The 143,269-nt window shown below is 41.6% G+C and overlaps 3 protein-coding genes across 4 annotated transcripts in view; all 3 read left to right on the top strand.

Annotated features, from left to right (window-relative positions):
• Positions 1-42,478: 42,478 nt before the first annotated feature.
• On the top strand, positions 42,479-53,078 carry LOC139761719 (nuclear nucleic acid-binding protein C1D-like). Its single transcript, XM_071686107.1, has 4 exons — positions 42,479-42,806; positions 45,936-46,002; positions 50,000-50,212; positions 51,159-53,078. The coding sequence occupies exons 1-4, from the start codon at positions 42,639-42,641 to the stop codon at positions 51,329-51,331; spliced, it is 621 nt and encodes a 206-aa protein (XP_071542208.1). The 5' UTR covers positions 42,479-42,638; the 3' UTR covers positions 51,332-53,078.
• A 3,113-nt stretch (positions 53,079-56,191) lies between these two features.
• LOC139761720 (uncharacterized) lies at positions 56,192-107,818 on the top strand. 2 transcript variants are annotated; one of them, XM_071686109.1, is made up of 13 exons: positions 56,192-56,507; positions 79,042-79,246; positions 84,695-84,911; positions 87,548-87,651; positions 88,997-89,165; positions 90,776-90,895; positions 92,738-92,871; positions 93,331-93,536; positions 96,021-96,206; positions 97,157-97,274; positions 104,352-104,450; positions 104,771-105,018; positions 105,211-107,818. In XM_071686109.1, the coding sequence occupies exons 1-12, from the start codon at positions 56,459-56,461 to the stop codon at positions 104,967-104,969; spliced, it is 1,806 nt and encodes a 601-aa protein (XP_071542210.1). In that variant the 5' UTR covers positions 56,192-56,458; the 3' UTR covers positions 104,970-105,018; positions 105,211-107,818. The 2 variants fall into 2 exon arrangements, with proteins under 2 accessions (XP_071542210.1, XP_071542211.1); XM_071686110.1 differs by having other exon boundaries at positions 104,807-105,018.
• A 33,082-nt stretch (positions 107,819-140,900) lies between these two features.
• LOC139761721 (neuroparsin-A-like) overlaps positions 140,901-143,269 on the top strand; it is a 13,206-nt gene continuing 10,837 nt past the window's right edge. The window contains exon 1 of the mRNA XM_071686111.1: positions 140,901-140,981. The gene's annotated coding sequence lies outside the window, so the exon portion shown is untranslated. The remainder of the gene's footprint in view (positions 140,982-143,269) is intronic.

Here is a 143,269-nt window from a genome sequence, read left to right on the forward strand (position 1 = left end):
AGTCCTACCACTGTTATGAGACTGGTTACGAGCCACTGTGCCTTTAAATGGCAAGAAGCCTTTACACCTTACCAGCTCTGGCCTTTTCCTGATGTACCACTGCGTTGTCTCTTTATTTTTCTATGTATAAAGCCTAATCATTAGCTCTAATGTTCTATAATCGTGTGTGGTTTTGTGTACCTTATACAGCCAGGCTAACAGTCGTGTAGTGTAAGGTTACGCTGCCGGGTGCCAATTGCGTTAAGTAGCGTATCACCCTATTTTACTACACTAATTAGTAAAGGCTTACGGGAGAGTGGAGCTGCTTCTCATGGCCTAACAGTCATTATACAGTTACCTTCAGTTATTTTGTTCTCATTTGACGTATGATCAGTTGAAACATGATTGTCAAACAAGTTTCAACATAAGTCACCTGTAATAATTCGAAACATCATCGCCAAACAACACTGGACATATCTATAATCAATGAAAATATTATGGCCAAACAACACTGGACATATCTATAATCACTCGAAACTATTATGGCCAAACAACACTGGACATATCTATAATCACTCGAAAATATTATGGCCAAGCAACACTGACATATCTATAATCACTCGAAACATTATGGCCAAACAACACTGACATATCTATAATCAATGAAAATATTATGGCCAAACAACACTGGACATATCTATAATCAATCGAAAATATTATGGCCAAACAACACTGGACATATCTATAATCACTCGAAAATATTATGGCCAAACAACACTGGACATATCTATAATCAATGAAAATATGGCCAAACAACACTGGACATATCTATAATCAATGAAAATATTATGGCTACTGGACATATCTATAATCACTCGAAACATATGGCCAAACAACACTGAACATATCTATAATCACTCGAAACATTATGGCCAAACAACACTGGACATATCTATAATCAATGAAAATATTATGGCCAAACAACACTGAACATATCTATAATCAATGAAAATATTATGGCTAAACAACACTGGACATATCTATAATCAATGAAAATATTATGGCCAAACAACACTGAACATATCTATAATCAATGAAAATATTATGGCCAAACAACACTGAACATATCTATAATCACTCGAAACATTATGGCCAAACAACACTGGACATATCTATAATCAATGAAAATATTATGGCCAAACAACACTGAACATATCTATAATCACTCGAAACATTATGGCCAAACATCACTGGACATATCTATAATCACTCGAAACATTATGGCCAAACAACACTGAACATATCTATAATCACTCGAAACATTATGGCCAAACATCACTGGACATATCTATAATCACTCGAAACATTATGGCCAAACAACACTGGACATATCTATAATCAATGAAAATATTATGGCTAAACAACACTGGACATATCTATAATCACTCGAAACATTATGGCCAAACATCACTGGACATATCTATAATCACTCGAAACATTATGGCCAAACAACACTGAACATATCTATAATCACTCGAAACATTATGGCCAAACAACACTGAACATATCTATAATCACTCGAAACATTATGGCCAAACAACACTGAACATATCTATAATCAATGAAAATATTATGGCCAAACAACACTGAACATATCTATAATCACTCGAAACATTATGGCCAAACAACACTGAACATATCTATAATCACTCGAAACATTATGGCCAAACAACACTGAACATATCTATAATCAATGAAAATATTATGGCCAAACAACACTGGACATATCTATAATCACTCGAAACATTATGGCCAAACATCACTGGACATATCTATAATCAATGAAAATATTATGGCTAAACAACACTGGACATATCTATAATCACTCGAAACATTATGGCCAAACAACACTGAACATATCTATAATCACTCGAAACATTATGGCCAAACAACACTGGACATATCTATAATCACTCGAAACATTATGGCCAAACAACACTGGACATATCTATAATCACTCGAAACATTATGGCCAAACAACACTGAACATATCTATAATCACTCGAAACATTATGGCCAAACAACACTGAACATATCTATAATCACTCGAAACATTATGGCCAAACAACACTGGACATATCTATAATCAATGAAAATATTATGGCCAAACAACACTGGACATATCTATAATCAATGAAAATATTATGGCTAAACAACACTGGACATATCTATAATCAATGAAAATATTATGGCCAAACAACACTGAACATATCTATAATCAATGAAAATATTATGGCCAAACAACACTGGACATATCTATAATCAATGAAAATATTATGGCCAAACAACACTGAACATATCTATAATCACTCGAAACATTATGGCCAAACAACACTGGACATATCTATAATCACTCGAAACATTATGGCCAAACAACACTGAACATATCTATAATCACTCGAAACATTATGGCCAAACAACACTGAACATATCTATAATCAATGAAAATATTATGGCTAAACAACACTGGACATATCTATAATCACTCGAAACATTATGGCCAAACAACACTGAACATATCTATAATCACTCGAAACATTATGGCCAAACAACACTGGACATATCTATAATCAATGAAAATATTATGGCCAAACAACACTGAACATATCTATAATCACTCGAAACATTATGGCCAAACAACACTGAACATATCTATAATCACTCGAAACATTATGGCCAAACAACACTGAACATATCTATAATCAATGAAAATATTATGGCTAAACAACACTGGACATATCTATAATCACTCGAAACATTATGGCCAAACATCACTGGACATATCTATAATCACTCGAAACATTATGGCCAAACATCACTGGACATATCTATAATCAATGAAAATATTATGGCCAAACAACACTGAACATATCTATAATCAATGAAAATATTATGGCCAAACAACACTGAACATATCTATAATCAATGAAAATATTATGGCTAAACAACACTGGACATATCTATAATCAATGAAAATATTATGGCCAAACAACACTGAACATATCTATAATCAATGAAAATATTATGGCCAAACAACACTGAACATATCTATAATCACTCGAAACATTATGGCCAAACAACACTGAACATATCTATAATCAATGAAAATATTATGGCTAAACAACACTGGACATATCTATAATCAATGAAAATATTATGGCCAAACAACACTGAACATATCTATAATCACTCGAAACATTATGGCCAAACAACACTGAACATATCTATAATCACTCGAAACATTATGGCCAAACAACACTGAACATATCTATAATCAATGAAAATATTATGGCCAAACAACACTGGACATATCTATAATCAATGAAAATATTATGGCCAAACAACACTGGACATATCTATAATCACTCGAAACATTATGGCCAAACAACACTGGACATATCTATAATCACTCGAAACATTATGGCCAAACAACACTGAACATATCTATAATCACTGAAAATATTATGGCCAAACAACACTGAACATATCTATAATCACTCGAAACATTATGGCCAAACAACACTGAACATATCTATAATCACTCGAAACATTATGGCCAAACAACACTGGACATATCTATAATCACTCGAAACATTATGGCCAAACAACACTGGACATATCTATAATCAATGAAAATATTATGGCCAAACAACACTGAACATATCTATAATCACTCGAAACATTATGGCCAAACAACACTGAACATATCTATAATCAATGAAAATATTATGGCCAAACAACACTGGACATATCTATAATCACTCGAAACATTATGGCCAAACAACACTGGACATATCTATAATCACTCGAAACATTATGGCCAAACAACACTGAACATATCTATAATCACTCGAAACATTATGGCCAAACAACACTGAACATATCTATAATCACTCGAAACATTATGGCCAAACAACACTGGACATATCTATAATCAATGAAAATATTATGGCCAAACAACACTGAACATATCTATAATCACTCGAAACATTATGGCCAAACAACACTGGACATATCTATAATCAATGAAAATATTATGGCCAAACAACACTGGACATATCTATAATCACTCGAAACATTATGGCCAAACAACACTGGACATATCTATAATCACTCGAAACATTATGGCCAAACAACACTGAACATATCTATAATCAATGAAAATATTATGGCCAAACAACACTGGACATATCTATAATCAATGAAAATATTATGGCCAAACAACACTGGACATATCTATAATCACTCGAAACATTATGGCCAAACAACACTGGACATATCTATAATCAATGAAAATATTATGGCCAAACAACACTGGACATATCTATAATCAATGAAAATATTATGGCCAAACAACACTGAACATATCTATAATCAATGAAAATATTATGGCCAAACAACACTGGACATATCTATAATCACTCGAAACATTATGGCCAAACAACACTGGACATATCTATAATCAATGAAAATATTATGGCCAAACAACACTGGACATATCTATAATCACTCGAAACATTATGGCCAAACAACACTGGACATATCTATAATCAATGAAAATATTATGGCCAAACAACACTGGACATATCTATAATCACTCGAAACATTATGGCCAAACAACACTGGACATATCTATAATCACTCGAAACATTATGGCCAAACAACACTGGACATATCTATAATCACTCGAAACATTATGGCCAAACAACACTGGACATATCTATAATCACTCGAAACATTATGGCCAAACAACACTGGACATATCTATAATCAATGAAAATATTATGGCCAAACAACACTGGACATATCTATAATCAATGAAAATATTATGGCCAAACAACACTGAACATATCTATAATCACTCGAAACATTATGGCCAAACAACACTGGACATATCTATAATCACTCGAAACATTATGGCCAAACAACACTGGACATATCTATAATCACTCGAAACATTATGGCCAAACAACACTGGACATATCTATAATCACTCGAAACATTATGGCCAAACATCACTGGACATATCTATAATCAATGAAAATATTATGGCTAAACAACACTGGACATATCTATAATCACTCGAAACATTATGGCCAAACAACACTGAACATATCTATAATCAATGAAAATATTATGGCTAAACAACACTGGACATATCTATAATCACTCGAAACATTATGGCCAAACAACACTGGACATATCTATAATCACTCGAAACATTATGGCCAAACAACACTGGACATATCTATAATCACTCGAAACATTATGGCCAAACATCACTGGACATATCTATAATCAATCGAAACATTATGGCCAAACAACACTGGACATATCTATAATCACTCGAAACATTATGGCCAAACAACACTGAACATATCTATAATCACTCGAAACATTATGGCCAAACAACACTGAACATATCTATAATCACTCGAAACATTATGGCCAAACAACACTGGACATATCTATAATCACTCGAAACATTATGGCCAAACATCACTGGACATATCTATAATCAATGAAAATATTATGGCCAAACAACACTGGACATATCTATAATCAATGAAAATATTATGGCCAAACAACACTGAACATATCTATAATCAATGAAAATATTATGGCCAAACAACACTGGACATATCTATAATCACTCGAAACATTATGGCCAAACAACACTGGACATATCTATAATCAATGAAAATATTATGGCCAAACAACACTGGACATATCTATAATCACTCGAAACATTATGGCCAAACATCACTGGACATATCTATAATCAATGAAAATATTATGGCCAAACAACACTGGACATATCTATAATCAATGAAAATATTATGGCCAAACAACACTGGACATATCTATAATCAATGAAAATATTATGGCCAAACAACACTGGACATATCTATAATCACTCGAAACATTATGGCCAAACAACACTGAACATATCTATAATCAATGAAAATATTATGGCCAAACAACACTGAACATATCTATAATCACTCGAAACATTATGGCCAAACATCACTGGACATATCTATAATCACTCGAAACATTATGGCCAAACAACACTGGACATATCTATAATCACTCGAAACATTATGGCCAAACAACACTGGACATATCGTGTATAATCACTCGAAACATTATGGCCAAACAACACTGGACATATCTATAATCAATGAAAATATTATGGCCAAACAACACTGGACATATCTATAATCAATGAAAATATTATGGCCAAACAACACTGGACATATCTATAATCAATGAAAATATTATGGCCAAACAACACTGGACATATCTATAATCAATGAAAATATTATGGCTAAACAACACTGGACATATCTATAATCACTCGAAACATTATGGCCAAACATCACTGGACATATCTATAATCAATGAAAATATTATGGCTAAACAACACTGGACATATCTATAATCACTCGAAACATTATGGCCAAACAACACTGGACATATCTATAATCAATGAAAATATTATGGCCAAACAACACTGAACATATCTATAATCAATGAAAATATTATGGCTAAACAACACTGGACATATCTATAATCACTCGAAACATTATGGCCAAACAACACTGGACATATCTATAATCACTCGAAACATTATGGCCAAACAACACTGAACATATCTATAATCAATGAAAATATTATGGCCAAACAACACTGGACATATCTATAATCAATGAAAATATTATGGCTAAACAACACTGGACATATCTATAATCACTCGAAACATTATGGCCAAACAACACTGAACATATCTATAATCAATGAAAATATTATGGCCAAACAACACTGGACATATCTATAATCACTCGAAACATTATGGCCAAACAACACTGAACATATCTATAATCAATGAAAATATTATGGCCAAACAACACTGGACATATCTATAATCACTCGAAACATTATGGCCAAACATCACTGGACATATCTATAATCACTCGAAACATTATGGCCAAACAACACTGGACATATCTATAATCAATGAAAATATTATGGCCAAACAACACTGGACATATCTATAATCACTCGAAACATTATGGCCAAACATCACTGGACATATCTATAATCACTCGAAACATTATGGCCAAACAACACTGAACATATCTATAATCAATGAAAATATTATGGCCAAACAACACTGGACATATCTATAATCAATGAAAATATTATGGCCAAACAACACTGGACATATCTATAATCACTCGAAACATTATGGCCAAACAACACTGGACATATCTATAATCACTCGAAACATTATGGCCAAACAACACTGAACATATCTATAATCACTCGAAACATTATGGCCAAACAACACTGGACATATCTATAATCACTCGAAACATTATGGCCAAACATCACTGGACATATCTATAATCACTCGAAACATTATGGCCAAACATCACTGGACATATCTATAATCAATGAAAATATTATGGCCAAACAACACTGGACATATCTATAATCACTCGAAACATTATGGCCAAACAACACTGGACATATCTATAATCACTCGAAACATTATGGCCAAACAACACTGAACATATCTATAATCAATGAAAATATTATGGCCAAACAACACTGAACATATCTATAATCACTCGAAACATTATGGCCAAACAACACTGGACATATCTATAATCACTCGAAACATTATGGCCAAACAACACTGGACATATCTATAATCACTCGAAACATTATGGCCAAACAACACTGGACATATCTATAATCACTCGAAACATTATGGCCAAACAACACTGGACATATCTATAATCACTCGAAACATTATGGCCAAACAACACTGGACATATCTATAATCACTCGAAACATTATGGCCAAACATCACTGGACATATCTATAATCACTCGAAACATTATGGCCAAACAACACTGGACATATCTATAATCACTCGAAACATTATGGCCAAACATCACTGGACATATCTATAATCACTCGAAACATTATGGCCAAACAACACTGAACATATCTATAATCACTCGAAACATTATGGCCAAACATCACTGGACATATCTATAATCAATGAAAATATTATGGCCAAACAACACTGGACATATCTATAATCACTCGAAACATTATGGCCAAACAACACTGGACATATCTATAATCAATGAAAATATTATGGCCAAACAACACTGGACATATCTATAATCACTCGAAACATTATGGCCAAACATCACTGGACATATCTATAATCACTCGAAACATTATGGCCAAACAACACTGGACATATCTATAATCACTCGAAACATTATGGCCAAACAACACTGGACATATCTATAATCAATGAAAATATTATGGCCAAACAACACTGGACATATCTATAATCAATGAAAATATTATGGCCAAACAACACTGGACATATCTATAATCACTCGAAACATTATGGCCAAACAACACTGAACATATCTATAATCACTCGAAACATTATGGCCAAACAACACTGAACATATCTATAATCACTCGAAACATTATGGCCAAACAACACTGGACATATCTATAATCACTCGAAACATTATGGCCAAACAACACTGAACATATCTATAATCACTCGAAACATTATGGCCAAACATCACTGGACATATCTATAATCACTCGAAACATTATGGCCAAACAACACTGGACATATCTATAATCACTCGAAACATTATGGCCAAACAACACTGGACATATCTATAATCAATGAAAATATTATGGCCAAACAACACTGAACATATCTATAATCACTCGAAACATTATGGCCAAACATCACTGGACATATCTATAATCAATGAAAATATTATGGCCAAACAACACTGGACATATCTATAATCACTCGAAACATTATGGCCAAACAACACTGAACATATCTATAATCACTCGAAACATTATGGCCAAACAACACTGAACATATCTATAATCAATGAAAATATTATGGCCAAACAACACTGGACATATCTATAATCAATGAAAATATTATGGCCAAACAACACTGAACATATCTATAATCAATGAAAATATTATGGCCAAACAACACTGAACATATCTATAATCAATGAAAATATTATGGCTAAACAACACTGGACATATCTATAATCAATGAAAATATTATGGCCAAACAACACTGGACATATCTATAATCACTCGAAACATTATGGCCAAACAACACTGGACATATCTATAATCAATGAAAATATTATGGCCAAACAACACTGGACATATCTATAATCACTCGAAACATTATGGCCAAACAACACTGAACATATCTATAATCAATGAAAATATTATGGCCAAACAACACTGGACATATCTATAATCAATGAAAATATTATGGCTAAACAACACTGGACATATCTATAATCAATGAAAATATTATGGCCAAACAACACTGAACATATCTATAATCAATGAAAATATTATGGCCAAACAACACTGAACATATCTATAATCAATGAAAATATTATGGCTAAACAACACTGGACATATCTATAATCACTCGAAACATTATGGCCAAACATCACTGGACATATCTATAATCAATGAAAATATTATGGCCAAACAACACTGGACATATCTATAATCACTCGAAACATTATGGCCAAACAACACTGGACATATCTATAATCACTCGAAACATTATGGCCAAACAACACTGGACATATCTATAATCACTCGAAACATTATGGCCAAACAACACTGGACATATCTATAATCAATGAAAATATTATGGCCAAACAACACTGAACATATCTATAATCAATGAAAATATTATGGCCAAACAACACTGGACATATCTATAATCACTCGAAACATTATGGCCAAACAACACTGGACATATCTATAATCAATGAAAATATTATGGCTAAACAACACTGGACATATCTATAATCAATGAAAATATTATGGCCAAACAACACTGGACATATCTATAATCACTCGAAACATTATGGCCAAACATCACTGGACATATCTATAATCAATCGAAACATTATGGCCAAACATCACTGGACATATCTATAATCACTCGAAACATTATGGCCAAACAACACTGGACATATCTATAATCACTCGAAACATTATGGCCAAACATCACTGGACATATCTATAATCACTCGAAACATTATGGCCAAACATCACTGGACATATCTATAATCACTCGAAACATTATGGCCAAACAACACTGGACATATCTATAATCACTCGAAACATTATGGCCAAACATCACTGGACATATCTATAATCACTCGAAACATTATGGCCAAACATCACTGGACATATCTATAATCACTCGAAACATTATGGCCAAACAACACTGGACATATCTATAATCACTCGAAACATTATGGCCAAACAACACTGAACATATCTATAATCAATGAAAATATTATGGCCAAACAACACTGGACATATCTATAATCACTCGAAACATTATGGCCAAACAACACTGAACATATCTATAATCAATGAAAATATTATGGCCAAACAACACTGGACATATCTATAATCACTCGAAACATTATGGCCAAACATCACTGGACATATCTATAATCAATGAAAATATTATGGCCAAACAACACTGGACATATCTATAATCACTCGAAACATTATGGCCAAACAACACTGAACATATCTATAATCAATGAAAATATTATGGCTAAACAACACTGGACATATCTATAATCAATGAAAATATTATGGCCAAACAACACTGAACATATCTATAATCAATGAAAATATTATGGCCAAACAACACTGAACATATCTATAATCAATGAAAATATTATGGCCAAACAACACTGGACATATCTATAATCACTCGAAACATTATGGCCAAACATCACTGGACATATCTATAATCACTCGAAACATTATGGCCAAACAACACTGGACATATCTATAATCACTCGAAACATTATGGCCAAACAACACTGGACATATCTATAATCAATGAAAATATTATGGCCAAACAACACTGAACATATCTATAATCACTCGAAACATTATGGCCAAACATCACTGGACATATCTATAATCACTCGAAACATTATGGCCAAACATCACTGGACATATCTATAATCACTCGAAACATTATGGCCAAACAACACTGGACATATCTATAATCAATGAAAATATTATGGCCAAACAACACTGGACATATCTATAATCACTCGAAACATTATGGCCAAACAACACTGAACATATCTATAATCACTCGAAACATTATGGCCAAACAACACTGGACATATCTAGACACATGACCAGAATCCTGTAACCAGAGGTATCTAGATACATGACCAGAATCCTGTAACCAGAGGTACCTAGATACATGACCAGAATCCTGTAACCAGAGGTACCTAGATACATGACCAGAATCCTGTAACCAGAGGTACCTACATTGCCGGAGATACAGACAGCCGCTTTTGTAACGTAATATTTGTCCTCGGGATTAGAAAACGGGGAAAGAAATTTGGCGAATGTCGAAGTAAAGCGATGGCAGACTGAAGTCTAGATACGATGCAGACGGACCTACGGTTAATTTTGTTCAATATATCTGATTCCTAGTCAACTAATACTTATTAAGAACATGATAATGAGGGAGAAATAAGACTCATATCTAAGAACTTAGTATGTTTTCACGGGTTAATTGTGTAGGTGGTAAGCCAGTGGAATGTAGATGATCGTAACTTTATAGGAAAATCTTTGTATATGCTGACCATTGACAGTGGGTGGCAAAGACATGCTACATTATAATTGACCATGGTTAAAAGGGGGTGGAGATCAGAGTGTGAATATTATCAGCAATTTAATCTTCCACACAGTGGCTTAACCAAAGCTATTGGCGTCATGGAATATTTGGCCGTAGTGGGTTAATACTTAGGTGTAGTCTGTGTGTTGGATGTGTACTGCTAGTGGGAGTGTCATCATCTACACTAAGTGGCTGCTGTAGGAGGGTGTACCTTCAGGTGGTTTAAGTGGGTGTGATGGATGGGTGTACTCCTACTTCTTGATGGAAGCTGTGGTTGGGTGTAGCATTGAAGTGGAAAGGCAGTGTCACAACCTGGCAGCTGCCATGAATGGATATCACTGTGGTAATAGTCACTGTACGTGGTTATGGACACTGTACGAGGTTAAGAACACTGTACGTGGTTATGGACACTGTACGTGGTATGGACACTATACGTGGTTAAGAACACTGTACGTGGTTATGGACTCTGTACGTGGTTATGGACACTGTACGTGGTTATGGACACTGTACGTGGTTATGGACACTGTACGTGGTTATGGACACTGTACGAGGTTAAGAACACTGTACGTGGTTATGGACACTGTACGTGGTTATGGACACTGTACGTGGTTATGGACACAGTACGTGGTATGGACACTATACGTGGTTAAGAACACTGTACGTGGTTATGGACTCTGTACGTGGTTATGGACACTGTACGTGGTTATGGACACTGTACGTGGTTATAGACACGACCATGTCAGTGGTAATGGTTGTGTGTGTGTGTGTGTGTGTGTGTGTGTGTGTGTGTGTGTGTAGCGGTTCATTCACCTGCTGGATTCCACGTCTGTGTGTAGCAAACACAAGAGGTACACGACACAGCTGCCACTAAAGACCACATTGGCCTATGAGGGATACAGCTGACGACTTTGGATCAGTCCTCGGCTGGTGTCTTCGCTACTATAAACACAGAATACAATTCAGCAACATCTGCTAAGATTTCAGTATCAGGTAAACTGGAAAGGGTAGAAAAATATGAACGCGTGTTTGCCACCATGCGAATTCAGATCGTACTGAAGCCATCAAAGAAAACCCCACGTAAATTAAAATGAATCTATGGAGGAGAACAATACGCGGACACACGCCTTAGAATGAAGGCAGCTCAGTAAAGCTCTTCATTAAAGACGTCAAGAAAAAATAACAGAGCAAAGATTAAACTCACTGTGTGCAAGGAAATTCTAACCGATAGCTTTCCCCCTTTATTGTTAATTAACCATTTATCGTAACTATTTAGTAAAGTATTTACTAGAAAGCTTTATATATATATATATATATATATATATATATATATATATATATATATATATATATATATATAGGGGAGAAAGAATACTTCCCACGTATTCCCTGCGTGTCGTAGAAGGCGACTAAAAGGGGAGGGAGCGGGGGGCTGGAAATCCTCCCCTCTTGTTTTTTTTTTAATATTCCAAAAGAAGGAACAGAGAAGGGGGCCAGGTGAGGATATTCCCTCAAAGGCCCAGTCCTCTGTTCTTAACGCTACCTCGCTAATGCGGGAAATGGCGAATAGTATGAAAAAAAATATATATATATATACCACCACTTTCAGCGTTCTCTCAAGATTCCTTCCACTATTGTAACACTATGATAGTTTGATCATTATCATCAGCCGACAAAATGAACCCATTAGCGAATACGTATGACGTCATTTTGACACGGTCTCAAAACCAAGCATTATAATGTTCATGACGTCATCGCGGCCTGGCGTCTCAGAGATTTAGCCAACCGTTATAACGCCATTTCAGCGAAGCTATGTACCCGCCACACTGTCATGCGCAAGCACATAGCGCATAATACTTTGCTGACTCAGTGATGGAACTATACTTGGGTTTACCCTGATAAACTTTCAGGTAAAGCTTAAACTTCCATTTTTCTAAGTACATATGAATATCCCTTCCCTCTAGGAAAACGAAAACGAATCATCGTAAGTAGGCAACATATTTGCAAAAAAGAAAAAAAACAGAGTCGGTCAGTGTGTCTATATAAGTATACACACACACATACACACACACACACTGACTGTTATATTTCTTTCTTGTATCTCCCCTGATGATGTGATTATTACACGAAAGTGCACTTGGGAACTTACCGTGCTTCATTTCCCCGTGGACTCATAGGAATATATATAGATGCGAACAATGGTACGCTGAGCATAATGAGATGAGACTGTGTTGGGAGGATCTTTATTTCACGATGAAGGTGCCGAGTGCTTGTGGTTGCTGAGCAGCCAGTGATTGTTCTCAGTGCTCTGTGTTGTGAGGTCTGAAGCTTTGTTATATTATCCCTTGAGAGGATGGAAGGCAGGGAGGTGAGGCGTAGTTTAGGGTGGAGCGGCGGAATTGTTTGCTCAAATGCTAAGGGATTCTTTTCATGTCCAGTCCTGGTACCAGCTAGTGTTAAGCGCACCTATTTTGTGTGTTAGTTTTGTGTTGATGTTTATAGTATGGGGAGTAAACAACATGTGTTTACCATATATGAGTCAGTGGAGTGATTGTCCACTGAAGGTGACTGGAGGGTGAGAGTTGGATCCGCGTCTGCCCCAGGTTAATAAAATGACTGAAAACTTCTGAGATGCAGACATTGTGTTCTATGTGAGCCAGTGTTCCAAATGTGTGAAGCTGTGTTGCATATTTGTTGTTCTTACTGTGGTGTCAGGGTGTTGTGATACGATTACAGTGGCGTATTCAATGAAGAAGCAAGGTCAGTGTTGCTTACTATAGGAAAATTCGTCTCCACAATAAATTCGCAGTGATAAGTATTGATATCTATACAAAACACATGACACTTGTGTTATCCAAGTCACAGCGAATTTAGACGAACTGTGGCAGGAAATCAAACGTGCCAGACAGATGTGTGTGGAGGAAAATCTTGTCTCACGCATCCGCAATATAGAATTTTCAGTCTCTAGTCTCGTTTCAAAGGTGTTAAAATCATTTGCCACTACCGGACGTAATATGAAAATGATGAACTTACCATACATCAAAGCACAGCTTTCCCCAAATCCAAGTATATATGATACACATCAATCTAATGTGCTGTCAGGGGAAAAAGAAAAGTATAGTCGCTTGAATCCTAGCTCTTTACTATTCATTGGTCGTAATTCATTCTGTCGGAGATTTAGGTAACTAAATCTGACTGAGCGTTATCCCAAGTCTGCTCCTCCTCCTCCTCCCTCCACTACCTCGCTCCTCTCCAGGAAAACACAAGCGTTACCAGACTGACCATAAGTCATCACATCAAATTTTCTTTCGTTTTCAGGGATGAATTTGACATCGCTTAAGTTTTACCATTGATCTGAAATATATCTAATCTGGAATAGATCGACAGTAACGTAGGAAGTTTGCATATCCTCCAACTTAAAGAAACTTATCCAAAAACTTCATCTGTGTCTTAGATAAAGACAAACAATAGTACTTGTCAACTAATCACTTGCATCTGTTTCACAGCTTTATAGACTCATATCATAACGTCTATATTATTCTGGAGAAAGCAATTACTTTAATCTCATCTCAACTTTCAGTGAGTCGTGTTTCCATTGTGATCTTGGGCGATGGTGACAGTGTGTGAAGGTGAGGGTCAACATGCGAGAGCTAGATGACTCGCTGAAGGCCAGACGTGAAGTTATCATATGTATGTATGAAGTTTCATATCTAATATAGATATGAATCTTCATACATGCATATGATAACTTCACGTCTGGACTTCAGCGAGTCGTCTAGACACACTACAAGCTGGGCGTAGTTGACCGTACATACATGGATGGTGAGTGGACTAACAATACATTTCTTTAGGATCGCATGAGTGTAATCATATACTGTATGTAGTGCCTTGGATGACGCTGGTGATCAGGGTTAACCTGTTAACCTGTTGGTGGCCACATCATCGCTTGCACCAGCGTTAGCGGCCACATCCATCGCTCACACACACTTTAGTGGCCACATTCATCTCTCCCACCCACCTTTAAGAGCCACATCCATCTCTCGCACCAGCCTGTTAGTGGCCATATCCATCTCTCACACCCACTTTTAGTGGCCACATTCATCTCTCGCACCCTATTTTAGTGGCCACATCTCTCTCGCACCCACCTTTAGTAGAAACATCTCTCTCGCACCCACCTTTAGTAGCCACATTCATCTCTCGCACCCACCTTTAGTGGCCACATCCATCTCTCACACCCACCTTTAGTAGCCACATCTATCTCGCACCCACCTTTAGTGGCCACATCCATCTCTCGCACCCACCTTTAGTGGCCACATCCATCTCTCACAACCACCTTTAGTGGACACATCTCTCTCGCACCCACATTCATCTCTCGCACCTAACCTGTCAGCAGCCAGATCCATCTCTCACACCCACGGACACATCTTCCCCTCATGAATACCTCACCGTCACCATCTCTGTGTTTACCTCAGTACTTAAGCTGCCGCTTTTTTTCCATCCTCAGCTAAGCTGCCGCCAAGTCTTCAAGATAAGCTGTACTTTGCAAAAGTTTAAAGCCTGCTAATTAAGACATGCTGGTGTTTACGTCACCCACGGCCCTTAAAGAGGATGTTTAGTATAGCATTTTACTGTTACATCTGCTCTTCAACATGACCCCAATACCCATGTTCCTCTCTGAGACAAGACAATAGGCGACCCCACTCCAGTGCACTGAGAACAAAGACCTTGACTTCACCACACTCCAGACACTCAGTGTCACTTTAGTGAGTTCCTGAAGAAAATGGAATGTGTAAATTAAGTGCGGGTTGGTGTTCCCGGACTCCGCCTGCTCGAGGTTACATTACGAAGGAAAAAAAGTCACCTTTGGGAGGCTGTATCACTAGAAGTGCACAGTCATCGTCAAGAACTTCTCCCTTCAAAGGAGTTCACGTTTCCCTGCTCCTGCAAGTAGCGCCGCAGCCTTGGGGCTGCAGGAGACTTTGGAAAAACATCCCGGGAAACACCAGGACTCATTCTTTGAAGGAAGGCCTGGGGTAACTATGAATAAACGAAGTAAATAAGAATATTCATCTATCATAGTTTTCAGTAATGCATTAACGTATCATTTATGGGTCAGTGGTGGCAATGGATCACAGCACATATACATCCAGGCACACATACACACATGTATATACATCCAGGCACACATACACACATATATATACATCCAGGCACACATAGACACAAATATATACATCCAGGCACACATACACACATATATATACATCCAGGCACACATACACACAAATATATACATCCAGACACACATACACACATATATATACATACGTACACATGTTGGAAAGGATCACAATTTTGCGCGTGATCAAGATATTCCTATGAGTCCACGGGGAAAATGAAACACGATAAGTGTTTCATTTCGTGTTTCATTTTCCCCGTGGACTCATAGGAATACGTACACATGTGTGTGTGTGGGTGGAGTTGTGGGAGCCAAACTCACTAAATAGATTAAGATCTGACATATGCTGTTCAGTGTGGGGTTACATGACAGCAATGTGGGAGAGGGGAAGAGGAGGAATTGTTTTCGTATTAAGAGATAACCTCGCGTTTTAGGAAACACTGGAAGATTGTACATTCAGACAATACATAGTAGGAAGAGTAAATGCAGGAGAGAAGTGCAGTGGTGGTGTTCGTACAGAAGTGCAGTAGTTGTGTTCGTACAGAAGTGCAGTGGTGGTGTTCGTACAGAAGTGCAGTAGTGGTGGTGTTCGTACAGAAGTGCAGTGGTGGTGTTCGTACAGAAGTGCAGTGGTGGTGTTCGTACAGAAGTGCAGTGGTAGTATTCCTGTTGTGTTTATAATGCTCTAGGGAGTTTTAACGATTTAGAACAATTAAATTGTGATAACAAAAACTGTTCGTTGCCCGCATGCAAATAAACGTATTAGGACCACCACTATCAGTGCTGGGGTTAGTGGCACCATTGATGTTGGGGTAGTGGCACTACCAGTACCGGAGTAGTGGCCCACCTGCTGCCATCTGGTGGCATGACGTCACTGGGATAGCTTGGATCATGTGACGTCACCGGGATAGCTTGGATCATCATGTGATCACCGGTGAGGTGGCGGGAGTGGTCGAGACAGGCCGCGGCCAGACTAATGCTCCCTCACCCTAATATTCTTTTTTCTTTTTTTCCGGTTTGTATCGTGGCGTCTGATGACATGCGAGATAACATGAGGACGGACCTGGTTGTGATGACAGGCAGCCGCTTAATGGAAGAAAGGATTATTCTTTTTTCTTTCTTGAGGGAGACTGTTCTTGTTTGTGAATTATAAGAGCCTTTTTGTCCCCCTGGTGCTGATCACTAGATAAGCGGGAGGTAGGGAGGAGCATCCGGGGGTGGTGGAGGCGGGCGCCTTCGTCAGTGGCGAAAGGCGGGAACGTATACGTACGGCGGAGGGAGACAGACCACAGCCTAGTTCTCCTCTCGTCTTCAAGAATTACATACGTGATGATAGCGTGACATAGATCACAGAAAACCTACTCGAACAGACGAGAAGTCTTGGAAACTGCTGGTGTATCAAGTCTCTGCGAGTCCTGGAGGATTGGGTAGCTTGTGAATTATGGATCACTAAACGAGGTAACAGCCCACTTGCTTGTTAACCTTTCATCAGTTCTGACATTTATTTTTTTTCACTTTGCCTTTCAGTGTCGACGTAAATATTCACCTAACATTTCCAGCGAATATAATCATTCATCAAACATTTCCAGCGAATATAAGTATACGCCAAGGGCTGTCTCCTTGGGGCAATGTGGTTGGAGGTGTAACGACCAAATGACCCTGTTCGTACGCACTGCTTTGAATGAGAAGGAATCTCTAGGCTGCAACAATGCAGGAAATATCTTCGGAATTGGTTTGTTCTTATAGCACATTGTACGAACTGGAATGGCCTCGATGCGGTTGTGGTACCGAACTGCAACATGGGGACGAGGGATCTCTCGTAACAGAAGAGGGCGGTCAAAAGGATGGTGCAGTAGCTTCATCCCGAGCTGTTGTCGCAGGTCATGGCTGGTGAAAGACTGAGGGATTCAGTGTGTTTAAGCGCTTCATGATAGATAGGAGGTATAAGAGTGACCAAAGGGTAATCTTGCATACCCATGTCTGCACCGTTTGTGGTGGTGATGTTGGGCGGTGGGCCAGCGAGGGAAACCCGTGTTGTCATAACTATTTCATGATTACCATCTGTATGATATGGCGAGAATACCCTACACTCGTGTGTGTGTGCATGTATATGTGTGTGTGTGTGTGTGTGTGTGTGTGTGTGTGAGAGAGAGAGAGAGAGAGAGAGAGAGAGAGAGAGAGAGGCCCTGTAGCAGTGGTGGTGAGGACTGGGGGTGGGTCTTGAGAGCAGCAGCAGCAGCAGTAGTAAAGAGGCAAGCGTTGTAGGGATGTCACCGGAGAAGTGCCACCACGACCACCACACTACTACTACTACTACTACTACTAGGCCCAGCACAGCAGCACACCCTCACACCCTGAGCACACCCGGGCTGCCAGGCCTTATGTCGTGAGGAGTCAACACCGAGAGAGGGGAGGAGAGAGTCTCTCTCTCTCTCTCTCTCTCTCTCTCTCTCACACACACACACACACACGAAGATATGATCAATAAAGACATCCTACCTACATCTAAGAAGCTGCATGATTGTTGATAATGTTCAAGAGATGCCGGGCCTCCCCCCCACATCCTGCATGTGGTTCAAACTACAATATGCTTAGCAAGTACGTCCACCGCACTGAAAGAAGCACAAAGAACAGTTAGAGAAGGTCCAGAGGAGAGCAACAAAGATGATATCAAGACTCGGAGGGTTGTGTGACGAGGAGAGGCTGGAGGCCTTAAATTTACCCACCTTGGAAGAGAGAAGAGTGAAGGGTGATCAGATCAAAACCTGCAAGTTTTCAAAACGGATCAAGTACAAGGACAATAAACAGCTCTTCAAGAGAGATGTAGGGATAGAGCAACCAAGGGACATAACATGAAATTAAGCAATAAATTTCTTTAAAAAGTTGGTGGACGAATGAGAATGGCTGAAAACATGGATAATGAAGACAACAAATGTAAATTTTAGAATTTAGGAAGTTGAAGGGACTGGACCCCACAAGTGTAAAACTCCCTCCCCAGACAGTACGAATAGTAAATTTGATATTCCATATTTTCAGATAATTTGTGACATAAGAATCCTTCGCGTGTATTTGAAACATCATTCGAACAACGGACCTTTGATGTTCGAAACCGTGAGACATCAAGAGAAACCTGCAAAACTCGGAGGTAAAACGTGCATATGAAACCTGTAATGTGAATCTCTCATTATGATGTGTGTCTACATCCTATACCTGAAACATCTACTTTAATCTCTAACTGAGCTGTCTACTTGAAAATACTAACGCGAAGCATTTGTTCGAAGCTTCTACGTAAACCTTTGCCGTGGTGATCTGTATCAATCTTCAAATCAATGAAGTATTGGAACACTTATCTAATCTTGAACCCTATACAGATATCGATTGTTGATCACGAAAAACATCCTCCTTTGAAATTTGTTGAGAGTCTATTGACATAATGTATCGATGTCCGTTCTATTTTGATTCAATTTTTGATCATACTATTCTACTTTTGATCATAATCTCTCATTAGAGTCGCTGATTGGTGATTCGAAAACAGTCGATGACTTATTACCATTCGAGAGACTGTGTTCAGTACCCAGCTGACACGGTGGGGTGGGGTGGGTGTGGAGAGGGGTGTGGAAGGGGGAAGGGGGCCATCCAACTGTCAAAATTAATCTGTGCTTAAGATCTCCACGGGACCGACTGTCCTCAACCACCTTCGTTGCTTCGATAGAAATGCCATTCTTACCTATGTATGATATGTCACCCAGAGGATAGTTTCAGTGTTTTGTCAGTTGAATATATATATATATATATATATATATATATATATATATATATATATATATATATATATATATATATATATCATCCCTGGGGATAGGAGAGAAAGAATACTTCCACGTATTCCCCGCGCGTCCTAGAAGGCGACTAAAATGGGAGGGAGCGGGGGACTGGAAATCCTCCCCTCTCATCATTTTCTTTAATTTTCTATAAGAGGGAACAGAGAAGGGGGCCAGGTGAGGATATTCCCTCAAAGACCCAGTTCTCTGTTCTTAAGGCTACCTCGCTAACGCGGGAAATGGCGAATAGTTTGAAAGAAAAAGAAAGTATATATATATATATATATATATATATATATATATATATATATATATATATATATATATATATATATATATATATATTGGAAGCGAGGTGCTGGAAATCCTCCCCTACAGTTTTTAATTTTCCAAAAGAATGAACAGAGAAGGGGGCCAAATGAGGATATTCCCTCTAAGGCTCAGTCCTCTGTTCTTAACGCTGCCTCACGAACGCGGGAAATGGCGAATATGTATGAAAAAATATATGTGCTACAGTTATTTTCTTTTTTTTTTTCGCTGGCGGAGCTGTTTCATTGAAATTATTTATGTTCTTTGCTGAAGCAGATTATATTTCATCGTTCAGACAAGTGTGTGATCAAAAAGTAAACCATTTTTTTTCTGTAAGTGTTTGATGTTTACGTTTTTGCAATGTATGCTTCATGCATGTGCTACGGAATCTGGTTCAAGGACCGTGCAGCTGCTGACAGACACTAAATTCAACAACAAACGCATGCTAAACGCTTTTTTTTCCTTCTTTTTATGACAGGAATTTGTGTGTGTGTGTGTGTGTGTGTGTGTGTCCTTCCTCAGCCACAGTAGGTGGTATAAGGAAGACAAAAGTTAAAAATGGCTTCATTTGCACATATCTAATATATATCTGCCATTATATATATATATATATATATATATATATATATATATATATATATATATATATATATATATATATATATATATATATATATATATATATATATATATATATATATATATATATATAATCACATTATATCATCCATCAGCCAGGATTCGAACCCAGGATCTTTTGCGTGGTATTCGAAAACGCTAACCGATAGTCTACGATCGCTCCAAATGGGGAAATAACTATTCATTTACATTTAATCGAATAGTCATTTCCCTATCGGGAGTAATCGTAGCCTAGCAGTTAACGTTACCGAATACCATGCAAAAAAGTCCTGGGTTCGAATCATGGCTGATGGAGGGCATAATGTGTTTTATGAAAGTGTGCGCGTTCATGTGCACTATATTCGTTTCCAGTATATATATATATATATATATATATATATATATATATATATATATATATATATATATATATATATATATATATATATATACTGGGGATAGGGGAGAAAGAATACTTCCCACGTATTCCCTGCGTGTCGTAGAAGGCGACTAAAAGGGGAGGGAGCGGGTGGCTGGAAATCCTCCCCCCTCGTTTTTTTTTCAATTTTCCAAAAGAAGGAACAGAGAAGGGGGGCCAGGTGAGGATATTCCCTCAAAGGCCCAGTCCTCTGTTCTTAACGCTACCTCGCTAATGCGGGAAATGGCGAATAGTATGAAAGAAAAGAAAGATATATATATATATATATATATATATATATATATATATATATATATATATATATATATATATATATATATATATATATATATATATATGAAACGAGCAATCTGATGATAGATAACCAATTCCACCTCCTCTTCCCTATACACCTACGACAAAGTGTTAAAAATACGAGAGCACTCCAGCTCGACCTTGGCTCTGACGTCAGGGAGTTCCGAGGGAGGATCCAACCTCCTCGCCCTCTCCCTGGCTATTACCTCCCCGGTCGTGGGTGGCGCGTATTTATAAACACCCTACATTGTTGCTAAATAGATCCCGGAGCTGTTAGAGGCGGCAAGTGCTTTCACGAGACTTAGGCTCAAAACGTCTCACTTGTAAATCGTATTGGAACCTCATTCGTGTTGCTTGAGATCGCACAGCATCAAAGTTTTTGTTTTGACATTTTCTTGCGGTATGCACGGAGCTGTTACCACCAGCCTTTTTACCCCCTCAGTCACAACACTTCCCCATACCTGGAGGCAGTTTAGGTTGCGCTGCCGTAGTGGCAGGGTCTAAGATTCATTTACAAGTGTGAGAGATCCAAGTGACTCGTCCGTGTCTGATCTTAACCACGGATATGTCAGATACGTAATGGCACGTTCATTAGTCTTCCGAGAGAGAGAGAGAGAGAGAGAGAGAGAGAGAGAGAGAGAGCTGGTTGGTTGGTTGGCATTGCCATTTCCGTTACATAATCTTCATAATCATTCTTTAGGCTTGCTACTTTCCTCGGAGTGCGCAGGAAGAGAGAGAGAGAGTGTGTGGGGGTATAATTCCCAGCAATTTAAACGCTGCCTGCTATCGGGGTGTTCAGTGTTCCCCCAGCACACTACGGGGGGGAGAACGAAGCAACAACCAGGTGGTGTACGAAGTCATGGAGAAGTCAGACCCCTTCATATGGTTCCTGGGTCGGGTAGAAGTGTGTGGGTCGTACTGACGGGGAGGCAACATGGGCGGGAGTTCCTCACTGTGGGGAAATAGACGCGTTATTTTCCACCTGGTGGCGGGTAGTAGTATTATTGGACGAGTTAGGTTATCGCATTCGTGGGATCAAATTGTATCGGGTGGTTCAAGTTATCGTACTCGTGGGGTCAAGTTATTGTACCCGATGCTTCAAGTTATCGTACTGCTATGGGCAACCTATTGTATACCTGGTAGTTCAAGTTATCGTACTGGTGGCATCACGTTATTGTACCAGATAGTTCAAGTTATCGTACTAGTGGCATCGTTATTGTACCTGACGGTACAAGTCACTGCACCAGTTGGAGCAAGTCATCGTCAAGTTATCGTACCGGCAGGAATAAGTTATTGTACTGGTGGAATCCAGCGACCGTCCACGTGAGGTTATCGTGCTTATGGTACAGGTTCTTCGAGTCGTGGCGCTGCCGGGATCACGTCGTAATAACAGCGTGCAATCATCCTAATGGTAGGGTCAAGTCCCGGGAATGACGGGGTCAAGTGGGGCGTTCTGTGTCGAGGTCTCGTCCGTCTCCCGACGATGTCTGATCATCCTACTTATGTCGTTAGACAATCATTCTACCTCTTACCCCGTCCTTCAGTCTTCAACCCTTCTTGTTCTTGTTCTTGTTTTAGTACAGTTTTCTCCTTGGCCATTTCTCGTCCCTCCTCCCTTACCCTGCCAGACGACAGAGGTGATCGCTCACTCGGGACAAAGGAGACATGGCCGACACCATCACCTCAGAGTGGAAATATTCGTCAGCAAATGTCACGCGCACACACACACACACACAGCCAGAGGCCGCTCCGTCTCCATTCACACCAGGCCAAGAAATCCCACACAACAAGAACAAGGACCAATTCCAGAGACCTGTTGTTGAAGGAGATGTGGTGATCATATACCTAACCTCGCTGGAAAATGCCCGAGGTTCATCTCTGGTGTGACCTGGGTCGTCACACTCATCAAAAAATAAACGATCCGCCTCCACTCCAGACGGCCCCCCTCCCCTCCTTCTCCCACCATCGTCGTAAGAATCACGTGGAGAACGTAACTATAAAAAAGGGTCGGTAAAGATATTCACCCCGACGCCTTCACACATTCTTCATCTGGTGACACACACATTACACAGAGAATTTGATCCCCTGAGATGAACAGTCGACATAAGCCACCGTTTGTCATAATCTCATATAACGACTCATAGATGAAAATCCTCCCCGAGACAAAGTATAAAAACAGTAACAATATAAATTTTCTTGCAGTATTATCAACGCAGAATATGTGCTTGAGATGTCTAAGGTAATTAACATCAATGGGAATAAGTTAACGTTTTGTTATAATCATGGTTATGTAACTCGACTATTCTTATCAAGAAGCACTTCTTTAGAAAACCAGTATAATGTCTCATTGTGAGTCTTTCTGAACAGGTCTTAAGAAAAAAAGGAATAGATCATTTTGCTAATTTCACAAACCTGAGAAGAAATTCATTAATGGTAAGGTTGTAATTCTTTCCATGATTGTTACAATACATACCACAGCTGTATTCCTGGGTTACCGACAGTATCATTACGTCCAACAGGGTCTCTGTACATATGGATCATTTCCTTTACCCCCATTACTTCAAGACTAAATACATAAGGAGAGAGAGAGGATGTGGTCTTATGACTTATCTATAACACCTGATAAAAGGTGGTAGGGATGTCTTGAGTGGTGGTTATAACTTCGCCCTGACGTCCTCACTGGTAGGTGACAGGTCTGAAGCCCACATCACCAACGAACCAACCAACCATACACTAACTTTACCAGACAATGATCCTGCTACCAGTCGTGTGATGTCTGTTGTTCCACTCACCTGTGACACTCGAAGGTCAGTACTGTGTGGCGACTGAGCCCATCACGTTCCTGCGTGACTCAGTCGCTTCCAGTGTGACCGAGTTGTCCCACATGTACCTCCTCCTTCGGCAGATGGCCTTAGCCACGTCCTCTAAGACGATGGATGTGTTGACGACGGTCATCCACATGTGCCAAGTGAACACAGATGCAGCGTCCAGACCAAACGTCTCACAGTTAAATGGCATTATCTGTAAACCACAGCGGCTAAAGTTAGCGAACATCTACCGTGTGTTGGTATCATTCTTAATCCTACTGAAGGCTAAACTCTGGTGGCATCCAAAGCTATTCTCTACATAAACTTATCATCACAGTAACACGATGTATGCAAATTAGTTTCTAACACGATGAATGCAAATTAGTTTCTACGCATTTCTACCTGTACACAGTAAGACCCCCAGAAGCTGATGGCGTATGACTCTCAGTGGCTGAGGGATAGTCTCTTACTCCGCCACATTATGCCGCGCGGTGTCGACAGCTGCCTGACATGGTTTATACATCGGCGGTACTCCTTAGGTGCCGTCTTCCCTGACCCAAGGTCAAGGTCGCCCACCGAACTGCATCAGTGACCGGGCTGAGGTCAAGAGTCACACACACACACACACACACACGCCTCCGTGGTGTAGCGGTCAGAGTTACCGACCATACGTCAGTACAGGCCCATCTACGGTCGAACCTGCATGGGTTCGAATCCTGGATGCGGCAGTCAGCCCAAAGCCAATACCAACTGCTCATCCTCCCCTTGAGGTTAAGCTGGTATGTACGTGAGTGTTAGCGTATGTGTGTGTGTGTGTGTGTGTGTGTGTGTGTTTACGCTAAAGACATGGTACATATATATATATATATATATATATATATATATATATATATATACAAGGTCAAGAGATGAGGCAACACGAGTTAAGACTCTCCCCATAAGACACAAATAGTAACCCCACACACACACACACACACACACAGCAATCATCACACACACCCACACATTCCTCTCACGGTGTCAGGCGGGAGAGACCTGGTCGTGAGCCAAAGCTGCTCCTAGTGAGCGACACATACCTCAGCCCTGTGCCAGGGGGCCGCTCTGAGCCTAGCAGTACGTAGGTGCCGTACCACAGGAGACGCAAGCAAGGGTTCCGCTCCGGCGTGCCACGCAGTCTGTCACACCCGCTTCCATCGTCAGTCAATGAACCCATACCTCGGGTCGACGAATGCCAAAGAAATTACTCATGTGGTGGAACACACGCTCCCAGTTCATTACCGAACGATCGTAAACATTCTAATAGCTTTGTACGACAATAGGTATTAATATCATACAACCTCTTTAAATACCTGTATGGTGTTTGCATTAATTATGTCGTCATTCATTTGTTTCGTTCATCCCCCAACTCTTATACCATAAAAGTACTTCACATCTTTCTCAACAAGTTTCTTGCTGAATATCAAGTTATGCCTTCTGGTTTTTATGTCCCCACATCTCTCAAAGAACTGTTCACTATCTACATTACTAGTCCGTTTTAAACAATTCAAAGTCATCCTCGGGTCACCACTCACTCTTCTCTCTTCCAGTGGGCAAATGTCAGGCCTTTCGCCTTTCTCTGTAACCCAGCTCTCTTGATTGTGGCACCATCTTTGTTGTCCTCCTCTGGACCATTTCTATTTGCTCTTTATGCCTCTTCGAGTGCGGCAACCAAAGCTGAGAGGCCTATTCTAGTTTTGGCTTTACGTAGGATATGAATAATCTGTTGAATAGTCCCTTATTCATGAACTTAAATGCATTTCCAATATCTGATGGCTGCCAGTCTGTCTTCTTGACTATTCTCCTAATGCAGAACTTCGGTGAGAAGTTAGGGACAATGGCACACACAGATTCCTGCATATCATTTCCTGCTAAATCGAGGGATTCTTTCACTGTGACATTCTCTCGTTACTTTAAATTCACTCATGTTGAACTTCAACCATGTATCAGACCGACTTTGGAGTCTGTTTACGGTAAACATCCGATCCCCCATGCTTTTAACCTCCCTTATGTTGTTACTTTTACCTATGACAACAGTGTTGATCACAAAATCATCGTGAAATTCTTAGGGGAAGCGAACTATAAGTGGATGAGTGACAACAATATTTAGTATGCTGAACATGTCCTTTGTGTACGTAACAAACATCAAAGCAACATTACTTGGTGTATGTGTAGATACTGATGATATCTTGAAGTGTTTCAATGATTACCTGAGGCTGGAGTCGAGACTGGATCGGCATCCACGAGAGATACGTTGCAAACATCGGATCAAAACACTTCAGGACAAATTAAGTCGGGCGCCAGTATGACGCAGGGCAGTAGACAGAACCACTGTCTTCTCAGGTCCAGTTGGGCGTCTTACACGGTGACGCTGCCTCAGTAACTGACAGGTCCCGACAAAGGCTGAGCCTCCCTGTGGGCAGAACGCAAGGTTAACATCAGTTACAAGACTGTTAACAGCCGTGATAGGACTTACATATGACAGGCAGACACAAACTCAATAGGCAATCAGGGGATATGACATCATGGGACATCATAAACTCGACCAGTGGATGAGAAGTTTGTCTAATAGATAGCAGGAGAGCACTGGAATTGAGCGCTAAGTTGCTAGGCTGAGTTACTCAGGATGGGGCGCTAAACGACAGCGCTGTCAGCATAAGAGCTCCTGTGCTACACAGGACGGGTTGTGAAACGACAGTCTGTCAGCGTAAGACGCAAATAATTTGGACCATAAGAGAGATATCAAGTTTCCTAAGAGCTAAAGAGCTTTTGACAAGGGAGACCAGGTACTTTACGAAGTAGACAGACACTTCAATCTCTCGTCAGGAGACGGGAGAGCCATCAGCGTTGGAGATCCGAAACACATCAGCTGGCAAGGCAACCAGTCATACGAGACACTGGAATGGAACCGGAGATTACGGAAGGATCCCAGGCCGGTGCTGGCTGAGCAGGGCCCCAAATATGGTCGTGGATAATTAGCCCAACGAGTTTATAGGGTTAGTCCTAAACAACCGTGGGGGTGAAATACTTATACACAAGAGGATGCAAAAATAGCAAGGCCTCTTAGTAGGATGTGTAGACCCTCAGGGCTATTTCATATACCCGTAATATCAACAAATATATATTTAGTGACTGACAATGAACCTTCTGAGGATTCTCTCATTCAAAGGGTTTTCCGTACAGCTAATGACCACGTTAGCACGATGTCTTTCATGGAGAACATCAAATTTGCTGAAAATTTCATCTCATAAGTTGGTTTACCCTCCAATGTAAAAATTCTTGCTAGCTTCCAGTGATTTATACATGATATACATACGACCTGCTCTAAATGCCTTGAACTTATGACCTTTAAACTCTGGCCAAAAGGGTAAAAAAGGACCATAAATTTTTGTCATATTTGTGAAAAATACGATTCTCCGGGGTTAGCCTTTTAGTCTTGACTGGTCAGTTTTTGTCCAGTGAGAATACAAACGATCCCTCCATCATTCACTTACGACTCCTCACCTTAATGATTCTAATTGACAGAACAATGCTTAGGTAGATAAAGTATGCAACACATGAGTCAACAGATCCCTTATACGGGCCCAAAGAAACGTAAGAACTTCTGCAATGACAGAAGAGCCAACGGGGCAATGTATCGCTCATTACACCCACCCACACGTCCCCATCCGTGTACAACATCATATAAAGATGACAAAAGAAATGTTGTGACCTTCCAAATATAAGCTGTAACTCAGAGATAATGATGATAATATTAACAAGAATCAATAACGTAGAGCAAAATAAAAGTGCAAGAATGGGTTGGTAACGGCACGTACGATCGCTGGAGCTAGTTCGATCATTTCATTCATTCATGAGGAAAAAAAGCTTTCATTCAGAAAAAAAAAAAGAAAGGCTTCATTACGATACATCCATGATAACCAATTTATAAACTTGATACTAAATGGACTCTGAAAAAGGTGAAACACCCGAATGATACTTTTCATGTTTCTAGTCTACCTACTGATAACGTATTTGAATTAACAGGCAACACTGCGCGATAGCATTAGTTGAAGGGCACGATAGCATTAGTTGAAGGGCACGATAGCATTAGTTGAAGGGCACGATAGCATTAGCTGAAGGGCACGATAGCATTAGTTGAAGGGCACGATAGCATTAGTTGAAGGGCACGATAGCATTAGCTGAAGGGCACGATAGCATTAGTTGAAGGGCACGATAGCATTAGTTGAAGGGCGTGGACGTCTTACCCAAGAACTCTTTACAGATAAGCGTGAGGATAGGTGAATGATTGGGGGTACTCCATCATATTTTAATCACTGGTTCCAGAGATGCCAACCTTTGCGTATGAATATGAGAGATTCTTGAAAAAAAAAAAAGTACCTGGTTTCTTTTTCGGCGCCCTAAAAAAGGGCATGGAATTATGAACACAATCTGTGACATCTCAGACCTACCAGGGAAAATGTAAACCCTTACAAAACTGGCAGTGTGATAGGAGAACAAATTAAGTGAGTTTAGCGACTTTAGCCGCTAAAATCGTGGGATGAAAGTCAAGTCTCGTGAAGCGGAAATTTCGTGAGAATTTGCGCTTCTGTGATTCCACCGTCACCTTCGCACACATGACTCGTACTCCCACAGCCACCATGAGATTCATATTCGCATCACCTCTTCAAATTCTGATCACGGAATCATCTTCATCTCCTCATCTCGCTTCATAATACGACACTCATCTTCACATTCACATGGCATTATCCTACATTTCATACCACACTGTCGTCTTCAAGCCGTGCCATCACCTTCACATACTCACTATCCTCTTTGACACTCACATTCACAATCTCGTATTCAGATTCGATGATGTTCTTTGCTTCCGATGTTCCTTCATAAAACAGGAACCCAGCAGACGGGGATTACAACATGACCATCCTCCTCCCCTCTCGCTGGCCACGCTGGCTAACGAACCCACCTCCGAGGGCTGCTGTACACACATGTCATTAAGGATGATCAACCCTTGACAACACCGTGAAAAAAAGATACTTATGGAAGCGTGGAGGTGATGAACCAGGCTGACAACTCCTCCGCCATCTCCGGTGATCACCCTGGCGCCGCCCGGAGGACGCTGTCGCCCATTTTTTCTAGGTAGCGGGTCTATGACCAGTTGCTGAGGTGATGAATATCCTCTGTCGTCTATTGTTAGTGCCCATACATTCGCCGCCATAATATGCATTACCCTGAAAATTCGTCATTTATTTCCATTATTTTGAATTATTTTCGAATGTATAAATACGTGTTCCCAAACTACGTCTGCCAGCGGCAACACCAGGAGCAAGAGAGAGATATCTTCGTAGGAGCTTCGAACCTTCAAGTGTTCGACTTATTATTACGGACGCTACCGAAGACGAAGACCTCCCCCTCTACCCCAAAGAAGCACACCTATTCTCACTCCCTGCATGCAGCCCAGCCTCGATAGGCGCCCCAGCCACAATGCTCGACCATTGGTCACACCCAAACATGTCACAAAGTCACACACTTTTTTCTTCACCACTGACAGGTGGCATGTTTTTATCAACCCTGGACCACCCATCTACTACATCTGTCCATTATGCCGATCCTTAACTCTCTCACACGTATCTATGGCCACCATTAGTTCAATTTCCGTTGCACACCACCTCCGTACATAAGAAACTACACACAACACTCTGGACAAGCAGCGAGCCAGCCTTCAACATTCCATCTTACCTCACCTCTTTACCACAATCCTGCACGGCCATTAGCTTCATGCCCTGGGCTACATCACCTGTGTACATTACCCAATAAAGCACTGTGTAGTTGTTACTTGTTCTTCCATGCTCTTCACTCAGTTCATCATCAGTGCTACATAAGAGACTTAAGAACACCTTTAAAAGAATAAAAGCAGTAGAGCATGATTTGGAGCATCATATTCCACTCTGATATTAACATTAAAAAAGTGGTGATGTTAATGAAAATCATGGGAAATGTGGGGTTCATTAGTAAAAAGAATATAAGGTTAAACATCCATAAAAATCAAAACAATCTTTTAAAATCTCATCAAACACTCCCCAAGTAGCTGAGATTTCCAGGAGAGATATACCAACATTAGTGTGGTCTGCTTTTTGCGGGAGGCTGGACGGTGGCGAGAATAGTTGCTCGATCTGTTGTGTGTTCGCTGACATTCGTTGGCAGTTGGCACGACGCTCAGTCACGGGTATATCTACGACTTTTCGACTTAAATGATGAATGAACATCAGGATATGTCTGATGTTAGGGAAGGTACACAGCGAGGGATTTTGGATACGTCTTTCCTGATGAGAAGACGACCAGTTTCCCTCACATCATGTGTTGGCGACCACTTGACAGTAAGTTATTGTGGTACATTCCCACCTGGAATGATTATCACATTACAATTTCTTCTTTTAATGTTTGCTTTCACTTGATATCGTGTACAGGTGAAGCTTCCATTGTGACACTTAAGTGCAGTTGTATACCAAGTTATCCTGTTAACGCAATGGGACTTTTATCACCAGACACTGCCATTTAAAGGCTACAAGACTGGCTACAAATGGTCGAATAATGGCATCATTAATAACCCTTCATTTCAGTACAACAGTCAAGTTCCTCACAGGATTTCTGTCGTCCATCGGAAGGGCAGAAAAAAAAAAACCTGAGAGGGGAACTGATACACCTGAATAAATTATCCTCTTAATGAGAAACATGATGGTGTTTGTAGACCAAATGTGGTGTACGATGATAGCACTGGTTTTGCTCATATCTTGTAGGACGGGTTAGAGTTATAGCCATAAGATCATGTTTTGTCATTGCATTTAACTTCTATTTGTCCTTTAACACATTTAACGAAGTCAGGGTCTCAGTTTGTGAGGTAGGGCACTGGTATTTCTTCTTACGCTGGTGTCTTAAAAAAACGACAGGTCTTACCTAAGATACGACAGGTCTTGATACGATAGGTCTTGCCTAAGATACGACAGGTCTTGATACGATAGGTCTTGCCTAAGATACGACAGGCCTTGACACGACAGGTCTTGCCTAAGATACGACAGGTCTTGCCTAAGATACGACAGGTCCTGCCTAAGATACGACAGGTCTTGCCTAAGATGTAGATATCAAGCATAAAATTTCCTCTGCGTGGACAAGATTACGTAAGATCGTCCTTCACTAAGAATTCTGATATTGCGGCTGTAATGAACGATTTGATGAGGGGAAACTGTGGCGCCACTTCCTCCCAGCAATCCAGGCAGCTCGTGGGCAAAACATAGTTTTCCAGCTTATATAAACGTAGCGAACTTGAGACCATTCGTGTCACGCAAAGTCCAGTGAGGTCCTGGAGGTTGGTTAAGCCTCTCGACACACGCAGGCAACTCAGGTTCCTGCAGCTTATCTCTTGCTGGATGATATACAGAGAGAGAGAGAGAGAGAGAGAGAGAGAGAGAGAGAGAGAGAGAGAGAGAGAGAGAGAGAGAGAGAGAGAGAGAGAGAGAGAGGAGTTGGCTTTCGCTATGACCCATCCTCATCTCAACGGAGTTTCATCTTCACTGTGGAGGTGATTCACGATTCGCGATTGGCGGCCATGAGAGAGAGGTGGACATGATATCCACGCGAGCATTACACTGATGAGGAATACATGTTTGCTGTGGGCATCAGCAGGTGTCAGTTGCAAAATCCATGTTTTTTCGCTGACTGGCAAGAAAGTTCTTGGTTAAGGAATGAATGAGGTATTTTACTTCTGAAAGAGAATTAAAGGGGGCGACCCATGCACTGGTATCAGAATAGGAAGTTGTAACAAAGAGGGTTTTTGACATATGACAATTAATAAGACTTTTACCCCCAAAATAATTCATATATATACATCCATATATATATATATATATATATATATATATATATATATATATATATATATATATATATATATATATATCTTTCTTTCTTTCAAACTATTTGCCATTTCCCGCGTTAGCGAGGTAGCATTAAGAACAGAGGACTGGGCCTTTGAGGGAATATCCTCACCTGGCCCCCTTCTCTGTTCCTTCTTTTGGAAAATCAAAAAAAAAAAAAAAGAGAGGGGAGGATTTCCAGCCCCACACTCCCTCCCCTTTTAGTCGCCTTCTACGACACGCAGGGAATACGTGGGAAGTATTCTTTCTCCCCTATCCCCAGGGATAATATATATATATATATATATATATATATATATATATATATATATATATATATATATATATATATATATATATATAGTGGTTTTGATGCACGAGACCGGGTTATAGTGATGGGTGATTTGAATGCAAAGGTGAGTAATATGGCAGTTGAGGGAATAATTGGTATACATGGGGTGTTCAGTGTTGTAAATGGAAATGGTGAAGAGCTTGTAGATTTATGTGCTGAAAAAGGACTGATGATTGGGAATACCTGGTTTAAAGAGCGAGATATACATAAGTATACTTATGTAAGTAGGAGAGATGGCCAGAGAGCGTTATTGGATTACGTGTTAATTCACAGACGCGCGAAAGAGAGACTTTTGGATGTTAATGTGCTGAGAGGTGCAACTGGAGGGATGTCTGATCATTATCTTGTGGAGGCTAAGGTGAAGATTTGTATGGGTTTTCAGAAAAGAAGAGTGAATGTTGGGGTGAAGAGGGTGGTGAGAGTAAGTGAGCTTGGGAAGGAGACTTGTGTGAGGAAGTACCAGGAGAGACTGAGTACAGAATGGAAAAAGGTGAGAACAATGGAAGTAAGGGGAGTGGGGTAGGAATGGGATGTATTTAGGGAATCAGTGATGGATTGCGCAAAAGATGCTTGTGGCATGAGAAGAGTGGGAGGTGGGTTGATTAGAAAGGGTAGTGAGTGGTGGGATGAAGAAGTAAGAGTATTAGTGAAAGAGAAGAGAGAGCCATTTGGACGATTTTTGCAGGGAAACAATGCAATTGAGTGGGAGATGTATAAAAGAAAGAGACAGGAGGTCAAGAGAAAGGTGCAAGAGGTGAAGAAAAAAGGGCAAATGAGAGTTGGGGTGAGAGAGTATCATTAAATTTTAGGGAGAATAAAAAGATGTTCTGGAAGGAGGTAAATAAAGTGCGTAAGACAAGGGAGCAAATGGGAACTTCAGTGAAGGGCGCAAATGGGGAGGTGATAACAAGTAGTGGTGATGTGAGAAGGAGATGGAGTGAGTATTTTGAAGGTTTGTTGAATGTGTTTGATGATAGAGTGGCAGATATAGGGTGTTTTGGTCGAGGTGGTGTGCAAAGTGAGGGGGTTAGGGAAAATGATTTGGTAAACAGAGAAGAGGTAGTAAAAGCTTTGCGGAAGATGAAAGCCGGCAAGGCAGCAGGTTTGGATGGTATTGCAGTGGAATTTATCAAAAAAGGGGGTGACTGTATTGTTGACTGGTTGGTAAGGTTATTTAATGTATGTATGACTCATGGTGAGGTGCCTGAGGATTGGCGGAATGCGTGCATAGTGCCATTGTACAAAGGCAAAGGGGATAAGAGTGAGTGCTCAAATTACAGAGGTATAAGTTTGTTGAGTATTCCTGGTAAATTATATGGGAGGGTATTGATTGAGAGGGTGAAGGCACGTACAGAGCATCAGATTGGGGAAGAGCAGTGTGGTTTCAGAAGTGGTAGAGGATGTGTGGATCAGGTGTTTGCTTTGAAGAATGTATGTGAGAAATACTTAGAAAAGCAAATGGATTTGTATGTAGCATTTATGGATCTGGAGAAGGCATATGATAGAGTTGATAGAGATGCTCTGTGGAAGGTATTAAGAATATATGGTGTGGGAGGCAAGTTGTTAGAAGCAGTGAAAAGTTTTTATCGAGGATGTAAGGCATGTGTACGTGTAGGAAGAGAGGAAAGTGATTGGTTCTCAGTGAATGTAGGTTTGCGGCAGGGGTGTGTGATGTCTCCATGGTTGTTAAATTTGTTTATGGATGGGGTTGTTAGGGAGGTGAATGCAAGAGTTTTGGAAAGAGGGGCAAGTATGAAGTCTGTTGGGGATGAGAGAGCTTGGGAAGTGAGTCAGTTGTTGTTCGCTGATGATACAGCGCTGGTGGCTGATTCATGTGAGAAACTGCAGAAGCTGGTGACTGAGTTTGGTAAAGTGTGTGAAAGAAGAAAGTTAAGAGTAAATGTGAATAAGAGCAAGGTTATTAGGTACAGTAGGGTTGAGGGTCAAGTCAATTGGGAGGTGAGTTTGAATGGAGAAAAACTGGAGGAAGTGAAGTGTTTTAGATATCTGGGAGTGGATCTGGCAGCGGATGGAACCATGGAAGCGGAAGTGGATCATAGGGTGGGGGAGGGGGCGAAAATTCTGGGAGCCCTGAAGAATGTGTGGAAGTCGAGAACATTGTCTCGGAAAGCAAAAATGGGTATGTTTGAAGGAATAGTGGTTCCAACAATGTTGTATGGTTGCGAGGCGTGGGCTATGGATAGAGTTGTGCGCAGGAGGATGGATGTGCTGGAAATGAGATGTCTGAGGACAATGTGTGGTGTGAGGTGGTTTGATCGAGTAAGTAACGTAAGGGTAAGAGAGATGTGTGGAAATAAAAAGAGCGTGGTTGAGAGAGCAGAAGAGGGTGTTTTGAAATGGTTTGGGCACATGGAGAGAATGAGTGAGGAAAGATTGACCAAGAGGATATATGTGTCGGAGGTGGAGGGAACGAGGAGAAGAGGGAGACCAAATTGGAGGTGGAAAGATGGAGTGAAAAAGATTTTGTGTGATCGGGGCCTGAACATGCAGGAGGGTGAAAGGAGGGCAAGGAATAGAGTGAATTGGAGCGATGTGGTATATCGGGGTTGACGTGCTGTCAGTGGATTGAATCAAGGCATGTGAAGCGTCTGGGGTAAACCATGGAAAGCTGTGTAGGTATGTATATTTGCGTGTGTGGACGTATGTATATACATGTGTATGGGGGTGGGTTGGGCCATTTCTTTCGTCTGTTTCCTTGCGCTACCTCGCAAACGCGGGAGACAGCGACAAAGCAAAAAAAAAAGAAAGAAAAAAAAAAATATATATATATATATATATATATATATATATATATATATATATATATATATATATATATATATATATATATATATCCCTGGGGATAGGGGAGAAAGAATACTTCCCACGTGTTCCCTGCGTGTCGTAAAAGGCGACTAAAAGGGGAGGGAGCGGGGGCTGGAAATCCTCCCATCCCGTTTTTTAATTTTCCATAAGGAACAGACAAGGGGGGCCAAGTGAGGATATTCCCTCTAAGGCTCAGTCCTCTGTTCTTAACGCTACCATATATACATATATATATATATATATATATATATATATATATATATATATATATATATATATATATATATATATATATATATATATATATATATATACATATATATTCAATTTGACGTCAGCCTAATGAAAGCACTTAAGCACAACCATTGAGGAACCCCGATATCTATTCATCATACAAGACAGCAGCGCTGCTAAATTTCAGCCAGCAATTTCAACAGCAGCCACACCATGACACACGTTCTTTCCCCACTGTGGGTGGATTGACGTGGCTGATTATATTTCATGTATAATTGTTATCCAAGATGATAGCCAGTGGCAGTTAGGCTCGTAATAAGCCCGTTCAGCCCGAGCGCATATCATTACAAGTGTATCTCTGGGTCGACCTTCAACCTTATAACCAGCCAATCGGGATTACCTGCTCCCGTTAACTGGGATATTAAGGTCCTGGAATATTAAAGTCGTCACTCAAGCGCCAGCTGGCGTCTGGCAATCACAGAGCTGGGGTTTAAGGGGCTCTGTGCTCTACCCCACTGGTGTCTAAACGGCTCGACACCAACAATGTCTGAGCCCAGCGACCACCGCCGGCGCTCAGCCTTATTCTCAAGCTTGCTAGCGAGTCATTCTAATTGAGCATAAAAGGCAGAGGTATGTAGCATGTGTATCAACTGACTGTTGTATTTCTTTCTTTTATCTCCCCTGATGATGTGATTATTACACGAAAGTGCACTTGGGAACTTATCGTGTTTCACTTCTCCGTGGACTCATAGGAACATGTAACAGTGCAAGAATATCCAGCCTTCAGTGAACAGACATGAATGATTGATAATGCATTATAATCCGTTGTCCAGTCGGTTACACACACACACACACACACACACACACACAAACATGGAAGAGAAAATTTTTCAAGGAATGTGATCTACACACAAACAAAAGAATAGCAGTTACTGGTAAGGGGTAAGAAGAAGGCTAGGAGACCTGATTCTAATCTAAGTTACAGAATTCAGATAACTATGTAATGAAATATCGGTAACAAAGTGTACGAAGATATGAAAAATACAGAAACGGAATGCAGAACAGAAATACAGAAATACAGCATGTAGCTGGACTTGTATAGTAGACTATTCTACAAGACAGAAACAGAATACAGAGTAGCATACAGAAATACAGCATGCAGCTGAACTTGTATAGTAGACTATTCTACAAGACAGAAACAGAATACAGAGCAGCATACAGAAATACAGCATGCAGCTGGACTTATACAGAAGCCTATTCTAAAATTCAAATAGGTTCCTCTTTACGAATACGTAATGATTATCTTAATTACTATTCTTACTTTGGAGTACGAATGAGAATCCAGTGGAAAGACGACAAGATATGGAGAGGCGCCGGCATGTCACTCAGCAGGGGAGGGAGGACCACTGGAATAATCACACCACCTAAGACAGAAAATGATGAAGTTCATAAAGTGACCTCCTAAGACTACACTAATGGCAAGACTGAGACTGTGACTATCCCTAAGCTATGGGGTGGATCGCTCGCCACTTCGCTGGAGAGCGGAGGCCGCACGGACTGTTGGTTGGGCCAACGAGAAAGAGAGAGAGAGAGAGAGAGAGAGAGAGAGAGAGAGAGAGAGAGAGAGAGAGAGAGAGAGAGAGAGAGAGAGAGAGATCACGAGGTGTGGCAGCGATTAAAACTGAAAATGAAGTGGAAATATTGATTGACATATTAACATCAAAAGGACAAGGGTAGTGTACGACTCCTCTCATCATATTTACGACCCGTCAGCAGGATATACAAAAATATCATTTACAAAAATAAAATAAAGAAATCATAGTTTTTGTGGAGATATGTACAGTGCAAAGAAAACACAATGGCCTTCATTCTAAACCCCTCCCCTGAACTCATTACAAGGACTGGGATGATGTTCTATACTAGCGAATGAGGCTACATCAGTGCTGAGGTTATCTCATATTTTCCATGTCATTATCATCTTTCTTGTTATCATTATCATATGAAGCTGGTGCTAACATATCTCAGAACTGTTAAGCAAATGACTCCCTCAAGGAAAACCCTGACCGGATATGTATATATTTTATTTATAATACATAGTCGCTGTCTCCCGCTTTAGCGAGGTAGCGCAAGGAAACAGACGAAAGAATGGCCCAACCCACCCTATGTGGGAGGGTATATACATAAACGCCCACACACGCACATATACATACCTAAACATTTCAACGTATACATACATATACATACACAGACATATACATATATACTCATGTACACATTCATACTTGCTGCCTTCATCCATTCTCGTCGCCACCCACCACACATGAAATGCCCCCCCCCCCCCCCCCTACCCCAGGCGCGCGCGCGAGGCTTCTTTAGGAAAAGACAACAAAGGCTACATTCGTTCACACTCAATCTATATCTGTCATGTGTGAGGCACCGAAACCACAGCTCCCTTTCCACATCCACGCCCCACAAAACTTTCCATAGTTTACCCCAGACGCTTCATATGCCCTGGTTCAATCCAATGACAGCACGTCGACCCCGGTATACCACATTGTTCCAATTCACTCTATTCCTTGCACGCCTTTCACCCTCCTGTATGTTCAGGCCCTGATCGCTCAAAACCTTTTTCACTCCATCCTTCCACCTCCAATTTGGTCTCCTACGTCTCCTCGTTCCCTCCACCTCTGACACATATCCTCTTTGTCAATCTTTCCTCACTCATTCTCTCCATATGACCAAACCATTTCAATACACCCTCTTCTGCTGTCTCAACCACACTCTTTTTATCACCACACATCTAAAAGTGGATATATATATTCGCCATTTCCCGAGTCAGCGAGGTAGCGTCAACAACAGAGGACTGACCCTTAGAGGGAAAATCCTCGCTTGGCGAATAAGGAATGTATATATGTATATAAATGTCTTCTTTTCCTTCATACTATTCGCCATTTCCCGCATTAGCGAGGTAGCGTTACGAAGAGAGGACTGGTCCCCCGAGGGGATATCCTCACCTGGCCCCCCTCTCTGTTCCTTCTTTTGGAAAATTAAAAAAAAAACGAAATGCTTTACGTCCTCGATAAAAACTTTTCACTGCTTCTAACAACTTGTCTCCCACACCATATATTCTTAATACCTTCCACAGAGCATCTCTATCAACTCTATCATATGCCTTCTCCAGATCTATAAATGCTACAAACAAATCCATTTGCTTTTCTAAGTATTTCTCACATACATTCTTCAAAGCAAACACCTGATCCACACATCCTCTACCACTTCTGAAACCACACTGCTCTTCCTCAATCGGATGCTCTGTACATGCCTTCACCCTCTCAATCAATATCCTCCCATATAATTTCCCAGGAATACTCAACAAACTTATACCTTTGTTATTTGAGCACTCACTTCTATCCCCTTTGCCTTTGTACAACGGCAATATGCAAGCATTCCGCCAATCCTCAGGCACCTCACCATGAGTCATACATACATTAAATAACCTTACCAACCAGTCAACAATACAGTCACCCCCTTTTTTTTAATAAATTCCACTGCAATAGCATTCAAACCCCCTGCCTTGCCGGCTTTCATCTTCCGAAAAGCTTTTACTACCTCTTGTCTGTTTACCAAATCATTCTCCCTAACCCTCTCACTTTGCACACCACCTTGGCCAAAACACCCTATATCTGCCACTCTATCATCAAAAACACTCAACAAACCTTCAAAATACTCACTCCATCTCCTTCTCACATCACCACTGCTCGTTATCACCTCGCCATTAGCCCCCTTCACTGATGTTCCCATTTGTTCCCTTATCTTCAGCACTTTATTTACCTCCCTCCAAAACATCTTTTTATTCTCCCTAAAATTCAATGATACTCTCGCACCCCAACTCTCATTTGCCCTCTTTTTCACCTCTTGCACCTTTTTCTTGACCTCCCGCCTCTTTCTTTTATACATCTCCCACCCATTTGCATTATTTCCCTTTAAAACTCGTCCAAATGCATCTCTTTTCTCTTTCTCTAATAATCTTACTTCTTCATCCCACCACTCACTACCCTTTCTAATCTGTCCACCTCCCACGCTTCTCATGCCACAAGCACCTCTTGCGCAAGCCATCACTGCTTCCCTAAATACATCCCATTCCTTCCCCACTCCCCTTACGTCCTTTGTTCTCACCTTTTTCCATTCTGTACTCAGTCTCCCCTGGTACTTCCTCACACAAGTCTCTTTCCCAAGCTCACTTACTCTCACCACTGTCTTCACCCCAACATTCTCTTCTCTTCTGAAAGCCTCTACATATCTTCACCTTCGCCTCCCCAAGATAATGATCAGACATCCCTCCAGTTGCACCTCTCAGCACATTAACATCCAAAAGTCTCTCTCTCGCTCGCCTATCAATTAACACGTAATCCAATAACGCTCTCTGGCCATCTCTCCTACTTACATACGTATACTTATGTATATCTCTCTTTTTAAACCAGGTATTCCCAATCACCAGTCCTTTTTCAGCACATAAATCTACAAGCTCTTCACCATTTCCACTTAGAACACTGAACACCCCATTTACACCAATTATTCCCTCAACTGCCACATTACTCACCTTTGCATTCAAATCACCCATCACTATAACCCGGTCTCGTGCATCAAAACTACTAACACACTCACTCAGCTGCTCCCAAAACACTTGCCTCTCATGATCTTTCTTCTCATGCCCAGGTGCATATGCACCAATAATCACCCATCTCTCTCAATCCACTTTCAGTTTTACCCATACCAATCTAGAGTTTATTTTCTTACACTCTATCACATACTCCCACCACTCCTGTTTCAGAAGTAGTGTTGCTTCTTCCCATGCTCTTGTCCTCTCACTAACCCCTGACTTTACTCCCAAGACATTCCCAAACCACTCTTCCCCTTTACCCTTGAGCTTCGTTTCACTCAGAGCCAAAACATCCAGGTTCCTTTCCTCAAACATACTACCTATCTCTCCTTTTCCTCAAAATGGTTACATCCACACACATTTAGGCACCCCAATCTGAGCCTTCGAGGAGGATGAGCACTCCTCGCTTGACTCCTTCTGTTTCCCCTTTTAGAAAGTTAAAATACAAGGAGGGAAGGGTTTCCAGCCATTCTACCATTCCTTGTACACTAAGTCTTATGAAATTATTGTTAACTATTACTGTCATGAAGGTTCGTTATATTCCTTGAGGTGATCAGGCAATTAGACATCTGTGGGACATTAAGTTGTTAAACTGTCTGAGAATCTGGGTCAGAGGTGATTCTGTTTTTCTGAAACTTGACTAGTTATGTAGTGTATATAGTTACTAAACAAACAACCAGTTGGGTTGTAAGATTTTACTCCATTTATTGGGTATAATTAGAATAAAGCCCTATTACCCAATTTACAGCAATGTATTTAAGATGACTGGAGAAATTGACGCCTTCTGCCTTTGTTAGGGTCGAACGACTGATTCGACCTCGAATCATAACATCACTGTTGATTTACCACATTTTCAATGAAACTGTATTCTATCAATCTGTATTAATTTATTGTAATGGTGTCTTCCCCCTGGTAAAACAATGGTAGTCTTTCATAGAAGTTAGTGTACTTGAAATGATAACAACACCAAAAACACTTCCAATGGTTGTAAATATTAACTTGAAATGATAACAACACCAAAAACAATTCCGATGGTTGTAAAATGTGTAAGGTCGTTTAAGGAGCTGATATCAAATTGATTTTCCACCAACATCGTTTGTTGGGAATTGTTGTTCGCCAACAATAATGTGTGTTACCATCTTTTCATGAGCTCCTCCGCTCCACATGTGCTCCACACAGTTGTGCGTTCGCATGTCAACAAGTACAGAGGAAGCTTTGAAGCCCGTAAAGACAGACACCACATAACATTTTAGAGAAAATAGAAAATTAACACTTAAAGTAGTGATCAGAAGTATATAATATTGACGTAAACTTCCAGAAGAATAGGAGGAGAAGATAAACATGGAGGATGTAAAACCTGAAGTGTTGTCGGGAACAGGAGAAACCAGCCACGAGGATGTTCCTCCTGGAATGGCACCAAAGATGTTGAACTTATTGAAAGTCGTTGATAAACTAGAGAGAGACCTCAAACCACTGATTTCTCGACAGTACTATGAAGTTTTGAATAAAGTAAGTCATGTGAAGGCACCATAACAGTAAATTTCAAGTTTAAGGGGCACATTGGGACTTAACTTTGGAGTATCAGTGATTTTGTTTTGCAGTGATTGTACAGCATGGAAATTATAATGAGAGAGGTAAAGAGTGATTTAGATAATTTTTCCTACCACATAAAAATAACGATGGGGGAGGGCAATGAAGATTAGGGAAAATGTAGAAATAATGGCAACTAACCAGTTTAGATCCATGCCAGTGATTGCACTGGATACTGTAATTTTGTCTCTTGAAGGTAGTGTAGTATTTAGATAAAAAAAAACTGTAGAACACGAATTGTACAATTTTGTTTTATTCTACAATACTAGAAAAGGCAATACAATGAGGGCTAAGATTATTAAGGAATATATAGTGTCATCCATTGTAGATATAGGTGAAATTTCATAGATATTACAGTAAGCTATGAAAACTTCATTTAATTTTTTTGCCAATCATTAGTTATCATATTTTTGTTTTTTGAAAACTGTTTGATTGATATTGTCACCATTATTTGGGATTGTTGATATACTTGTACACACAAATGGATTCCATCTTGTAACAATTGATTGTGTGGTGTCATGCAGCAGGAAGTTTATTTTGACCTTGATATGTACTAAACTTTTAAGTAAATCTTGGCCACTAAGGTTAATGAGGAGAGGGATTTTCATAAATGCTGTTGGTCTTCATTAAGTTCCATTATTATAGGTAATATATTTGTACATTTGCTGCATGATACTGCAGGGTCAAGTATACAACTGAATCTTCGGGTCTTTGGGAATGTAAAAGGTCCCAGCAACATATTGTAACTGCTGACTGCAACAATTACACATTTTCCAGATAATAAGAAAAATATGATATATATTAAATACAAGGGAAGGTTAAACAGCACATTCATAACTTTCTTGATTTTTACAAGTTTGTTATTTGGCAGAGTTCCAGTTATGGAACACCACAGAAATAACGTATGGATTTGACAGCAATACATATCATTTGGTTTCTTATATGTAGTAATTGTGTTTTGCCGTGGGAAACATGATATATATATATTATTACATTTTTTTCATGCAATTATAAATGTGATAGTGAGGAGGGCTATGATAAGTGGATAATTCGGGGTAAAAGTAAGTGACGCATATAGAGATCAACAGAGCCTATACAAATCTAAAGTAACTTTCCTTGGCAACATTACAATACAAGGGGAGGTTAAACAGCACATTCATAACATTCTTGATTTTTACAAGTTTATTATTTGGCAGAGTTCGAGTTACGGAACACCACTGAAATAACGTATGGATTTGACAGCAATACCTATCATTTGGTTTGTTATACATAGTAATTGTGTTTTGCCTAGGGAAACATAATATACATTATTACATTTTTTCATGCAATTATAAATGTGGTAGTGAGGAGGGCTATGATAACTGGATAATTCCAGGTAAAAGTAAGTGACACGTATAGAGATCAACAGAGCCTATACAAATCTAAAGTAACTTTCCTTGGCAACATTAATGTTCATAATTTGTTTTTGTTTTTTTTAAATATATGCATGTTATGGTGTCATTTATAATCATTGGTTTGGGGGTTTGTTCGCTGACTGTGTTTAGTTCCTTAAGACCTGTGTAATGGAAGAAAGATGATATTATTATAACATCGAAAACTGAGGTATATCCTAGCCTTTTGGCTGATGATCAGTATGGCATCCATAAAGCGAGAGCCATTAGTGATCTTCTTTCCTGTCATACTAATGCCTGGTCATCTCTAGGCTCCTCTCTTTTGGCTTGACTCCCTCACTTTCCTCTCTCATTTCTAGCTTCTTCTCCAGTTGTTCTATCTCGGTGTTTGTTGATGGATCAGCCTTTCCTCCCTTTTCTATCAATAGCAGTGTCCCACAAGGTTCTGTCCTGTCTCTTACAATGAAAAACAATGATACTCTGTATGGCATTTTCAGTGAAAAATGTGACTTAAGTTCAGCAGGAGCTGTTGGAGAAGTGCTGCCACATTGATTTGCAAAGAAATGATGAGATAAAAACATGTTAATCAATTAACATCTGACCCCTAATCCCTAATCTACCTCAATGCCACCCAGAGATGAATGATGATTTGAATGTATTGAATGAGATATATGGGAAATGGCTGGCCATATAACAGTTTGCTTGCTCTCTTTCAACACTGCCACTGGCCTTTGACAAATTTGATTGAAAACTCAGCAATTATGGTTTTTAATTTGTAATGTAGTTGAAAATTACAAATTCAAATGGAGTGGTCACATCCACCATTTTTCTTTACATTTGGTCAGCCAATGATGAGCATTATATGTAGCGTGGTCTAAGCCAGCCATCACTTAGCTTCTCGTGCTTTTTCATTTTAGACATATGCCCGAAGCCTCATTCTATTACTTCAATAATCATTCTAAAGAATGTTTGTGAAATATCTATACCCAAAATGTCTAGAAAAAGGTTTGCAAGTGATAGTGCTGAAAATACAACAAAGGTGATGAGTAAATGTATCATCTTAAGATGAATCTGGTACTCACAGGTAAGAGACAATGCTGAAAGAAATATATCTCCGCACCACATATGTTATAGTGACCCCATTGAAGGCTGGTTCGATGAAATCTCTTTCCCCAGGAACACATCTTGAGTGTGCCGTGGGATACTCCTAAATTGTATTTTCTTCCATTTTGTCTTAATTTATTCAGCTTAATTAGGAGTCCCAGTATGTTTTGTACAATCATTTGGTTGGTCAGAGTTCTTTGGTGGTCCTAGGGTTGCAGCCCCATGTGCCGCATGGCTAATCCCTCCATGAGTAATAGTGCTAATTGGACTCGTGTAAAACAATTATTTTTTTTATTTTCTTGAGGAAGATGTCAGAATACAATGAATTCAGAACTGTCACACTCAGAATTTATTTTTCTTGTGTCATATATTTTGAAAAGGCTTTCATTTTTCTGTTTAACATTAATGTAATTATTTTTTCAGGAAAATTACTTGGTCATTGATTGCAGTGTTCTGATATTTTAGTTATGGAGGAATTGATTGGAAATATGGTCTCAATATGATTCTCATATTATGGAAATGCCAAATTAATGATTTCTTTTTTGAATTTCAGCTATTACCACTTGAGCGAGCTAAGATTGGCATGATGGAGATCTACACCATCAATTCTTTATTTTGGGGTAAGTGTTAAATCAGTAAGGAATGCTGGTGACATTATTTTTCACCACCAATATTACTGCAAATGCTGTACTGCATCTGTCAATGCAATTTATAATGAGTAACAAAAGTTTCAATTATTTCAATAAGGACCATTAGTAATAAAGAAATTACTTTTACAATTACCTTCATGCTGTACTGCAAGTTCAGTCAGTACAACTTACAGTAACAGAATGATGAAGATGAACGCATAGTGAAGTTTATAGCAGGAAATATTTGAGATTGTTAGCGAGTGTAAGGTTAATTATCGGGTGCAGGCAGTCAGAAATCCAGGACAACTTTACTGGTGTATCGGTTAGTGTTCCTGACCATGAGTCATGCACGATCATGCCTTGGTTCAAATCTTAGGTACAGCTGTTAGCTAACAGCCAACCCAGCTGTTCGTCATTATTTAGGGCAGGTCGATAAATGGGTAACTGGGTTAGGGTAGGGTGTATGTATATATATATATATATATATATATATATATATATATATATATATATATATATAATATATCTTTTTTTTTTTTGTCGCTTTCTCCCGCGTTAGCGAGGTAGCGCAAGGAAAATGTGTGGAAAAAACAAGGACTTGACATGTGCTTCCCAGTGATCAATTACTAATCACAAATTTCCTTACATAACAATCCAACATTCTTTGGACAGCTGTCTTATAAAATGCCATTTTAGTCTAATACCCGATAATCAGATATACAAATCCAGCTTGTTGCCGGACTCCGCCAGCTCAAGGTAAATTTACATCGTAGGTGAAAGGTTACTTTTAGCGAGGCTTTATCATTGGGAGACAGTCTCATCAAAGAATTTTCCATTTCAAAGGATATATTACCATGACCCGGGAAATAGCATAGCTCTGTCCTGCAGGAGTCTTTAAATAGGCCCAGATCGCCCAGTGTAACGCCAAGACTTTCGTAGAAACAGGTTCTGAGGTAATTATGAATAAACTGCTCCTCAGCAAGATCTGTTATTGTCGTTGATAGGTTCTTGAAAAGTAAGACATTACGTGAAACAAAGCATTGCAAAACCGATTGTACCATAAAACCAATGATACAAGCATGTACAATGTTCCTTCACTGTATTTTTGGTCAATATTCTCACACAAATACTAAATACCAAAAACATAACTTATGAATGTTAATAAGTATATACTATAGATACAAGGAAGATTAATAAACACAAATCAGGTAATTGCTTACTCGCTGGTTGATGTAGTAGAGTGCGAGGAATGATGTGGTGGGGTGGTGGTTGGTAGGAAGTGAGGGAGATCACTTGGACGCCCCACCACTCCTCCATTATCGCTGACGGGTAAAGGAGAATCAGGTTCCTTCTTATGATCAGTGAAGGGTAGAACTTAGTCTTAATCGTCACCCAAGGGAAGATTGGCAGAATGAACATGTATTTCCAACGCTTCACATCAGTAACGAGAAATTTCTTTTAGAGTTTGGTGGCAGGGAGTGATGGCTGGTATGTACTTCATGATTAATTGAGCGTTTAACAAAAGCTTGTCCTATGTTTGCTGCCGTGCCTTTTCTTTTGACTTTACAATTCCTTGTAACAGTTTGTTACATTCTTTATCCTGGTAGCCTGTGAACTTGTACTTTAGGGTATTTTTTTCCTTTTTTTCAGTGAAAATGGCCGTCGCTTTATCCGGAAACTCAGAAGTATCAAGCATATCTCGTTGAAACCCGTGTTTCTTCTGTATTATTTATTTTCAACGTCTTATGTTCACCAGCTCGTTGATGTTCTCTTTCAGTGAGGTCCGCATTTGATAATTCATCACTGTGTGATTCAATTCACTTTACTACATCATCTACCTCTACATCGTGAAAACCAGTCGCCTAGTCTGCCAGCACAATATATTTATCAGCTTTGTTTACTGGCAGCTCTAATCCAAGGGTCAGCAGTACAATCTTGATAGATTTTACAAAGATGGTGCATTGTGGTTGAAATCACTTCTCGCCTGTTAGCGTGGTTGAAAGCACTCTTGTATAGTTGGCACGCCCAAATTTCTTAACAGTAGGCCATTTTTCAGTTTACTTAACTAATTGCTGGAAGGTTCACCGCAGACAATACGTTTCTGACGTTACAGTAATCCTTTGATCCATGGATTGTGTCAGGCTAGTTGTGGTTTGGGGGGGCAATGATTTGACAAGTCAGGTCATTCTCCAAGGAGTGGAATGCGATCTTAGCCAGGCTTGACCCCCTGGTAATTTACTTTTTCCTCGAAATATGTTCTTTTTGGTATTCGCTTCCGAAACATGGCCTTTGCATTAACAGTAAATATGTGCTGTGGTCTATATCCCCCTTCTTCAATTATTATTTTTTTTTTTCAGTAATGCTGGGTGAGCAGAAGACAGCTACAACACTTGCACTCGCCGACTCACCTGTTTTCTGTATGTTAAGTTTGAGCGCTTCATAAACCGCTCAAACCACCCACAACTAGCCACAACAGTTTCACTTTAAGTACTAGAACTTCCTTTCTGTTTCAGGTCTCCAAACAAACTTAAAAGCTTTTGTCTGTGTGGTCAGCATTGAATCCGGAGTTACGCAGATGTTGATCTTCCACCATATGTTCAACAGTCTTTCCATATTTATCTATGTTACTTGGGTTACGTGTAAAGTTTGTTGCAGCTAAAGGCGTCACACTATGAGCACATGCTTTAGTACTTAATGCGAATGCGTTATTACCAGTTGATTGTTCATACAGTTGTAGAATGCAAACTAAAAGCTTATCCAATGTCCACAACTCGCTGTTTACCTCTTTTAACACTCTATTTTGATTCTGTTGTAACACTTTTCCTCTTCTTTTTCTGACCAAAGACATCAGTGGTACATACTGCACGTTTTGCATTCATTGCACAAAGGCTGAATTAAACTTAGAACTCTAATATCGTAAGAATGTCGTCCAACACCTACGCCAAAACAAGTGACTCGGAAATTAACGTCATGTGCCATCCACCGAATGTTTTCGTACCTCAATTATTTAGTATCGTATATTCGTAAGTTTATCGTAAGATGAATATTTTATCTCAGTGGGGTAGACGAAATCTTAAATCAATGCCTCTGAGACCTAATTTCTTCTCATCTGTCTATCGGAAATCCCTCAGTAACTTTCCTTTCTACTTCGACAGTTCTGAAATGCCACCTCATAATTTGGTGAACATACATGGCATTATTGTCACATCCATTATATCTTAGAAGAGCTAAGTCTGCCTCTAAGACTGTGGGAGTCTTATATAGATGTTAAAATTTCCTTCTGAACAGTCGCAGTTTAAACAAAGGATTGATCCATCCTTGTATGTAGGACTGCTCTCACATCTGGGATAGTCGTATCTCTGTATGCGTTTTGACATAGTCGAGTCATAAGCAACCCAACTTATTAACTCTTCCAGGCTAACTTCAAAACTTGACTCGCTTGCCCGATGCCGCAATTGTGGTTCACTTTCCCTCTTTTATAGACTTTACTTTGGTTTTTGCTCCCAATAGCTGGTTGCTTCTGTGTATGCAACAGTAGCTAGACCTCGCAATACTCGGTGAACTGCTCCGTCGCATGATTAGTGTGTGGCCATTTTGATCATTGTTTCTTTCTTTACACACTGAAGCTTTGGAACTCATGTCTTTCTGCCTTTGACATGACACATTTTAAAGGACAGGTTTTTCACTCCCTCCAAAATTCATAAATGCTTTCTGTTGTCTCTTCTTTTTCTCGTTCATTTCAATTAAGGCCCAACTTGATGTGGACTTTTGTCTGTGACTAGAAACTCCTAAGGCAAAGATTTTGCACTCATCATTACCCCACAGGAAACAGCATCGCCACCTTCTGCGCCAGCCAGGTAGCGCCAGGAAACACATGGAGAAAGGTCTCATCCACTCGCAATGCACTAAAACCACAATGATGTTATATCAGAATGACATTAAATGTGTTTTCTGTTGTACCTAATAGTCTTATTTGGATGTCCTACAGTTTTGATGAGAACTGTTGGGGAAGATGTGGATTCATCATTACGAGATGACTACAAGGTTGAGATGGGGAGACTAAAGGAGACACAGGCTCGTATAGCCCAAGTGGAGGCCAGAGCTAACAGGTGTCAAGTGGATACGCAGGCAGCTGCCAGATTCATCAGGCATGGGCTTGGCTTGAACACTAGAGGTGAAGATGAGAGAGCAGGTGTAGAAGGTAAGGAGTGAGGTCTTCATACAAAAATTACATGATTATTAACTTTACACAAAGTGTTATCTAGAAGAGATTAAGACTCCATTTTCTCTGCTGAGGGCTCAAGTATGCTGTTATTCAGACATTTTTTAAACAGGAAAACCAATTTTGAATAACTGAAGTACTCTTTTTTTGTCTAGGTTGAGCAAGCAATGTATAAGTCTTCCTAAGATACTATCAATGTCTTTGGAGTACTAGGTAACAGAAGAAACAGATGTACAATGGCAAGATGTCACTATTTTAAACCTAGGTATTTCCAATCACCGGTCCTTTTTCAGCACCACAACATACACCCGCTCACTGTTTTCATTCTCACTTGGTATCCATTGTCCCACAGTTTATACCCTGAACTGCCACATTATTCACTCCTGCATTCAAATCGCCCAACATTAATACTTAATTCCTTACATTGAACATGCTAACACACCACTGGGCTCCTCCCAAAACACTCACCTCCCTTCCTCACTCTTCTTGCTACCAGGTACATAATCACTGAGTCATCCTTTTTTTTTTTATAAAACACTTTCATTCTCACCCACATCACTCTGAAGCTCACTTTCTTTAAATCTCTGACACGTTATTACACTCCCTCCTTTTGCTCTAACCCTCACACTTTTTTACTTTACCCCCAAGGACATTTCCAAACCATTCATTCCCTTCCCCTTAAACTCTCCCTCGCAGCCCTCTCTTTGACTATTTCATGCTTACTGCTCATCATATTCTTTCATACTAAAAACAAATGGTCATGCTATTGTCTGCCCTGTCATTCCTGTTTCTGAACAATTTGTATATATTTAGTTTACCTTTTTACTTAAAAGTAGATATTTGCAACACTTGCCTGTTGACACACACAGTCAACTCTAAGCTAATCCAAATGTTATATTTTCATCATTGTATTCTTTAATAACAGAGGATGAGTCATCTGTATATATGGCACGAAAGAGACAGAAGATACAGGAACAAATTAAAGAACAATCTAACAGTAGCAGTGAGAGTGAAGATGAAGAGGAAAGTGATGGAAATAATGACGTGGATGCCCCAGATGGTGATAGAAATAGATCATGGTATGGGAAAGGATGGTAGTTTTACCATTCAAAGTTTATATGTTTCCTTAAGGCATTGTGTAATAGACTTTGATTCAGATTTTTGTTTTGGTTGTTGAAATGATGGTTACATGTTTAAGAAAATTAAGTTCAGTAAAGAATACAAGAAAGTTTTTTTATTGTTGTATAGTAGTCCTAGATGTTTTACTGTTCTCAAGTACATACATTCATCCATTTATAGATACTCGTTAAGTTTCATTGTACTTTTGATTGGCAAACAGTACACACGAAACACTGAATGTCATCTCACAGCACTTCTTGTGGATTTGGCTTTTTTTTGAAAGGAAAGAAAAGAAATGAAATAACACAGTTCCAAGAGTAAGGACAGCTTTCTTTTGAATTTGAGCAAGGAGCACTGTACTCTGTGTTAGCCCAGCATTTTGGCATGTTAATGACAAATTATAACACTTTATAACTAAATTAATGTAAAACATGCTTTACAGTTAATGTATTTGAATGGAGAATGAAGATATTATTTCATCATAGATTCATCATAGATAAATTCATATAAAAAATTGGGTAAGATGTATTCTGCACTCGGAGCTAATGAAATGGTTCATTACTTTTGAAATGACAATATGGACTTGAAGCATATGGTATTTGTCCTTTTTTTATGCATTTATTTTTTTCAGAAGAGGGTGATATGAGATGATTCCAGATAATTATAGTATATATATGACATGATATTTACCTGTTTTAAGTATGGATATCCATTACAAATTTCATCAGAGTTTTTGATAAAACTAAATCAGATTACTAATAGCCTGCTTCAAATGATATCCATATACAAACAGTCTTTAAAACTTTTAATTAGCTCCAGAAAAACCAAGCCTTAAGTAGAACAATATTAAAGAAACTATCATCCCATAAGAAGTTCATTTCATTACCATGGCACCCATTTTGTGCAATGAAATAGCACAGGAAAACAAAAATATGTAGTTGGTTATACTGTACATTGTTAAGTGCTGATATGCAAGGAAAATACTGTATACAACTTAAGTAAATGAGTATGTGATTGATTACATTGATGGATAAGCAATAAACTCAGAGACATACGGCATCAAGATGTGTCTTTGATACAGGTACTAAAGACTTTCCATTACTTCCAGTATTAGAGTCCTACTGTGCAACTTAAGAGCAGATAAAGGAGTTGCAGTCTTTCCACATTCTTTCATTTTCCCTACATTTTATGGAATTGCCCCTACCATTATTCCAGTGAGAGACAGCACTGTACAGAACTGAGATTTGCATTTACCTTTTTTCAGTGCACTTCTTTACATCCAATTTAATCAATCAGTGTAATTTCTAAGAGCATTTTAGTGAATACCTATGAATGATAAGCATATTAGGATATCATGATAAAAAGAGTACTATGCAAAGAAGGGTATCAACATGAAAAGAGTGCTGTAGTGAAACGGTTGAACAAAGCATTGCAACGTAGGCACAGCCTATAGCCAAAGCCTTTACAGTTATAATTAATCATGTTTCTTGGACTTGCACTTACTGATCACAATTTGTTCACTTTTTCCTTTTTCGTGGATGGGACTGCAGTTAATGAATTTTTTTAGCCAAGCCATTTGGAGGATTGTATGTTCTATGCAATGGAGGATTGGAAAGTATTTAGATGATGTCATTGGACATCATGACATCTAAACACTCAAAATGTATTTTTTATGAGCACAAGATGTTTCATATGATTCAGGAAATAAATCTACCTTGGTATATGATATGCAGATGTGTTACTCTCGATACCTGTTTATATTCTAATGCTTTTCCTACTATACAGTAGTAAAGTGGGGATCATATTCAGAATTTCTTTCTTAGACTTGTTTCTGAAGCTTTTTCCACCTTTCATCTCCCAAAATGAGATGGCAAGCAGCTGGGTTGGCTGTGAATGGCTTCCTTGCCTGAAAATCAAAATAATCCTGCAAAATTCTTAGTAAATGACACTTTTGTTCAGTAATACTTACAGATTCCTATCCTCTGACCCACTACTTTCTCTTTGGTTTCCTTTGTATCTTTTATTCCTGTTTTGTGTCATGCAGATAGTTTCAGTTTTTCTTTCTGTGATAGTTTTTATGTCTATTCTATCTCATAGATCTAATCTTTTCTTTGTGAACTAATTCTCTCATGATTTTTCGTTTCCCTTATTGCCAAATTTATTCTAACCACTTATCTACTTAATATCTTGCTTAAGCCATTACACAAACATTTTATAAGCCTATATAGATTTAACTAGGTTGCACCACTTGTGCTAAAAAATTTTACTACATATTCATAATCTGCAACCGTGTATTCTGGACCTTTTATCAACATGCTGTGCCAGGAACACAGCGACTAAGCAGGCAGTTGAACTGGCCACACAAATGTTTAGGAAGAATAACTTATCCACCAGTATCAGGCGCTCTTCAACAATGAATCCACTCTTCACAGAGATGTTGCTGAACAAGGTCTTCATTGAGGGTACTGAAGATCTGGGCATGGCCAATCACTAATCCACACAATCAGCAATCACTGCTCCACATGATCTATGTATCTATCTATCTATAATCAGCATTCAGTAACACCACAATCCCATGTCCTGCTGTCTTCTGCTCTTGAGTTGATTCCCAGCCCTATTGGATAGAGAGTTTACCTTATTGTAGCCTTGCAGTCATATTCCCATTAGCACTACTTGCTGAAGTGTCAGCATATACCATGCAGTTTGTGTAGCTGCATCTTACTTCAGACCTGGATGATAGGTGCCTTTCTTATACAATCATCTGTTGCAATCATCTCTTCTAGGTTGCAGACAACCATCTATTCTTTAAAACCTGTTGCCTTAAGAAGTTGTCTTATCAGGATTGCACAAGGAACAGGAACTGTGCACTTTGTGTAAGGCTTCTTAGAGTTTAGATAGTCTGACCTGTATGTGTACATTTTGCAGGAAGTAAGTGAACTAATCGCTCAAAAGCATAACCAAGAGCTCTAACTGTGCATTCAAGTGCACTCTGTGACCCATGCGACCCAATTCTGGTTGGAGGTGTCAGTCAGTGCAACAATTCTACCAAGTTCTTGCAGTGTTTCTCCTCCCTTGACAGGTCCCCAAAAAGCTGCAGTGCTCATCCCTCATCACTCGTCCATCTGTGCATGACACTCCTCCAGTTTCCAATTGTTTGCCCCCACCAGCAGCTTATTCAACTCCCATGAAGTCATTCCATTAAGCTGCAGTGGCTCCTGGTGTATGGCTGTTTCCTAGCAAAGATACAAATGTTTCAGGATTCAAGTGCCCTACACAGGACTGCCTACTGAGTGTTCCATACCTGATATCTCGGTGCTACCCAACCCTAGGCAGATCCCCAAATGTTCCAGACTCATCCCTTTGGCTTTTATCCTGGCTTTGGTCCCAGTTGGTTCGTGCAGCAGGAAGTTCTGCACGTGAGAGAAGTGTATGGGATAAGGAAGGTGGGAGGTGGACATGTGAGAAACAGTAGTGATTGGTGCGATGACAATTTTAAATTCTTAGTGAAAGAGGAGAGGTTTATGAGTGTTACTGGCAGGGAAGGAGTACAAGAAACTGTTAGGTTAAGAGGAATATGCAAGGGCCGAAAGTAGGGCAAATGGGAGTGAGGTTGAGTGTGTATAAGTAAACTTAAGGGAGAATAAGAAAATGTTTTGGAGGAGGATAACAGTATGAGATAAACAGGAAAGCAAATGGGGATATCGGTGAAAGGTGTCAAACGGGAAAGTGGTAACAAGCAGACGAGGTGAAGAGGAAATGTGTTTTATGTTAGGGTGGTAGATGCTGGGGTGTTTAGGTTAGGGAGTTCTGCGAAGTGAGAATAATGGCAAGTGGTTTTGCGAAGAGATGTGGTGAAAGCCTTGCATAAGAGGAAATATGGCATGGTAGTTAGAGTGGATGTTATTGCAATTAAATTTCTGAAGAAGGAATGAACGTTTTGTTCATTGGTCAGGTGGAATTTTCAATGTTTCTCTGGATCATAGCGATTTGCTTGAGAGTTGGTGTAATGTCTGTATAGTGCCACTGTACAAAGGCGTGGGTATCAGTTTATTAAGCGTTTAAGTTTCAAGGGAGGGTGGTGATTGAGAGATTGGTGGCACGCACAGATCATCAGACAGGGAAGGAACAATGTAGTTTCGGGAGTGGCAGGAGACGTATGGATCAGGTGTTTGTCCTGAAGAATGTGGGTGAGAAATAGTTAGAGAAACAGATGGATTAGTTTGGTATATTTATGGATTTGGAGAAAGCATACAATAGAGTTGATAGATGTGTTTTGTGGGAGGTCTTACAAATATATGGTATGGGAGAAATACTAGTTGAAGCAATGAGGAGGTTTTATCAATGAGGGTAAGGTGTTCCCAGGCTCTACCCGAAAGAGATTACACCACGAATATAATCACTTTGGCGAGGCTGTATCGCTGGGTACACAGTCTTATTAAAGCCTCACCAAAGTTTGAAGATCCCTGTTACTGGATGTAGCGAAGTATTAGGATGCAGATGACTACATAAAGATCCTGGGTAGCACCAGGGGTCTCTCACAACAACTGATCCAGGAGTAAGATTGATGTGTGAAGAGATACTTCACGATACCGGGAACATGTAATTAACCCATTCCCTAATGTTATTTAAGGGAAAAATAACACTTCAAAAGAGTCCATGAGGGCTAAACATCGTGAGAAAGGAACTAGAGATTTACTCTTTAATCACCTTAACAGGGCATGCCAATTGCCTGGTGGTTAGCAGAAGAGGCAGTTAGTGGTAAGGGTGTGTGGTGGTTGGGTGAGGGTGGAGCGTCGAACAGTGAGAGCGAATTGGTGACTTGTTGACGGCGGCGTTGGGAAGCAGTGTGTTGTCAGCTACTGAGTTACACACACGCGCTTGGTGGGTCTGACCGTACGGCGCTCTTGCCATTCGTTTGACTCGTCTGATTACCTATTGTGATAGTTAATTCTATCGATCTCGTGATCTCGATCCTCAACTCGGTCTGGACAGAGATCCCCACAGCAGTGAAGAACTTTAAAGTTATTGTGACAAAAGACTGTATCAAGAAAGGATTGCGTAGTGTTATAACCTTAAAGGCTTCAAACAACTAAGCATCAACGCGAGATGAGGGTGGCGTCGATAATGATGGTTACACTGACCCTACACAACTTAGGTAAGGACTTGCAGTGTGTCTATAGAATGACAAAGAACGTGGTTGCCTTAGGAATTTTTAGTCCAATTTAATAGATCAACAATGTTAGTAAAATTCTATAGATTACACAGGTATATACATACGTCTGTATGCCCAATGGTAATGCTTTGTGCAATTACATTTTACGTCAGTGTGTTCCTGCATCTATAATATTGTTGTAAGTTGTTGTACTACACAGTGGTTGCTAAACACTAACGAATGAATGGTTGTCCTTAAACAATGACTTTCTAGTTATGTTACACCGCCGGTCTCCAGTGTTTCTGCTTTCATTATGAAAAAAAAAAAGTGTGAGGCTTTATATGACTTAAAGTGTGTAAGACAGGTACACAGGGTTAGTTGTAACCTTATTGAATGAGTGTGATCGAGCAACCGAGGATCGGAAACTGTGTGATTTGCTACTGGGGATATACCGTCTTGTAGACGACCATGGGTGTGATAAACCAGGTACTCAGCGTTCTGAGGAAAGAAGAGTCATGGTTCTCTCTTGTTTCTTCTTCTTCATATAAAACCCAAGACCCAGATACTACTCAGAAATGCCATGAATCTCGATTTGTGATAACTTATAGATTAGTGAAAATGATAATAATTATTATCATTATTATTATTATTCCTGCCCACATGGCCATTTTTCTAAGAGCTCGTGCAGCTTCAAGGCTGCGCAACAGTCAGTAGCAGCAAAATTAGACTCCTTTAGCGTGAGAAGTTCCTCGGTGAGATTTTACTCCCTTCCATTGTCGACCATATTACTATCGTGCCTAAGTTGACTTGCGACATGCGGTGCAACCACGTACAGGCGTAGTCCAATGACATTCACAGGAGGAGTTAGGGGACCAGTCACCACTGCCTACTTTGCTTTGACCAAGGAAGCTGTTACCCGCTTCACTTGCCAGCAATCAAGATGCATGACCTGAGTACGCTATCACTCAGCATGATGGTCTAAGCTTCAAAATATCGCGGATAGGGTTGCCAAGGGCTGATGCAGGCATTGGGGGAGGAACGTGGGCATATTATCGTCCCATAGGACTGTTCTGAATACATCCTTGTGAGGGAAAGACAGAGAAAAAGTCTAAAATTTGTTTATCTACTTAAATATTTTCTGTTGTTTGGTCACACTATCAATATTCTTGATTTTTCTCTCCCCTTATCCGGGCCTCACAGAAGCCTTGGGCTCTGGGAATTTTTCCCCGTTTTTCTCCGTCATCTCGTTAGGCCTGATCACGGATCCGTAAGAACTGAATCCATGTCCCCCGCACTACACCTGAACTCTGTTTTTTACGGTTTGAGGTAAAAGTTGACCTGTGAATATGGCCGGTGCTTTATGACGAAGGTTAGACCTCTCAGTAGCGACACTTTGGAGTGCTGTAGTTATGGCTTACATCACAGATAAGGGATTGTCGTGTATGCTACAGTTCATAAGGTAGTAGTAATCATTATAGTCACGAGGGGTATTTTAGCGACGACAGTACTGCAAAAATAAGCCTACGTATCTTGAACAACGTAACCCCAAATAAAGTTTAATATCTTAAGTTAATCCTCAATAAAAACAACATAACCTCAAATAGAGTTTAATATCTTAAGTTAATCCTCAATAAAGGCGACGATTGCACTTATTTGTATCGTCTTACCAAGCTCTTTGATTATCTGGAAACAGATGAGGATCGATCGGATGGCCCTTAGTCTAATTTTTTTGGATTATCTAGCGCACTAAGAACAGCCTATTGGAAATACGTAATACGTAGGCAAACCATTTGTTGATAGGAAATGAAATATTGGAATATAGAAATGTTATTAGGGGAGAATCCCTGGGGATAGGGGAGAAAGAATACTTCCCACGTATTCCCTGCGTGTCGTAGAAGGCGACTAAAAGGGGAGGGAGCGGGGGTCGAGAAATCCTCCCCTCTCGCTTTTTTTTTTTTTTTAATTTTCCAAAAGAAGGAACAGAGAATGGGGCCAGGTGAGGATATTCCCTCAAAGGTCCAGTCTTATGTTCTTAACGCTACCTCGCTAACGCGGGAAATGGCGAATAGTTTGAAAGAAAGAAGAAATGTTACTATATTCGCAAAGATGATTCAATCTCGGATGTATTAAATCATTAAGCTTAGTTACTGCCTACAACGATCGTGGCATCGGGTATGGGCAATATCAACATTACTACCACTTTTTATCCATAAGCCCATCTATCATAGTTCTCCATTCATGTGTTTGAAGGTTAGTCATGAACTTAGTGATGATTCCTTATATTTGATAGCTTCGTAGAAGAGAGGGCAGGGTGAAGGTAAAGCAAACTAATGACTATGTGAATGAAGGCTGGGAAATGGGCGAAAAACGCAGCCAGGCTGGAGGTGAGGCAAGTTGCCGATACAGCGTTGAGGCGAACTGGGTCGGATTGGTTCCCATGTTTATAAGGTTTGCAAGTATGTTGCATTATTACCTTAAACGCTGGGTATAAAAGTATTTTTTCGCAACGTTAGTTTGGATGGAAACTGTTAGCTGGCAGAAAAATGGTGACTGACTGAGATCGTGACAATTCATGAATTAGGGAAGTGGGTCAGTCGTGTATGGAGACTTAAAAGCCTTACAAATGTGACAATATATTGATATGAAATTGTTTATTGTTCATTGAATGCATAATAGATTCTGGGATTAATGTAAAAGATTGATTAAAAAAAAAACTTTTGCTTCAGTTTTCGGAATGTTGCTAAGGAAAAAATGAATACATAATACAAAGAAATATGTAAGAATAAGTTGATCTTCACAGCTGGTTGTTAATTTGCTTACGTTTTGTACATTAAGACAAAAATTTTTGTTCTTAGCTTGAACTGTAGGCGCTTGTTATCATATGGAAGTCGTTTACGTAGTTCGCTTGTTAGCTGCCTGCTTGTCGACCAGGACTGGAGCATTTTCTATCCGCAGGTCAAAATGTATGTAGGCATAATTCTAAGAGATGAGACACTGCTCAGAGTCGCCAGGTATACAAGTAAGAACCAGAAATTTGTAGGTTCTGGGTGACCTGGTAGACTATAATAACTTTACGTAGCCATGAGGTTCCCCCAGCTCCACACCATGCATTCACTTTATAGTCCTGCACCTCCACTTCTGACGCTGTCCACCTTCCAATAAGACTTGTAATGAGAGAGGCCGGTTTTAGATTTATTTATCTTTTATTACCAGCAAGACGAAACATATTTCACCGCACGGGAGCAAATGATGAGAAAATAGAGAATGTTTTTCCCGAACTTAACACCACGGCGAATTAACCCATCGTCACCTTGGACAATGAGCACCAATAAGAACTCGCAAACAGTGAACGTAAAAGGAAAAACTCCCTCGTCAAGGAATGTTATAGATATTATGACCTGGTAAACTTGCCATTATTCCTGCAGGTGTTATCAACCCTAGTGAGACAATGGCTAGGTTGGGTGTCTTGCCTACACCGCCCCACGGCTTCCGTGGTGTTACCCTTTCCCTGACATACATCAGGAGTGAGTGGTGTCCGGTCATTGGCGTTTTGAATTATGTCGAGTTTTCGTGAATATTGACGTTATTTTTGGCTCATTTTGAGCAGTCACTTGTTCGTAGGCTCGTCCGAACTTGATATTCCCAGTTGCTCTCAGTATCTTTGAATATTTCGAACTTAAACTAACCTTAGTTTCTTCAAGCATTTCGAAGTTTAACATGATTCATTTATTGAGCCGGTTTATTTTCCTGATTCTCACAGTCTCGAACACTTCGAATCAATCGGCTCGAATCTGGTGAAGTCTGTAGTACCAGCTAACCAGCAAGTATTGCTCTCTGCAAACTGTAGTTTTTATACAGACGTGAAGGGTTTGGAAGTACGCTATACATCAAACACTTGTGGAATACAATGTAACTTTCCGTCTGTTCAGTAGATAGAGGCATTCCAGTTAAAGTACCCCCGGATCTCCATGGACCTTAAGGCTGTGGTGGGGTTTGTGTGGAACAATGAGATAGCCTGAGTTATGGCAGCGGGGATTTTCCGTTCCCTGGTAGGTTTAACCATGCTACAAAGGTCGAGTTTGAGCTCTCAGACGAACACATGTAGGCTGTTTCTCTCCCATACTTTTCGTTCCTCCCTTCTTGGTCCATCAAAGCTGGAATTGGTCATTTGTTTGAGTTAGAATGAATTTCTAAGATATTCTAAACTGTATTAAGGGCGCTGAATAGCCTTAGATGTTCCAGTACATACTTGGCTTAAAAAGTCCTAAATTTTATAACCTAATCTAATCCATTTAAAGTACACTGGAACAAACTGGTTGATGAGCTTAGGAAAGCTGATGTGCCGCGCCCCATCTTATCTGAGCGTAAGGGGGCTCCAAACCCTCAATTTGCCGACTTTTCACTTACGCTGATTCCAGAGACTTTGATGAGATCAATATAATTTTATCGGCGAATCTTAGGTGATTGAAATACATGCCATTAACGCAAACATTTATTTTCCTAGTTCAGCTTTTATGAGCCCTAATACTTTCATGAATCACTTGAGAATAATGACATTCCATTGTCATGTTCTTCTTTCTATATTCTTTTATTTTTCTTTGAAGTTGGTAAAACGTTGATGCTACGTTGTCATATACGTGTCCAATTATTACCAAGTACGTATCACGTATGTATTGTCTTTTAAGACGAGTTCAAGACAGAACTTGTGGTGACGGAATCAAACGCCTATTCGCAATCTATGAGAATCATGCGATGATGTTTCCCACGATCAACACATCCTTCCATTATATGTTGCTGCTGTAGCTTCTTCCAGTTCCTGCTTGTTAGTATGACTGAGGTGCATCGACTGTGCTAATATATATATATATATATATATATATATATATATATATATATATATATATATATATATATATTACTATGAGTCCACGGGGAAAATGAAACACGATAGGTTCCCAAACTTATCGTGAACTTACCGTGTTTCATTTTCCCCGTGGACTCATAGGAATATACTTGATCACGTTCAAAATTGTGATCCTTTCCAATATATATATATATATATATATATATATATATATATATATATATATATATATATATATATATATATATATATACCACATCGCTCCAATTCACTCTATTCTTTGCCCTCCTTTCACCCTCCTGCATGTTCAGGCCCCGATCACTCAAAATCTTTTTCACTCCATCTTTCCACCTCCAATTTGGTCTCCCTCTTCTCCTCGTTCCCTCCACCTCCGACACATATATCCTCTTGGTCAATCTTTCCTCACTCATTCTCTCCATGTGACCAAACCATTTCAAAACACCCTCTTCTGCTCTCTCAACCACGCTCTTTTTATTTCCACACATCTCTCTTACCCTTACGTTACTTACTCGATCAAACCACCTCACACCACACATTGTCCTCAAACATCTCATTTCCAGCACATCCATCCTCCTGCGCACAACTCTATCCATAGTCCACGCCTCGCAACTATACAACATTGTTGGAACCACTATTCCTTCAAATATACCCATTTTTGCTTTCCGAGATAATGTTCTCGACTTCCACACATTCTTCAAGGCTCCCAGAATTTTCGCCCCCTCCCCCACCCTATGATCCACTTCCGCTTCCATGGTTCCATCCGCTGCCAGATCCACTCCCAGATATCTAAAACACTTCACTTCCTCCAGTTTTTCTCCATTCAAACTCACCTCCCAATTGACTTGACCCTCAACCCTACTGTACCTAATAACCTTGCTCTTGTTCACATTTACTCTTAACTTTCTTCTTTCACACACTTTACCAAACTCAGTCACCAGCTTCTGCAGTTTCTCACATGAATCAGCCACCAGCGCTGTATCATCAGCGAACAACAACTGACTCACTTCCCAAGCTCTCTCATCCCCAACAGACTTCATACTTTCCCCTCTTTCCAAAACTCTTGCATTCACCTCCCTAACAACCCCATCCATAAACAAATTAAACAACCATGGAGACATCACACACCCCTGCCGCAAACCTACATTCACTGAGAACCAATCACTTTCCTCTCTTCTATATATATATATATATATATATATATATATATATATATATATATATATATATATATATATATATATATATATACATATATATATATATTTATTGTGTATCCCTGGGGATAGGGGATTAAGAATACTTCCCACGTATTCCCTGCGTGTCGTAGAAGGCGACTAAAAGGGGAGGGAGCGGGGGGCTGGAAATCCTCCCCTCTCTCTTTTTTTTTTTTTTTTTTCCAAAAGAAGGAACAGAGGGGGGCCAGGTGAGGATATTCCAAAAAAGGCCCAGTCCTCTGTTCTTAACGCTACCTCGCTAATGCGGGAAATGGCGAATAGTTTAAAAAAAAAAAAAAAAAAAAATATATATATATATATATATATATATATATATATATATATATATATATATATATATATATATATATATTCACCCAGGGTACGCTTCAGCGACAGCGATGTCTTCCTGGCTTATCACATAGAATCCTTTATGCTTGGATCAGCCAACAGAGAAGAAACAGATATATCGGACCAGCTTCATAATGTTTGTTGTGAACTACAATATAAGTTATTAAAGATATTCATTTCAATGTGCGATTGTTATTATTCTTACATACAACTTTCGCGAAGTGTATAGTTTCAGTTCTTAATAAGTCTGATAAATTTCATTATGAACGATTCATAACTTCCTTCTGCTAACATATTCTGATCAGAAGAGAGATGGTCGTTGGAATTCTTGTCTGTCGACATGGATCTCTTGAGGGACCATCTTAAATTTTACCCTCCATGACAAGTTGCTTTGATTCACACAAAAAGGAACGGATACGCAGAATGAAACGGTTCTAGTCCTGTGAAATGAGAGAGAGAGAGAGAAAAGAAAATAGTAAAGCCACTGAGACGAGAACCAGCAATGATGACATATTCTGCAAGATTAAAAAACGAAAGTCAGGGGTTGAATATTTCTTTAAGGGGCCTTGAACATTGCCCTGAGGGAGGCATGGCCCTTAGTACTCCCTTTACCTCCCCAAGTCCTTCTGCAGTTTGTATTGTGTCTTTGGAAGCTGTCCGTGTTATCTTCACCTTTTCGGGTGTATTCTTAGCTCACTGTGAAGTTGGCTGACACCGAAATGGAAGGTGAATGGAACACTTTTCCGTGTTGTTTTGATGGCATTTGTGGCGGCAGGCGGTGGGGACCACACGCGCCTGATGGCCAGGTCAGTACGATTAAACCATAATTACGTTAGTCCAGAGGCCTTACACAGGTTTGTCTGAACCCATTCACTGCCTCTCCCTCCACAGTAGTTCCTCCACATGATCAGTGCTCAAACCCGCTCGCTGTCACACCGACCACACCTCCGTCACCAGCAATTACATCCACGATTTACAACTCCTAGGTCATTAAGAGCAAATTTCTCCGTAATTTCTAAGGTCAGTACGGCCCTCGAGGTAACCCAAGTAAAGACAGATCACTTGTGTGGTAAACACAGGAACTTGACCTTAGGATCTAAGAGTAATATATGGTCGGCGGACGGGCGGCCACAGGGCGATCCGTGTCCCCCCTGCAGGCTGGGGCGACCCCAGCCCCGCCATCTATTTACTTCGGTTTTCCTCCTTATCGGTGTTGTTATGTCTTGCCTTCCCCTTATCTGATACTTTCCTCCTCGAGCATCTACTTTCCATTTTCCTACGCTCTCGCCAGTGTGGCTGGAGAAATACACCATTCAGATTCTAATGGTTACATGAGTTTTTTTTATCGGTGAATAGTTAAGTGAAGCGTCAGGGGAAGGAGCAGCCTCGTACAGATCTACAAATTTTTGACGTTAACTCCTCCAGCTCGTTTTAAAATCGTAGTGTCTTGAAAACAGAGGAACGTAGGGAAACCAACTTGCTGCAGAGTGAGCACAGATGCTCGCTGTAGGATATCGACGCATGTTACACCATGGAACAAACCCAGGTGCTCACACTGTTTTGTTTATCACTTCATACTGACACACAGGTTCGTTTTAATACTTCCGCTGCGTCTCTTGATCATTAGACATTTTGTATTAATTTTCTTCCTTGAATTTGTCTCATGTTTGTATTTTTGGTATCGTTCATCTGTGGTGGGGATGACTATTCCTCCCTAACAGTATGTCGGTATTCCAATATACCTCGACGGTATTCTATGCTTGTAAGATTTGTACACACCTGATGTGTTACTTTTTGCCTGTCCGTCGATATCCTTTTTTTTCCTGATTTATAATTTCTTTTTGAAGACTTAATCCTCTGTATTGGATCACTCTGTTGCATTCAGTTGTGCCTTCATGTCTTTAGTTTTCGTTGCTTTTGTTGGACTTTAACTTTTCCTGGAGATTTTAATTGTCAGCACCATGAAAGGGCAACAACCCTTGGTCGTCAGACTCCCAGCGTCAATCGAATCTTGCTTTGGTTGTCAATTTGCTGGGACACCAAACTCTAATCGACTCTGTAATGTGTCGGACAGAAAACCTCGTATCACATATAATGTGCCCCATTGTTCGCTAGACGAGGGTCTGTGAACACGATATAGAACACCTGCCGCCGAGATGAGGCTGTAAGATAGACGTTTAAACATATGACATTTTGTGGCTAATATGTTCCCCGGTATAGCTAGCCAGGTTAGCATCACCAGTGGAGTGGTGTAGGAGCAAATACCTTTTCTCAGGAGGATCGAGGATAAACTTAACATGAGGACAGCCAGTCTTGGGTTCCAGAGCAACTACAGCAGGCGCTGAACTGGTAAATAAAGGAATACGGTGTATGTCGAAGTATCGTGTGATTCTGAGAAAATGGGAAAAAAGGTTACATGGAACTGTGTCAGATTTTGCAGTAATATCTGCGAGAAGTGTTCAACCTTAAAGATCTATGCTGTTCACGTACTGTGCCATGAAAGTAGTCTTACCTAAATTGCTAAATAGTATCTTGCTGAATACAAAGTTAACAATTTGATACATTCTAAATTCCGATTGTGAACTATAGATACCATTCTATTTCAATCAGTGAGGCATTTATTCTTTAGATTATCTAACCTTTAATTATTTTTGTAACATTTACATGAGAATGAGTGGCGTTAGAAGGTATAACTTTTATCACCTAAGTCTTTGAATTAATTCGTACTCTTGCGTTTCCAAATATATGGTAAATACAATAATTTTCAAGTACGATGTGTTTCATGGAAACGTTTCTTGAATGCATCTTCATATGAGCGTGCTGGAGCTGTTTCTCGATAGAGAGGTCGTTGGTAGACTGAAATGGTTCAGCGTATTATGTAGAACGATGTTAGTACTGTAGAGCAGTGCATTACAACCAGTTATAAGGCTTTCATAAGATATATCCTGTGTCAGTGAAGTTCTGAAATAGCCCCAATTATCCAGACAACAACATCATGGCTAAGTTTTCAGCTTAACATGATTCGTCCAGCGAAATATGACTTGTATACAATCTCTTTGTTACATTGCCACCCGCTAAAGCTTTGAATTAACATATTAGTAAGAAAATAGAAAGTCCCCATATATTTTTTTTTTGTTTCGAAACATCCTGATTATTTTCGTTTAGATCATGGTAAAGAGTTGAAGGCCAGTGTGGTGGGTTAAGTCAGGGAGGAGAAGGTTGGCTGTTCGTGCAGAGCAGCTGGACCTCTTACACTGCGATGGAGAGGGAGTCAGACTGTTTAAGGGAGTGAGGATAGAGGGGTATGTGATACATGGAGAGACATGGGTGAAGGAGTGCACTGTTGGAGGGATGAAGGGTGAGGGAGATTACTGATGGAGTATAGGGTATGTGGAAGGAAACATTACAGTAGCTAACGAAGCTTTTAACATGATTGGTTTTGAAATGTTAGTCATATTTCGACATACCAGTTGGAATGCTAAACTAAAAGAACAATTCTGGAGTTCATGAGAAAGACACAGCACCAAAGTGTGACTGATGACTGGCATCATCCGAGACGGTGATTTATTGACATACGTCTGCAGTGCAAAGGCATCTGCAGGGACGTGACGCCATCAGACCATCCGCTCTCCCACGCTAATGGATAGACTTATTGGTGTCTGGAATTTCCCGAGGCTATGGCGGTGTGGTCTGAACACACTCACGCGAACGAGCGAAGCCTCACAACAGACCGTCTGAAACAACTGGACAAAACACGCTTCCAGAAATTCCTAGACAGCAGTTGTGTTCCCAGTTATAAAATCATTTTTTTTTCTTCATGAATTTTTAAGCCAAATTTCTTCGGAATAGATGAGAAACATCAACCTACGTATAGTTTTAGAGTTCTGGAATTAAGGAGAGGAAATTCGAAATTCACTGTTCGTCAGGCAAGCGCCAAAATGATATAGTTCATTTAAGACGTTAGAATGTACAACACACACTCCAAACTGTAATTTTATTACACAATGTAATGAAAATATTCCTACTATATGTAGCTTTAGTCATATATAAGGACCATAACCTTTATGTGTCCAGAAAACGTCGATAAATTGGAAGTGTACAGGAGTTTGCGGTGAAGGTCGAGGCAGCCATCCACTGTAGAGTCGGTACCGAAGCGCCCACTCTGGAACCAATAGTGTCCACTCAGGAGCCAGTAGTATCCACTCAGGAGCTAGTAGCGTCCACTCAGGAGCCAGTAGTGTCCACTCAGGAGCCAGTAGTGTCCACTCAGGAGCCAGTAGCGTCATATCCCATTAATCTGCCGTATCAGTTGTGTGTTCCATCAGTCGCCTCGCTCAGCACCTAAGGTTACCGGCGGTGGTGGGAAGTGTGCACTCAACACCGTCTTATGGCGTGAGTGAAGGTAGAGGCCTCCCATGGTAATTGTCGGTGCATCGGCCTTGGCCGATGGCATTGTCTACAGAGGGCTCCATCCTGCTGGGTGGGTTCCATGTTAATCATAGGCACAGTTGTCTGAGGTGGTTGGGATCCTCCCTGAATATTCGAGGTGGTGAGTTAGTCTTAGATCTCGCATGGTGATGGCAACAGGGACATAAATTGTTTAAATGTGGTTAGTCTTTATCCAGGGAGAAACTGTGATAAAACACGCAGGATAAATTAGTTTTTATCTTGATGGAAGAATAATTATGGAGCATAAGGAAAACGGTTCCGGATAATCACATAAGGTTATGTGCAGAGCAAGTCTTGCTTACGAACCTTCAAACATATCCCTGAGAAGGTAACCCGAGGGATGACGAATCGTAGCTTAATCACATACGGCAGACAAGACATCAGGTTTAAGCTACGTCTTCGATGGTGTGAAACTCTTTAGCAGCGGCCAAAAGGCTTGTGCATTGGTGTCTAAAAATTGTCCATCGACAACTCGTCTTCTATGGAGCCAAATCATCTCTGATTAACGCGTCATGAATCATTATTTTCACCTCAAAGTTCATGAAGCTGCAGGCCAGGCGGGGGGATCTTGTCCTGGTGGTGGAGGCTGCAATTGTCGAGAACTTTAAACTGTATGAATCGTGGGATTGTAGGGAGTAGAGGGTGTGTCATGAAGCTGAGGAGAACTGAATGGATGAGAACCATACAGATATGTTGGTCATGACAGCCTACTTCTTGTACAAAACAAATGTATCTATACGTGCATTGTGTGTCATCCCAGTCGCAAGAGGCTAATGAAAATATAATGATGTCTCCTTTTAAAACGGCAGCGTCAACGATCTTCCCAAACGTGAAAAGTTGTCGCAACAAAATCCTGTAGCTGCTGAGCCTGTGTCTTCACCACAGACCAGACGTCTGTCTGGCCCACTTAAGGAAGGGTCACAGTGCTGTATAGTGGAATGCGTTTTCGTCGAGGGGAACGTAAGTAGGATGACTCCCTGGTGTAATATGTGAATGTCATAAAGCGTTTCCTAATCTTTTAGACAAGAGGAAGCAAACATGTCTTCTAAATCTCTATTTTTTTCTTTCGTATGCGTTCATCAGGGGTTCGTACTTCTATTAAGAAATACTTTCTAACAAGTGTTCAAGACGTTTGTAATGTAATTCGTCACAGTGACGTACTTTCTTCTTCCCGCCTGTATGATGGTAATACAAACAATCCATCAGTGTTTCGTCAGCAGAATCATGATAGATGTGTAGCACTCGTGTCTTAACAATGGAAGCTATACAGACTATAGGACGCTATGAACCCCCTCCCTCTACCGACGCTCTGCAGCACACACACAAAATCACATACTGCACTATCAACACTTAAACGCGCTCATAAAAACGAATTAGATATCCTCTGACACGCAAACACATTTGTCAACACATCCGGTCATATATCGGCGCACAAATACTATAGATATATCAATATTTCCTTATCATTAGGTGGCTGAACCTGTCTTGGAACTTATACTTAAAAATAAAGAATTTCAATACAGATCGGACTGAGAACCTCGTTGAAAAAGTTACATTTAATCTCTTGTTTTGCTCAGATAATTATACTTTCACTTTAATCGCAGTAGTTTTACGAGTGCCCGTGAGGTGGCTCTGGAGTTCATGGCGTTTGATGATGCAGTTCAAGGTGAGTTCAGTAGCCCGTCACTAAGGAATCTGTTCCCAGCATCAGCCTGGGAACACCCTAGAGCCATCATCGCTCACACACACCTTCATTATATACTCTGAACCCGAATATTTATAAGCCTCCGGCTCGCGTGTCGTCAGTGTGAAGCAATGCCGAGCATGCGAGCGGCTACTGAATCATCGACCGGGCTGGCCAGAGTGTAGACACCGCGTACGTGGAGAGTAACTTAACTCCCCCCGCCCTACTGGTAGCTGCACGCAAAGTTATCATGACATATGGATGCCAGATGATCCATATACAGGTCCGTCTTCCTCCTCCTGTGCCCAGCGTCTGGCTGTCAGCAGGCCACAAGGAGAGGAACTATTCGATACCACGGGCAGGAGCTTTGGGGTGTCTCTGTGAAGGACGACTGCAGTCCGGGCCTAAGATGTCCTCAGCAAAGGTCTTTCTCGGTGGGTCTTCAGTCCCCCGTGTGATCTGAGGACTGGTCCTCGCCCAGGGCAGTACACAAGCAGTAAATGGCCATGAGAAGGTCATGCCGTCCATATGACGTATGTTGTGTGTGTGTGTGTGTGTGTGTGTGTGAAAATGTGTTAAGGAAGCCTCACTGTTTATGATACAGTTTGTTGAAATTCACTAGGAGTTGGTCTATAAAATGATTACCTGGCTTAGGCTAGAGTATATATATATATATATATATATATATATATATATATATATATATATATATATATATATATATATACAGCGAAAACGATATGCCCTTGATTGGGGCGTTGAGCTGGTCATGCCTTCTTAGCTACCATAAAAAAAAAAATATCAGTATACTTGATATTGTTGATAGTCTTGATATCCTGGTATAGTTATCATGTTAAGTCCTTTAATTTCACACGGCACTACACCAGCTCCATCAGTCTCTGTAAGATGACGAGTTGCTTCTGAATTTCATAATAATTCTGAAATTTCTCTTGAGAGGGAAGCTGACAGACGCTGTGTCACATGCGACCGAAACGCTGAGTTCATTTCAGGTAAATGAAAATAAATGACTTGGTTTCGGTAATGTCTTTATTTTTATTTTTTCTCCGAGGTCACCAGATGTGCTGGTTTATATTGCGAGACAAATTCCCTTTTACGACGTCAACAGCACAGCCATATCATGCAATCTCGTGTCCTTGCAATATCTCTCGTCGTATAATGATATCAAAAATATAGGCACTTCTCTACACCTGTGTTGCAGGAAATGGATTAGATCTCCCTTCGGGCTTTGCAGTCATCGTTAGAAATTGAATAATAAAAAATATGTGTAGAGATTGTGGGTTTGTGGTGTTTCTAAGTGTGCCGTCATGCTCTGAATCACACAGCTGTATATATTCCTCAGTTCTGACGAGGGAATAAATTCTTATAAAAACGAGCGTCAGTAGTGTATTTCTAAATATTTTATGTCCAGGGGTGTTGAAATGTCGACAGGGGTCAGTAGCCGATATCAGTTACGAAGAAAGACAGAAGGAATATTACTTACGCTCATATTGAAACAAGTTATATAGATATTGTAAGAACTTATGTGTAAGCGAATATGATTAGATATATCGTTTGTTAGAGGCCTTTTTTTCCAAGGACATTAGCTATTTAATGCCTATATCATCCAGCACACTTGGTTCTGAATGGCTGGCTATATTATCCAGGATGTTTGTTGTTATATGGTCATATCATCCAGGATTGTTTGTTGTTATATGGTCATATTATCCAGGATGTTTGTTGTTATATGGTTATATTATCCAGGGATGTTTGTTGTTATATGGTTATATTATCCAGGGATGTTTGTTGTTATATGGTTATATTATCCAGGGATGTTTGTTGTTATATGGTTATATTATCCAGGATGTTTGTTGTTATATGGTTATATTATCCAGGGATGTTTGTTGTTATATGGTCATATTATCCAGGAATGTTTGTTGTTATATGGTTATATTATCCAGGGATGTTTGTTGTTATATGGTTATATTATCCAGGAATGTGTGTTGTTATATGGTTATATTATCCAGGGATGTTTGTTGTTATATGGTCATATTATCCAGGAATGTTTGTTGTTATATGGTTATATTATCCAGGAATGTTTGTTGTTATATGGTTATATTATCCAGGGATGTTTGTTGTTATATGGTTATATTATCCAGGGATGTTTGTTGTTATATGGTCATATTATCCAGGAATGTTTGTTGTTATATGGTCATATCATCCAGGAATGTTTGTTGTTATATGGTCATATTATCCAGGATGTTTGTTGTTATATGGTCATATTATCCAGGATGTTTGTTGTTATATGGTTATATTATCCAGGGATGTTTGTTGTTATATGGTTATATTATCCAGGGATGTTTGTTGTTATATGGTCATATTATCCAGGATGTTTGTTGTTATATGGTTATATTATCCAGGGATGTTTGTTGTTATATGGTTATATTATCCAGGGATGTTTGTTGTTATATGGTCATATTATCCAGGGATGTTTGTTGTTATATGGTTATATTATCCAGGGATCTTTGTTGTTATATGGTCATATTATCCATGATGTTTGTTGTTATATGGTCATATCATCCAGGAATGTTTGTTGTTATATGGTCATATCATCCAGGAATGTTTCTTGTTATAGACCTAATTATTATCCAGGAACGTTGGCCGTTAAAAGCTTATATTATCCAGGAACGTTGGCTGTTAAAATCTTATATCCAGAAACGTTGGTTGTTAAATGACGGGACCATTCCAGATCTTCGACTGTTAAATACTTACATTATCCAAAAAAAAAAAGTTGACTTAGGTTACCTTCCCTGTCTGGGAACGTTCAGTGTTAGATCCTTATTCCAACCGGGAGCCGTTGGGAGCGTTCATACCCTGAGGAGGCCCAGTGGCTGCAGGAGACGACTCTGCTCCCTTCCACCATCACCGACTGTATTTATCATGATTACGGCTATGGACTGCAGTGCCTGCCTCTCATGACGAAGCAAGAGGACTTCCCTGACTCTCTCTCTCTCTCTCTCTCTCTCTCTCTCTCTCTCTCTCTCTCTCTCTCGTGTCATAGTCACAGATTCGTGTAATTTGCTCCATGTTTAGGATTACTGAAGAATTTATGTATAGTTACCGAAATGATTTTCATCCTTTGAGAATCAAGCTAAAGAAGTTTTTTTCTTGGTGGTGTAATCTTTGAATATTTTTCCCATTCTACAACGTAAGTCATTCCAGAGTCTATGTTATAGATATTCTCGATTTTTTAATCGTACTCTTAAATAAATAAGGGCTTAGATTGGTATCTTAAGTTCGTTGAAGTCCTTTCTTGAATTAAATAAGGGGCTTAGATTGGTATCTGAAGTTCGTTGAAGTCTTTAATAAATTAAATACGGAGCCTAGATTGGTATCTGAAGTGCGCTGAAGTAAAAAAAAAAAAAATAAATAAGTATGCTTAGATTGGTATCTGAAGTGCGTTGAAATCTTACGAAAAAAGTCAATAATGGGCTTAGATTGGTATCTAAAGTGCGTTGAAGTCGTAACAAAAAAATCTAAAGAACGGGCTTGGATTGGTATCTGAAGCGCGTTGAAGTCTAAAGACGCTCGCTCTGTTTCTTGCCTGCGCTTGCGAGAACTGTTTGAAGACGCTGTCCACAGTGGTTAAGGATGGATCTAACGTCAAGATTGAAACAATGTATGGCTTGTATTCAGGTCTGGTTAGGACGAAAGTGAATGAAGACCATTAATGTTTTTTTCTGTGCGAAACTGAATGAAGACTGGGGTGTGTGACAGCTGAGCAGAGTGAAGCTGAGTGAATGCTGCTGTGTGACAGCTGAGCAGAGTGAAGCTGAGTGAAGGCTAGGGTGTGACAGCTGAGCAAAGTGAAGCTGAGTGAAGGCTAGGGTGTGACAGCTGAGTGGAGTGTGAATTTCAGATCTGGATTGGAGAATGCTGAGGTCTAGACTACACAAAGCCGAGTGAAGGTGAGGGTGTGAGGGCTTATCAAGGCGAGGGTGAGTGAAGACAGATGGGCTGACAACTTGGTCGAGATGGAGGTGAGTTAGATCTCCTGAGGATAGTGTGTGGTCAGAATGCAGGTTGGGTGAAAGTTAGTAGGTTGCGGTCTGGTCGGGACGAAAAGAAGTAAATTCTGGGGCGCTGATCTAGTTCACATTAAGCTTAGTCAGTGTTAAAGCTTTGAGCTGGTCAGGAGGGAGCCTAGTGGATGTAGAGCTCTGAGCTGGTCGGAAGGAAAGCCTATTTGAGCTGGTTAGGAGGAAGCCTAGTAATGAAGGTCTTTGAACTGGTTGAAAGCGAAGGCCTAGAAGGCTCTGAGCTGGTTGGGAGGAAACGTAGTCAATGCTGGGGCTCTGAGCTGGTCGAGAGGAAGCCTAGTCGGTGCTAAGACTCTGGTCTGGTCGGGAGGAAGCTGCCTAGTCATTCCTAAGCCCCTGGTCTGGTCGGTTAGACGACGAAAAAAAAAATGATGTGGGAAATGTCGTAATTCCATTGCCAGTATAATTTGTGCTTGGACGACGATTGTTATGTAATCAGACGACCTAGACCTCTGTAGTGTAGCGGTTAGCACTGCTGACCATGACTCATTTACGTCGTGGCTGTTCGGCTTGGGTTCGAATCCTGGTTGTTGCAGGTGGTCCAAGTCAACCCAGCACTTCATCTTTCTCTAGAGGTGGGTCGATGAATTGGTTAGTTGACTTACAGTAGGGTAATATATATATATATATATATATATATATATATATATATATATATATATATATATATATATATATATATATATATATATATGATCATGTTGGATGTAGGGATGATAATCAGTATAAGACATAAGCATAATAATTAGCACTGGATTTATATATAATAATCAGTTAGATATTGGTAAAATAATCGGCATGAGACATGAGACATAACTCTAATGACTATTACTGAACAAAGGCATTAAAACTTTCGTATGAAAGGTAATTACATCATCCCATGGTTAACGTTAAGCTCCTTAGAGCTGTGCGCGCACGGCCGTATCACAACCCCAGGCGGACGGAGCGCCAGATGTCATCAAGTAGTTCCACCCACTCAGCACTGGTCCTTCTTCCTCCAGGGTAAGGTTAGGTTCCCACGTCCCGTTACAACCCCGAGGTACATATAATGCCAGAGTTACAACACATGGCCACAAGTGGAGGTGATTTAAATCACTTAAACGATGTTGTTCAGGAAAATGCAACCACTGTATGTCACACAACACACACACACACACACACACACACACACACACACACACATATATATATATATATATATATATATATATATCCCTGGGGATAGGGGAGAAAGAATACTTCCCACGTATTCCCTGCGTGTCGTAGAAGGCGACTAAAAGGGGAGGGAGCGGGGGGCTGGAAATCCTCCCCTCTCGTTTTTTTTTTTTGATTTTCCAAAAGAAGGAACAGAGAACGAGGCCAGGTGAGGATATTCCCTCAGAGGCCCAGTCCTCTGTTCTTAACGCTACCTTGCTAACGCGGGAAATGGCGAATAGTATGAAAGATATATATATATATATATATATATATATATATATATATATATATATATATATATATATATATATATATATATATATATATATATGTTTCACCGGACTTCGCCTACTCGAGGTTACACCATGAATGAAAAGTCGCCTCTGGAGAGACTGTGTCTTTGGGAAGTACAGTTTTATAAAAGAACTTTTCTCCTCAAAGGAGTTTACATTTCCCCCACTACTGGAAGTAGCACAGCCTTGGGCTGCATTAGAAAGGTACTGGGTAACACCAGCAATCCTCCACAGAAATTGGTCCTCAGATAATTATTTCATGTTTGTGACAAAACGAATCTTTTCTTTCAGATATTTTCCCAAGACCTGATGTCATTTTCTCGCCAGTGATTTCTAGTACCTGAGGACGATGGTGTAGTCATAAAGGCCCTTGCTCGAACCGAGCCACCAGAAAGTTCTACAATCTACGACCATGATAAACATCTCTCTGTATCTTTCCAGTAGACAATGTATTACACCTATCGGACTTAGGTTTATATACAAGAGAAAACTGTAAATTCCTGGGACTTACGTTTTTGATTTTGAAAATGTTTTTGATCATGTTCTTGGTCGTTTTCTTGAGTTGTTTACGATGACTGCAACTCTGCTGGCCAGTATAGACCATATTTGCACAACTGCTTCGTAGTTTTCATTAGATATCGTCTAAATACTGTCTTGACAGTGTGGTGCAGTGTACTGTGTACCGGTGGTGAGCTAAGTCGTTTCAAGATACGATATGATCCATTTCATAAGAATTATAATGGGGAAATGTTGGGTCAAGAACGTAACATCTCTTGTAGCAGGGGTTTGATGGTTCGACTTACGACAAACCTGCTTCGTGGAAGCTTCAAGCCTGCGCTACACGATGTAGCAGGGACAAGATGGATTCCCTTGAAGCCATATGTCAGAGAACTTGCTTCAAAGAAGTCCATCCTAACCCTGCTGCTGAATGTAGCGTAGCCTTCGAGTTCCAGGAACCCCTGGATGTAGGGGGGAGGGGGTTATATCCTCAGCACCCCTTTCACAAACAGGTCCTGGGTTTGCCAAATAATGATATGATATGCGTGTGTCAAACGTGTGAAGGTTATCATCGCTACGCTTCAATTCAACCTGGTCTTGAGCAACTCGTACATACGGGATGGTGCATCTTGACAACATCCTTAACAAGTCATTAGTGAGGTGAGGGGACATAAAACAGCGTCACGACTGTGTTGACGAGGCTGTAGGAAGTAAAAATGACTCTCAGAACCCGGTGCGGATATTGGGTGGGGAGTTACTCCATAATTATGTCTTTAGTAGTTAAGTGGCCCCTCCTGAAGGGTCTACAGTGCTCCAGGGCGGAGGCAGCCTCACCTATGTAGCTAAAGACCCGTGCCCCCAGGGTAGGTAGGCAGCTTTGCCGATCTCTCGAAGGGAGGGATCCCTTACTCCAGTGGTGCATAGCTCATACATCTTGAGGGAAACGCATACGACTGCAAGGAGTCCTTGTCTCAACACTCGTTCTTCACAGTGTTCTGCAGGCCCGACCCTCTCCTGCAGTGTGCAGAATACAGTAAGATCTCAATATATCCGGGTAGCCAGGAGCAGGGGTGGGTAAGACTTGGTCTCAGTCTATGACACGTACTGTGGACTCGAGGGAAGGCCTGGGTGATCAGCTACTTCGGCTGCTGGAGTCATTATGACCTTCACCGTCGAGCAATAACCACCCAACCTAAAAACCTTGAAAACCTTCTGCAGATGTTCAAGGTCATTGGAAGACCATGCAACCATGCACATTCTCACTGCAATATATATATATATATTTTTTTTTTTTTTTTTTTTTATACTTTGTCGCTATCTCCCGCGTTTGCGAGGTAGCGCGAGGAAACAGACGAAAGAAATGGCCCAACCCCCATACACACGTACATACACACGTCCACACACGCAAATATACATACCTACACAGCTTTCCATGGTTTACCCCAGACGCTTCACATGCCTTGATTCAATCCACTGACAGCACGTCAACCCCTGTATACCACATCGCTCCAATTCACTCTATTCCTTGCCCTCCTTTCACCCTCCTGCATGTTCAGGCCCCGATCACACAAAATCTTTTTCACTCCATCTTTCCACCTCCAATTTGGTCTCCCTCTTCTCCTCGTTCCCTCCACCTCCGACACATATATCCTCTTGGTCAATCTTTCCTCACTCATTCTCTCCATGTGCCCAAACCATTTCAAAACACCCTCTTCTGCTCTCTCAACCACGCTCTTTTTATTTCCACACATCTCTCTTACCCTTACGTTACTTACTCGATCAAACCACCTCACACCACACATTGTCCTCAAACATCTCATTTCCAGCACATCCATCCTCCTGCGCACAACTCTATCGATAGCCCACGCCTCGCAACCATACAACATTGTTGGAACCACTATTCCTTCAAACATACCCATTTTTGCTTTCCGAGATAATGTTCTCGACTTCCACACATTTTTCAAGGCTCCCAAAATTTTCGCCCCCTCCCCCACCCTATGATCCACTTCCGCTTCCATGGTTCCATCCGCTGACAGATCCACTCCCAGATATCTAAAACACTTCACTTCCTCCAGTTTTTCTCCATTCAAACTCACCTCCCAATTGACTTGACCCTCAACCCTACTGTACCTAATAACCTTGCTCTTATTCACATTTACTCTTAACTTTCTTCTTCCACACACTTTACCAAACTCAGTCACCAGCTTCTGCAGTTTCTCACATGAATCAGCCACCAGCGCTGTATCATCAGCGAACAACAACTGACTCACTTCCCAAGCTCTCTCATCCCCAACAGACTTCATACTTGCCCCTCTTTCCAGGACTCTTGCATTTACCTCCCTAACAACCCCATCCATAAACAAATTAAACAACCATGGAGACATCACACACCCCTGCCGCAAACCTACATTCACTGAGAACCAATCACTTTCCTCTCTTCCTACACGTACACATGCCTTACATCCTCGATAAAAACTTTTCACTGCTTCTAACAACTTGCCTCCCACACCATATATTCTTAATACCTTCCACAGAGCATCTCTATCAACTCTATCATATGCCTTCTCCAGATCCATAAATGCTACATACAAATCCATTTGCTTTTCTAAGTATTTCTCACATACATTCTTCAATGCAAACACCTGATCCACACATCCTCTACCACTTCTGAAACCGCACTGCTCTTCCCCAATCTGATGCTCTGTACATGCCTTCACCCTCTCAATCAATACCCTCCCATATAGTTTACCAGGAATACTCAACAAACTTATACCTCTGTAATTTGAGCACTCACTCTTATCCCCTTTGCCTTTGTACAATGGCACTATGCACGCATTTCGCCAATCCTCAGGCACCTCACCATGAGTCATACATACATATATATATATATATATATATATATATATATATACATATATATATATATATATATATATATATATATATATATATATATATATATATATATATATATATATATATATATTATCCCTGGGGATACGGGAGAAAGAATACTTCCCACGTATTCCCTGCGTGTCGTAGAAGGCGACTAAAAGGGAGAGAGCGGGGGGCTGGAAATCCTCCCCACTCGTTTTTTTTTTTTTTTTAATTTTCCAAAAGAGGAAACAGAGAAGGGGGCCAGGTGAGGATATTCCCTCAAAGGCCCAGTCCTCTGTTCTCAACGCTACCTCGCTAATGCGGGAAATGGCGAATAGTATGAAAGAAAAAAGAAATGTATATATATATATATATATATATATATATATATATATATATATATATATATATATATATATATATATATATTGGTAAGCTATATGAGAGGATGGTTATTGAGAGGGTGATGGTATGAACAGAACATTAGATCAGAAAGGAACACTGTGGCTTCAAAGATAGTATAGGTTGTATGGCTCTCGTATTCATTTTGAAAAACTTGTGTGAGAAATGATTGATGAAAGGTATTTGTATGTGGCGATTATGGATGTAGAGAAAGCGTATGACAGCGCTGACGGAGATGCCTTGTAGAGGGTGATGCGAAAGTATGGTTTGAGATGAAAGCTGCTAGATATAGTGAGGAGTTCCAGTTGGAAGGGTAAGGCGTGTGTGCGATTATAAAGGGTGGAGGCTGAGTGATTGCATGTGAAGCTGAGTTTTCGTGGAGTAAGTGTGCGATGTCACCATGGCTCATGGAGATAAGGGCGGGTCAAGAGCATATCTGTTAGTGGAGGAGCCCGGGAGATGAGCCAGTTGCTATTTGCAGATGACGCGGCTTCAGTAGTAGACTCGTGTGAGAAACTGCAGAAGTTGGGAGTGTGCAAAAAGTGTGTGAAAGGGAACAAATTATCAACATGTTGTCTCTCTTCTTACAGGATCTTCGACTTGCTCCTTGCTGGCGGAGTTTGATCAGAAGGGTTTGCGAGGTCAAGTAGGGTTCTTGAGGAGCGCACCTGGTGGGGAAGTGACGGTGGCAGCCAGCATCAAGGGCGCCGTGAAGGGAGAGGTGTTCGTGTGGAAGGTATATAGCATCCCTGTGCAGCCCTACGAGCAGTGTGTACCCAGCAACTACGGTCAGGAGTGAGTATGATGACCTGTGGCTTTCCCTCTATCACACCAGGTCACAACTATGGTCAGGAAGAGTGTCACACCAGGTCACAGCTGTGGTCAGGAATGGGTATCATACCAGGTCACAGGTATGGTCAGGGTTTAGTATCATGCTCCCTCCATCTACCTCCTCCCCTCGCACCAGGTTACACACTTACGCTCAGGAGTGATTATGATGCCCCACTCTACCACTTTATTTACATTTGGTCACACTTACGATCAGGGTTAAGCGTGATGACCCCAGCTTAACCCAATGCCCTGCTCTTGGTCACAACTATGGTTAAGAATTAAGGACGGTGCCGTGAACTTACCTCCCTTCTTTACTTCTCATGACACGAGGTAGACAAAACACATGTTAAGCGAGTGGACATCACATGTCATTCATTAGATTCCGTGTATGTGGACACAGCTGGGCGGTGGAGACGGGGCGGTGAAACACGAGAGGGCGTGGACGTCTCTCCATTGAGGAGCATTGACGTGTTTGTGGCCTTATGTAAACAAAGACTATGTGGTAGAGCACGTGTGTCCCTCAGTCCGAAGACAGTATAATATCATGAGACTGGAAGATCTTTTTGGTGAGGGTACTCCTTCTGTAACGTCATGCAAATTGATTAATGATATTTTACTGTTGTATAGATAATGGTGTCCGCTTAGTCATATGTTATGATTGTTTTAATCATCTGTTTGGTGTTTCATTATTTTGTGGACTATGGCTGTTTTGGCTTTTAGATTTATTGTCAACTTCTTTTATACGTTTAATAGATTGCAATGTATTAACTGTAATTGAAGCTGTGGTCAATAGACTATCTATCTGCCTATCTGTGGTCGGGACGGACTATGGAAGGTGACATCATACCCAGCTACTACTGCTACTCTCATACTATGTCATAACTACCGTTGCATGGCGCCCACATCGGCCCTGTGCCTCACATCGAGTCATAGATACGGTCAACAGTCTGCTCCCCTTCGTGTGGTTCCTCTCTCGTGCCAGGTGACCAGTGCCTCCCCCAGCCTCACTGTGGTATCTCATGCACGAGTGACTGTGATGATGAATACCTCACATTAGTAGACTCCATATCCTGGAGAGGTCATCTTGGGAGGATGTATACATCACATCAACAGCAAAATGAGAAAGTTCCTCTTCTGTGATTTGATCTTTTCAAGCGGGTCAAGCTGCGTGGGAGATGCTGTGTAAGGCATGCTGTACGGGACATGCTGCGCGGGTCATGCTGCGTGGGACATGCTGAGTGTTGAGGGTATACTGACGTAGTTCCTTACTTGGGCCGGAGATAGCTTCTTCAGACTTCAAGCAGCATAAACCCAGAGCTGAGTGGGAATATTCAGTAACGTAAATATACAAACTTTTAACACGACTTTAAGTTACTCAAGCGAGACGATGGGTGTTTATCCTAACTAGAATTTAAGAAGGTTTAATCTCTAGGTAATGGCCTCTGGGTAGCTGTTCTTAGCTTCATGAGATGTTGCTGGCTGCTCATAGCTTCATGAGATGTTGCTGGCTGTCACGACTGCATGTGTTGTACTGCCGTGGAGGGTGAGAAAAAATGTGGTTGGGTTCCAGCAAGTCGTGACCCGCGTCTGGTGAAAGGGCATGGAGGAAAGGTGCAGACCTATCCAGACCTGGAGGTCTGGAAGGGCGAAAGAGGAAGACAGAAAGGAAGTGGAAGAAGAGTTGAGAAAGTATGGGTGAAATAGAATGTGTGTTAGAGTTAGTTGGGACTGGACAAAGTGAGCGTAGGAAATGAAGAAGATACAGGACAGAATGGAGGAATGAGACAAGAAATCTTCGTGCTGGACCACTGTGTAGATATTCACATATTGTCTGCTGCTGTTTACTGACCAGCTTTTATTCTTTAGTGTATTTCTCGTAATGCTGTCAGTTCTACGCAGAACTCTCTCCCTCACACTGTACAAATAGGTAGTAAGAGGGTCCGAAAGTAGCATAGTACAGACCATATATTCATCCGCATTTGTTTCCTACGGCACTCGACTGCCTCTTCCTCTCTCTAAACCCATCGTCCCACAAGGTGACCGCTTGCTTCAGACCCTCTCCAACTCGGGTGTTTTAAAGACGCTTCCGTTTTCCTCGGACGCCGTCCTCACAGAAAACTCACTCATCGGTCAAACTGTCATTTAGAGCTCACAGAATCGGTGGTAAAACCCCTGGTGCTGAATAGAGGTTCTACCAGTCGACCACAGAGCCACAGGCTCTCTCTCATACCTTCTGCCTTGTGCCCGGATGTGGATGCTCCTGGCGCGGGGCTGAGGAGAAGGCGATTTGCATAAACCACTGCCTTTCGTCGCTCTCTCGTGTTGATGATTTTGCCGTCGTGATCTGTTGTCTTGTTCCGTATGTGTTTATGACTTATGTTGTCCGTAGAGTGTTGGTCCTTTGTAGTTTGTGAGATATATATATATATATATATATATATATATATATATATATATATATATATATATATATATATAGATATATATATATATATGGATTCTGTTTAAAAGCTTTCTTTTCATTGATTATATTCTTCCTTGATGACCAAATTTAGTCTCGAGATTGATCTATTAATATTACGTTCTTAACTGTTTGTTCTAACTTGATCATCTGCGGGAAAGGCTTAAGGCTTTGTATTTGCCTTGTATGGAAGAAAGAAGAGTGACGAGTGACTTGATCACAATTTTTAGGTTTTGAAATCAGCTTCGCAATGTAAATAGTACACGGAAGATACAGGGATCGAGCAACTAGAGGCCATGATGTTGAAATTAAAGAAGTACTTCTTTAGTATAAGAGCGATGGAGGAATGTAATACAACTGAATGAAATATTAGTAATTGGGGACAGCATATAGAAATTTAAGCTGTAAAATAGCTGAAAATGTTCAGGTAATGGGACCCCACGATGGTACAAATAGGTAATTACTAATAGATGACTACACAGACACACACACACACACACCAGAGCCTTAACATACAGTCACCAGTTACGGATAGACCATGTCAATAACTACAGGTCATGTCGTGGCGAGTTTTCCACACTTGTTGTCACCACTTTAAGGCATAGTTGCGCTCCTACACTGCCGCCCAGCGTCTGGGTTACTTAGGTAAGTTTGTGAGAGATTGTCGGGTCTCTGTGCTATAGCAACCGTCCTGGGGAATCGGAGACTAGCGTGTGTACATGGCAGGCTCCCGAGTGTTTACATGTGTGACTGTGGAACATCTCGCAGTTTTTGACTCCGACTCATTGATTATGGCCAAGAGATAGACTCATGATCAGCGACAGTTCTCACTCGTAAAATTCTGACAATTTGGTATTGCTAACATTTAGTGTCGCTATATCAAACATGAAATACCTCTAGAATTTGACCCGTAGGATATGACGTATAAAACATCGTCTGCATTGGCCTGTCAGGACCTAAGTTCTTGAGTTGTCATTATTGTCCATAACTTTCCCCTTCATGGCTCACCAGCCCGCGATCCACGTCTGATTTGGCTTCTGACTACCACACGAAATTCAGATCGGGTTATACTACAAAGCAGGTATTCCTGTAGCCTTAAAAGAGATAATATTTAGTAAATATAAGTTTGACTTGTATATCTAAGGGGGATTCGGGAACTCCATGTTTCTACGAAGTCTATAGTTGGCTGACACCAACCTCGATAAACGAGATTGCAGGCTGTCTCATACACACACACACACACACACTCATCTTTCAAACAGATGTAGACTAATCGTCAAGTGGCGTGTTGCCACAAAGCAATGTATTTCCCTCCTCTCGACGTGGCTAACACCCGCCACTCTGCCCTTCATCCTGACGCGGAACAATAAGTAGCAAGCCAACCGGAGCAAAAAGTTAAGTTCCTGATTTCCTTGATTCAGCCATTGTGTATACGATCAACAGATGAAAGCGGCTTTCACCTTGTAGTGATATCTTTATCTGACTTTCTTCTCTTCCTTCCTCTCTCTGTCCTTGCCTTTCTTTGTCTTTCACTCTTCCCATTTTCCGCCCCTCTATATACCACTCTCTATCCTCGTCTTCCATTCTTTGTCTTTTCTGTGACCACATCCCTCAATACCTGTCTTCCATCCAGTGTCTCCCTTTTCACCACCTCTCTCTATCAGTGTCTTCCCTCTCCCCCACTTCTATTTATTCTTCATTTCCTTTGTATTTCTCTTCCTCTTCTCATCATTCTCTCTCTCTCTCTCTCTCTCTCTCTCTCTCTCTCTCTCTCTCTCTCTCTCTCTCTCTCTCTCTTCTCCTCCTCTCCCATTTCCTGTCTCTGTTTCACCCAACATTCACAAAGGAAAGACGTCCTGCGTACAGCTGCGCCGAGTCATTTAGATCGCCAGTTGTTTTCACCCAGAGTTAAGCCTTAGATGTATTGTCACTCCAGGATTCCCTTTCTCTTTTCGTCAGACTAAGGGAGACCTTTTTTTTTTTTCATCAAACCTAAGGTCTGTAGGGGGGTCTGTTTTTTTTTCTCCTTTGTACTTTGTTGGGAAGATTTTAAGAGGAAGGAAAGTTCTTGCAAAAACCCTAATGTCTGTCAGTGATATACGGGAGTTAGGAAACTTGAAAGTGAATTTGTTGAGGGTTGCTAGAGAGGAATTGAAGGCATGTTACATATAGAAGTAGGTAGATGATACATTATTAGACTTAAACACATGATTAGTAGTGGCTGTGATACATATTCAGGAAGAAGAATATTCAGTGCATAGATACAGGGTCACTCCAGTGGTTCCCAAAGCTATTACTGTCGACACCTCTCAATGGTTTAAGGTGTTTGAAGGCCGGGCATAAGGCATGACAGAATTATTTGAAAGGAGATGAAAGAATGAGAGTTTGGTTCTACAGTTACTATGGGAAATGACTTTGAGGATTATAATATCATCAAAGTGATTAAACCATGTTGCGCAATAGTGGCAGGAGCAGAACTGAATAATTAATGCATAAGTACAAGGAACTAAACTAGTGAATTAATGATAATGACTGGAGGATAGTAAGATCCGAATATGCTTCCGAAACACAATAACATGTGTACTTTTGGCAAGCAACATGTTTACTGTTGTTGAATGTGCTCTTATACCATCCAGCGACGCCTGTGTCCATTTCCTTCATGATGTTCGATTATGTCCGTGTTGTGATTGTGTTGTGATTGTATGGATGAGACATATTGCATTCCCTTGCAAATACTGACGTTTGAAGTTTGTTTATACCCTCTTCAACAAATGTCTAACATTTCTACACAACATTTTCTTATCGTTATTCCTGCGCTTCGATAGGGTTACGCTACCCCTACTTTCCTTCCATAGACATGCAGGTCGGTCAGTCCATAGGCTGACAACTGTTCCATACTTTAACTCTCTTGCCTTCCCAATAACACTGTTACTGCTCCTCTCCTGCGACAGAGTGCTGGACCTGAGCGAGGAGCACGGGCTGCTAGAGGCGGACAGCACGGTCGGTGTGGGAGACCTGGAGTTGCGGCAGTTGGTGGAGCGTCCGCTGGTGCTCAAGTCCCTGACAACACTGCGCGTGGTGTGTGCCACCCTCCGCCCCGCCGCTCCCATTACCACGTACGTCGCCACCTTCGTGGCCATCCTCGGGGGCAAGATCATCTTCAGGCAGGTGAGGCAGGCTAGGAGTGTGTACTGCTGGTTCTTGTATAGTTTTTTTCTTGGCTTATATTCTGTATGCGACCATTATACTGATAGAAGTGGGAAGAAAGTGCGTCGTTCGCATAGGAAAAAAGTTATATTGTGGGATAGGGAGGAATTATATTGATGATTATTATGATTAACTATTAACTATATGTGTCCTGATGTTTGCATGTTAGTCAGTGTGAAAGTCTGGACCAGTTACTGTGTTTGCATGCCAGTAATGAGGCGCAGCTTGGAGATGAGACATTGGTTTTGAGTGTATGTCTGAATGGGGAGGAACAGGAGGAAACAGAGTGCTTGAAGTTACCTGGGAGTTAGTTAGGCAGTGGATGGAACCATGGAGGCTTGAAGGTAAGTCATAATGTGATACAAAGGAATAGAGTTATGGGTGCTCTAAGGAGTATGTGGAAGGAGAGGTTAGTTTCTATGGCAAAGATGGATACGCTCAAAGGTATTAAGTTGGAAATGAAATGCCTGATGGCAATGTGGGTCGTGAGGGGAGAAGGGATCATGTGGGTAAGGAATGAAATCGTAAGAGAGAGATGTGGTGGTAAACGTAGTCTAATCGAAGGAGTTGACCTGGATATGTTGAAATGCTTGAAATATTTCGCTAGTGATGGCTATGCATGAACTAGCTCTGCCCTGTTTGCCCCTGTTCCAGTTCTCTCTCTCTCTCTCTCTCTCTCTCTCTCTCTCTCTCTCTCTCTCTCTCTCTCTCTCTCTCTCTCTCTCTCTCTCTGCCTCACCAACGCCTGTGATACTCTGTCGATGATCATTACCAAAACGTGCGTTACTGGCATCCACTCCACAAACTCGCACTCCCTCAGTCTCGTATATGGCACTTGACATCACGTAACTCGTACAATTTTAGATTTTTCTCTTTCGACTCTTAAAGCTGACAGTAATCCATTTGCTAATCCTTATGCTACTATCGATAACGCAAGGGATTTGATTCCATTGAAGTCCTTTCCTTTTCCCTACTTATAGATCCGGAACGAATCATCAAACACCCTAGTTCTCAAATGTTACAGTTTTTCGATACAATATCTTTTTTTATTTCTCATATGAACTCTTCCGTTATTCATATGCTATTTCTACCCCCTTAGGGTACTCTGACCACGATCCTGTCTCCATCATACCTCACCGAGCCACCAACTCTGGGTCTTTGAGAGCTTAACAGTGAACCCTTAGCGCTTTTGTTATCCCGACTTTTCCCTCGGGACGGGTGCTGCTTTGCTGGCTGATATGCCTCAAGCTGTGCTGACTTATAGCATATATCTTAGTCGGGCTGCTCAAGATCATTGCATAGCTATTATTTTTAGAGTCAAGCATAAAAAGAAAGTGCTTATCACATTTCTGCTGACTTCAGTAACTTCTTTCCTTCAGCATTTCTTTTTCTCTTCCAACCAAAACACTCTGTAGCCAGGGGCGTATCTAGGGGAAATATCGCCTATGGCAAGCACTGAAATTGCGCCCCAGGCTTGATTGAAAATGTATATAAAGTGGACGTATGTAAAGATATATACAGTCATTATAAATTGTTGAAGAGTTAGGCCAAACTTAGATTTATATAAACTCTTTAAAGACTTGAATACTTATTTGATCAAAATTGTAACGTAGAGGCGGTAATAGTTGAAAAGTAGGCGAGTTTCTTTTTTATCTCACAAAACCAAACCGTTAAAAATATCAATCGGGTAGCAAACATGAGTGGCGCCCCCTCCAAGTGGCGTCCAGGGCATCTGCCATACCTACCATACCCCAGATACGCCACTGTCTGTAGGTGGGTTTGCGACATGGATGTCTGATGTCACCAAGAGTGTTTAATGTGTTGTGGAATGGACGGTGGATGTGAATGCGTGAGCCTTAGAGGGGCAGGTATGCAGTCTGCTGCGGGAAGGGTTTCTGGGAAGCAATTCAACTGCTGTTTGCAGATGATACGGCCCTGGTGGTAGATTTGAATGAGAAACTGCAGAAGCTGGTGTGTGAATTTGTGAATTATATGAAAGGAGAAATTTGAATAAAATGTGAGTAGAAGTAAGGTTATTACATCTAGGAAAGAGGCAAGCTCTTTGGAGTTTGAGTACGAATGGAGAGAACCTGGAGGCTCTGGAGTGTTTAAGATACCTGAGAATGGATGCGGCAGCAATTAGAAAGATGATTACTGAAGTAAGCCATAAAGTGAGCAAGTGAGCCAGGGGTCTTGCAAACAGTGAGAAGCATGCAGAAAGAGGGGTTACTCTCTGTGCGAGCATAGATGGATATTTCTGATGGTTCTGACAGTGCTGTATGGATGTGAGGTGTGAGCCACGTGTAAAGTACGGAGGGGTATGTATGTGTTACATGGGAGTATGTGGGAAGCACGGTTAAATGGGTTCTGATAGTCCCTCACGAGATTATCTGTACAAGAAAAGAAAACTAAGTATAGCAGTAGAAATAGGGGTCAAAAAAAGGACTTCACTTTTCCACCCATTTACAAAGTTAAGAGACAGGGCAACAAGAGTGTAAAAAAAAATCCCCCATAACACACAAATAGTAATTACAAATAGTAGTACCCCACACATACATCATCAACTTTAAATCTGGACCTCGTTCTTGTCTCTTCAGGTTGAGGATGGATCCCAGTCAGTGACGGGGGTACGATCTAATCTTGTGGCCACCAGCACCAGGGTGAAGGTACCCACTACAGTCACTTGGCGACTCGTGAGCAGGTTAGTCACAAATACAATGGAATTGCATCTTTCCATTTACCTCTGAAAGTATCATTCTGATGGCTTGGTGTGATTCTGACACAGTGTAACCTAATTTCATTTATGTGATACTTAAGACGTGATTAGGGATGTGGAAGGGGGTACAGAAAGAGCTCTTACCTACAAATACCTACAATTTGATTTAACCAAGAGGAAAGGCTAGCATGTAGCATTCACTGCAAGGAGAAAGATAGAGAGAACCGGTAATGAGACTTTACTAAAAGGCTGGGCTAGAATGTAGTGTTCATACCAAGAAGATTTTAAGTAAAGAAAATTGCAAAATAAATGTTGTAATGTGTGCAAGATGAAAAAATATGTGTTTATAGAGTGAATGCCAGACACCCATGTGTAAATTCGGCAGATATAAGAAACACCAACAGTGGGAACTTGGAGGCCACTGTGGTGCTGGATCACTGCACCACCATCATTAAATAGGAGGAAAGAGGAGGAGGAAACTAGGACAAACTGTGAGCAGCGAGTGTGTAAAGGTGGGAAGTAGGGGAGGAAGAGGTTGTGGAAAGGAGAGAAGCTAATGCAGATAGATGTGAGCAGGTCCAGCAGGACACACCTTTGCTCTTCACTTGTCTCAGTTGCATTCAACGATACTCGGGGAATACATAGACATTATTCTTTCTGCCATATCCATGGTTTACCTCAGATGCTTCACATGCCCTGGTTCAATCCATTGACAGCAAGTCGACCCCAGTATACCACATCGTTCCAGTTCACTCTGTTCCTTGCATGTCTTTAACCCTCCTGTATGTTCAGGCCCCGATCGCTTAAAATCTTTTTCACTCCATCCTTCCACCTCCAATTTGGTCTCCCACTTCTCCTTGTTCACTCCACCTCTGACACATATATCCCCTTTGTCAATCTTTCCTCACTCATTCTCTCCATAGGTCCAAACCATTTCAACACACCCTCCTCTGCTCTCTCAACCACACTCTTTTTATTTCCACACATCTCTTTTACCCTTTCATTAATTACTCGATCAAACCACCTCACACCACATATTGTCCATTTTATTTCCAACACATCCACCCTCCTCCATACAACCCTGTCCACAGCCCATGCCTTGCAACCTTATGATATTGTTGGAACTACTATTCCTTCAATAATGATTCAAAGTTCTGGAAAGTTAACAAAGGGAAAATAATTATTTTGGGTGGGGTCATGCTGTCCTTCCCCCTTTGTGTGAGCCAATAATATCAGCCATTGTTGACTAGAATTATTTTTCCTAATGAGGTCTGTTTCATTTTATATTTAACCATCATTCACCTTCATTATCCATTTGACTGTGTTGCAGAAGCTACGAGACTGAGGACGTTACTTTAAGTAATATGCGGGAAGGATGTGCCTCTCTGGGACACTTTCCTGGATCCATGGTGCATGAAGCCCTTTATCCTGTACCCCTTGGAGGCATTACTGAGGAGGCACGACATTACGAGATGGAGAAACTTCCCAGTCTTCACACGGTACTTTGAGTTTTTATTTTAGAAAAACTTAAAAAATATAGCTTTTTTTGGATTGCCTTTCCACAGTAATATTCTTAGCATGAACTTGTTTCTCAAAAAGTACTGCAGTGTAATTTATGAATTGTAGTCAGCATTATGTTAAAGTATTTATTCATTCAACAAAAGGTTTGCCAGTGGTGAGATAACTAAGAGGGAAAGAAAGAGGCAGGTGGGAGGAGGAAAATAAGAATGGTTAGCCATTTAAAGTTGCTTCATTTGTCAGGTTGGTGGACAAATAACTAATGTAACTTACTCATCCAGTTCTTGATCTGTTTACAGTAAGAAAACAAATTTTTTTATCTTTTGTTGGTCTGGACAAATAAGACCTATACTGATTTTCAGCCAGAGTGGGTGTGGACAAAGAATTGTGATACTTGTAATTGGCCAACAGTAGGATAACTGAGATGTTGGTCTTCCTTATTTGGCCAAACTTATAGTGAACAATATCTGTAGAATAAGAACTCTAGTGCCTCCTTACTCTTCCAAAAATATGGTAAATAAAGAACTAGTTTCACTCGGATGTTCAACATTAGATTGAATCAGTCTGTTCTCTACTTGTCCAAGAGTAAAATAAAGATCTGGCAGTCTTTCCTATTCATCCAAGAAAAAGTAAGTGAAAACTTTCCTTATCAATCCAAATGGAAATAAAAATTCGTTCTTTGTTGGACAGTTGGAGGAAAACTGTGGTCAGTCAACAGTATAGTCCTCTTCATTTAACTGACAACTGTTAAAATGCTTAACAGTTATGGGAATAACCATAAACCTCTTAGTTTATGAAAAAATAAGATGGTATTCTAATTCATGTAGTGATTGAATAAGAAATGGAGTACTACAAATTTTCCTGAGGTATGGTGGATAAGAACTCTTATATAAACAAGAGTTTTAGTACATTTCACATGCATAACAGATTATGAATGTTTTGTAGATCTGTAACAGATAATGTATAGAGAACTATAATTTTTGTTGGGCAAATATGCATATTTACCCAACACATCCAAAAGCAAATAGGTTTATATGAAATGTTATGGATTCTGTGAAATATATTTTTTCTTGAAATTACATCCTCTGTAACATGAAATGTTCTTGCTCTCCAATTTCAGACTGCTTACACCATCAGAGATGAACTTGCAACTGTGATTTAAAATCTTTACACCTCAAAAGAATGAGGAGTAGGGCTTAATGCCCAGGTCACCTCTTCTCTCTCTCACTTTATCTCTCAATATATTCTTCTTGAGATTTCTCATTTATTGCTTACTCTAAACTTTCATATCACAAAGTTTGCTACCACTAAAAATCTTACAGTATTTCAATGTGAAAATCTTATTTATTATGTTTTCTTTGTACTTACATCTTTTAGTTAACTTCTCATTGGCCCCTGATCTATTACCCTCCATCTCTAAATACCTTTTGATGCACTCATAATGCAATACTATGTTTATACATTCATTCTCTTACATGATTTCCCCACATACCTCTTAGCCTCATTTTCCCTTAACTTTTCATTTGCTTGTCCCCCACAATTTTTACCCCGCCTTTTTTTTTTTTTTCACTAATCCTTACTGCCCCACCAGCTGGCGACTGAAGGCAGTGTGTATGTAGTGGTGTACTTAGAGGACCACGTGCTGGCTTGCTCTCGACTCATCAGGTCACAGCCTCGCAGAGCCACTGCTGTCTTTAGCACTCATTCTGTGGTAAGTGAAGATGATAGCATTGTAGCAAGTACTGAGAATAGAGTGGTGGCAACATTGGCATAAAATTTGTAATTAATGGTAGTATTTTATAAACTATCTGTGGAGTTTACATTAGCCTTCATGTTTTCTTTGAAGAATTAATTAAAACTTACGAACTACTCCTACCATACTGTCACACACAGTCACATTTGCCATGGATATTCAGAGATAAGAGAGGTTGTGGTAATCAAGGTGAATACAGAGTGCAAGTGCCACCCACCTGTCATTTGGATTATCCAGGTACCCCTCCAAATGTAATACAGCACACCGTCCAAGCACCTGTCTTTTTTAAAATGGCTTTCTGACCCAGAGCACTTACATACTACGAAAATACTCTAAGGAGAGGAAAATGTACTGGCCACAAACATGATGTTAAGTGGAGGAAAGAAGTGGTGAATGACCACTTGCCAACCTGCGTTGTAGTAGTTAGTACCTATTGAGTTTATAGGGGCTGCAGGTAGCCAGTAGAATGCTTACAGTGACCTTGTAAAGAAGCATCACAGTAACTGACTCTTGTCAGAGCCAGATGGTCCCAGGAAGGAGCTCAAACATCTGCCAGAAAAGAGGCTTGATGGCAATCGGCCATTCAGCAGAAGCATGTGGCATAAGTTGCCCTGTTGTCCCTGTTGTTGAATGCTATAAAGAGAAATGGGAAGAATTCCTACAAGACCAGCATTTAGGAACTAATCCAGGATGGAACTCATACAAGTAAAGCCCATCTAGAAATGGTGGAGCTCAAGCCAATCAACCAGTTTTCATATGACAGGAAGATAATCCTGATAAAGGAGGCTTACAACTGGACCCTACATCCTTGACATCAGTGTCCCTCAACATTGTGGTATATAGGGTTTGACATGCTGTCATTGGACTGAACCAGGGGAACCATGGAAAGGTCATTGGGGTCTTCTTATGGACAAGGGGCTGTGATTTTGATTCATTGCAAATGACAGCTAGAGAATTGTTGCAAGTGAATGCAGCCTCTTCCTAAAGCAGCCTTGCTAAAACAGGACACAGCAGTGTAGTATGAAATATACATTGGACTCCTTTACTGGATTTTCATATTTGTTTTCTAATCTATAGACTAAAGCTCCAAGATACAATTATGAATGCCAAAAGAAACAGTGATCTTTGAGGTAACACTAACAAAGGTATTTGTGTATTTACTTTTGAGAGGAAATACTCTAGTCAAATGAAAATTACTTATTCTGGGTAATGTCAAAAGATAGTAAGTGATTTAGGCCTTGAGATATCAGCTGACCAGGACCATCCATCATGTGAAGACATAACCATCACCTGACTTCCCTGAAGATCCTCCCAATATGTTCAAAACAAATCCGTAACTATACACCTAACAAGGATTTATGGCTTATGCTAGAAGAGTCTGGCAAAGACAAGGAAGTCAAGATATATGTGATGAGCTTGGAGTTCTAGAGGATTATTCTGGGAGTCAGTCTGGTGAATCATGACAGTACACGGGTCATTGATGTCATGACAGAGAGGTGGCTACTGGTTGCAGTGGGGATATGTCTTGAGTAATCTAGGGTTGTTACAGCTTGATGGGTGGTTATGAAGCTTTAGAGGCATTAACTTCACCAAAAAGTTGGGAGTTAAAGGGTTTTACCCCTGGAGGTCATGGGGATTCTTTGATTCTTTTGACAGCTCATGGAACAAACTGACCCTAGAAAGAAATGCATAGATTATTTAGCATGATTACAATATGTATGTTTTATTGGTGTGTTTAATGTTAAAAGATCATCAAAATAAGGAACTCAGTAACTCAGGAATAGGTGTATGTCTTCCCAGAAGGGTGGAGTGGAGGGAAGTTTGGAGATGTACCAGTTGTCACCAGTGGATCCTGTCAAGCTGTCAGTTAACCTCACATTACCAAGGGGTGGTGCCACAGCTTTTGGGATTGACAACTTTGCTGTAGGAAACAGGTGAGGTAGGGGAGGTCTACCAGCAGTCACAGTGAAGGTTACTCCCATTTTGGGATCTGCAACTTTAGGATGACATACTTTACTTGAAAATAATTTCACTGATTTTGAGATTTGTCATATAAGTAAATAGGCATTTATGATTTTGAATGCTTTATCACGAGTGGAGGAAAGTTTGTTCATTTCTACCCTAATTTGGTGAAGTGGCAATAAAAGACTAATAACAACATATAATGCAGTTCCTAGTTAGATGAATATATTCCTATCCTACACTAGAAACTTCAAAATAGTTTATGTTAGCATTCCTTAAGCTTTTCAGATGGTAAAGCAAATGAACAAACTCTAGATGAAGCACATGAAATGTCTATTTTTTCATAGGATAATCTAATCCTTTCCTTGTGCTTTAGATATGATAAAAGATCCATAATGATACACTTGGCAATTATGTCTCACTCTCCTCAGGGCCTCTTGTAGTGGTCTGTCTCATCGTTTCTATGGGCCATGGCATGTGGACCTGGATTTAACACCAGTGCCACAACAGGGCACCAAGGACCTCTACCCAGCAGGGGACCTCAGTGGCAAGTTTGGCACACTAACTGGCCTGAGGGCTGCTGCTGCCACACTCACCGATCCCACCATCACACTCTTTGGACAGTACAGTGTTATTGGTATAAAAATATCTTGACTTATGGCATATTTTCATTTACTAACCAGTGAGTTGGTTTGTGTAGTGTCTTTTTTTTTCCCCTGTACTGCTAAGTCTTGGGAGTCCTTACCTCCTCATGTCTTTCTTAAAACTATGATAATCCTTTTCAAATGTAAAGTTATCCACCTTCTCAGAAATTAACATTCTTTTTTCTCCCACTATTCACTTTGTAGTTTTTGGTGTCACATCTTCTCTGCTGCCATCTCCATTTTTGTCAATCTAACATTTTGGATATAAAAATACTGCCTCCTTTATTCATTAAACTAGATCGCTCCCTCTCTGTTTTAATATTGTTTCCAATTTTTAGAATACAACTCCCTGTGGACCAAAACTACATTTGCTTAAACTGAAGTAATGAATCATTCAGTTACTCCACTACCTCTATAATGTCCAGCAGCAAATTGTTTCCTCTTGACTACTTTTGTGTCATCGCTCTCATTTTCTTAGGACATGTAACTTTCTTTTAAGGAAGTACCTGTATTTCAGAAGTCTTACTGGAAAAGGAATCAGACATAGCATAGCAGTCATCCCTTTTCAGAGTTAATCCAGATTTTACCTTTGGTTCAAATGTTATTTAGATGTGGTGACTTGCTCTTCTTCCATCATCATTTCCGGTAGCTCTAATTCCTTGGGTATAATTGCATTAACTTATTTGTGTATTCTTCTCTTCCTGTTTATAATACTGATATACCTATGTCTGGAAATTTTGTTTCAGTTCAGAAACTCATGACACTAGTATATCCTGGTTGTAATTAACTAATGTAAATGAAACCAATACTTTACACATCGTGATCCATCATGATGATTCATATCATGTGTGGCTGTTCATAACTTTAAAAGGGAACTGTTTATCCATTTCTACAATTTCCATTTAAATACTCAATGGCTCATTCTTCCCTACATTCACCAACTTAAATTAGTTACCGAGTCCCAGTCATTCCGATCAGATACTAGAAGAGGGATTTATTTGTCATCCTGATTACAGTGGCACATCTCTACTGTTTGAAAAGCATAACCTCAGTTCTTATGCTGGTATGCCCTAATCACTGGTATTTTGCTAGGCACTTTATCCTGTTTCGGCCTAAAGTTCATAGTTGACCTATCAGTTTGGTATTGATCTTTAGCATGGCATGGAAAATGTCAGCCAAAGAGGGAAACTGTAACTACTTACTTGTAATTAACTAATTATATGGTTAAACACTTGTGTGTGTGTGTATTTGTGTGGGTGTAGTTCTTTTCTTGTAATTTCTTTCTCTCAAACTTTTGTATGCTGTTGGTATTCATAATTTTATCACTCGGCCAATTTCATTCATCCGTGACTCATAATATGAAATATTTCTTTATGTCCTTTCCGTTAGATTTCTTACTCGGTTTTGTAATATGGACTTTGCTTTATCTTTGCATCTTTTGAAGAACTGGTCACAGCTGACATCAAACTGGTTTTAAACCATAAAACATTTCTTCTTTCTTCCATGATGGACTACTGTACACCACTCTAACCTTTCACCACTGCTTGGCTCTAACCTTTCACTGCTGGTTGGCTCATAATTATAGTACAATCCTTGTTGTCTTCCTCTGGACATTGTATGTTATTTCTTTATGCCTCTCTAGCCCTTAATCAGTGAGTGACATGCAAAAAGTTGATCATAATATGTACAAAAGAAGGTCTTCAAATGTTTTGTTACTCATTACAAAATGATAGATAGAAGTATGGGATTTGTAAAAATGTGAGCTAACACACCTCATTTAGTCAGGGTATGACAATGATTGCAACACACATGTCTCCATGGAAAGAAATGGCTAAATCGAAGCATCTTCCACAAAGCATCTTTGTTGACCCCATCATACACTCTCTTCATATCTGTGAATTCCACATGCAAATTCCACTCTTTCTCCCACTATTCTTCTTGCTAACTTTACTTGGCACATATATCCTCCACCAGTCCTGCAGCCACATCGTTACAACCTAATCCAGTTCTCTGTGCATGCCACCACCCTCTCAATCACAATTGTTCTATTTGCCAGGTGTACTCAACAGACTTATACCTCTGTAATTCTAGCATTAACTTTTGTCCCCTTTACCTTTACATTATGGCACTATACAACCATTCTTCAAGTCCTTAGGCATCTCTGCTTGGGCTATGTATACACTGAAAAGCCTGACTAACTATCAAACGATATTTTCACCTCCTTCTTGAAAAACTCGAATGCAATTCCATCCACTCTCAGGGTGGATTCTATAGAAGGCAGGGCAATGGAGTGGGTAGGTTAGTGTATGGTTAGTGCTGTGTAATGGGCAAGATAGTGGAGTAGGTAAAACGGTATTGTGAGCAAGAAAGTTTAGTAGATGAAGCAAGGCAGTGTAGTGGATGGGGATGTACTGTAGAAGTAGTAGTAGAATAAATAGACAGAAAAGCCAGTCTGATGACCTCTTGGTATGTGATAGGTCGTGGTGTTGCTGTGTATGACACCAATTGGAGGGTGCTGGGCTGTGCTGATCTGGAGAGCCAAACACCACAGGTCAGTGCTGTAGCAGTCTTCTCTGGTAACATATCTGGCATCCTCCATCTCTCGCAACCCACGGACTCCATCTTCACTGAGACCCATGTGAACCTTCACTTGTATCGCACAGGTAAGAGAATTATGTTAACAGCTATCAACTCAGTACCATAATATCTAAATTCTTTGTTTAGCTTTCACCTGTAAATTTTACCTTTACAAATGTAAAAAAAGATTTCTATCCATATATATTTCCTCATTAAATCTAATCCTAATTCCATGGGATGGATCAGGTCTATAAAGCCACTCACCTCACCAATACACACCCTTAACTCATGCCCAGGATCTTAAAGTTAAAATGAACTTCCACACTTATATAAATGCTTCTTACCTTTTCACTATGAACACAAAATTCATTCCTCAAGTAATATCATTCGTCTTCTTTCCCACCACCTTTGTACACAAAAGATTTCCACAGTAACCTTGTCTGGAATATCCTTAACCCTAATTAAATCTTCTCACTTTGTTTATCCATATCTTCCAAGGTCTGTGTCTTCCCCTTACACCCTCATTTGTACCACTATGTGCTCTGAATGACCTCATGAACCTTAAAACACTTTCATCCATGCATTGTTCTACTGGTATCTTTGCGCTACGCATCCTTCTCATCTCATTATCTGTCCTCCAACAGGTATTCCTGAAATGCAGGCACCTCACTGTACTGATGATGAGGTCTCTTTTCTTACAGATAAGGATATACCCCTTGTAAGTTTTCTCTGAATGAGAAAGTAGTGTGCTACAAAACTTATTACTTGCATGATATAGCCACTCAAACATAAATGAAAGATAAAAAAGCCAATGAACATCACTCTCTGCAGATGGTCTTACCTACATAACAAAGGTGATAACAGCCCCTCATGAGCACTGGAAAAGTGTAATGATTTCTATAAAATCATCATCCACAGTTTTGTTACTAACATTGATAAATGCAGAAACCTGAATCAAAGTTATAATATGAAAATTCAGAAACTATGCTCTATTTACCACATCAAAATAGTATTTGATTGTGCCCTTTCTTGCTAGCGGATGTGAACACAGTGGGTCACAAATGGCATGTCCATGAGCGAGCCCTGGATAGGACTGGTGACTGTATCTCTGCTGGGAGCCACTTCAACCCCTTTTCTATTAGCCTTACAGACAGGTGGGTCATCAGCAGCAACAGCAACTCATAGGGAGATGGCAAGTGTAAGACGAAGTGGAAGTAGGGTGGGAATTACTTTGAATTACTTAATGTTGTTTCCTTAAGGTAATAAAGGTCTAGTTGTTTTGCATGAATAATTAAAATTTTATTATAAGAGCAGTCACAATTAATATATATCAGGTGAGCTTTCTCTTATATTTCAAGCATGTCTGTCTGTAGAAAAATATATGCACAATATGCACAAAATATTTTTTTTTTTTTTTTTTTTTTTTATACTTTGTCGCTGTCTCCTGCGTTTGCGAGGTAGCGCAAGGAAACAGACGAAAGAAATGGCCCAACCCCCCCCCATACACATGTATATACATACGTCCACACACGCAAATATACATACCTACACAGCTTTCCACGGTTTACCCCAGACGCTTCACATGCCCTGCTTCAATCCACTGACAGCACGTCAACCCTGGTACACCACACCGCTCCAATTCACTCTATTCCTTGCCCTCCTTTCACCCTCCTGCATGTTCAGGCCCCGATCACACAAAATCTTTTTCACTCCATCTTTCCACCTCCAATTTGGTCTCCCTCTTCTCCTTGTTCCCTCCACCTCCGACACATATATCCTCTTGGTCAATCTTTCCTCACTCATTCTCTCCATGTGCCCAAACCACTTCAAAACACCCTCTTCTGCTCTCTCAACCACGCTCTTTTTATTTCCACACATCTCTCTTACCCTTACGTTACTCACTCGATCAAACCACCTCACACCACACATTATCCTCAAACATCTCATTTCCAGCACATCCATCCTCCTGCGCACAACTCTATCCATAGCCCACGCCTCGCAACCATACAACATTGTTGGAACTACTATTCCTTCAAACATACCCATTTTTGCTTTCCGAGATAATGTTCTCGACTTCCACACATTCTTCAAGGCCCCCAGGATTTTCGCCCCCTCCCCCACCCTATGATCCACTTCCGCTTCCATGGTTCCATCCGCTGCCAGATCCACTCCCAGATATCTAAAACACTTCACTTCCTCCAGTTTTTCTCCATTCAAACTCACCTCCTAATTGACTTGACCCTCAACCCTACTGTACCTAATAACCTTGCTCTTATTCACATTTACTCTTAACTTTCTTCTTCCACGCACAAAATATATACAAGTAAAATTCATTCCATTTATCAATCTGTCAGTTGCACAATATGCTCAAAATATATACAAGTAAAATTCATTCCATTTATCACTCTGTCAATTGATTTAAACCAGTGCATTTGAAACACTCAAGGGAAAATTCAGAAGGTCTGAGGGGCATGGTGGTTTCAGTGCAGTACAAAAGACATCTAGAGAATGGATGTGCAAAAATGAGTCATCTTCTTCATTTGTTTCAAGAGTTACCTTGCAAATGTAGGACACAGCAATGTAGTATGAGAAAAAAGGAGTATATATTATCATTATCACTATTATTATTAACATTATACATAATTGCTGTTTCCCATGTCAGCGAGGTAGTGGCAGGAAACAGATGAAGAATAACCCATATATATATATATATATATATATATATATATATATATATATATATATATATATATATATATATTTTTTTTTTTTTTTTTTTTCATACTATTCGCCATTTCCCGCGGTAGCGAGGTAGCTTTAGGAACAGAGGACTGAGCCTTTGAGGGAAATCCCCACTTGGCCCTCATTTTTTTTTTTCCTTTTTTTTTTCCAAAAGAAGGAACAGAGAAGGGGGCCAGGTGAGGGTTTCCCTCAAAGGCCCAGTCCTCTGTTCTAAACGCTACCTCGCTAATGCGGGAAATGGTGAATAGTATAAAAATATATATATATATATATATATATATATATATATATATATATATATATATATATATTTTTTTTTTTTCATACTATTTGCCATTTCCCGCGTTAGCGAGGTAGCGTTAAGAACAGAGAACTGGGCCTTAGAGGGAATATCCTCACCTGACCCCCTTCTCTGTTGCTTCTTTTGGAAAATTAAAAAAAAAACAGAAAGGGGAGGATTTCCAGCCACCCGCTCCCTCCCCTTTTAGTCACTTTCTACGACACGCAGGGAATACGTGGGAAGTATTCTTTCTCCCCTATCCCCAGGGATAACATATATATATATATATATATATATATATATATATATATATATATATATATTTTTTTTTTTTTTTTTTTTTTTTTTTTTTGCTTTGTCGCTGTCTCCCGCGTTTGCGAGGTAGCGCAAGGAAACAGACGAAAGAAATGGCCCAACCCACCCCCATACACATGCACACGCATACGTCCACACACGCAAATATACATACCTACACAGCTTTCCATGGTTTACCCCAGACGCTTCACATGCCTTGATTCAATCCACTGACAGCACGTCAACCCCGGTATTCCACATCGCTCCAATTCACTCTATTCCTTTTTTTTTATTTTGCTTTGTCACTGTCTCCCGCGTTTGTGAGGTAGCGCAAGGAAACAGACAAAAGAAATGGCCCAACCCACCCCCATACACATGTATATACATACACGTCCACACACGCAAATATACATACCTATACATCTCAATGAACACATATATATACACACACAGACACATACATATATACCCATGCACACAATTCACACTGTCTGCCTTTATTCATTCCCATCGACACCTCGCCACACATGGAATACCATCCCCCTCCCCCCTCATGTGTGCGAGGTAGCACTAGGAAAAGACAACAAAGGCCCCATTCGTTCATACTCAGTCTCTAGCTGTCATGCAATAATGCCCGAAACCACAGCTCCCTTTCCACATCCAGGCCCCACACAACTTTCCATGGTTTACCCAAGACACTTCACATGCTCTGATTCAATCCACTGACAGCACGTCAACCCTGGTATACCACATCGATCCAATTCACTCTATTCCTTGCCTGCCTTTCACCCTCCTGCATGTTCAAGCACCGATCACTCAAAATCTTTTTCACTCCATCTTTCCACCTCCAATTTGGTCTCCCACTTTATATATATATATATTCATTATTTATTTTATTTTGCTTTGTCGCTGTCTCCCGCATTTGCGAGGTAGCGCAAGGAAACAGACAAAAGAAATGGCCCAACCCACCCCCATACACAATGTATATACATACACGTCCACACACGCAAATATACATACCTATACATCTCAATGTACACATATATATACACACACAGACACATTCATATATACCCATGCACACAATTCACGCTGTCTGCCTTTATTCATTCCCATCTTCACCTCGCCACACATGGAAAACCATCCCCCTCCCCCCTCATGTGTGCGAGGTAGCACTAGGAAAAGACAACAAAGGCCCCATTCGTTCACACTCAGTCTCTAGCTGTCATGCAATAATGCCCGAAACCACAGCTCCCTTTCCACATCCAGGCCCCACACAACTTTCCATGGTTTACCCCAGACGCTTCACATGCCCTGATTCAATCCACTGATGGCACGTCAACCCCGGTATACCACATCGATCCAATTCACTCTATTCCTTGCCCTCCTTTCACCCTCCTGCATGTTCAGGCCCCGATCACACAAAATCTTTTTCACTCCATCTTTCCACCTCCAATTTGGTCTCCCACTTCTCCTCGTTCCCTCCACCTCCGACACATATATCCTCTTGGTCAATCTTTCCTCACTCATTCTCTCCATGTGCCCAAACCATTTCAAAACACCCTCTTCTGCTCTCTCAACCACGCTCTTTTTATTTCCACACATCTCTCTTACCCTTACATTACTTACTCGATCAAACCACCTCACTCCACACATTGTCCTCAAACATCTCATTTCCAGCACATCCACCCTCCTGCGCACAACTCTATCCATAGCCCATGCCTCGCAACCATACAACATTGTTGGAACCACTATTCCTTCAAACATACCCATTTTTGCTTTCCGAGATAATGTTCTCGACTTCCACACATTCTTCAAGGCTCCCAGGATTTTCGCCCCCTCCCCCACCCTATGATTCACTTCCGCTTCCATGGTTCCATCCACTGCCAGATCCACTCCCAGATATCTAAAACACTTTACTTCCTCCAGTTTTTCTCCATTCAAACTTACCTCCCAATCGACTTGACCCTCAACCCTACTGTACCTAATAACCTTGCTCTTATTCACATTTACTCTTAACTTTCTTCTTTCACACACTTTACCAAACTCAGTCACCAGCTTCTGCAGTTTCTCACATGAATCAGCCACCAGCGCTGTATCATCAGCGAACAACAACTGACTCACTTCCCAAGCTCTCTCATCCACAACAGACTTCATACTAGCCCCTCTTTCCAAAACTCTTGCATTCACCTCCCTAACATCCCCATCCATAAACAAATTAAACAACCATGGAGACATCACACACCCCTGCCGCAAACCTACATTCACTGAGAACCAATCACTTTCCTCTCTTCCTACACGTACACATGCCTTACATCCTCGATAAAAACTTTTCACTGCTTCTAACAACTTGCCTCCCACACCATATATTCTTAATACCTTCCACAGAGCATCTCTATCAACTCTATCATATGCCTTCTCCAGATCCATAGATGCTACATACAAATCCATTTGCTTTTCTAAGTATTTCGTACATACATTCTTCAAAGCAAACACCTGATCCACACATCCTCTACCACTTCTGAAACCACACTGCTCTTCCCCAATCTGATGCTCTGTACATGCCTTCACCCTCTCAATCAATGCCCTCCAATATAATTTACCAGGAATACTCAACAAACTTATACCTCTGTAATTTGAGCACTCACTCTTATCCCCTTTGCCTTTGTACAGTGGCACTATGCACGCATTCCGCCAATCCTCAGGCACCTCACCATGAGTCATACATACATTAAATAACCTTACCAACCAGTCAACAATACAGTCACCCCCTTTTTTAATAAATTCCACTGCAATACCATCCAAACCTGCTGCCTTGCCGGCTTTCATCTTCCGCAAAGCTTTCACTACCTCTTCTCTGTTTACCAAATCATCTTCCCTAACCCTCTCACTTTGCACACCACCTCGACCAAAACACCCTATATCTGCCACTCTATCATCAAACACATTCAACAAACCTTCAAAATACTCACTCCATCTCCCTCTCACATCACCACTACTTGTTATCACCTCCCCATTTGCGCCCTTCACTGCAGTTCCCATTTGCTCCCTTGTCTTACACACTTTATTTACCTCCTTCCAGAACATCTTTTTATTCTCCCTAAAATTTAATGATACTCTCTCACCCCAACTCTCATTTGCCCTCTTTTTCACCTCTTGCACCTTTCTCTTGACCTCCTGTCTCTTTCTTTTATATATCTCCCACTCAATTGCATTTTTTCCCTGCAAAAATTGTCCAAATGTCTCTCTCTTCTCTTTCACTAATACTCTTACTTCTTCATCCCACCACTCACTACCCTTTCTAATCAACCCACCTCCCACTCTTCTCATGCCACAAGCATCTTTTGCGCAATCCATCACTGATTCCCTAAATACATCCTATTCCTCCCCCATTCCCCTTACTTCCATTGTTCTTACCTTTTTCCATTCTGTGCTCAGTCTCTCCTGGTACTTCCTCACACAAGTCTCCTTCCTAAGCTCACTTACTCTCACCACCCCCTTAACCCCAACATTCACTCTTCATTTCTGAAAACCTATACAAATCTTCACCTTAGCCTCCACAAGATAATGATCAGACCTCCCTCCAGTTGCACCTCTCAGCACATTAACATCCAAAAGTCTCTCTTTCGCGCGCCTGTCAATTAACACGTAATCCAATAACGCTCTCTGGCCATCTCTCCTACTTACATACGTATACTTATGTATATCTCGCTTTTTAGACCAGGTATTCCCAATCACCAGTCCTTTTTCAGCACATAAATCTACAAGCTCTTCACCATTTCCATTTACAACACTGAACACCCCATGTATACCAATTATTCCCTCAACTGCCACATTACTCACCTTTGCATTCAAATCACCCATCACTATATATATATATATATATATATATTATTATCCTTGGGGATAGGGGAGAAAGAATACTTCCCATGTGTTCCCTGCGTGTCGCAGAAGGCGACTAAAAGGGGAGGAAGCTGGGGGCTGGAAATCCTCCCCTCCTGATTTTCATTTTCCAAAAGAGGGAACACAGATGGGGGCCAAGTGAGGATATTCCCTCTAAGGCTCAGTCCTCTGTTGTTAATGCTACCTCGCTAATGCAGGAAATGGCAAATATATTGATTGATTGGTTAGGATTTTGTGTTTGTATGGATCATGCCTGTATTGTACTTCTGTATTAAAATGAGGGATTAGGGCAAATGTTCAAATTACAGAGGTACGAGTTAGTTGAGTGTACCAGGTATGCTGTATGTGAGAGTGGTAAGGGAGAGAGGGTAGCATGTACAGCCTCAGACTGGGGAGGAACAATGGCATTTGAGAAGTGGTAAAGGATGTGTGGATTAGAGGTCTGCTTTAAAGTATGTGTGTGAGAAATACTTAAAATATGAAGGATCTGTATGTGGCATTTACAGACCTAGAAAAAGGATCTGAAAGGGTTGATAAGAGCTGATATGTGAAAGGTGTTTCAAATATATAATGTGGGATAAGAGTATTTGGAATTAGAATTTTTATGAAGACAGTAAAACATGTGCAAGTAGGTAGAGAGGAAGGTTCCAGGTTCCAGGCGAAGGTTGTTAAATCACTAGCAATTTAAACTTATCCCTCCAATCACTATCCTTTCTCATAAGCCCACATCCCATTTTTTGTATTCCATGCAGTTCACCCACACATTTAAGCGTCACTTCCCTAAAACCTTTCATTCCTCTCCCACTCCCCTTGTTTCACTTACTTTCATCCTATGTGAATCCTCACTCTTGGTAACTTTGCACAAAATGTCTTTTTTTCGAGCACACTCACTTTCACCAGTGATGTATGTGTACAGGTACTTGTGGCATACATGACCAATTACATATGACCTATTAAACACAAGACCTGTCCTCCACACACCCCTCTTCTCTGACTTAAATTTCTTTTGCAGGCAGAAATACAGCACCACACCCTTGCCTCACACTTCCTATGAAGTTGGAGACCTGCACAGCAAGCTTGGAAGTATAACCATACCAGGACAACACACCTTGTGAGTCTTTCATGTTATTATGCCATTCAGCTTACAATACTGGTAAATCCGAAGGTTGCTATGAGTTTATCATCAGCGATGAATAACATGGAGAGTTTGTCTAAATAGATAGGTAGAAACTGGCACAAAAAAATTCTATACAAGTGTCTCAGGCAACTGTGAAATTGAGTGCTAGGATGCTATTTCTGTAAGTTACTTGCCATGAAAAATGAAAAGAAAGTAGATGGAGAGATCACTTTCACTTACTGCACTAGCCATGAGTAAACATACTTATTTTGAAAAGTTCTACCTGATGAGGTGATTATTAACTTATTTTTCAGGCATTTCTTTGCATATTTTCCCCACTCACACTACAGGCAGCTTGACTTCCCATCTGGACGGTACCAATGGACAGATGAATCACTGCCATTGCTTGGGGAGGCATCAGTGCTCAACAAGGCCCTGGTTGTGCATGACACTGATGGAGGTGCTCCTAGGATTGCCTGTGCCAACATAGTTATGAATGATGTTACTCAGTGATGGCTATTATGCACCACAAACACCAACATTATCTGAAAAAGGATAGCAGGTAGTCCTAAAGCACAACTTTCCTCTCTCCTTTAATGGTTCTGTAATTCAACCTTTTGACTCGGTGAACATATTTGGTATTACTGTAACATTCACTCTTTCTTGGGAACCCCACACTATAGAAATAGCTAAGTCTGCCTCTAAAATACTGGGAGTCCTGTTTAGATGTTGAAATTTCTTTTCTTCCATACAGTTGCGGCGTGTATACAAAGGATTGATCCGTCCTTGTATGGAGTACTGCTCTCACATCTGGTGTGGTCCTAGCTTTGTATCCATACATGACAGTGTTGAGTTGAATACATTTTGATTTATAAACTCTCCCAGGCAGTCTTCAAAACTTGACCTGCTTGCCATATGCTACAATGTAGGTTCGCTTTCCCTCTTTTATGGGTATTACTTTAGTTTTTGCTCCTAAGAGCTGGATGCTCATCACATGATTACTGTGAAGCCATTGGGAACTCATGGGTGGGTCCGTATGATTACCATTTCTTTTCCTGAACCTTGAAGCTTTGAAACTTTACCCTCTCATGACTTTCCCAGTAACTATAACCAATATTATTTTAAAAGACAGGTTTTACACTTTCTCCAAAATTCATAAATACTTCCCTTTGTCTCTTCTTTTTTCCTTTCATTTACCTCTCTATATTTCAGTTAAGCCACAGCCTTGACGTGGACTTTTGTCGGTGACTAGAGCCTGCAACATTAAGAAACAAAATCAGAATAAGGGACAGAAAGATTACAAGTACAGTACCTTAGTGTACTGAGCTTCATACTGTGCAGGCAAAGAAAATAGCCTGATTTACCACCATACTGTACCACCATATTTCTCCATCATCATACTGAACTAACACATGCAAACCAGTACATATCTAGGTAAACTACTATCCACTATATTTGCATATATTATTTTCTAATTCCTTCCTGCTTTAAACAACATCTCATCTTGCACTCACCTTGGGTGCCAACTCATCCCTATCTTCCCACCCTCACCTTACTATGCTCTACACCATCTGAAAGCCAACAGCAACATTGATCTGGTATCTGGTGCTAGAAAAAAAAATGAACTTCTACCCTTATATGGCCAGTCCTGCCTACAGTCTAAAGCCATCAACCTTAACTTTCTTATCTATGAGATCCCAATGTATTTTACTTGATGTAACACTAAAAAGCAATGGATTTCTTTTAGCATGAGATTTCTGATAGTATAGTATTTGATGTTTAGTATAACAAACATAGGTTTAAGGGAAGAGCTAAATTCAAGGTGAACTGGCTTTTAATTTGGCACACCCAAACCCAGCATCCTTGGGCAAATGCCTCTCCTGCACTCCTCTCACTATGCCATGGCTCACCCTTAAGCCTCCTCATGTTGCCCAACAAGTGTGGAGGTGTGACTTGATGTCCTCATCCTTGCCAGACAAGTGATTCTAGTCTGAGGTTTACCTCAATTCCTATCCCTCTAAATGTCATCAGTGGGCAACATCTAACTGTGTGGGCTATATACTACTCTCTCTTTAAAAGCTACATCTTCTGCACATCTGTAGCCTTAAACAGATTTCCTTTTCATATTTTCTTATTGACTTTTCTGCTATTATGTAATTACATGTACTCCTATTCAGATGTAAATTCTTCCTTTACTTTGAACTGTTAATCATAACAACCAGTTTCTGTTGTTTCTGTTGGCATTCTGCGAGTGTTTCACAGGGATTTCAGTGTTGTGTTTAGAGGCACCAGCACAACATAAGTAATGCATTTTATGTTAACACCTAATCTAACCCTAAAGAAAAGCATTAAAGAATTATTTTTGTAGATATGAAATGGGTTAAAACTCACTGTGATAAGTAACAATATATAGGCATCCAGCATTGGCAAGTGTCATATGATATAATAAATCCATAGTCTATAAGAGAATCCATATACTTCTAAAGTAAAGAACATTAGGTCATAAAGAGCCTCTTCCATGCAATACAATATCTGTACATCTCCAGCAAAGCTTACAAGACATTTCTAACATTCTCACACATACAAATGCATAACCACATGCAGAAAAAACAAAAGTTAAAGACACATAAACAAAATACACATGTAAACACGCACACATACACTCATTCAGTATTTCCCTTCTTGCCCTCAATTTTGGTCAACCAGCCAACAATTCAAATCACTTCATTACTACCATTCATACCACTCAGGCAGCCAGGATTTGGTTCAGTTGCCACCCCCCTGTTTGAAAGTATTGACTTGTCCACAACTGAAAGTCTTTAGGAATTACTTTCCAGGAATGGGAGGTTTAAAAAAAAAAGACAAGGGAGATGGTAGAGATGAAGGCAAGAGAGGTATGGAAAAGGATCTTATGCTGACCAAACATATTCAGAAGCTAGATGAACTCCCTCCCAACCAGACTGCATTACCTCATTGAGGCCCTGAGGGATGGAAGAAGTATTAGGACCTTTTAGCAAAGGCTATTGGTCTCAGAAGTAAACATCATCATTGTTTTTGTGTTATTCCATGCCCTCTCGCACCAGATAAACATGTATTAATTATTCTGAGCTCTGCAATATCCATCAACAAGATGCAAGAACAATCTTTAAAAGTGGTTGGGCTAAATTTGAGTGTGCTTTTCTCAATGGCATCTTTATCTTGGATGCCCTCATGTAGAAATAAAAAACATGTACATCATTTTTGCCTCAGAAGGCAAAACCAAGAACAATCTTTACAAAGAGGCTCTTTGATGTATCTATTTCATTTTAATGGTACTGTTTGTATTTAAATCTATTTTATATTTTTAGGAAAATAAAGATGAAAAAAATGCTTTTGTACTCATTTCCTTTTTGTTGTCAGTTCTTACCAATCTATAAAGATTTTCTTCCTTGAACTTCCTAAACTATTACTCTAATATCTTATCTAATAGTTTAAGAGCATCACAGACATTACATATAGATTTAAGAGAAATGCGTATCAATGAACATCTTACAACTTTGACGTTACAGACCGAGAAAATGTGAATTGGAACATTATATTTTATGCAACGATAATGATTGTAGGAGAGCTATAACAATCTTGGTAAGAATTGTGCAGGGTCCAATGATGATCTGGGAAAATGTGGGGTAGTGAAATGATTCTAGAAATTGACAAACATGAAAACTACGTAATTTCCCCGAGCTTATGTACATTAGTAATGTAAATTTAGACGACGTGCAATTGCATTTGCTGCGTGTTTACTTACTAAAACAGTATCCAACTAACATAGTTGAATCTAAATCTAACTATAGGTCCTACATGAGATTTTAATTGGTTTTGAAGACTTAACTTGGTTTTTCACTTGCACCTCCCATTTTATCATATCATCATAGCCCTTTTGTCACTTTTTAATGAAAAAAATGCTGGCCTAAGACGTATCCCTCGGTATTACCACTTGCTATATCTCTCTTAATCATTCTCAACAATGGACAAACCAAGCAACCCATCACAGGAATAGACACTCACGTTAGCAAGTTTGTCTTCATTTCCATACCTACTACCTGGAAATTTCTTTACATTTAGTCCTTTGTCAATATAGTTAAACGTCCTGTGAGCCTGAAAAATGGAGTTGCCCAACTTGTATTTCACTAAAGGGGGGAGAGGGGGGAAAGAAAGTCTCACAACAAGCAACACATCACAATTGTCAGAAGTCCAATGGTCAGTGACCCGGCGGCCGGGCGCCTGTGGGCTGTGTGGTTGATTTACATGCAGAAGCATAAAAATATCTATACTGATGGTGTAACTCTACAAGGTTACCACAATTTCTGAAGAGTTAAAGATTCCTACTAGCGTTATCCTATAGATGTGCGGATAACGTGTAAAGGAGCATATTCAAAGAGTTTAGGGTAAAATGTTACAGAAAACTAGAACATTCTAATGTGTCATAGAAAACGGTTTTTATGATGAACTATCCTATTTCCACACTTTCAAATAGTCCCTGAAAATTTTGTTTTTGATTGTATATGGTTAGAATGTATATCTATAAGATATGAAACATGTAAATACAAACATACACAATAAAGTGGCATATGATTACTCATGAAGGAAAGAAGCCATTATGTCAGATTTCCAAAAGTCCTTCCGGAGCGTAGCACTTGACTATTCATACAGGGGAGAAGCCACGTAACACTTGACTATTCATACAGGAGAGAAGCCACATGAAAATTTATATTGTCAAAGGCCTTCTCCCAGATCAGTGATCTACAGCAGCCTATGACTGCCCATACAATAAAGAAGCCACATAAATGTTCAGTGTCAAAATGCTTTCACCCAGATCATTGATTTAGCGAGGCACATGAAAACTCGCATAGGAGAGAAGCCATATGGATGTTGACAACGCCAAAAGAACTATTCCCTGAAGATTCATTCAGTGCAGACCATGAATGTTTACATAGTGTGTGTATATATATATATATATATATATATATATATATATATATATATATATATATATATATATATATATATATATATATATATATTTGTGTGTGTGTGTGTGTGTGTGTGTGTGTGTTACCGGACTCTGCCTGCTCAAGGACATACCATCACCTTTGGCGAGGCTTCTCTACTATGTAAACATTCATGTACTGCACTGAATGAATCTTCAGGGAATAGTTCTTTTGGCGTTGTCAACATCCATATGGCTTCTCTCCTGTGCGAGTTTTCATGTGCCTCGCTAAATCAATGATCGGGGTGAAAGCATTTTGGCACTGAACATTTATGTGGCTTCTTTCCTGTATGAGCAGTCATATGCTGATGTAGATCACTGATCTGGGAGAAGGCCTTTGGCATTACAAATTTTCATGTGGCTTCTCTCCTGTATGAATAGTCAAGTGCTACACTCTGGAAGAAGGAATCTTGGAAACCTGAACATAAGAATGGCTTCTTTCCTGCATGAATAATCATATGCTGCATCATTGGCACTTTAGGGAGAAACATTTTGCAATGTGAACATTCATGTGGTTTCTCTCCTGTGTGAGTATCCATGCGCCTTACTATATATGAGTCCTCTGGGAGATTGACATGTGTTGTAGTAAACCGCTCTGCCAAGAGGACATTTGGGCGCTTTGAACATTCATACGGCTTATCTCCAGTGTGAATACGAATGCATTTCACTAAAGTTCTTTGAGTCCAGCGGTGGATTCTGACAGGATGATGATGGTCGTCATTATTATTATTATTATTATTATATTATTATTATTATTATTATTATTATTATATATATATATATATATATATATATATATATATATATATATATATATATATATATATATATATATATATATATATATATATCAGTGAGTATCTTGCTTCATTTTATGCAGTGTTTTGGGTTGTTCCAACACTACATTTTTCAGAGAACTGCTCACTTTTCACATCATTCATCTGCTTTAAAAATACATATATATTCTATTTCTAGCGTTAAGGCCAGACCACCTCTCTTGGACATTGGGTCTGTGTATCTATGTAACACTTCTTTCTTCCACGATGGGGATTTATAAGGCTTCCAACCTTTCCATGTAGCTCAGCGCTCTTAATTCTGGTACCATCTTTGTTTCTCTCTTCTGGACCTTCTCTGATAGCTCTTTGTGGTTCTTGAGATGCCGTAACCAAAGCTGGGTCGCGTCTGGTTGAGTTAATCTTATATCTGAGGCTGGTTCCTTGTACAGTTTTAAGGGACACTAAAATATTGCCTCCCTTGTGGACCCGAACGTCTCTTACAAGACAATATCGAAGTTTCAGGCGATGAAGCTTCCCTTCCATACAAGAACATCTCGGCGACGCCTGCGTCAGTTATCCTCCAGAGGGAGGGAGAGAGGGAGGGAGGGAGGGCCAGTCTGCCATTATCGTCCCGCGTCCCACCTCAGACAGAACATGTCTCCATCCATCGCCATCACGCTCGTCTTTACCTGCACTCACAACAACGTAGCCAAGGCTGCCAACGTAGCCAAGGCTGCCAACGTAGCCAAGGCTGCCAACGTAGCCAAGGCTGCCAGCGTAGCCAAGGCTGCCAGCGTAGCCAAGGATGCTATCGTAGCCAAGGCTGCCACCGTAGCCAAGGCTGCCACCGTAGCCAAGGCTGCTAGCGTAGCCATGGCTGCCAAAATAGACAAGGCTTCCAACGTAGCCAAGGCTGCCAGCGTAGCCAAGACTGCCAACGTAACCAAGTCTGCCAGAGTAGTCAAGGCTGCTAGCATGGCCAAGGCTGCCAGATTAGTCAAGGCTGCTAACGTAGCCAAGGCGGCCAACGTATCCAAGGCTGCCAACGCAGCCAAGGCTGCCAGCGTAACCAAGGCTGCCAATATAGCCAAGGCAGCTAACGCAGCCAAGGCTGCCAACGTAGCTAACGCTCCAGCGTAGCCAAGGCTACCAACGTAGCCAACGCTGCCAACGTAGCCAACGCTGCCAACGTAGCCAAGACAGCCAGCGTAGCCAAGGCTGCCAACATATCCAAGGATGCCAACGTAGCCAAGGCTGCCAGCGTAGGCAAGGCTGCCAACGTAGCCAAGGCTGCCAGCATAGCCAAGGCAGCCAGCGTAGCCAAGGCTGCCGTATCCAAGGCTGCCAACGCAGCCAAGGCTGCCAGCGTAGGCAAGGCTGCCAACGTAGCCAAGGCTGCCAGCGTAGCCAAGGCTGCCATTGTATCTAAGGCTGCCAACGTAGCCAAGGCTGCCAGCGTAGCCAAGGCTGCAAACGTAGCTAAGGCTGCCAACGTAGCCAAGGCTGCCAACGTAGCCGAGGCTGCTATCGTAGCCAAGGCTGCCAACGTAACCAAGGCTGTCAACGTAACCAAGGCTACCAGCATAGCCAAGGCTGCCAACGTAGCCAAGGCTGCTATCGTAGCCAAGGCTGCCAGCGTAGCCAAGGCTGCCATTGTATCTAAGGCTGCCAGCGTAACCAAGGCTACCAGCATAGCCAAGGCTGCCAACGTAACCAAGGCTACCAGCATAAAAGACTGCCAGCGTAACCAAGGCTGCCATCGTAGACAAGGCTGCCAACATAGCCAAGGCTGCCAACGTAGTCAAGGCTGCCATTGTATCTAAGGCTGCCAACGTAGCCAAGGCTGCTAACGTAGCCAAGGCTGGCAGAGTAGCCAAGGCTGCCATTGTATCCAAGGCTGCCAACGTAGCCAAGGCTGCCAGCGTAAAGGCTGCCAGTGGAGCTAAGACTACCAACGTAGCCAAGGCTGCCAGCGTAACTAAGACTACCAACGTAGCCGAGGCTATTAACGTAGCCAAGGCTGCCAGTGTAGCTAAGGCTACCAACGCAGCCAAGGCTGCTAACGTAGCCAACGCTGCCAACGTAGCCAAGGCAGTAAGCGTAGCTAAGACTACTAACGTAGCCAAGGCTGCCAACATCGCCAAGCCTGCCAGCACCTTGCCGACGAATGGTGACAGTGAACACACCCGCACGGTATTCAGGACCCAACACCAACGCTCCACACGCTGCCTGGAGAATTGGTCATGTTGCCTCGGCCGTGGCAACATGTTACCTACAGAGAGTATGTAATGTTACCTACAGAGAGTATGTAATGTTACCTACAGAGAGTATGTAATGTTACCTACAGAGAGTATGTAATGTTACCTACAGAGAGTATGTAATGTTACCTACAGAGAGTATGTAATGTTACCTACAGAGAGTATGTAATGTTACCTACAGAGAGTATGTAATGTTACCTACAGAGAGTATGTACTTACTTACGATGATATAGCTTACGACTCTTACCTACAGCGATTATGTACTTACGAGGACTTACGATAAATTCAAGCCAAAAGGCAGGGCTAACACGTAGCACTCACCGCAGGGTATATAGTGAGTTAGGAAGAATAAGTTGTGTGATTTACATGTTGTCAAGTGTCATATACGAGATGGAGAGATTTATATGTTTGTGGATTAAAAGCAATTTGTAAGCGAGGCAGAGAGAAAAAACAGGTAGCTGGGCAAAAAAGGAGTAACACATGACAGCCACTGTAGTGTTGGGTCACTGTGCAACTATCACTTATTCCCCAGATACCCAGCCGGGTAGTACAGGCAAATATATTTTCCTGGTCGGTGGCTGCCTACGGTCTACTACCTACGAGAGAGAGAGAGAGAGAGAGAGAGAGAGAGAGAGAGAGAGAGAGAGAGAGAGAGAGAGAGAGAGAGAGAGAGAGAGAGAGAGAGGTGGGGGCGGGGGGAGTTGAGGAGGAAATCATAATTTGTCATTTTCATATCCCGGGAGAAGGTGTTTGGCATTGTATCTTTTCATGTGGCTTCTCTCCTGTATGAATAGTCCAGTGTTACGCTGGGGTATTCCTCTGGGAGAAGGACTTAGGGAAGCCTGAACATAAGAATAGCATATGACTGTCCACCCAGCTTAACGGATGTTGTCAACGGCCAGACATCTCTAACCATCAGTCCCCACACAATTATGGTCGACCGTCTAACTCTCGTACAACCAGCAAACCATCCACTACTGGTTAAGGTTGTCCAGCCATCTTCATATCTAATGTTTTCCTATTCAGACTCGTATTTCTAGATTCATACATACCATTCGTTCAAAAGAGTCTCTTTAATAGCACATCTGACGACAACAAACTAATGGAAAATACTCCCAGACTCGAGTGCATTTGGTATAAAATGAGAAACAGTTGATTTAATATAATCAAATAAAGGATTGCTGTCAATATGGCCTTTAACTGCAACTGTAATTCTTTGAATAAGGTCACCTCGAGGACAAGGACCTTCATGTCCAGATTCAGTTTGAGATGTCTGCCCAAGAGATGATATTATTGGATGAATTACTCTAATGACAGCCATCGTGAGGAAACACCAAGTTTTGCTTGGATCTCCCTTACTACGCAGTCTGGCTTGGTAGCGTCCTGGGCCTAGCTATCATGTCTGTCTTCCCGAAAATAAATGCGTCCCCAACTGGGAATGGGGCACTTTCGGGGTAGGTGGCGGGAAGGGGCGAGGGGGAGAGAATAGCCTCTGGGGAGGAGTGAGGCTGGCGGAGGGAGCGGTGGGTGTAAGGGGGTTGGGGGGGGGGAGGGATAAGAAGAGTTGAGGTGGGGGAACCTGTTGCTAGGCAAGAGATGTAAACACCGAGTGGTATGAATGACTCCCACATAAGCAAGGCTGTTTGTGACGCAGTTGTGGGGTAGTGCGTGGTGAGGGTGAGGTGGTAGAGTGCTGGCCAGTCGTCCAAGGTTTGCCTAGCGTCCCTGTGCTGCGTGACACACGGGGGAGGGGAGGGGGGAATGTTTTCTTTCTGTTTTGCATGACTGCCTGTCATTGCTGTCTCTCAAGGACCTGTCGCTGCTGTCTCTCAAGGACCTCTCAATGCTGTCTCTCAAGGTACTTTGCACGCACACACATACACAGACACACACACACACACACACACACGCACACGTCTGACGCAGCAGACGCTGAAACTTGTGCACTAAAAAATAATCAAGCAGTAGAGAGCAATATGCATTGTTAACGACACAAATATCGGCGAAATACATGGTCTGTTCAGCAGCATTTTCAGCGTTGGTGTTTGTTAGTAAGATAGGAAGTTCTATGTAAAACTAGAGACATAGAAATTAGCAGATAAATAGTAGCACGAGAAATGATAAGTTTAATGAAGCAGGAGGTTGATAGATGCAATGCGTTGATGGTTCTTAGAGTGGATGGTGGATCATATGCCAGACAAAGAGGGAAGGATGGAGGAGCAAGGAATGCTTTATATAAGACGACGCAGTTTCTTCTATAAAAGAAAACGAGAACTGTACATGGGAAGGACAGATAACAGGAGACGACCATGAGGAAGTTTTTATCTTGGCTGAGTCTGAAGTTATGGTGGAAATAGGACAGTACAACAGAAGGCACCTCCCCACCCACCTCTCACTCCGGTTCAACTACCGGCAGGTGGAAAAAAAAGAAGAAATACCATGAAGTACAGAAGAAGTATACTGTCACGGAAATTTTATGGGAAAGTGTGAACGTGGGGGGGAAAAAAAGTACTTTCTCAGTTTAAACCGGCTGCACTGCTGCTGGACTCTGGAAAAAGAAAGACAGGGTTAAGTGATGCCTCTTGAAGCGTGAGTGTTCACTGATAACAGATATCATTGAAGTATTTGTCCAGCCTTGATGTGAAGGTGCTGATAATCTTTGCACGTACTATGTCTGCTGATAGGCCCGTCCAGTGTTCACCTCTCCAAACCTAAAACAAAGAGAGGAAAGAAACTTTTGCCCAGGTTGCTTATTACATCTCTTCCCCTTTCATCGTCATACTGCAATTTCCGGTCATTGACTACCAGTCTACATCGAATATGTTCTCGTAGGTTCTGTAGAAATGATTTATCTTAAAAGTTACGATCAAGTCTCTATGAACACAGCGTTTCTTTACATAATTCTACGTCTTCGAGTCTTTGATTATAAGGATTCTTTTTGAATGGAGTTAATTTAGCTTTCTTTTTTTTTTAACATCTTTAACGATTTCTTCATCTTTCGTCAAAGTTGGTGACCAGAACTGAACGGCAATATTCTAGGGGAAGTCTGACTCACGGCGTTGAATAAGGTGAGAATCGTATCCTCTGTTTTGTATTCTATATTTCTAGTTATGTATCCTAACATTGTGTTGGGTCTGCTGTAGTGTGGCTATCTGTATCTACACTAATGATAATTACTCTAATTGTTTTTGTTAGTTCTAACAATTGTTTTTGTTTATGGAAAATCACCTTCTGCCGCATACGTGCATATATTTTGAATATCTAAATGACAGTTTTCTATGGTACACCTAAATCATTTTCTATGATAATGTCACCCCAGCGTAGCCTGTTCAGAGCAATACGAAAATAATTATCATGATCTACAAGACTTATAAAATCTAGTATATCCTCACGACAGATGAGTTAACCAGCACTACAAACAGTGTTGAAAACTACCTTAAGAATAATTTGTTAGTAATCTGTCGTATCACATTATCTCCAACTAAGTTTCTGAGATGTTCACGTCGGGAGATTGTCTGGGTCCAGTTTAAGTTTAGATCATTAGCGGTGTGTGCGTGCACAGTGGGTGCTTGAGCCTTGTCAGTGACCCAAGGCTGAACCTCTTCTGCTCTGATTCTTACATGATCCTAATTAACCCAACAGTTGAGTCATTTTGTTAAGTCATGATCACTCATAGCATTTAACGAACCACTCCAGTAGGTCAGTTATGTTGTTAACAGATGTGGCCATTACATGAACTGCTGTTGTTAACAGATGTGGCCTCACATGATTTTCAACAGATGTGGCCTTACATGATCTTCAGCTGTTTACAGATGTGGCCTTACATGATCCTCAGCTGTTAACAGACATGGCCTTCGATGATCTTCATCTAACAAATTCAGAGAGGTTTTTTTAACATGCCTAAGCTCTCTCTCTCTCTCTCTCTCTCTCTCTCTCTCTCTCTCTCTCTCTCTCTCTCTCTCTCTCTCTATCTATCTATCTTATCTTGGGGTCCAATTCTAGGCGTACACCATCCATCCGTGCAATCGGGCCAGTGTCGTTGACGGACATGACCTAACATAAACAGTTATCTCTTTGATGAGAAATGTAGCCAACTGTCTTGATTCAGACAGATTTCTAGACTTACGTGTTTGAGTTATGTACAAATTTACATTAGACATACAATGTAAATTTACGAGTCTTAGTGTACAAAGGCCATTTTGGGGTCAACATTTTGAAGAAATCATGTGGTTGTATATACAGAATTAAACCATATATCAAATCATAACGATATGCCTTTTTAGCTTTAGATATCAGTCTTTTCGTTTTCTATAATTTGATCCACATTGGGGGCGGGGATACCCGGGCAAAATCCCCCAGGGCCTCGGCCTCTGGATAGCCCAAAAGACGAGAGATGAAATCTAAAATAATTGATAAAGTTATTGATCTAAGAACAGAATATGTAAGTAATGCCATTATGTTGCCATTATGCCGTATTTTTTGTCAAGTGGGCTCCTACTTCCCTCACACTGGGTGGCCTTGGGGGCCATAGGCCAACCCTTCCCCAGAGCCCTCGTCAGCCCTCCCTACAATGCAAGACCTATCACCAAACCTGGCTGTATGGAGCAGCAAACACTCTACATCAAATATCTCCCGCCGTGCTTCAGTCTACTGAATGCGACGTCAAAATAGTCGTGGAGGTAAGTCTGTTTGGCAATTCGCTGTGCGCTTTGTGGTACGTGAGTTTAAAAACCTACCTGGTGAGGGAGGGGAGCCACTGGTGTGGCTCTGTGCTGTCAGAGTGACGTAGTCTCTAGGGCGAGATGCGGGAGTCGTGCGCTACTTCACTGGTCCCGCTGTGGTCCCGTTGATAACTCTGTAAAGAAGACGTAGACGTAATAGGAACTGCCCTGGATGTACTAGAGGAAGGAAGAGCAGCCAGGAAGGAGGTGAAGGTAAGGTTTTTATCTAACTGTTGCCAGATGATGAGACGAAACATGAAGTTCTGGGTTGTAATAGTGCGTATTTGGTGATTAAAATACTTGTTGACTTAACTAACATTAATCCCCAGATACAAACCGTTTAAAATGAGGCTTAACAGGAATCAATTGGGATACATAGAGGGGAATGAGTGGAAGGAAGCGTAGCTTGAAAAATTATCGAAAACGGAAGAGTTGTTGGGCCATCAAGCCTTGTGTGGGCTAGGCTACCAAGGCCCGTGTCTTGCGTCGGTACAGTGATAGTGTCCACGAGTGTGGTGGACCCTTCGCCCTTCCTGGGTCACTGCTGGTGCTGGGTTCATCCGGTAGTTGGTTCAAGTTCACTGTTGCTCATATGGGTCATTGCTTCACAAGGTTAACCGTGGGTGATGACGACTCCAAATTTTGGACTTAGAGAGATATGGATAACATTCGCCACCACATTTACCTACGAAGGTGATTCGTTTTTTTTTTTTAACCGCACGCAAGGTCCCTAGTAGAAGTAGGTAAGGAGAAAACAGTAAAACACTGAAGGATTCAGAAGGTGTAGTTAGAGAATGGGAAATACGTGAAGAGCTAAGATACAAGAATTGAAGAATGTACACAACGACCCAAAGCGCGTAACCCGGATCAAGGACCATATGGAGTGGGAAATGACCTTATAGAAAATAATGACAGTGTTGGGCGTGATACAACAAGGTTACTGAAGTGTTTTGATAAATGTCAGGTGTATGGACCTCGTGAACTCTGTCCCACTGAAATGAAACGCCCGGTAGAGCTTGGCGGACCACTTGAGCAGGTGATAAGGAATCCAGTGGAAGAGTGACCACTGCTAGAGGGTAGGGAGAAAGCCGAAGTAACGCCCATGTCTGAGGAAACAGAAAAGCTCACAAGGGTACAGGTCTGTATATGTCAAGGGTGTGGCCTGTATACAACGCAGGGAAAAGATTACGAAACCAATGGATAAATACTTACAGAGGAGAAACAACTGAAGTGAGGCGAAGTGATTTCAGAGTAGAAACGTCAAGCATAACAAACATACTCTACGTATATGACTATAGTAGTAGTGTCGATGAGACAAATAGATGTGTGGACTGTGTGTTCTTGAACTACCAGAAAGAATTTGACACTGTTCTACAAAGGTGATGGATTGTCAGGCAGGTGTGAGGGGGAACTTTTTCAGTGGATCAAGATGGTGTAAGCGGAGAGGAACAGATGACACAGGTCTACCTGAGCTGAGGCTGGAGGGACCAGCGGCGTACTACGAGGCTCGGCTGTGCAGCTGATTTGATCCACAATCAATGTGAACAATGTACGAAGAACGTGATCATATTTGAATACACTCATGGCAGATTTAGAATCAAGAGAAATGATAGACAGACTATCAAAAGCGATACACCAACAATTTAGAGAATTTCGATGCAATGATCATAGGACTACACATACAAAAAACATTCACAATGACAGTTTAAACGTCAGCAACCTTGAAAGAAGCAGTTCATGTGAGCACAGGAGACGTCAACACCCCTCAATCACCTCTACTTTCCACGACGTCAGTACATGACCTAAAGTCAGTTCGCCTTCGTGTCACAACCCTCTAGAATGATACGTCCTCATGTTTCCCTACTCCCTGGGGCAGTTGTCACACAAAACACCTCGTCCATTAGCGAACCATCGGCAAAACTGATGTGAGAAACAGGCCCAAAGTTGCTCAGGCCAAAGATGAAAATACAACTCGCGAATAATAGTTGTCTCACAACCATATTCATACATATGCCTTATGCCCTTGATAAAACCTTACTGCTTCTAGCAGCTTACCTCCCACACCATATACTCTTAAGACCTTCCACAGAGCATCTCTATTAACCCTACCATACACCTTCTCCAGATCCATAAATGCTACATACAAATCCATCTCTTTCTCTCAGTATTTCTCACACAGTATGGTGAAAGTAAACACCTGGTCACACATCCTTTATCACCTCTGAAACCACATTATTCCTCCCCAATCTGATGCTCTGTACATGCCTTCACCCTCTCAATCAAGACCCTCCCATACAACTAACTTACCAGGTATACTCAGCAAATTTATAACTCTGTGCTCGCCTTTGTTCCCCTTGCCTTTATACGATGGCACTGTGGCACTATACATGCACCTCATCACGATCCATCCATGCATTGAAAACATAGACATATACAGAAAACATATAGACATTTAAAAACCATCATGATAGAAAAAAATGAACGAGATGGAACTTTATGAGCGTCGATCTCATTGGCTATATTACACAAACAGGTAACTGCAACTGGGCGCGCGCGCACACACACACACACACACACACACACACACACACACACACTTTCTCTACCCAATCCTAACTCTGTAACTCTCTCGGAACTCACCATCTTGCATGTTTGACGTGTGAACATCATTTGCACTGTACGGGGGTGGTGGACCTTAGCGCCATCATCTCTCGTGGTCGAGCAACACTTTCGTTTCTGCACGTCCTCTCTTCTTAATAACCCCGGAGCTCATCAAGTATTTATCCTGTCCTTCTCTTGTCTCTCCTTTCCCCTGTGGTTTCTTAAACCCCTGCTAGCAGAACACCAACATGATTCCTTCAGCTGTGCACCTCTTCCTGCAGCCAAAGATTCTCTCTTATCCCTGTGGGGATTCTAGACCTTCCTCTAGCCCACGTTTTATGCTCTCTCTCTCTCTCTCTCTCTCTCTCTCTCTCTCTCTCTCTCTCTCTCTCTCTCTCTCTCTCTCTCTTCTCTTCTCTTCTCTTCTCTTCTTGGTGACAGAGATCCAACGCCCTATTCCACTTAAAGCTTTCGTGTCCCTCAAGACGATATTACTCTCCATTCCTATCACTACTCACTCGACCGTCCCACTTGTGTGTGTGTGTGTGTGTGTGTGTGTGTGGTGAGGGTAGGGAGGGGATGCGGCAGCCACCGTCAGGTGCAGACGATGAGCCAGACGTCAGCATGTCCGCCTGTCAGCGAGTAATGTCAAGTGTCGCCCCAGCCGTCACCCCCGACATTCACTTCTTATTGGCCGGATTACCAGAGCTGATGACGGACAGCCGCTGCCAGAGGTCGCCACCCAACCAAATCAGGCGTAAGACAACACCCTTGATGGTACCCCTGGACATCACAACCATCTGCTGTGGCATAAGGGAGGTGCAGGTAGCTCCTCCACAACGTCCCTAGCCCCGACATGCTATGCCTAGGAAAGGCTTCAGCTGTCCCAAGGATTCTCACAACTGGTCACGTCTCGCGTCGCCGACGTGCGTCAGTCATTGCAGGATCGCCCAACTTGGACTGGGCGATTCAGTTTGTTTTTGTAGAGGCTGAGATCGCGTATCGCGGTGTATACTGTTACTCCCACAAGTTTAATCATCTTGGTCCATCTATCGTTTCTTGATGTTCCTTTGTTTCGCAGTGAGACTTATGGAGTTTATTCTGTCGTCAGGACCACGGCGACTGATGATGTTGGCCACACGAAGTCATTACTGATTTCGTCTAACTCAGGAAGCTTTTGGTACATCCATAAAACAAGACGTCTGGCTGGAGACGTGATCAGGGGAGGAGTCCTCAAACAAATATCATGAATTAACCTCCTCAGTGTCTCCCAAGTAACATCTCCTAGACTTAGAGATCTCCCTCCACTTGTACGAGAACAACGTGATATTCGCGTGTTCTGGTCTCCTTCTTCCCTGCAGATGCTCGTATGACTTTCATCACATAACTCTCTTTGTCATCTCTTCATCTCCTCAAGCAGTACACCCTGATTATGTTTTGTAATGAAAGTTATCGTTCTTTTATTAAACATTTTTTCCGAGTTCCTTTTTGTTGGTCAGAGATTTCGTCTCTACGTATGATGAGTCACGGGCAGAGTACGGTGTATAACTTTCCTACCCTTTATAATACCTCTTCTATTCCTCTCCAGTCTTACTTCTCTTCGTATCATAAATCCTCAAGTCTTACTCTTCCCCGTATACCTAGTCGTTTCCCCAAGTCTTACTCCCCATTCTATATAAACCCCAGTTATATACTCCAGTCACACTCCCTATAAACTATCCTTATGGACGTGGTATTCTCCCCGGGCCTCACCCCACTGCCGTCTCCCAGGTAAAGTCATTTCTCCTTGTGATTTTTCCACACACCAGCTTTGCTGTGGGAGGTAACTCTTCCTCTCCACTCGACTGCCTAACTCCCACTCGACTTTCTGTCCACTTTCCACATCCCATAGTGTCGATTCTTTTCTCGAAATCCTATATGGAAACACTTTAGTGTTTCTCTTTAGTATTTCTAACTACCTCTTGAGCATTGGTTATCAGCCGTGTGGTAAGTGTATTACTAGTGGTATGTGAGATTCGTAAACCGTATGGATGGCATGTAGTGTCGTGCATAGAAGATACAGTCGTATGTAAAATGGATTTTGAGTGTATGTCTGTATGTAAGAATGTGGCACGATACTGCTGTTCATATTTCTCTATGGTAAGTGATGCCATAAACGTAAGATTTATTCCAGGTTCAATGTATTTCACTAATCAAAATTGGGGTTTTTGATGTAAGAGAAAAGGATGGCTCCGTGAACGGGGCGGGTGGTTGGTTGACGGAAGGGCTGTGCAAGGGGTGAGGGTAAAGGACGGAGAGGACCCTGCTGTGGCTGGGGGGTCAGGGGAAGGGAGGGCAGTACCGTGTGGGAGGTTCCGGTCTGGGGTTTGAATCTTCGAAGCAGTACCGGAACAGACCGATTCGATTTCTACTCCGCCAGCTGGAACTTTGGGACATGAATATAGAAATTACGTAATGATCACATACTAAAAGTGAGCTGGAAATGCTCATTTTCTTTCCTTGATTTTAAATTCTTTCCTTGTCCTCGTCTTCACATTATGTACAAAAATACGAAAGGCATATTCTCCAAATGAGGCCTCGAGAACTTCACCTGTTTCCTAGTAATCGAACGCAGCCGTTCAAAGAGTCGTCTGGTCAGTCTTGGTCAGATTACGGGAGGCTAATGGCATAAACTTTCCTCACACACAAGTCTGTCCAAAGACTCTCGCAGTCTTTAAAACGTCGAGTCTGGCGCTCTGTGAACGAGACCTTAGCTCTCAAGTTGACATTTTCCACTGAGTACGCCGCTCACAGATGGCAGGGGAGTCTGCCATACGTTGGCTGAATGATCGTCTCTGTGCCAGCGTCAACAGACGAACCTCATCTGGAAAACATTAAGAGAATTCTAAAGACGTTTGGGCTCCCAGTGGTGGTGGTTGTGGTGGTTGCTTTTGGCTAAACCACCAGAGCCTTTTCTTTTCCTCTAAGACAGACCAACCCGAGATAGTTACATAGACACACAGACCATACAGACCCAAAGGTCCAAGCCCTCGAGGTGGTCTGGCCTTAACGCCGCTTAAAAGAAAATGTCTTCGCCTTAAAAGCAGTGTTAGCGAGGTGGTCTGGCCTTAACGCCGCTTAAAAGAAAATGTCTTCGCCTTAAAAGCAGTGTTAGCGAGGTGGTCTGGCCTTAACACTGCTTAAAAGAAAATGTCTTCACCTTAAAATCAGTAAAAGGAAAGGATAAGAGAGTAACCAATGTTTCAGTTTCCGAAAGAGTGTTTAAGTGAAACATTCTACGGTGTTGTTGGTCCTGTGAGACCATCCTTAAGGTCACCAGAGGTCATGAAGTGCACCCTCTCTATTACACAGTTCCTTATTTTGCGTTGCCAACAGACATGCAAATAACACTTTTCTGCTACGTTTTTCACCATTTTTTTCAGACACATAAACAAATTCTCCCTAATATATTGATATTCAGTAATGTAATACTGGCTTACAAGCCGCAAACAAGTTGAGTACCTTGAATTTTCTCTAATAACCTTGAAGCAGAGGCAAACCGCTAAGAATTAGCACAGCCATGACTACAACAGCAAAGCGCTAGAAACTAGCACAGCTATGACCGCTGCACTGCTCTGCAGTAACAGCAAGCAGGCAGAACCTAGCACGACCATGGAATAGCAGGAAACTAAAGCTGCTGCGCTGATCAGGTAGCGAGCTAATGGCACTATAGTATTATGAGGAGATGTGTACAGACGCACCAGGAGGAACCATAAAAGCGCGAGTCCCAGAACATGATAGCAAAGGTCACCAAGTACAATACACTGCCTATTCATCTACACAAACCAGTGACTTCAACACTGCGTTCATGGCTGCGCATCTCTCACTTCATCTGAGCAAATAGTTGGCACAAAGGAAGACTGATACTGCGTAAACACGGAGAGTAGAGCAACGGAATGTTAACACGGTTCTTTTTCAAGTTTGAGGACATCTGATTTATTAGTCCAAGTCAGAGAATTGTCACTGTAGTGTTGAATGGATTCTTACACACGTCCTTGTATTAACTACGGACATCACTTGGGCCATATACACAGTGAAAGCTTATGTGGCCTTCGAATTATTCAAACACCTGGAGATGGCGTTACGCATGTAACATCAAGAGTATTAATTCTACGTATACACATTCTTCCTTCATTAAAACTGAACCCTGGACGACTCCTAAAGCTAATATATACCAGGTTCACGTGATAAGGAAGAATCAAAACGTTGCTCTACAAGCATAATAGTATAATATGATGAACCATGAACACCACATTAGATGACATGGCCTTCATTGACGGTTCCTTACACGGGAGTGGGAGGGAGGGTTGGCTGTGATGTGTCATAACACAGGAGGTGGAGATAGGTATCAAGGTCACCAGTGTACATATCAACAACTGGCTGAACACAACACAGAGGTACCAGGGATCCACATAACACTAGATTACCTCATTGGTCAATTTACATCATACTCTTATCTGATGCCAAATTAGGCTCTCAGCTCTCTCACACTCCCCCCTTTGCCTTAAACCTGTATGTGATGTTATTGTCCACCGCATCCAGATTGTACTTACAGTTGCTATGGATTTTCTCTCATATTTGGATTAACCTTTTTGCTAACATGACGATACAGGCCTGTTTAAGACAGCTTTAGATGGCCGGAGTAATTCGTGACGGCTTAGATGAAACTCCGGCGTAAAGTACTCTAGCACGTCTTATACCACTATTAGGGTAAACAGAAGACCAGAACTAGACAGTGGGGCAAGGACATATCTGGGAGGCAGAACGTGATCTTACAGTAGGTAAAACCTGGCATATGTTATGTTACGCGTGTAAACACAAGCTAAAACACTAGCGGGTACAACATCTCTTTATCACCAGCTGCAACTCTCCAGGCATCATATGTTAAGTACTCTGCAACAGCATCATTGACAATGACGAACTTCAGGATGTTCTGCCTCTGTATCTGGACATTGCAAGACTGTGAGCATCATTAATGTGACTGGCTGAAACTGTACTGCAATATAATGCGTACTTCTGTACTGCTCGATTGACCATATCCACAAATGATAACTCAGTCTCTGTGACTTGCTTCATGCTTTCCTTTGGCCATACAAATGTGTGTTGATCTTGATTGTAGTGTGTACGTCTGTGTACTACATACATGGGAGCTTCAGATTAACTCTTAAGGCGGGTGTGGCCCGCTGGGTACTCTGGATCACTGGAGTCTTAACAGATCTCTACAGGGATCTTAGTTGTCTTTCCTGACGGGGCTGACGTTGGCAGGTTCTCCTGACGGGGCTGACGTTGGCAGGTTCTCCTGACGGGGCTGACGTTGGCAGGTTCTCCTGACGGGGCTGACGTTGGCAGGTTCTCCTGACGGGGCTGACGTTGGCAGGTTCTCCTGACGGGGCTGACGTAGTTTTCCCAATAATTTTTTAGCGTGTTCCTCTCTAACGCTTTTGTACAGTGTACAAGGATACCCAGAAATATAGTGTTCAAAACAACAGTGTGTGTGTGTGTGTGTGTGTGTGTGTGTGTACAGTTACATCATGTAGTAACAGTTACTTGTCACACGCAGGAGAAAGGCCTGAAATACAGTACTGTAGACTGTGGCGGGCGAGCTAGGCTGCCTGCCAGTAATCAGCCAACAAGAAGGTCGAAACACAGTTTGAACCAGGCTTCATGAGCCTCGGCAAGGCCCTTAGTAACCCACCGGGCGGTGCACATGACCCGCGTCTCTAGTCTACCACACTCGTCCCTCTGTTCATGGCTGCAGCCGGTCATGGAGATGTGTGGCAGGGCAAGAGCAAGGCGCAATACCCTCCGAACCCTGGCCTTGGACTCGCAACGGAAAAATGATTCCGTTGTTTTGTTAGTGTTACAGTGTGCTAGTTCACACACACACACACACACACACACACACACACACACACACACACACACACACACTGATTATATTCTAACGTGTGTTCGTCTAGGTGAATCATAGACTTGTATAGTCATGAAGAATTAAGTTTTCCTCTGATATTCTAAACAAGCCTTTATCCCTATGGATAATTAGGGTTATAACTGATTTAGGTTAGGTTTGGATAAGGTAAGGTAGGGTAGGTTAGTTTACGTTAGTTTAAGTTAGGATAAGGTAGGGTTAGATTAGGTTAGATGAGTTTATGTTAGGTCAGGTTAAGTTAGGTTAGATGAAAAAAAATGGTTAAATTTAAGCTAGCAGATTTAGACCCTCTGGTTAGTATGTTAGGTCTAATTACCTTAAGTCAGGATGGGTTATGGTTAGGTTGTGGGAGTTGGGGATGGGTTAGGTCATGTTAGCTAAATATAAAATTCGTTCAAGGGACGATATGGGATTCGTTATCGGCTGCCTATCATGAAATAATGTCGAGGTGCACTAGATAAAACTGATTACAAATGCATTTTCAATGACTAGTATGTACTTATTTTCTGTCTATACAAACTGAAGTGGCTCTAGGAAAGTATCTGGCCAACCATGGCCGTCCTGTGTGAGGGGTAAGTTGATAACGGAAAGAATAAAGAATCCAGGAGGGATTAAACTTGAGTTCCTCAAGGTAAAACCAAAGACGCGAGAGAAAAGAAGCGAGTGAACTCCATCCCACTGTTGTCATGCACTTTGCCGCTTTAAGAGGAAAAGTGTTAAAACAACAGAGGAACTTTCTCCGTGAGCATATATGATTAACGCATGAGGCAAGACCTCTTCCAAATTGCCTAGCAAGAATACTTCATCACACTCGCTCACTTAGCCTACGAACCTTCAGCACCAACTTCAAAACGCAAACTATTTTTACGATAGTATTAATATTCTTGTAGTTAGTCTACAAAAAGTGTGATGGATAGGTTCTATATTCTCCAAGTGACATTAACAATCGTAAAGTGCTGCAACCAATACGTGTCTTAACGTACGCTAAATTATCCCGGTTCATCTCGCTGTTACAACACTCATGCTGGCAGTATGGATTCAAAACGCGTCGCTTTATCTTAACTGTTGATTACTTGGCCATAATCTCAGAGTCACCAGGCGGACTTCACTGAGTCCAGCTCAAGGTTAAACGTCCCGACAGTCGTGATGGAGCCGTGAGCAGAGTTTTAATGGATCTAATCTTATGATTAGCCGTGCCTCACGAAGCTTGGACATAAACAGAACCTCTCCAGTCTTTCTCCCTCCTTCCCTCCTTCCCTCCTTCCTCTCATTCCCTCTCCATCTCTCTTATTTTCCTTCTTTCAGTCATTTACTGATCTTTCTTTTTCCTTCCTTTCTTCCTTCTCCCACTCCTTCCCTCAGTCTGCCTGTATGTCTCACCTTTCCTAGCCTCCATATTTTCCCCTTATTTTCCCTCTGTCACTTTCCATTTCCCCCGGGGTAATACTAAGGTTGGGTGAAAGTGAGTCATTGTGACGACAAGAAGAAGACCTCAGTACTGCAGAGTTTGCAGTTCGTTGTATCACACAAAAGATGATGTTTCTCGATGAGGCAGGACGAATTTTTAAGCACAGAGGAAGATAACGTAATTAAGATAGACCAAAAGAACGAACCCAAGTTAACGAAACAATACATGTCTTGTTATGGGGCGTTCTCACGTCCTGAGCAGTCGGGTCGTCTTCCTTTACCCTCCCAGTCATGAGAGGTGGCAAGGGATCTCAAGAACCACGTAGTGTAACGCATTAGGGTGTGACAGCATAGTCTGTCATACCATGGTCTGTCACGCCACAGTGTGGAACACTATGAGCTTGTACAGTATAACCTGCCACGCCATGGTATGAAACTACCACACCATCTACTGCCACACCATGCCCTCCTCTACAACCACCTACCCAACGCCTTTCCACACCACACCACACCCAGCTACGTCCAGTAGCACCAGGCCATACTTTCCTGTACTCAACCTTGCCACACTGCATCCTACCACACTCCTCCTTGTCGTATCATGTTCTTCTGTCTCAAGCCGTGCAACATGACGCCTTGTCACAACATGCTTTGCAACACCACGTCTTGCCAAATGATGCTCTCTTATATCAGGGGATCTCTCATCCTACGACAAGCAGTACTGCCATTTTCCTGGGTCAGTGTCCTGCCACACGACATCCTGCTACACCACATCACGGGCTACCACACCCCCGTCATTCCACCTTACGTCTACATACACCAGGGTTCTCCAGACCAGAGCCTTTGATGTTACTCCACCACAAAACATTCATCCCTCCATAAACATCCAACAGTACTACGGCCTTCCAGCATTATACCCTGCCACAAGTCACCCTCCACCACAGCGCCCTACCACACCACACCACACCTCCGACACCACTCTGCCACACTCTCTCCTGCTGCATCAGACTTCCATCTCATGTTGCAGTACAACATACCCTGCTACATGCTGACGTACAGCATTGTAACCAGCTGCACAACCTCTCTTCCCTTAGCACGTTCCGTCATAGCACGCCCATCTACATGATGTTCTCCATTACGTCTTCTGACAGAATATCCTCCCGCACCACACCCGGCTTTCTCATGCCATACTCTAACCCGCTCCCTTATGTCGTATCTTCCTACACCAGGGCTTCCTGCACTAAGCCTTCCTTTACAACGCATTCCCCTCACTACACCTCTCTCTCTCTCTCTCTCTCTCTCTCTCTCTCTCTCTCTCTCTCTCTCTCTCTCTCTCTCTCCCTCTCTCTCTCTCTCTCTCGACACTCCTTCATTACATCTTCCCTCATCAAACCCTCCTTCACTACATTGTCCCTCACCATATCATCCCTAAATACATCTTGCTTCACAACCCCATTCAACACCAACATCACTTCGTTATATCTTGCCTCATTATACCCTCCCCCTCCACACCTTTCCTCAGTACATCCTCCCTCAGTGTAGACCTGGCTTTATCACACCCTCCCACACTACACCCACGAGATGTTAGAGAAAACGATAAGGAAGGAGTCTAGGGATTTCTTGACTGGTAAAAACTGAGTGAAAGACGACATTAATTCAGGAAGAAAGGGTCTCGGGTGAAGAGCATTAGGCAATGGTCTAGTAAAATGGAATTTGTGGCTGGTACGTGCATTCTTGCCCTGTCAGAAGGCCTTTGGTACCGCGTCACATAGATGATCAATGATGTGACTAGATATGTAAGCTGGGGGGTCTGAGGAGGGTTTCTCAAGGCTACTTTTCGACGAGTGGCAGCTTCCTAACCAGATGGGAATAGAGGACACACGTCAGGGAAGTCTTTTCAAGCTGAGTGAGGCCGTCAAAGAGTGGCTCTTGTGGACTCGTTGCTGAGGTCACTCCTTAACTGATTAAAGTAAATCTTTTGCCAGTAGGGGCAAAGTATAAACATGTTTGCTGGTGATATCAAGATCGGGAGAGTGTGAAGTAACAAGGACAATGATACATTACAAATACAAGATCTAGTAGAACAAAAGGCTAATGCTATTTAAGCCTGGGATTGAATCAGACTAGACCAGACCAGAAGCCACATACAAGGTATAAGCAGATTATAGAAGCTTTACTATGAACAAGACTCGAGTTGACATCATACCGAACATGTATATTGAACATAATGTGAGAAGGATCATGGGGGAGGCAAATTACATTTTCATTATCTTCAAAACTGCCTTCCAGTGGATAGCCGGTTTAGGAATACAGACACCGAGCATAGCAACTTTAAGACAGAAGAATTGAGCATGGAGGGATGTGAGAAAAGGTGTCTTCAGCAACAGAGTTGTGGGCAAGTGGAGGAAGCGATGAGAAAAGGAAGTAAATACAAGTGGCTTTGGGAAGTCAGAGAACCATTGTTGTGGAAATACAGGGATGAGACGCAGAGCTGTACGAGAGTGAGGTTCCCTTCCCACAAGAAGAGACAGGTACACACAACACTTCCCTAACAGTTTCTTTCCTTGCTACACCCTCCTACGTCACACCTTACATTAACACTCCCTCCTACGTCACACCTTACGTTAACATCCCCTCCTACGTCACACATTAACACTCCCTCCTATGTCACACTTTAACACTCTTTTCCAAAATACATTTACCTTCCTTCGCCGTTCCTTCCTTCGTCATGTAGCAACATCTTACTCATCCACTCCAGCCCTTTCTATCCATCCTCATTCTCCTTCTCCCTACATTCCTAATCTACTCCTTTCCTCCCCATGCCCCCGAGCACCATCCTTTTCATCCTCACGCCCTCAATACCATCCTCAGCTTCGCCTTGTCAAAAACACCACACCAACCCTCAACACACCCACCTCACCACACCCGCAACACCACACCAACCCTCACCACACCCGCAACACCACACCCACCTCACCACACCCACCTGCCATACCTGTCCTCGCCACGCCCTCTCATCACATCCATCACCACACCCCAACACTACACATATCCTAACCACGCCCCGCCACCCCTACCTCATACACCACGTCCCCAGCACCACGCCCTCACCAACACGCCTACTCTCGTCATTATCAGCCACCACCACATCTGCAGTTATCTCGTCCTCAAGAACCACAGAGATAAGGCAGGTTATCACCACCTCGTACACTGCTGCAGGCGACATAGTCAAAGATCAGATTTCACTTTTTTTTTTCTTCTTTTATCGTGGTGACCAGACCTTGAGTGGCTTTGGTTACCTCGCTAACCACACATTCGTTTTTTCCTCCGAGTAAACTGTGAATGTCTCGTGTAAGGCGCTATATAAGTCGGGTGAGGATTTCAGCATTCATAAGTTTATTTTCAAGAGGAAATGAACCCCATCCACAACACGGTGAGGTGCCTGCATTACGGTGAGGATTGGTGGTTGTGTCCCCTCAGTGAGGCATAAGGAAATCGAAAATCACATTCGTAAAGACACCTTATCAACCATAATAGCTAATGCATTTATGGTCATACAACACGTGATTCAACGCCTTGGATACCCATGAGATCCGCCAGAGTCACCCATGTCCACTACACACATATGCTGAATGTTATCTGTTGCCGTGTGGAGGCGCTGATGCTTTCGTTCGCCAGCAACAGCGCCATCTGTATACCTGGGCTCGTGACCCTTCACTTGACCCTACCTGGTGCAGATGCCTCGAGCCAACACCTGTACTCTTCTGACCTCTGTTTCTGACCTGCTACCCTCAGTTTTCCTCTTGTTACTGTCTCCTGCTGGAGGAGGAAGAACATATTGTGTTCTGTGTTTCTCATCGTTATTCATCATCAATTTCTTTCGTTTTTCTTTTAATCTTTTCCTTTCCATCAGCTGGCACCTTGACTCTGGCATTTGACCCGACCCATTAGGATCAGGTCAAAGGTGAGTCATTCCTCCCAAAGCTCAACAAAAACTGAGCCATTCCTTTCTATTTTTGTGATGAGGTCAAAGGTCAAACGATAACATTTGTCTTCGTTAAATTTACGCATTTAGAATTCATGGGTTGGGTCACTACTGCAGGCCACGGTGATCATAATGACACTTGGGTCAATAATACAGAAGGTGTATTATGAGGAAGGTGTTGATGTACTACATAGTTTTCCAGTAACCTCAACACTCCTCCTGATGCTACTTATTGTGTTCCTTTTAGAAGTAGATGGGAATAGGTTGGGTACTACCCCACTGTACAGATAACGCTAAACTTCATATAAATGACGAATAACGGATATGTACAGTCAGGGGTCAGTAGGATTGAAATCACAAACATATTCTCCTTATTATCGACGCTATATACATTGTTTCGGTCGGAGCAAAACAATGCCATTTGTCTAGTGGGTTTAACTATCTATGTATGTGACACATTGGTGGGTATGGTTGATTTTCCTGTGAATCCGAATGCAGAACTAGGTCGTACTGCTCAGCAGTCTTACTTAAGGACCAGCAGGACGACATGTTTGGCCATATATTCGATGTTCATCCTTGACGTGACAAACGCCAGCTCGCAATAGGTGTTACAGTGTCGTAACCTGACGACCTAACGTGGTACAGTCACTGAAGTGTATGGCACACCTAGCAACAAGAGCGTCACACCTAGCAACAAGAGCGTCACACCTAGCAACAAGAGTGTCACACCTAGCAACGAGAGCGTCACACCTAGCAACAAGAGCGTCACACCCTAGCAACGAGAGCGTCACACCTAGCAACGAGAACGTCACACCTAGCAACAAGAAAGTCACACCTAGCACCAAGAGCGTCACACCTAGCAACAAGAAAGTCACACCTAGCACCAAGAGCGTCACACTTAGCAACAAAAGCGTCACGCCTAGCAACAAGAAAGTCACATCGTTCTCCGTAGGCAGACAAACCATTGTTTGTATGTTGCGTAACACCATACAGACCACTCTTGGTACGCTGCGTATCACCAGACAGACCACTCTTGGTACGTTGCGTATCACCAGACAGACCACTCTTGGTACGCTGCGTATAACTATGGTTTTATTCACTTGCCTGATTCAATAATTGATGGCCTGTTATTCATAGAGAAATTCCCTAGATTTTCTCCTTCATCTAAGACAGAATCACCTTTGAAAATTTTGTTTAATTGCAGCAAACACTTTTGATTACCCTGTAAATCGTCGTAAAGTAACCATAATTTGCCTTGATTATAGACTTAAATTGAATCATCGTCATGTGAGTTGCGCTCAAGATTTTTCATCTGTTTGACATACTCTGAAACACGACCGTCACGAGACGGGGAAAAGGCCGGGTGCGCGAGACGGGGTAAGGCTAGGTGCACGAGACGGGGAAAGACCGGGCGTGCACGAGACGGGGTAAGGCTGGGTGCACGAGACGGGGAAAGACCGGGCGTGCACGAGACGGGGTAAGGCTGGGTGCACGAGACGGGGTAAGGCCGGGGTGCACGAGACGGGAAAAGACCGGGGTGCACGAGACGGGGAAAGGCCGTGCGCACGAGACAGCGTCCAGACGGTGGGACGGGGTTGAGGAGGTGTGGTGTGGGGGGGAAGAGAGAGAGAGGAGGATGTGATTTAAGACACAGCGGGAGGAGCCAAGCCGTCCACCAGCTGCTGCTGCCGGGGAGCAGACGCGACAGGTGTGGCGTCTTGTACGACCACACCAGCACACCAGTGGATCAACAGCAGACGACCGTACCACAACTACCATCGTATCTGACTACCTCAACCACAACCACGATAGTAGTAGACTACCTATCATAGGTACCTGACGATCCCCACTACGACCACGATGGCAGTAGACTACGTCAATAATCATAGTATCAGACTATTATGTCTCCACGACCACCATAGTATTTAACTACCTCACCACGACTACCAGATAATCTGAAGAGTCCAACATTACCATAGGCTGTGATAGCCATGTAGTGACTATCGTAGCATCATAGCCAATCTTTGCCACCTCCGCCATATTCCCGCCAGCTCTCTGGCACCTCCAACGCACAAGTTACCAAGATGAAAGAGAGATTTCCTGACGCTACATTATCACCAACATCTTCCTCCTCCTCATCATTCGGTTCAAAAGACGGTTGTCACCAATTCTAATCTTTTTTACCACTTATCTGCCACCATTTACTCATCACCAGAGCTTTCCTCACTGCCTGCCACCTTGCTGTTTCTACCCTGCCACCACCAACCTGCGCTACCCACACCTTGCCATCATCATACCTACAACCTTACCACCACCTCCTTGCCAACACCCTCTGCATCACATCATCCATTATAATGCCAACAACAGCAAGTCACTAATCCATCTACCATATTCACAACACCAAGATCACCAACCAGCCATAAACACACTGATACATCCATCATGTTGCCAACCTACCGTCCCTGCCACCATGACACACTCGACCCCACCACAACACCACACAGTAATGACACTCTCGCTCCCCTGCCACTACATTACCTGCGAGCTCACTGCTCCCCAGCCACAACCATACCAGTCACTCACATTCCACCTGTTCCTATCAACCACACTACCCACATCCAGCCACTACTACACCAACCTTTCTGTCACCATCTAGCTACGACCAGATCAACCTCTCTACCACCAGCGGGCCACCTGTAACGACTCTACCACCATCTAGCCACCACCAACCTCTCCCTCCGACACCCCAGCATCCTCCCCGCTGCCCGGGACACACCACCTCCTTGGAGATACCAATCTCCCCCGAACAGGTAAAAGGTTAAGTCTGCAGATAACCTACGGGTCTGTTCCGGTTATCACACGATAACACAAAGCCAAGATCCCGAAATAGTTGTTGACGACGCCCCGGGGGAAACAAGACGAACTTATAAGCTGTTATGCAAATGTGACGTATGGTTAACTTTCTATTATATTAGATTTTGAAATCGTTCATCTTGTGGCTATATTATGTTTTGCTCTATCTCTCGTATGGCCCACAGTGGACGGAACTTGTGAAGCGGTGATAGGCTGGAGCGGGTGTAAACACCACCAGTTCATACCCAGCCCTTTGTGTTGGTAGTAATTTCTGAATTTTCACGTGTATGTGGGTCAGTGGTGCAGCTCTGTCTTGCAGCTTGATGCGTAAGACAACAGTTGTATTGTGGTGGTGTGCATATACCGGGAACCCACAAGGATGCGGGGGATAGGACGCCTGAGAGAGGAGAGTGAGTGAGTGAGGGATGTTTGTATCTGGCATTCCTTGTTCTGGCGTCATTGTTACTCTGGCGTCTTCAAGGCCTCTGAGGAGAGCGTCGTGCGTTGGGCATAGCACTGTAGATGTTGGGGAGGTAGTGAGGGTGTGACAGCAGGAGGATTTGTGCCCATGTCTGGCTCTTTCATGGGATCGAGTGCCTGGTGTCTGGGACGGCTGTTGGAAGCCCAGTGAGTGAATGCTGTTAAGGGTCAGCTGTGCTGTGTGTATAGTCTGATGTCGTGTGGTTCTCTCTCTCTCTCTCTCTCTCTCTCTCTCTCTCTCTCTCTCTCTCTGCTCTAGGTCAATTATCACTCCTCGGGTCCAGGTAAGCTGTCTTTTCTCTCTCCCTCACCCTCGGTCATTTCTCTGCAATGAGCCTGGGTTTAATTCCAGTATATCTTTAGGCGTATTTCTGCATACGATTTCCAAGTGTTCGTGAATTCTCACGCTGTACTTTTGTCCTCATTTTGTAATTGCTGACTTTCAGACACCTAATTCTGGAGTCTTTTTCATTGCCAAAATCCTCTCGATCATATAATGAGGCTAAAGCGTTCACCTTGTTTTCCTAAGTTTCTTCTGTTCTGCTTTAGCTTCTTCCATTACGGTCAAGACTAATGACTATCCTCATAGGTCGTTAGCTGTTAAACACAACCATCCAACCAACCATTACGGTCAGCTGGAGGCATTTACACTGCTAATGTGGAGCATATGTCCGGCCATGGGTATGAGTGTAGTATCTTAGTGTTTGGCTTCTACGATCTCTTGGATGTGGTATATACTCTGTACCTGTTGCCTGGGATTGCTATTTACCACACGCTTTTCCCTACGGTTTCATTCCATGCATCGAGAGCATTATGTACATCTTCACTATCCGTTCGTGTACATCTTCACTATCCGTCCCTTCAAGACCTACTACACTGGGAGGATCAGTGTCTGTTGGTCCTCTACACCACATGAGTGCGAGAGGTCCAATACTGTGAGTATCTACAGGAGGAGTACTATCACTGCTGGAGTAGGGGTCACCTTGTGTGACAGCGAGTTTTTCCATTTCCAAGAATTATGTCAGCGGGGCCGTACTGGCTGAGTGGCCTCTTGAAGTTGGAAAGTTCTGCTTCATTGCCACGCACCGTGAGATTGTGGAGTTGGTTGAGCTGCGACCGAGGTTTGTATGTGTATTAGAGTCACCGATGATATAGGCAGAGTTAGGCACCCCTGACGAGGGGATATATATATATATATGCTACAGTCTCACTGAAGTCGTAAATTCTGCTGAGGAGGTTTCTTCGTCCTTGAATGTCGTAGAAAATTTATGCTGCAGTGACTGGAAATTTGTGGGTGGTAAGAGGAAGGGATGAGACACGACAGATACTAAAAGATCGCCATAATCAAAGCCGTTGGAGCTGCTTTGCTTCCACGAAAGAAACGCCTTTTAAATGCGTCACTTTCAAGATCCATCTTGTGATAAGGGGAACGATACAGACAGTATTTACCCAGTTACAGTCGGAGCTGCTTTACTGTAACCTGCCTGTATCACATGATGTGGGTGACTTTAAAAAACGGAATGACCATCATTTGAAGGTAATATTGAAGCCAAAACCTTTACCATTGTACGGGAAACTTTCTGACACACCTGAACCCATTGTGAATCAACCTCCAGAACCAGACCCTTACCTTATCTGGGCGCCGCAAGGACGTCATAAGCCACACTTTCCTGCCGATCAAGAAGAAGAAGAAGAAGAAGAAAAAAAAGACGCTTCATTATCTCCTGTGGAGTTTGATCCCTGGGCCAGCATCTGTCTTTATCACGTGGATCGCTAACGAGTAAATAAACAGAGTCGTCACCTGCTGTGGGTGTGGGTCGTGTACGACGGCATCTTCAGCACAAGGTTATCTAATCTTGGACGGTCGGTTACCACACACCTCCACCAACGCTGCCGTGGAGAGGAGGTCGTGAATCTCATCCTTGTGTAGGGCTTGACTGATCCTGGCGTTTTGCGACGACGGGGCCAGAGCTGCGTCCACCTCCGGCTCACGGTACGGTGTGCCACTAGTCTGTCCTCAGGGTGGGAGAGGCGGAAGACGGGTGCGAGGCGCCCTCGGAGGTGGCAGCAGCCGCAGATTCTAATCGTAAATCTTTAATTACAAGTTATCAAGAATCTGGAGATATTTTCAGAGGGACGATCCGTGGTGTTTATTACGCAGTGGGAGGGGTGCCAAGCCTCGACGCCTCCATAAGCCACTCACACTTCTCCATGAGAACCATTCCAGTGTGAGTGTGTGTGTGTGTGTGTGTGTGTGTGTGTGTATGTGTGTGTGTGTGTGTGTGTGTGTGTGTGTGTGTGTGTGTGTAGTCAAGAGGATGAGTAACACTGAGAATGCTGTGTGGAGAGCAGTGAGGCAAATATGATTGAGATGTACACATTGTGCTACAGGGAGGGAGGTCTGGTTGACCTGCACCGTTCCGTAGTGCAGTGTACGAGTCCCACGACCATCTAGAGACCCTAAACGACCCATGACCATCCAGAGACCTTAAACGACCCATGACCTTCACCTCAGGACCATCCTACCACACTGTGGTAAACTGTGAGCGGGTATATGAAGCCTTAGCTTCCTCGATCTGTTTAGTAATGAATGCTAAGAATTGACTTACCCCAAGATCCTGTCTAAGACCCTGAGACCCTGACCAAGACCCTGACCAAGACCCTGACCAAGACCCTGACCAAGACCCTGACCAAAGACCCTGACCAAGACCCTGACCAAAGACCCTGACCAAGACCCTGACCAAGACCCTGACCAAGACCCTAACCAAGACCCTGAACAAGACCCTGACCAAGACCCTGACCAAGACCCTGACCAAGACCCTGACCAAGACCCTGACCAAGATGTGCCTGAGAAGCGCTGGGTTGTGGGAATAATCAAGCGTTAGAACTATAATGACTGTTAACAAAAAGGAGCCACCATGCGTCGATCCTTGATAATGTGTTGGTCATCATCTCATGTAATGACCTCTCTCTCTCTCTCTCTCCTCTCTCTCTCTCTCTCTCTCTCTCTCTCTCTCTCTCTCCTCTAACCCCCCATCTACCGCTCCAGCAGAGGACAAGTTGACCCCTACATGACCGGGTCAAACCCCGCACCATCTCTCACGCACGTTCCCCTGATCCACTGTGCATTATACTGACTGAAAGACAACATTTAGGGCGGTAGACACTACGTCGCCTTGGGTACCTAAACCAGTCGAGAGCTCTGGGGTCCTGAAAGGATTCTAAACCACCCTATCAATCTATTTTCAGCTGCTCATATGATCAGGGAATCGTCTGCACAACTGTAGAGGACATGTATGTGGATGCTCTTATGATCGAGTGGACCACATCTTTCATTCATCCCTTAACGAAGGAAGAGCCAGGATGTAGAGATATATCATCTCACGTCCTTTTTTTAATTGCTATAGTTTTTCTTTCTAACTTTCACACTTCTCAAAGCAACAGTGAACGAATCTGATATGTCTACATTTACAAGTCCTTTCCTCTGGTAAATTAACGCATCACGCGTCAACTAACACACGAAATCTGTGGTGAGAGTGGATGAATGAATAAATGAAGGAATAATGGAGTGAAGGAAGGAATGAAGGAAGGAATGAAGGGAGGAAGGAAGGAGGAAAAGAAGGAATGAATGAAGGAAGGAAAGAAGGAAAGAGACCTCTCTCTTATATTGTATACTGATGTAGTAAAAGACACATCATTTATCCTGAGGTAATAGCAATATATACATGGCTACCTTTCTCATGTGTTAAGCTAACGATATGTAATCAAAGCTACTGCTCTCCTAAGCTGTGTTCTATCCATCTATTTATCTGTCTAAGTATCTATCTATCTACATACCTGTTTATCTGTATCATGTATCTATCTATTCATTTAACTGTCTATCTATCTATCTATCTATCTATTTATTTATTTATCTATCCATCTATCTATCTATCTATCTATATTATAACCAATTCCACTCTCAGGTTCTCACGCCCACGTCTGAAATCACTTCTTTCATATCTTCTTCCTCACCTTTGCCGCCCAAGTGGATTCGTCGAGGGAAACCAATATCTCCATTCACTTTCTCGATAACACAGATTACTTTCATTGCAGTCAATCCCAATGACAAGGCTGCCTCTCACGTGTGCTGTGTTCATGGCATGATAGACGAGGCTGCCTCTCACACCAAGGTTGCCTCTCTCGTGTGCTGTGTTAATGACATACTAAACGAAGCTGCCTCTCGTGTGTTCTGTGTTGATGACATAATAAACAAAGCTCCTCTCTCGTGTGCTGTGTTAATGACATGATGAACAAAGCTGCCTTTCTCGTGTGCTATGTCAGTGACATAATAAACAAAGCTGCATCTCTCGTGTGCTGTGTTAGTGACTAATTGAATAAAAATATGGCCTGTGTGGGTTGCCTGATGAAGGGATGTCCAGAAGTCCACATGACTGTGAGGTGTCCCAGGTTGAGCTGGTGGTGTTGATGTCCTCAGGACTCTGGTGGTGTCCCCAGGACTCTGGTGGTGTCCCCAGGACTCTGGTGGTGTCCCCAGGACTCTGGTGGTGTTACTAGGACTCTGGTGGTGTCCCCAGGACTCTGGTGGTGTCACCAGGTGGTGTCCGTGGAGTACGAAAGGAATCTGATGCTGCGACAGGAGGAGTCTGATCCTATCACAGGAGGGGGTCTTGTATCATAACGAGAGGGGCCTGATCGCGAACGGGTGTCACTCACGTGTACATAATCTACGTCGTTCAGAGCCAAGGATGTTGTGCCCAGATGACGTTGTTAGGGCAGAGGGTCCTAGATGATGTTAGGGCAGAGGGTCCCAGATGACGTTGTTAGGGCAGAGGGTCCCAGATGATGTTGTTAGGGCAGAGGGTCCCAGATGATGTTGTTATGGCAGAGGGGTCCCAGATGATGTTGTTAGGGCAAAGGGTCCCTTTTGTTAGGGCAGAGGGTCCCAGATGATGTTGTCAGGGCAGAGGGTCCCTGTTGTTAGGGCAGAGGGTCCCTGTTGTTAGGGCAGAGGGTCCCAGATGATGTTGTTAGGGCAGAGGGTCCCTGTTGTTAGGGTAGAGGGTCCCTGTTGTTAGGGCAGAGGGTCCCAGGTGATGTTGTTAGGGCAGAGGGTCCCTGTTGTTAGGTCAGAGGGTTTAGTTGTTGTAAGGCCAGGATGATCTGTATCTACTCTGCTCATCAAGGGGTTTAATGAAGTTCGTACCTCACACTACGACCACTGGACCTGTAGTACATCCGGATCAACAGAGACTGCTGGGTCAATGCTGTCTCAGCGACCAGGTCTGGTCAGTGGGGGGCCTCAGAGAGCGAGCCAGACAGCTGAGGAGGACAAGGGGGTCTGAGGACAAGGAGTTAGTCCGCCTAGTATTGCCTGTAAACTTCACTTGTACCACATAAACTGATCTTATCAGTTGACCAGGAAGACACCTACGAGTCTACGTCTTCATCCGGTGAGCAAGATTATTATACTGCATGGAAGACGAGGGTTCCTGGGTGCATAGGCTATAGTCCCCACATCATAGTAGAGGACGTCCCGTGACGGTGGTGACACCCTCCGTGACAGTAGGGGTCTGGTAGTGGCAAGCAGGGGACTGGTACCCTTAAGGAAGGGTCTGGTACTAGTAGGTAAGGAAGGGGATGGCCCTAGTAAATAGGAGTCTGGTGCTCGAGCTGTTTCAGTCAGTAGGTTGGGAAGCTGGAGCTTTCACCAGGAGGAAGGTAGTATAAAGGAGTTACTGCCACTGGAGGGAGGTGGGAATGGAAGGGTAGTGTGTCCTGTCACCAGGTGAGGACGTAGCTTTCAAACTATGGGTACTGCCTGTGATTACAGGAGTGGAGGAGCTAGTACTGTCATGAGTGGAGGAGCTAGTACTGCCTGCGGTGACAGGAGTGGAGGAGCTTGTACTGTCATGAGTGGAGGTGTTCTTTTTGTCGTAGACTTGTACTGTCAACGAGGGGGTAAGTAGCTACTCGTCAGGAGGGAACTGGTACTGGTAAGGAAAGGGGCTGGTTCTCCATGGAAGGGGTTCTTACTCTCACTGAATGGGAGGCACTGCTGTAACAAGAGGAACAGGAGGAGGGGATTGTCACTGCCACGGGGAGGGAGGTAGGTAGATCAACTCACAAAAGCTTTGGTACAAGTAATACGACAGATATGAAGATGGGGACAACCTACGCTAGTGTCAGGGTGACGAAGGTGACCTGAGTTCAGCATGACCTTGGCCCTGGAAAGTGTGGGTGGTGGCCTAGAGTGGGTGGGGCCACATACTACCCCAGCCAATGATTGCATGGAACGGGGGAGAGGGCGGGCCGGCATGTGACTCCCACGTGTACACCCGACTCGTATATATAAACACCGAGACACCGAGTTCGTGAGACGGGACTGTCACCACACCACACACTGGCGACTACCACCGCCACCACCAGCTCCTGCTTCCACTCCACCACAAGGTACGGCTCACCATACCACACCTCCTCCTGTGCCAGCGCTCAGAGTGAACACCCGGCCATATACACGACGTCAGGAGGTCACAGCGACAAACTGTAGTGGTGTACGAAAGTGCTCAGTACTGTCTCGTGACACATGTGTGCAGTGGTTGTAACAGTTTCAACTAAGAAGATCGGGTCTTTTCCCATATATATATATATATATATATATATATATATATATATATATATATATATATATACACCTTTCCGGACTCCTATGGTCTTGTGGTTACACCGCGAGTGAAAAGTTACCTTGGGCGAGGTTGTATGTATCATTGTCAATTGGCGAGACACATTACGGTCTCGTCAAAGAACTTCTCGCTTCTAAGGAGTCCATCCTGCCCTGCTACTGATTGTACCACCTCCTTGAAGCTGCGTGATCCTTTGGATAAAGTATTGTGGGGTTATATGATAATGATATATATATATATATATATATATATATATATATATATATATATATATATATATATATATATATATATGATCTTTTACTTTCTTTTATTCTCGTTCGTCGTTTCCTGCGTAAGCGAGGTAGTGCTAGCAACAAACGAAAGAATAGACCTCATTCGCTCACATCCATTCTCCAGCTGTCATGTGTAATGCACCGAAACCACAGCTCCTTAACCACAACCAAACCCCACAGCCCCCACGGCTGCTTCACGCACCCTGCTCCAGTTCATTGACACCTATGTAACTGCACTTTAGTTAGAATTAAAATAATTCATTGAAATTGTACAATGCACAAACATGTTTCACTTGGGAAATCCGCCTCATCAAGTGTAAACAGTACACAAAGTTTCAAACCCCATCACAACCACAAAGGCTTGTGCATCCTCTCTCAGCCATGTCAGAGTTTATGGTGCTTGTGTATGTGTTAGGATGTGCAAGTTTGTGAATTGCTGATATCCGGTGAGGCAGGTTTCTTCCGTGGAAGATGCTGTGTATTCGGTTACCCCTTTATGAAATTATCAGCGACTAATGTGATCGCCATATATATATATATATATATATATATATATATATATATATATATATATATATATATATATATATATATATATATACATACAAAACTTCTTTTCGTGCTTAATTTCCTTTCTTGCCTTTGCTCGGTAGAATCAGTAACAGATAAACAACCGCTTCACTTTCACACATCTGGACTCTGGCTGTCATGTATCATGCACGGAAACCAAAGCCTCTTGTCTGAGGCCAAACCCCACACACCGCGCCAGGTTTTACCGAGACCGTACCGTATGACCTGACCAGGCAACTACTGCTCCTTACTCTCCTCTCATGACAATACCTGTAGTAGCCTCTACCACCTCCTGAGTACGAACCCAGAGGAAGTCTACAAACCTCTTTTATCAAAATATAAAACGTTAGTAAATGACACACACACACACACACACACACACACACACACACACACACACACACACACACATATATATATATATATATATATATATATATATATATATATATATATATATATATATATATATGCGATAGATTCAATGTAAAAAGGGCGGAATGCAGCGGCAGCTGCCGGGAGGCTGGGTTGTGAGGCGGCAGACGATACTTGCTGTTGCTACGTGGAGATGTAACTAGGGAGAGGTGAAATCAGAGGTGTCGGAGGCTGGAGGTAAAGTGATGGTGTTCTGTAACGCTTATTGGTGATGGGGGTCGGGTACAGGGGTACAGAACCTTAGGAGGGTTTTCAGGAGGCGCCGCGCTGGTCAGAAGAACGATACGAGAACAGATGAACAAGAACGTAATGGATTCTACCAATGTCAACCGAGGTGCCAAGATCAGTGAGGTTTGATACTGGGACGTTCGGATGGAAGAATATGGTGAATCGTCAGACATTTGTTACTGATTGTATAACGTTTTCCTATCTGTGTACAGATGGGTTAAGCTGTCTCTCTACAATAAATTGACCGGGGACATCGGCACAAATCAAAAGTGTACGGATGGGTTATGCGACGATTGTTTACGAATGGGTCCAGCAGGCTCTTGTGTACAGAAGGCGGGGCAAACAGACTTTGTTTACTGACGGGTCCTGGAGGTTCTGTGAGCTGTGGACTTACCAATTGTCATCTTTCACGTATTTCTTCTTTTAGTGATACAAGGTTGAGAGGGACCAGTTAGGTCTTGGTGTAGCTGACTCGTTGCCTCTTATTATTCGTCTTAATTCGAGAGTTATATTTTTTGTCAGTCTGTTTACGTTTGAGGGAGGGTCACAA

The sequence above is a fragment of the Panulirus ornatus genome, chromosome 41, assembly GCF_036320965.1.
Source record: "Panulirus ornatus isolate Po-2019 chromosome 41, ASM3632096v1, whole genome shotgun sequence".
Lineage (NCBI taxonomy): Eukaryota > Metazoa > Arthropoda > Malacostraca > Decapoda > Palinuridae > Panulirus > Panulirus ornatus.

What these genes read in the sequence shown, in the direction of transcription:
- LOC139761719 (XM_071686107.1), top strand. Translation starts at nt 42,639, where the DNA reads ATGGAGGATGTAAAACCTGAAGTGTTGTCGGGAACAGGAGAAACCAGC. An exon ending in CATCAATTCTTTATTTTGGG is followed by an intron (nt 46,003 to 49,999) that starts GTAAGTGTTAAA and finishes GATGTCCTACAG; the next exon opens with TTTTGATGAGAACTGTTGGG. An exon ending in TGAGAGAGCAGGTGTAGAAG is followed by an intron (nt 50,213 to 51,158) that starts GTAAGGAGTGAG and finishes CTTTAATAACAG; the next exon opens with AGGATGAGTCATCTGTATAT.
- LOC139761720 (XM_071686109.1), top strand. Translation starts at nt 56,459, where the DNA reads ATGAGGGTGGCGTCGATAATGATGGTTACACTGACCCTACACAACTTA. An exon ending in GCAAGATCATCTTCAGGCAG is followed by an intron (nt 84,912 to 87,547) that starts GTGAGGCAGGCT and finishes TTGTCTCTTCAG; the next exon opens with GTTGAGGATGGATCCCAGTC. An exon ending in ATACCAGGACAACACACCTT is followed by an intron (nt 104,451 to 104,770) that starts GTGAGTCTTTCA and finishes CTTATTTTTCAG; the next exon opens with GCATTTCTTTGCATATTTTC.